This window comes from Salvia hispanica, chromosome 1, assembly GCF_029641045.1.
Source record: "Salvia hispanica isolate PSC_SH4W2 chromosome 1, Shi_PSC_v1, whole genome shotgun sequence".
Lineage (NCBI taxonomy): Eukaryota > Viridiplantae > Streptophyta > Magnoliopsida > Lamiales > Lamiaceae > Salvia > Salvia hispanica.
In genome coordinates, this window is record NC_142692.1 from 43,442,581 (window position 1) to 43,568,397 (window position 125,817).

Consider the following 125,817-nt stretch of genomic DNA (forward strand, 5'->3'; position numbering starts at 1 on the left):
ATGTAGAGTATGCATACTAAAAATGGAATAAAGTAAATGATTTTATAAATCGTGGACAGATGGAGTTCATTTTTGTTAAAACCCCTTCTTAAACTTAATTTGTCAATTCAGGTTAATTTAAGCAAACTTTTGATCTTTATAACAACTAGTATCACACTTGTGCACAGATGAAATGTTTTAAAATATTAATTTTAGATTGTAAATTAATTAATAAATTTAGAAACAATATCATTATATCGAAAATAATACATCCAAATCTAAAAATTTTCGTTATCTAATAATATAATTTAATCATTCTATACAAAAACTGAAAATAAATTAAGTCAATTATTTATTTTATTTATTTTTAAGTCATAAGTAGAACTATGCGTTTCTTATTTACTAAAGGATAAACATATATGAAAATAATACCAAAATATTTTTTATATTGAATTGATTTGCTATGAATGTAATTTTAAATGTAAAAGTATTAACACTATAAAATATTTAGGTTGTATAACTATTGATTTAATAATATCCAAAAATATATACACGAAGCATCTCCAATATTCTAAAATTCTACGAAATAATATACAAAAACTATATTAATGCAACAGGAATCTGTCCTACGGTATTTTCCATTTGCTCAAGATATGAATCTATAACACTTTCCCATAGTGGACAACAAACTATATTAAGCCTGCAACTAAAGCAACTCAAAAAATTATACTCCCTCCGTCCCATTTTAAGAGTTCTGGTTAAGTTTGACACGAGTTTTAAGAAATGTAAAGGAAAGTTGATGAATAAAGATAGTGGAATGTGGGTCCTACTTTTTTATATTAATTTTATAATAAAATGTGAGTGGAAAAAGGTTAGTGGAATATGGGGGCCTAATACCATTTATGGAATATTCCAACCTGGACTCTTAAAGTGGGACACCCAAAAATGATAAACCGGGACTCCTAAAGTGTGACGGATGGAGTATTAAATAAAATATATAAACAAAATGATGTTTCAATACTCATTGCGAATCAACAATCTTAATATCGATGAACCGAGAATTAGATTGTGTGATAAGCTTGTCGAGGTCGACAACAACACCAATTATATCTACAAAAATTAGACACCGAGACAATGTAAATAAGTACATAATATTAATAACAATAGTAATAATGTTAGTATGCCTTTAATCTATATAGAATTGTGTTTTCTAATTGGAATAGGATTATGCTTCCGAATTAGGATATGATTATATGTGTGCCTATTTATATGGGAGTAGGGCACATAATTCTGTGATCTGACAGATCCAATCTGTAGCCATAATCTGAAAACTGCAGTCATAATACAATTTGTTCTCCGTTTCCTGCCCGTGGACGTAGTCAACACAACGTTGGTGAACCACGTAAATTCTGTGCATATTTACGTTCTTTTGTTTCTCGATTCACAATTGCCCTATTTGTCATAACAAACTGGTATCAGAGCCAGGTTAGGTGGCTATGGGTCGGGCCGCAACCTATGTTTGTGTTAACTGCGTCTGTCCCGATGTGATCTGGTTTGAGGGGGAGGTTTGTTATATACAAACTCCATCCCACATCGGGAGTCTGAGGGAAGTTGGAAGGTGTATATAATTCCTGTCCAACCTCAATTAGTTTGAGGCCTTTCGGGAGTGACCCAAAAACAAATCCGTGCGGGCTTGACCCAAAGCGGACAATATCAAACGTTTGTTGTAGTCGACGATCCTAACAAATTATCAAAGCCTGGATTTCGGACTAGGGTTTTGAATTCCGCTGCTAGGGTTTTCTGGCAAATCGAAGATGTCTGCTCTGAACGTGAAGGTTGACAAATTTGGGAGAAGTTTCTTCGTCTGGCATTGTAATGATGCGTTTGCAAGGTGAATTCGGTTTTATGGCAAATCTGAGGCAAGGAAGGAGAAGTTTGTTCATCTGGCATTGTAATGATGCGTCTGCAAGGGAAAATTCAAGTCAAGGTGGAGATTTGTTAGTATGCCTTGAATCTATATAGAATTGTGTTTCCTAATTGGAATAGGATTATGCTTCCGAATTAGGATAGGACTTTATGTGTGCCTATTTATATGGGAGTAGGGCACATAATTCTGTGATCTGACAGATCCACTCTGTAGCCATAATCTGAAAACTGCAGTCATAATACAATTTGTTCTCCGTTTTTGCCCGTGGATGTAGCCAACACAACGTTGGTGAACCACGTAAATTCTGTGTCTATTTACGTTCTTTTGTTTCTCGATTCACAATTGCCCTATTTGTCATAACAAATAATAATAACAACAACAACAATAATAATAATAATAATAATAATAATAATATAAAAAATTTACCAAAAAGTGCATATCCAGCAACATTTTCAATCTGCATTTGATAACATATAAATGGTTTTAGACGAACAAACAAAAAGAACGTAATGAGATAAAAAAAAAAAAAAAACAACACCATGCATACGATTATGGAAAATACATTCCAAGTAAATGACATTTGCTTTATCACCATATTTAGTCAATTCAAAAATACGCACACACTGACTCTGGTAACTAATTTGGTAGTACTAGGCTTTAGATCACGAAGGAATGTGAATTCCATGGTTTAGAAAATTCTTCTTTCTCCAGAGGATTCATGATAAAATGAGAGAAGATAAGAAGGAAATGAACCCTAAGCTAGAAAATGATAAATATTTATAGGGAAAAAAAAACATAAAAAGTTATCCTAAACCCTAACCCACCGTACATCACAAAAATTTTAAAAAAAAGGCCTAATTTATCTAGCTAATAATGACAATTAAAATAAATAAAATTGTGGTTTAGTTAGAGACCCTAAAACTTCCATTTCAATTGAATAATCATTAATGATTATTTAGAGAAATTAGTGCTGATGGTTTAAAAAACGCCTAAAGAAGTTTATTACTCTTTCAAAATAATCAATGACATAATTAAATTGCTTTCATTGCTTTTAATTGGTTAGTCATTTCAATTGAATAGTGATCATTTTATTGCTAACTAAAAATAACGCATAGAGTAGTTTTCTGTTGTTTTCATATAATCAAGGGTAATATAACATTTAATTAGTATAACACCAAATATAATGGTTTTAAGAATTTGTAAATGTTCATTATTAAAACAATTGTAACAGAATTTATAAGTAAATATTCACATTCAAGCCCAAAATTTATAAGTATTTAAGTTTAAACCCAAAATTTATAAATATTTAAAAATAAGACCAAAACTCGCCTTTTATACATGTACAGATAGATTTTCGTATATGAGTAACTTTTTAAAAATATTGACAACTTGATATTGTAATTTCACGTACTCTACTTAAACCTCCTGCTTTGAAATACATTATCTGATATAATGGACGCAAATATTATTGTGTTTACTACGATTACGAAACACTATACAGTCTATACTCCATCTCATAGTGCAATTTCATAGTGCAAATCATATCTAATTAATAAACTCTTGAGCCAAACCACATGGCACACTCATGCCACGTACAAACATACTAGTACTATAAAAATATTATTTTTCTTTCAAATTAATATATTAAAATTTAATAGTACGTTCTTGCGTACTCCCTCCTACCGCGAATAAAAGTTCCGTTTTTCCATTTTAGTTAATCCGCAAATAGTAATGGGTTCCACCTTCCACTAAATCATTTCCTCACATCTCATTTAAAACTAAGAGTAAAGGTCAAAACTGGTACTGAACATATGCACATTTTACGATTTTGGTTCTAAACATTATCTTTTAAATTTTTGAATCTCAAACATTTCAATTCAGATCACAATCGGTCCAAAGTTAACTATTCCGTCAAATTATAACGGTCAACGTTTTTAATTCCGATTTTGACCAAATTAAGCTGCTGGATAACACAGCAAAATTTAGTGACAGGGTGAAATCCTTCAATTCATTTGAATTCATTTGAATTCAAACACTGGCGGTTACACATACACCATCTCCTCCTTCAAATCGAAATTACTCTAAATCTCCTTCAAATCATATCCAATTAAACCCAGAAAATAAATCCTCATCAATAAATATCAATATTCTCAGCTTTCATTTCTCTCAAATCTCAAAATAGCTCGCTGTAAAAACAAAAAAATCGGCCTCATCAATGGCGGCTCATTCCAACAGTTCCCTCTCTCCACTCCCTTCCAAAACCATTTCAACAATCCGCAGAAGCTTCACTGCTACCAACAAACCCTCGCCTCTCATTAATCAGAGACGCCTCGATCCGTTCACACCTGCTAATAGCCTTTCAGGTATTTCATTTATCTCACACTTTCTTGATTCTTGATTCAAATTTTGAATTTTGATTGCTTTTGGCAGAATTTGGGGGAAGAAGATGTGTGGGTAGAGATTGCGAAGAGAAAGAGAATGATGAAAAAGATTGCTTTTTGAAGGGTTCGAAACTGCAATCTCCGGCGAAGGGTTGCAAGAATTTCATGGCGCCCACCTCGAAGTTCACTCCTTCGCCGAGGAAGAAGGTGTTGGTGGATAGGAACGAGCCTGTTCGGACCTCCATCTCGTTCTCCGATGGAAAGGCCATGTTTTTCTCTAATGAGAACGTGTCAGCTTCTGTTGTTGAGACTCATCCGGTTTCGAAGCCTTGCAAGAAGGTGACTTTTTCCTCCGATTCTCAGGTTTTAGCTACTGATTCTGATGGTGTGGGAGTGGAGTTGAAGGTTGTTCAGTCTCCCATTGATGTTGATCCGTGTCTCCCGCCTTATCATCCGAAAACGAACTACTTGTCTCTGAGGCCTCAGTTTATGGTTCTTGTTTTTTTGCTTTCAGCCTGTGTGTCGGTTTCTGTGACACGTGCTCCTTTATTTGATGGTCCTTGTTGTTCATCAAGGACCTGGCCTTTTCTGATTTGAGTAGCAGCAGCTTGTACGAGCAATCAAGAGCTGTTGTTGCCTCTGCAAGGTCGAGTCTAGGCCGTGTAGCAGCTAGTTCTGCAGCTCTCGTGTTCAAGCTAGCTAACGAGCTGGTTGAAGGCGAGAAACAAGCTCCCGTGCAGTTCATGAACCTGTCTGATCTGCAAAGTGGAGAGCGTTGAAGAGGACGAGTTTGAAGAGGATATGGACAGTGAAATGGAAGATGAAGCCTATGCAGATGAGGAGATTGATCTTGAAGCTGAAACTGATGCATTTGAAGAGATGGATCAATCAGCTGACTGGGATGATTACACTGAGAAGGAAACTGATGAAACTATTGCAGAAACTGCTTCTGAAACTGTGATTCAAACAAAGATGGATCGATCAGCTCCTGTTTCTCTCAATCAAGAAACTGATGTGGAAACTGCAATAGAAACTTCTCACATGGAATCTGAATCTATGCAAAATATCCAGATTCAGACAGACATGGATCAATCATCTGCTGATCCTCAGAATCAAGAAGCTGAAATGGAAATGGAGAAATCACAAGTTGACATCAACGTTGGAGCTTCTGATAATGCTGAGAAGGAATCAAGTGTTATCGCATTGGCAATTACTTGTTTGTTGGCAGGTGTGGCTGGAGTTGCAGCCTTAGTGTACAAGAGGTTTCACGGCTCCTCACCTAACGTTGTGCAAGTGGAGCAAGTCGTGCCAGTTGAGAGCAAACAACGGGATGAAGGGGTTAACAAAAGCAGCAACACTGAGGCTATGGAGCAAGCAGAGAGTTGGCAAACGGAAATGAGCAGAAGCTGTCATGAGAGGAGTGGTGGTGGAGGCGAATTAGTGAGCTCGGAGAGGAAGGCTAGAAGGTATTCGAAGAGGGAATTGTTGGCTTCATCCTCGGGGTCGCCTTCTTATGGAAGCTTCACCACTTATGAGAGGATTCCCACCAAGGCTAATGTGAGTATCACAAAACATTATTCTTTTATCTTCATTCATTGTTGTTATGAAAAATGTAAAACTAAGAAGTGGTTTGATGTATGCAGGGCTATGGAGAGGAGAAGATAATGACTCTGGTTAGGCGATCCAGCCGAATTAGAAAGAAGGTCACCTAAGTGTTGTGCATTAGAAGTAGAAATAGAAGTAGAAGTATTTCCCTTGTCACGATGCCAGAGACGATAAACAAGAAGTCTCGGGAGGCGGAATCCCGTCGACAACTCATGCTTTAAACAAAGTACTAAAATAAAACAGAAAGAAACGTAAATTCATATATTCATTCCATTGAAGAAAATAACAATAGTCTTATTTATAATAAGGATACTAACTTACAAAAAGATATGAAAAAGATATGCAATCCCTAAATTATCTAATTAAATAATGCAAGATATGATAGAGATATGGAATAATAATGTATCAATTACCACAAAGCAACGAAGAAAGTTGCGAACAGAAGTTTTGGCAAGGTAACCCCTCCTGGATCAAATGTGTGCCTATGCGCAAGATTTGCACAAAGCTGACAAAGCGTATGGACATCCGAGGTGGAAAGAAACTCTTACATAAGTGTTGTCCATGTACTTCATTCTGATCTTGTTAAACAAATCACACAAAGCAGTTGTTATGGAAACACTTGATATGTCGCCATTAGCCTTGGAGTCATCAACGCCTACTTTTTCATGTATAACAGCAGAAATTGGTAGAGTAGATAGCAACCCGTTAGTTTCTTTAGCATCATATTTCCCAGAAAGAGGTCTTTCTGGATCCTCATTTGAACCGTCATCGGCATCATATAATATCTTCTTAGAAACACTGCAACAAGAAGTATCTTTATAGATCGTATGCTGGCCAACTGAACTGCTGGTGTTGGTATGGTGGTTCCCAGCACGACGGCGGTAGTGACTGCCCCTGCTGGAGTTGTTGTGGCGGGTTCGGTGGATACCAAGAAGAGTTAGCGTTTGATCCAGGGGGCTGCTGCTGGGTGTATGGAGGCGGCAGCTGGTCGGTGTTTGGAGGCGGCAGCTGGTAGCCGGAGAACTGGAATTGCGGCTGTATAGCTGCGTGCAGTGGTGTTCCAACGTTGCTGCTATTGAATTCAGTTGCAAGTCTTCAGATGCTTGCGATATCTCCGGCCATGAGCGAAGATTGACCATGAATTCGAGTATGAAAGCACCAATTTGATAAGGGTATTTCCCTTATCACGATGCCAGAGACGATAAACAAGAAGTCTCGGGAGGTGGAATCCCGTCGACAACTCAAACTTTAAACAAAGTACTAAAATAAAACAGAAAGAAACGTAAATTCATATATTCATTCTGATTGAAGAGAATAACAATAGTCTTATTTATAATAAGGATACTAACTTAATGAGCAAGACAAAATATATGAAAAAGAGATGCAATCCCTAAATTATCTAACTAAATAATACAACTAAATAATAATGCAAGATATGATAGAGATATGGAATAATGAACGTATCAAAGTCTACTATTTTCATGTTGGCTACATTCATACTATTCCTTTTGTTTCATAAAAATAATCTTCTTTTTCTATTTTAATCTGTCCTACAAAATTAATTCACTTTTATTTTTGACAAATTTTCTCTTTTATAAGGTGGGTTTTAGTCCCAATAATAACACTATCATCTTTTGTTTATATTTCTCGTCTATTTACCAACTTCACATTAAAATTTGTTCTGAACTCAAAATAACATAAAATAAGTTAGTGGAGTACTTTCCAATGAAAGAAAACAAGAGTTCCATATAGTAGTAGTATCATCATATTTCGAAAAATGTCATATAATTTCTAGCCTAAATTATTTTTGGAATATTACTAACTAGAAAACTCATTTAATTTTCAAAAAATGTCATTCTAAATCGGAAATAATATGTTGCAGTAAAAAAAATTATGAATCTGGATAGGTTAGGCAAACATTTACTCCCTACGTCCCATAAGAATATACATTCTTTTCTTTTTAGTTTGTACGACAAAAATATACTTTTTATTTTTGAAAAATCTTTTCTCTTCGATGAAATGGGACTCATTCTCCACTAACAATATTTCAATTACTTTTTTCTCTACCTCTCTCTTAATTTCTACCGAACCCAAAGTGCATATTCTTTGGATACGGATAGAGTATGAATTAAGTGAAAATTGACTAGTTAATAAGCATAGAATATTACTCCCTCCGTTCTATAGTAATGGAGGTGTTCCTTTTCGGCACGGAGATTAAGAAAAATTGTGTTAGGTAAATTAAATAAAGGGAGAATAAAGTGGTAAATGAAAAAGGTAGAAAGATGAAGAGAGGAAAAATTAAGAGAGAGTAAAGTAGGTGTGGAAAAATGTTTTGATTTTTACTGAAAAGGGAAATGACTCTCTATTACTACGGAACGTACCAAAATGGCAAAATGACTCTATTACTATGAAACGGAGAGAGTACTTTTTTGGGGAGAGGTCAAAGTTTTATGATGTAACTTGTAAGATTAAAATAAAGATTAAACATTTAAATCTAAATCACATAAGAGTATAAATTAGGTGTCCCACAAGATTTACTAATTGAATTTACCAATTACTAATTAATTTCAACACATCCAACACAAATATGATGGGAAGTAACCAAACCAAAAGCTAATAAAATACCAGTGTATGAAGAAGAATATGGAGTACTATTTACAAATTAGTTGAGGGATCTGTACAATATATACACAAATATATACAGAAATACAAAAGCAACCTGAAATTGGATAAGATTCTTCTACTTGTCCAAGAAAGCTAAATTATTTACAAAGAAGTTGTCTCCACTAAATAGTCACATGTTGTCGATTTCAGAGCATTTACAACTCCAAGCATTTGATACCTGTGTTTTTCTTCATCTTCACACCTTATTACCAGAAAGGACACCACCTGAAGCATGAAACATTTTGTTGGATACAAATGCCAAAAAAAATAACTTATTATACATAAATTAAAAAAGGGAATTTGATTAATCTGGAACAAACGTCAATTATATAACCGGAAACGTACCCCACATAGTTTTGGCACAAATTTTCATGCGACATCGCTTGAAGAATAAGCTTCTGGACTTGTAATTTGACAGATAATCCATGGTCAGCCTCATGAGTGTCGCCAGAAATCAAGGTACTGTGCTCGAGGGAATGCTGGATGGAGCTCGATGGCACGGAAGAGAAATCCCTTCCAGTAAGTTTGTTGCTCATCCTTGCCATGACAACTACCGCTCTCTCATTCAGAACCTCATTAGCATCGCCCAATTGGTTTACAGCCTATAAAGCAATTTGGTTTAACATCATGGCTTGTGAGCACAGCTAACAAGCAGGAAAGATGAAGACTATCAAAGCATACCTGGAGGAGCTCCCTCTCTCGAACGCCCCGCTGTGGTTGAAGCATCTCTCTATTGGCGACAGATTCCTCTCCGCTGACAGCGGGTTGGGTATGTGTGAGGGTAGCCACTTGAGGGACTTCATTGAAGTTGAAAAGACGCCAGTTTATAAGGGGATCGTGCACAAATGCCTGGACACAACAAATATTATATAATCTCAGAGGATAAATAGATTTAAGAAAACGCCAACTATAAGCAGATCATATAGATATGTCTCAAGCCCAGCTATAAGTTACGTCTAGCAATAAAGGCTGAAACAGTGGGTTTTTACCTCCATCATTGCCATAACACTATCTTTGTGAGTCCGCAAAACCTGCATGACACTTTCACAAGTGGAGCGGAAATTTCCTTCAATACCACTGACCTCCATTGCTTTAACAAGCATTCTAGTTAGCCGAAAAGGAACCTATACCAGCCAATATGTATTAATTTAGACAAATGCCCAAACTTCCTCTTTTTCAAAGAATAGAAAGAACAAAAACCAATGGAACAGATTTCCAACCTTTTCTGGGAACTTTTCTCGGTTCATTGAAGCTTCAAAACAATCCCCAAAGTCGATGTGCAGTATCTTTCCACTGCCAACAATATCTTTTCTAAATAAACTAAGAAGATTTAATTATTGAAAATCATGCATTTGTTATAAATTTTTACCTGAATCGATGCAGCATTAGGTTGCTTGGATGCCGATCACCCAAGCCAAGTAAGTAACCAACCTGGAAAAGATGGGAGTAATATTTAAAGCTTGAAAATGTGCATTACGCTTGAGAATTGAGCACAATAAAAAATCCTGTAAGCTTAAGTTAACAAAAAATTGTAGGGCAGAAAATTATACTCCCTCCGTTTCCTAAAAATAGAAACTTTTAAAACGCACGAGTTTTAATACAAAATTGGTAAGGTAAGAGAGATAGAAAGAATAAGTGTTAGAGGAAAATGGGTCCCACCTCATAGAGAGAAAGAAGTTCCCTAAAATGGAAAGAGTTTCTATTTTTATTAAACGAGTATTTCTATGGACAGCAACTTTCCGACATCTTAACACTATTACTACGCAAATTAATTCCACATATTTGACATTGAAAACGATCAAAAGTAATTGATTGACATTCCCAGAAAACATTGAGAGCACTTAAAACTTTATTTTCATTGAATGAGTTAGACAAATATTTCACACCATGTTTCAGGGTTGTCAGGAGAAGATGATTGAAAACTAGACGTGTGTATCTAACGCAAATACATACATATATGTGTATAGGGAGGAAATCAAGTGACAATAGGCCTTTTACAAGAAATGAAAATACATGCAAATACACCTTAAATCCATGTATGTATAGTTCATTGTGTGTACACAATGGACTATACATGTAGTATTTGTAATGTCATACAATGGAACTTAAATTATATTTGAAAACATTACAATGATATCTTTAGAACACAACAACTACATTTGATATTTCTTTTAGTTAAAAGAGACATTAGAGTAAAGCTGGCATGAAATAGTACCACTCTGCAAGCAAGGTAAGAGGCATACCAAATTCGGTAAAACAATATATCAGCACATATTTCGAAACAATCCAGAAACTTATGCAGCTAATTTTGCAATAGTAAAAATTATTGACAAAATAATTACTAGGCAGTAAACAATTTAGAAGGGGGGTAAAAGCAGTACCATACTCATCACAGCTAAGCTTCTTGTATAGTTGGTCCTTCTGTCCAACCAGACTTCTGAAGTGCGACTCTTTAGCCAGAGCACCTGCCATTTCAAGAAGCAAATATAGTTATGCAGGAAAGAAACCAAACTAAGTCAATCCATGGGCAATACATACCCTCGAAAGGTCATTGCCTTCTGTATTCTGCAGTGCATAGTCAAACACCTCAACCTTTGCTATGAGAGGCAAATGGTCATAATCTGGAGCAAAACTAAGCATCAACTTATGCTCCTGGTTCAGCGTGATCTGCAAAACCAGAAATAATCGCCATAACCACCAGAAAATGCCACAATATCATATAAACAAGATAATTGTCAAGCTGCATGAAAGGAGGAAAAGGCCAAACCTTTCTAGCATCTCTGTACTCACGAATGAGTTGGTGCAAGGTATCACAATTTGGCTTCCATCCTATGAGACCGCTGTTTGGGGATAGTGGAATGACTGAATATCTTTGAATAGAGAGATCCTTCTCAGCAGTTTTTCTAGAATTGCCCAGCAGAGTGTTTACTAAACCAAATAGCTGATGGAGAACGCTTAGTGTTAGTTGTTTAAAATGGAAAAGGCAATGGATTATTCTGGTAAAAGATGCAAGAACTATAGCATGACACTGTGATATCAGAAAAAGAACCACTTGTTGAGTGGAACAAAGAGTATACAAGTATTAACAAAACCTGCATGACACGCTCGTCTTGGCGTAAATCTTCATGCCCCTTCAACAAGAAAGCATGTTCTTCCCCATCACTTCCATGGATTGTCAACTTTCGAGGTCGTTGTTTGGACGTGATGACAACAAGCTGGGGTGCAAATGATGCAATTGTCACCACAGGTGAATCTGGGAACCAAATTATGACTTCATTAGAATCTATAGTAATCAGTATATATTCTACATGGGTGAGTGGATGCATGTTGTGGGGGGTGGGGATGGATCTTGACAAACAGTTCAACTGTACCAGCTATATAGGTTCCAGGCACAGCTAGTTTCAGATCACGACATTCCAATAGCTCTGGAGAGACAGACTAGTTTAGCCAAAAAAGAAAATAATATCAGTTAGCAACTACTTCCAACCAAAAACTAAACACCAGTTAAATTTTATTTCCAACCAAAAACTAAACACCGGTTAGAAATTTCTTCTTGCCTGCAAGTCCAGAGTGGTCAAAGTTTGAAGCTGCTTATCTATACGCCGAAACACATGGTAATACAGATCCCAAGCCTGATGAGATACAAAACTCAGAATCATCCCGTAGTGTAATAAAGGCACACATCACTCCGATAGAGGTGGAAACATGACTATATTCTTTCACAAATCATACCTGAGTTAAGTCTGCATCATTTCCAGTTCTTCTGTATCTCATGCAGCATTCATAGGCCTCCAGAAGTTCATGCCGGTATGCCTGAAAGGGAAGTCTTCAATTAACAAAAACAATAATGAAACTAGAGTGATAGAAAAAAAAATATGAAGGTCGGTTTTCTTTCTTTCAATTATTTTCAATGGAAGAGAGGGGATCATTTCACATAACATAGAGGAACACGTACAAAGAAAAATGAAAACCATAGATAATATAACCATCTAATTAAATGCATATGAAACTTCTAAATTATATGCTCATGATATTAGAAACCAGTTGCACTGTAAAAAGGGGCACTACCTGAATGAAGGCTTTCTCTTTAATAGTGGAATTATTCCTTGCTGCACCTTCCTCGAGCATATTATGCAATGGCTCTAAAACATTCAACATTCCTTCAATGTTATGTTCACCAAAGTATAAGCGGCTTGCCTCTTCCAAAGCCTCATGCCACATCTCATGCCAAAGTATTGCAACTCGGATCAACTCCGTGGACACAAGTTGGGCCTGTTAATTCAAGAAGTAATATCAGATAAAAGAGGAACGCAGTCACCAGATAATAATCATTACGACATTTCTATTTTACCTCATCCACTAGTATACCACTATGTTGTCGAACTATATCAACCACTTCTTGCGCTGCCTCTCTCCTTAAATTGCTAATAGATTTACATGCCACGAGAAGAGGATACATAAGAGCCTGCATAATAGAATTAAATTAAATATGTTCCCTTATTGAAAATTTGAGAAAGGGATAATCAAACTGTATTCATTACACTAGTCAAGCAGTTCAGTTGCAGTAACTTATATTTCATATTCGTTCTTACGCCCAATATCGAAGATCAAACTTTGTCTTACAACATCAACTTGGTGATTTCATTCCTAGTTCTGATTTTTTATAACAAGCCATCCTTCCTACCTTATTAGCACTCTTTCCAGGCCTAATGTTCTAGCCTCATCACAAACAAACACAAGTTTAGATAATTATAGAGATCTGGGAAGAGGGTGTTCAGGTAATTATTAGATCCTTGGTTAGCTAGCAAATGGTGGAGGTGAACCTTAAAGATATTTGAGAAATTTCCTTTATATACTCAAGTCAGGACAAGGTGTATTTTCTCGATGTCAGGTTATGAACCTCTAGGAAAGATTTAAAGATTGACCGCACTTCTCTGAATTCCAATTGTTTTTTATTACTCTTTGTTTGAAAGCGCCAAACTATGCAGGAAAAGTAGTGATGCTCATGAAATAAACAATCCGTTTTTTCCTTTCCTCTAATGGAAAACTACCATTTGAGAAATAATGAGTAAATGAATATTCAATTCATCTTCCTGTGAGGAGACTGAAAGAACTTGTGCTGCATGAACAAATTATCCTAAGAAATTAAGAGAATAAAGTAGTTATTTTGACCAAAACTAAAGATTGATGCTATTTTCTGTTTGTAAATGAATATTCAAGTCATCTTTCAAACAAACCTGTGGATGACTATGGCCAATTCGCACTAATAGCGATTGTATCAGTTCCCTTACGGCATGGTTATTGGAATGTATTCTGGCAATTATCTGAGGCAAAACAACCAGCCATGTGTTTATACTAACAAGGGAAAAGCCTCTCTGCAATGCCATCTGAACTTCAGTTGTAGATCCATGGTTGAACCATAAAGTCAGGAGACGAAGGATATCCTGAAATTTTGGAATAGCAACGATAATCAATAGAGTTATGACAACATGCAGATATATAACAAAAATGTAATATCAGAACATACAGTGAAGAAAGTCCAGGAAACAAATCAAAATTAAGACTCCAAATCAGACTAATGATAATAACTTTTTTGAAAATTAAAGTACTACTACATAAAAGCACACTAATAGACGTAAACAAATTACAACCAAGAAAAATAATATACAGAAGAAATATCAAATAAAACCAGAACAGGAATGCTCAAATCCCATTTCAATAAAATTTACTTAAAATGAGTCAGTAGACCAGGGATCTAAGTTATCTAACTACCCATAGTATCACAAATGACCAAAAAAAATTCCCAAATAATAATACCTGCAAACTATCATCCACCCCCTTAGCATGAGCCGCACAAGCTATTGAGTGAAAATATCCAGTGACAGCAGCAACGACAAACTGTGAAGCAATACTAGGGAAACTCCTCAAAGTGTAATGAGACATAACTGCTGTATTAAAAAGAGCCCATTTATGCCAAGCTTTGGCCCATTTAGTAGCACAATGAGTCGCATGTCGGAATGCACCAAGGATTTCTGGAAGCAGAAACAACCAATCATCGATAAATTAGCCAACAATATTCCCCCAAAGGAGCATATGTACGAACTTGAACAACAACAAAAATACACAGTAATCTTGCCTGGTATAGAGTCGTCATCCAGAACAGGGGAAAGTGCCCATTGCCAAGTTCCTAATTTAAGATAAACCCGTGCAATGAGAGACACATTTGAGCAACCAGGTATGCCAGACTGTGTGGTTGGTTGATGCACATTGGTTCTTGAAAGGTCTGATGCCAAATCCTATAGAATAGGAATTGCGAGAACAGCAATATATCAAACCATTTCATTACCATTGACAGTGACAGAAAACAAGTATGATGTTGTACATAAACAATATGAACCTTTAGTCTGCAAAAGGCATCCTTCCGTTTATGTTCATCCCCAATTGACCATTGATATTCCAAATAAGCTAGAATAACTTGTGGGTCCCCGTGATATTTTACAGTTTCAGGAGTTGTTTCAGGATCAAACTACATTTCCATCATACAGTGAAATCAAGTTACACATCAAGCATCAGCATATAATAGCATATACATGTCAAATATCAATATTCATCACAAACCTGTAAGAGTTTTGTTAATGTTGATCTAGCCTGACTGATTCTGCCACTTTTACGGCAAAGTGATGCAAATTTTATCCATGTCTCTGCATCTTCTGTAGGTGGCAGAACAAGTGACCTGACGGCCAAAAGTGCTTGCCAAACCTGTCAATTTAAAGTTAGTCACACCATAGCTAAATATATAACAATAGTACAGACTGCACAGTAAGGAATGCTACATGCAAGTGGAAGCCTAGAATAAAGCAACCATCCAGGAAACTTCACTAGAATCATATTTATAATAAATAGTCATCTCTCGTGGAGTCGTGGACTACTTCCCAGACCCTCAAATACAAATTTTGAAACGACACAATTGAGCAAATAGCTGCGGAAAATCGAAACAAGTCCATGGAAGCGCTCGTCTTAGATAGCTCAAGGTTTGATTGTTAGGACTATGGACTACTGAGCTGAAAACAGTTGCACAATTTTGCAAAATTTACAAGTAATCACATGACACAATCTAGAAAGAAAAAAGTTTAAAATAACAACAATTGTATTGTTCCGGAAACATCTAATTACTTTCCAAATTGACTAATTGAGATGGAAGAAAAGTAACCCATTAGCTTACCTCAACATTTCGTTTTGCGCCCTTTATGCGTTCATTCCACATATTGCGGATAAGAACCCTCCGTCCTTCAGCTACCGTGTTTCCAACAGGAAGGGTGCAGTAATCCATAACCTATTACAAGAGGTGTGTCATCAGATATCTCATTAGCATTCTATTGACTCAACAGTTCAAATGCAATCTATTCAGTGAAGGCCACAATCAAAGTAATGGCACAAAAGCATGTACCTCCTCTAATTCTGACAGTTGCTGAATGCGAACCATGTTGCTGTAAGCACGTTCATAGCTTTCAACAACCTAGTAATTGGAAATCAACATAATTTCAGTATAAGTAAAACATAAACTTGGAAGGTTAAATCTATGTGTAGTTGACATTTATAGATTTACTAAAACATCAAAGAAATTATGAAAATAACAGCAAAATAATGGACACAACTAATAGAATCAGCAGAGCATACAATGAACAGTAAGATCACAAAAAGGGTTCATCTTATACCAAAGTGGAAGAATATTTTCCCTGATACCATGACTAAGTGCAAATACATTGGGGGGTGTTTAACCAAGATTACGTTGGTACGAGATTAATTTTATCATGGGGTACCAAGACTCATAATGCAAGACATATGCTACATGGCACTGTCCACGAGAAGAACACTCCCTTAGTAGATAATCAATCTTAGACACCAAGATAAGTGAACTATAGAACTTATTAAATCCTTAAAAGAGCAGAAGATCAAACTTGGATCTGCAGTAGCTATAAAGGCATTTAAATGAGAATGGATATGTAAGAAACTCCTCCCATACAACACCTAAGAAGTACAGAATTGCTCAATATAAGGAAAGACTTGTATCAGTTTATGCATGGAATAACAAAGAAATAAAGAAAACTAACCAATGCAGCAACTTCTGTGGCCAAGCATTTCCTTGCTCTTTCAACATATTCACGTGCTTCATCATACTAATATGTAAAAGAAGAACAAGCCATGTTAGCCAAGAAATACAAAAGAACTGAAGGAAACAAAAACTAAGGGTTACCTTCCCACGACGAACTAACAATACAGCTCTAAAAAATGTTCCGTTGCTACTCCCATCCCCAGTAGCAGCAGTATTACCCAAGACCCGAAGCTTGGTTTCATCTCCATCATCCAATCGAGAAACATATTCTGCCATTTGATCCCACTCACCCATGTTCCACGCAGAAATAGCAGCCTAGACTAGTAGGTAATAGATTAGTAACAGCTGGAGTGGGGTCAAAAGTTAATTCCTTACTAGCACATCACAACAAACACAGATTTCAAGAATTTAAGAATGGCATTCTAAAATTAGAGGCAATGTACTTTAACTATCAGACAGCAGGAAGTTCTTGTTTTATTTGGATATCAAATTGATTTGAAAAGTCATGGTTGGAAAGAATGAAGCTGATTTTACGTCCAGGTTCACATCTGAGATATCAACAGGAAGAACACAGTGACATCATGGAGTAGATCCTCCAAAGACCCAAAAGAAAATAGAAAACAGACCGTTGGTGCCATTTCCAGTCGAGCAGCTGGCTCAGCAGGTGTCCAGTACTCCTTGCAGAGATTGTTGAGTTCTTCCCACCGTGCAAGTGCAGCAAGGCATCTCATTCGCCCTTATAGCCAACAAAGAATAAATCTTAGTTCAAGGAACTAAGGCTTGCTAGTTCCACAAATATGACTTCATGTTGCATTACAAGTTACAACCAACGAAAAAGACGTGTCTGAGCAACCATGGGTTTAAAAACGATGAAAGGAAAGTAGGCATTGACAGAGCAAGGCTAGGTTAGGGAAACCAAAAGAAAGGGGTTGGTGGAAGGAGCACTATTCTAGAAACAAAATGCTCATGCTTTCTCTTCCATACTAGTACAGTTGTTAAGGAAGCACCTAAGTTGAGCTCAAATGAAAATGGCCTTGAAAACAGAGACTTAATTTACCTTAAAAACAGAGGAAATTTAAACAATAAAAGGCATCTGGAGGGCCATAAGACAATATGAATCATTGAATTATCAGATAAAAGGACTTAATTATGGCCATTTTAGAGATGTCAATCGTATCATTTTTCCCAATACTATGCTTACCAAGACTTGTTTAACGAGTAAAGGTCAATATAATAAACTACATATTCTGATGCAACTTTTCTTATCCCGTGGACTTCAACAAGAAACCAGTTGTACATAATTGCCAGTTTGCCACTTAGCTTACATATCCAGCTAATACTCTATTTTATATAGATATACGCACCTAGTGTTGCATCCAAAACCAGATGTGGAGTTGATGCTTGAGTGGCTTTTAAAGTGTAAGCTTTTAGAGCATCATCCCATCGTTGAAGTTTCTCATACCTGTAAAAATCAACTTCACTTCAGTAAATCAAATACCAAATAAATTCTTATTGCTAAGATACATATGCTATATACAAGATGCGGTAGCTTCTAAAAGCTCATTTGATAGGGTGAACAACAAATCATCAATAACAATAAATGGATATTGGAAGTTGTTAGATATTAAACTTACCATGACTCCTTCAGTTGCACTCCCAGATTTTGTTGAGCATATGTCAATATTCCAACTGCCGCCTGAGCACAAGAATACAAATTCATACTTGACAAATAATCAAGAGATATGAAACTCCATATGAAAATGCAGTCACCTCATGTTGATGCAATTGATTATTTATATGGATAAGGGCCTCAACTACAGCAACAGGATTACCATCCATCCTATTTGAGCAGGCACCTTCAAACTCCATCTCCTTATAGTGCAGAGCCTTTGCAAATGCACGACACTGAAATACAGAAGTTATGATTGATTCCAACAATTGATTTCAATGACAAGCCATGCAACTGCTGTTAGAAAACCTTACCTTTTCTGCAAGGGCACCCAATAGCCGTATATCAATAGGAAGGGGTCTCTCGTCATGTTCCATAAACTCAGCCTAGAAAATTAAAGAAAAAAAATTGATCAGCGCAGTGATGGTACAAGTGTACAGTACACCAAATAGGCTACAGATATATGGCTGATAGAAACCAATTAAAGTTTCAAACAGAAGTTCTAAGATAATCCAAAGAGAGTTAGTTTTAGTTGTTGATATAGTCACTAGATTCACCAGACACGATCATTAAGAAATTTCAACTTTCCATTGATCTTGTGCAAGGCCACCATTAAATGTTAAATGTTTACAGCTACAGTTATGAAACTAGCCGCTGAATAGAACTAATTGTTCGTGCATACCAAGTTCAAAAGTGTAGCAAGAATTTCAGGAGGAATATTTGGAGATGAAAATGCCATTTCCAAGCTCCGTACTAGCTGTCTTCGACAAGCCTCATTCAGCTGAGTCCAGCAGCTGACAAAACCAGCAGCAAACAATTCCCTTCCAACAAAAGGCTGCAAAAATGGACAGAGTTGGATTACTTTCAATTGAATGAAAGCATTCGTTCTTTAGTCTGCAGTAAGAGTTTTGCTAAAGCAAGAGCTTGCCAGCTACAATACAAAGGAAATAATGAAAGTGACCTGAAGCTGGGCAAGCTTGGCACATGTTCTCAAAGCTGGTGAAGGCGATTCCTTAAGTAGTTCAATACTAAAGTGCCTCATCCACTCCGCCCAGTCTTCTTTTGTACTGCGTTGAGAGGCCTCACCAGCAGCACGTAATCGAGATTCATTAACCTATGAAAAATATAAAAGGCTACTTAGTTAGACAGCTACATGTTTAAATGTTAAATAACAGCAATAAGAAAAAAATTGCACAGAATAACTTCAGACACCAAATCATTATTCTTCTATATTCACCACAAGTATTTGAAAATGAGAGAAAACCACTCAATTCATAAACAGAAAAAGAATTTCTATGCATTTATCCAAAAAATGCAGGACTAAGGGAGCCACCAATAACTAGTGCAGCACCAACCGGGCAAGTTCATATGTTTCTATCATATATTTGAAGACAACATCACAGTTAACTTCGAAACCCAACATCCAGCATGGAGATCATTTACCAACTAAAGACAAGAGCTATTGTTGGTCTGTGGTCACTTAGTTTATTCAGTTATTTAAGTATCAGCCCAACGCCATTATACAAGCACTATACCAGTAATTCAGCTGTTTTTCAATGCTACTATAAAGGCAGCTCAACTTGCAGAATTGGCATACAGTCATACTACCGATTAACTCCCACAAAGGTACTGACTGTTAAAGAACTCACAAATAATATCAATGTCCATTTAAAATCTATCGCTTTAGAGAAAAGGTCAATGTACCTGATGAGGTTTTTGTGGATCAGTCCTTCCTTCTTCCTCCGTATCACTTAGTGGATCACTGATAACTTCACCAGGGAACCGACGATTTTGTTTCTGAGAAGCAGCGTTGCCAAGAACCAATGGTTCCCTTCTCTGCAAGCGACCTTCAATTTCTTCAAAATCCTTATGCTGGCAAAGAAAACAAAATTAATTATACAAAACAAGATAATCACCTTGACTAACAAAACATAAACCTAAACAGAAGAAATTTTGTTTGATGGTACCCGCATTCGATGCTTGACCAAAAGTTTACGGATAGAAGGAATGAAGATAGCGAAGTCTTCTCCAAGAGCCTGAGCTAGGCAGCAAAGTGCATCAACAGCATCCTTTCGAAGCTCGTCACTTTTCCTGCAAAACAATGCCTCACTTAGAGATAGGAAAGGAATGCAAAATCACCCTGATACAAAGAACTAGCAAATAGTTTTTAAGAAAAATACTATGATATCAGAGCTAGAGGAAGACTACAGGCATATAAGATAGCAGAACATGTATCTGTCACCAAACACATCCAAGTATGCAACGATACCATTTTTCCACCAATCGATTCCCTTTTTCATTTCTTCAGCTCTTAGATTTTAAAGTTACTTAGTCGCCTACATCAAGATTCCAAACTTCCTCTTCCTTTTAAGAAGCATAACATTCATTTAGGAGGTCCTTGGTATGATGGAATGAAAAAGGGAATCGATTGGTGAATCCTACTTTTGTTCCATTCATTTAGCTTGGTATTACTCTTTCCCATTCCTATCTCCTACTAGATTAGGCATAACTATTCCTTCTCAACCCATGGAAATAGCCATTTATTCCATTCCTACCTTCATTCCATTCACCCCTCATTCATTTTATCATACCAAGAACCTCCTAAATTATTGACTAAGGAACAGTCAATTCCAAAACAAAATAAAGAAGAAAAAAATTAGCTACCTCCAGTACAATTTTACAAACACATTCATCAAGTCATGTTAAGTAAAAGAGAGAAACAAACAATTTCATCTCCTCCAGAATAAATAATGACCTAACTTTTTTTCATATTCTAACCATATCCCACTACCCTTCAAGATTGTTAACCCAAAAATGTCTGCAGTGGAGCACAAAAATTTCAGGAATTAATAATATATCCACATATATAAATATAAATAAAACTAAACAGTGACCGAAGAGACATATTCATGCTAAAAAATCAGATCTCCAGCCATCTTTAAAGTCAAGTGTTTGATGAGTTTCAGTTTCAACAGTTTTAAGAAAATGAGAGGGAAATCAGACCCATCCAAGACAAGCTTCAAGTGATGCACAAGAGCTGATATGTGACCCGTGACCTGGTTAAGAGAAGGAAGAAAGAAAGATGAATTATAATTCAACCATAACCCGAATCTCACTTGAGCTAAAAACAAGATGGATCTAACTTCAACCTGCACGCGAGGAATCAACCTAATAAGACTTCTGATAGCAGCACACCGCACTTCTACTGAAGCATTGGCTTTAAAAATTCGAATTAGAGCCGGAAGTAGTAGATGCATATGCTCATCCAAGGTTCCTGAAAAGTTCCAGCCAAAGATTCAATATTTATAAGATGTAAATTAGTTTTGTGCAGAATATTCCATAGGGAAGATACTAACCACCAAAAACTTCAAGAGTGCGAAGAATATCAATGACATAAGTATAGTCTTTAAACCTCTCAGCATCACTTAGGACTTGAATACATGATGGAAGAATGAAAGGAAGATGTGTTCTAAATTCGTCATTGAGAGCCAAACAAAGTTGCTCCAGCAAATGGAGAATCTAAAACAAAAGCCAAACACATAAAAATCAAATAAAATTTCGCAAACTGTATACATTAGCAATATAACTAGGTTGTTTTTACCGGAGATCCATGAACTGGTCTGTTAGAAGCAGGAAGAGCGAATGATGATGACCATAAATCTGATACTAGACAGAACAAATCTGGCAGATATTTACGAATATGCTGCAAAAGGAGTCTTAGAATATAAGAAATCTCATGATAATAGGCAAACAATAGAAGAGACATGCACAATATTGGGTACCTGCCGAACTATAGAAACCAGAGTTCCAAGTTTCCATATAATATACTCCTTAAGAAAATCATCACAAGTACGAACAGTATGGAGGAGATCGGGTAGAACCTAATAGGAAAGTTAAAGTTACAAAAATATAAAATATGAAGAGAAATAAAAAGGGAATGAAATCAAGCAGAACCTACAAAACATTAGTTTTATGCACAAACTTCAATACATATTATAAAGGGACCAAAGATACAATAGGCCCCTATTAGAAACAGAAAAATTGTTAATGCTAATTCATGTGAAGTACAAAATGGAAGGAACGTTGTATTAAAAAAATCACAAGGCAAGAAAGGGCAGGAGGGAGCAATAAAATCTCAATCTAGATAACAGAACAAAAGTCATGTATTTGTAAGCACAAGTCAAAAGAAGGCTAAAAGAAGGTATAAGTGGAATCATACAACATATTGTTTTTCTAATAAGTATTAAGCAATCAAATTCCATTAACAGAAAGAAAACATAATCATGCATATAAGAGAATAGATGTCCACACAGCCATGTAAATATACAACAGTAATAATTTCCCAAGCTTTCGCTGAATAATGTGGTGCATATATAGGATAATCATCTACCAAAAGATCTATAGAACTGTTAACTTAACCAAAATTCATTTGGCTAATGAAAGATTCATACTGTTTCTATTTCAGGAGTTATCACTAGTTCTTCCCATTTCACTTATACAATCAGAAAGTACATTTAGAACGCTCCCTCCATCCCTCCGACCAAAAAGGAAAATAAGACATCTTCATTGGGACAGCGGGAGTATATCTTAAGATGTTTCAAGACAATATCTGTTTTGAATGACCCCATTCCAAAGCAACTGTGATATCATGAATGAGTCCTCAGAGAGGTGCACATGCAAGTAACAGATCACTGACTGTAAAACACGAGGGATGAATAAGCAAGAATTTTACTAAAAAGGACAGTCAACTTACCTTGGGTAAATAAGGAACACAGCCGAGACCCATTGACTAACCTCGCAAAACAAACAAAACAATTCACGATGCAGAAAAAACCTACGTGGTCGTAATAAAGCAGCAAACGGTAACAGAAGAAGAAGACTTCCAGGATATGTTGGTGCAAAAAAAAAAAAAACAGAGGCAGTGATAATGATAGGAGAAGTAGAACAAGGCCTCCCATATATCCATAATAATTAAACTAACCTTGAATATGAATATAAGGGATCCGACCACCTTTTGGTGGTAACTAGAAAGTGAAGGATCTCTAAAAATTCGCATGAGGGAACTGATAGCAACCTGAACCAGGTCCATATTAAAGGAAATGAAAAGATAAACTTATAATTTATAACTAATTTTAATGCTGAATAACATGACTTTCAAATTCAAGTTCTCACAGTGGAATAATAATCTTCTGATGTGGCAAAAGATGGCCACAAATCCATAGGTAGTTCATCCATAGACCTAATATGCTGGCCAGGATCACCAGCTGCACGAACAACTTCACCATGCGACCCTGGTAAGCTTAGCTGGTTTCGCTTATGTGCGTGCGGATCTAAAGCACCCATTATCCCAAGAACCTAGAAAAGATATAAATACACACGGAATAAAACCGATCGTTCACCATAATAAAGAAAATATTATTAACATGATAGAAAGACCTACCTTTAAAACTCCACGTCTCGTAGACCAAGCTAGCTCACCATTGAGTAGTTTTAGAAGCAACCCAAGTAACTGTGGGTACTCATTATATGGAGTTATAACATAACTGCAAAATCATCTAAATCATGTTAGATAGACCTCAAAGTGGTGAAAACTACACTCAGTTACAAGTAAGTGATCTCATGAATAATACTTGATTCAGTTAAAAGTCATAGAAGTGAGGTAAATTCATCACAGACCAACATACAAATAATACAAATAAAAAATAAATCATACCCTGTGCTTTGTACCACTTGACCAAGAGTGGTGACAGCAACTTCACGTTTCATGGCGGCGGCACCATCTAATAAGGCTTCAACAATCAAAGGCATAAGTTCTGGAATGTATTGTCTCATTGCAAAACCACCCTGAACACATGGATGGGATGTAATAACAGTTAGTCAGCTATACAAACGAAGTATTTAGTATAATGTTCATCAAGCATGCAACAAAGATACAAGTGACAAGCCAAACAAGACAAACTGGAACAGTAGTTCTAGCTGCAAGCAGTAACGAACCAAACAGAACGGCTGAATGTTCAGATGCAATGGCTTCATCTAAGATTTGGCTCCTACAACTTTCTTATATAAAAATGAGGTTTTGTTGTATACCTTTTACAAGTTCCAAAAAGGGTAAAATAAACCATGTCACTTTATACAAACTTAAGGAACCACATTTGATATGTAGCATAAACAAGTTGCATAGACTAAAATGAAATTATATTATCACAGGACTTGAGTAAGATCTTGCCTAATACTATTAGCAAGCACCTAGATTGTGATCAATCCAAAATCATGAAATAAGAAACTGAATTTAAAAGTGTGCATAACAAAGTTGGGAAAGCCTATAAACTACCCATCTATTCCTTCCTATATTAGTTTTTGGCCCTAACCCTGCCAAAAGTCCTTCAAGTGGGTTAAGAATCAATTATTTCAATTCACAGTTTTGTTCCTTCTGTGAACATATGAAGGTAGTATGTTCAGGTGCTCAAATTCATTAAGCTACTTTCTGACATATATGTTGAAAAATGCCATGCAATACCCTTTAGCTGTTGGCATTGAATCATTGAACCATAAGAATACTAAATTATGACTTTTCACATTCACTATTTCTTTAATTTTTTAGACTCAAGAACTAGAACAAATATGATTTATATGATAGTGTGCTCAAATTTTAGTTTTTGGAGTAAAATAATTTAACTGAATAATGGTTGTAGTTGCACTCAAATAAAAATATTAGTTTATGTTATTTCACATTCACTTTTACGAAAGAGATATGAATATATTATCCACAAATTACATACAAAGTAATTATCAGCCTAGAAAAAACATGAATCCATCAGAAATAGATGCAAGCCACTTTTGTGAGTCAATCTCAACCGGCTGATATTTAAGAAACTCAAATCCTTCAAGTAAAGAGGTTGTTAGATAAGAAGCACTCTACTGCTGCTAGGCTTAGAGAAAATAAACATTCGGGAAGAAAACTCTAAAGCAACTGATGAAACTATTTATTGTATATACAAGCAAAAAATTAAAGAGAAGACCCCACCACTCTAGCAAGATCTCCAACAGTTACCAGGACTCCGCTTATAATGCCATTATTAGCATTCACCCCAGTTCCTTCATTGAGTTTCGCAATAAGGGCCTAAAATTCCAAAGAAATTATAAAAAAAACAGAAGCAAATCAATCATCAAACTGAATGGGACATGGTAGATATCTAACCTTGTGTACTGGAGCAATATATGGGAGTATTAATCTCTCACAATTGCGAATCAAACACCCCAACAATTTTGCACTTTCTTCTCTACATTTGCTATCAGCACTGATAACAGCAGTAGCCTTATTAATGGCATGTGGTAAAAAAAAATAAGGAGCCAGGTAATCGGTACAACAGAAAGAAAGTTCAACTGGATCAGCAAGTACACATAGTAGAGGCTATACTAAACATAAGAAAGAGTTCAACAATACCTTTGTTTGAGATATGTTAATAGTTGGATAAGATGGCGACGGAGTGCTGGAAGAACATATGCAGGATTTTTCTCAGACAGCCTTCCAGCCACTGAAATTGCAAATTCCCGAACTTCATAATCCTAACATAGAGTTACAATGGAGCATGTCAAGAAGTTGACTAGAAAGACCAGAAATAGATATAGATGCTCATTTAGACATCTTTCTCAACCCAAAATACCAAACATTCCTGCTTCAGCTATGGTTAATCTTCACTTTATCAGAACTTTTAAACAGGATGACTATGCTCAGTCCTCTCACTTCGAAAAAAGGTATTCAATATGTGTGAGATCTAAATTTCAATTAAAAGTCTGGAAGATTTCTAACATGGTGACTTGTCATAAAAAAGAAAATAAGCAACTAAACAGTTGATTAATCATTCAGAAATATCAAAAGTTAATTAAATATCTAATCTACTTGAGGTTCTATAAACACCCTTTTACTGAAATGAAAAGGCCAATACTCAAGCAGCTCATTTCACATCTAAAGCATAAATTGATAAATCATCCAGAGAGAGTACTCAAAGTCTTGTAAAAATTTTAAATGGCCCATGCCTACTCTAACTTTACAAAGAGGAAGTTTAGAACTAGGAACTAGGAGTACCAGATGATACTTATTACTGATAAGCAGTAGAAAACCATTTCAAAAATCAGGAAGTTACAGAGGAAAACTCCACCAGCTTAAGAGATGCCACCTTACAAGGAGATATCTAACTCTTCAAATTATTAGATAAATACCTCGTCATTCAAAGCAGCAAACACTGCAGTCAAACAATCAGCCTGTGCAAGAAAATCATCAAATTCTCCACCCTCGTGCAGAGAGGAAAATATAGATCGCCTAACAGTGACATCAGCATCAGCAACTGCTGCAATCAAAAGCTTTCCCACAATCTGCACTACAAAATAGCATTAAAATCATATGAGAATACATGGCTGTGGTTTAACACAGCTCCCAATACAGGGAAGTAGAAGTCTAGAATACATAATTTACTCAAGATGAAAATATGAAATGGCTGTGTTTTCTGTTAATATGTTGATTCAGCATAGTTAAAAAAGCTGGCTTGCAAAGATTTGTTAATAAGAGTTCGTGATCAATAACAAAATAGAAAATGCAAGGGGCAGCATATTCCACGGACATGAATATATAGTTCTGTATGTTTAAAGAGGCAAAAAGAATACTCCCTCTGTCCCTGAAAATTTGTCACTTATTTCCATTTTTGTCGTCACCAAAAATTTGTCACCTTTCACTTTTTCATTTTTTGGTAGTGGACCCCATATTCCATTAACTCATTCTAACTCCAATTTAATTATAAAACTAGTACTCCCTCCGTTTCGCCATAGTTGAGTCATTTTACCATTTCGGGAAGTTTCTTCATAGTTGAGTCATTTCTATATATGGTAACTTTTTTCTCTTTCTTACTTTACTCTCTCTACTTTATTCACTTTATACTTTATTCTCTCTACATTTTCCTCTCTCTTACTTTTTTATCTATTTATTTAACACACCCAATATTCATTTCTAAAACTCCGTGCCGAAAAGTTTCACCTCAACTATGGCGAAACAGAGGAAGTATATAAAAGTAGGACCCACATCCCACTAACTTTTTCAGCCCACTTTCTATTAAACTTCTTAAAACCCGTGCTGGGTCAAATGATGACAAATTATTAGGGACGGAGGGAGTATATAGAGTTATGCACATGCAAATTAATATAATGAAATAATGATAAATTTGGACAGGATCAAACCTCCTCAACAAGGCGGCGCCTCTTTCCACTGGCACGGCTTGTCCTACTAGAACTAAACTGGGTAGCGGAGATACCAGACAAAGAATTTGCCATTAATTTGCAACAACACAAAGCAGCATCTTTCCGTGTACCTCCATCCTCATCTTCCAAGTATACCACAACAGATTCTCTTGCAAACTCAAGAAGATCGTGACCCTAAAATAATAGCAGATCCATGTTTGTAAAGCAAGAACCAGGCAAATAAAGACCAACCCAATAGCTTATCAATCTAATTGAGAGTGAGTTTGTAAAGCAAGTACAACAAGAAATACTCAGAGAACAAGAAAAGCACAGCAGGTGAAAGAAGAAACAACCTTAAAATTAAATCGGGCAAGAGTTTGTAAAGCCCAAGAAAAACTCAGAGACCAAGAAATGCACAGTAGGTGAAAGAAGAGACAACCTTAAAATTAAATCGGGCAAGAGTTTGTAAGGCAAGTTGAACAAGAGCAGAACCATTTGGTTCTGATACTTGTAATGTAGCTGCTGAGCTACTGGTCCGACTAAGAGCAACAGAAGGCCTTGGCTGAACTTGTTGGTGTCGAGAAAGAACTCCTGAAATGCACTCAAGTAAGCGTACTTGAAGGGCTGGAAGCAAAGATGGAATACTGCAATATAAGAAAACTCATTTCAGATCTCCTGATTTACTAAAAGAGAAAATCAAGCACAACAGAAGATGTCTTGCTAGACCTGCCAGTTATGTTCTCAAGGGCTTCCACTAGGGTGGAAGACAAACCAACCGAAAACATTGCATCCAAGAGACTACGTACATGAGGCTCCATAGAAGGCCCCATGGATTTTGCAATATTTCCAACACATGCCAAAGCCTCCATGGACGGTCTCCCTCTGCGAGGAGCAATCTATAGAGAAACGTCATGTTAAATTGTGTACGCTTGATATGCTTCACAGATACAGGGAATGCAGCTCCATAGAACTTTTAAGATACTTAAAGGCCTTAACTCATACCGCATCACGTAAGTGAGATGTTATTGTCGGCAAATAATTGATGAGTTCCCCATCCAATGCACCAGCCATTTCTCCGAGGGCAATAAACCCACTGGCAGCTTCTGCAGGGATTTTGAGGACATGAAGAATATGCTTCATGCATATCTGTTATAAAAAAAAGTATAAGCCAGACGAATAAACTAAAAATGACTTGTACACAGTTGTTTGCAGGAAAAATAACAGACCGTCAGATAGTTGGTTACAAAACGATCACGTAGGAAATGAGCAATTCTTGGAAGCAAAGAAGTTATGCTTAGACGAACAAGCCGATCCCGATGCTCTAAATATCGAAGAACAATTTCAGCAACTTCTCTGTATCTGGACATCATAAACTCGCCTGTATTTCTGCCAATTGCAAACAAAATGACTGAGGTATTTCTATTTAATTCCGACCAAGCACCCACGGTAAAAGCAGCTTCTATAGTTTTACCTTAGTCAAGTACACACTATTCACTAAGAAAAGTCTTATTCACTAAGAAAAGTCAAATAATTATCATCATAAATGTTTATGAACATATCCAAATGCACATGTAATTTGTTTTCACAGTCTATATCTTTCCATGAGAAAATACAGTGCCTACCAACTACAATGGCATCCACAACACTGTATAAAATATGAGGTCACACTCCTATGAAGAAAGACATTAGGAACCTAGATGCTATGTTACATATGTATAAAAATTTAACTGAAACACAAAGTACAAAATCAAAACTTAAAGTAGAGCAAACAGCCCTTAGAATAAATAAACGATACATTACTCCATAATTTACAAACCAACTGACATTTCCCACTGACAAGCAGTGTATTGTAAACCATGTTGTTGTGAATAAAAAGGACATACAACTAGATTGTTCAAATAGAGAATGAAGAAATTTAGATTACTGTACAATATTTAAGCATGTGGTGCATAACCAATTAAATGACCAAACATTTTCAAATCTAGCAAGATGTGTCAACATGTAAATCTAACAAAAACATATACACCAAAGTGAAACAAACCATAAAAGGCAATTTAATATGATTAGAAGTTTATCATATGCATTGATTTAAAATGTGAAAAAATGCATGTTGTTTTTACTTTTTTTGCAGGATCAAACTGAAAACTTCTTTAATTTATATATCTAGCATAGACGGACTAGGCCGAATGCATATAATTTAAGTTAATACACTATCATGTACAATACAGACTTGTTTGATGCAAATTATACAATATAGTGTATATAAATAATATGTTATACAGAGTATGTATTAACTAGAAGTCCATGATGCTAAAAATATTTGATTATTGGATAAATAATGATAAGAAGAATAATAATAGTAATATTCTGCTCAACCATGATATGAGTACTTGTGTATTTTTTTACATACAAATAATTGCACTATTTTCCTGATACCTTGAACAGTATTACAATAATTAGATTATGCAATCAATATGACCTGTCTCCCTATTTGGTAATTAAGCCCTGGCCAGTTGGGGAACTGAACAAAACTTAAGGCCAGCCCAATTGTAAGAACAGCATCAAGAAAAATAAACATGAAATGCTGTAGACGTTTAGCATATGCTGTGGATCAATAGGGCATGAGAGAGATTAGCATATGTGATTACGCGAGTTAGAAATACAACATGGAGGAGTTTGGGCAAGACCAACTTCAAAGAAACCATAACAACAACAGCAAAAAGTATATGAAGATCGCAGGCCATGATGAAGCACTAACATGGTAAGAAGCAAGGAAATTCAAGCATTCACAAGACATAATGGCACACACCTAGTTTCAGCAAACAAAAAACTCATCATCTTTACCTACCTCAGCAGTTCCCCAACTGCAAGCAGAGAGCCATGTATGCTATGTATAGGGGCATTTCTTCCCAATCCATCTTGTGTAGCCTCAAACATACGATAATACCTGCCATTAGATTATTGAGCAAATGACAGTATCAACATAAAATCAGCTGAAAGCAATCAACAAGCAAAAAAGCAGATAAAAACCGAATAAACCAATGTATCTTTTCTTAGCGGAAGCTCTCTGAACAAAGAGACATTTTTCAAAACATGCATCATAATGTGAACGTGAGAAGGCCATAATTAGATAGACTAGCAAATTTTTGGAGAGTCACCAAAAGAAGCAATTTACCAGTATAAGTCTGGAGTTTGGTCACACATTATTTCATTATTTCTTAGCTTACCACTTTGCATGCCCTCGGTCGCTTATTTCTTTATAACTTATTATCTCAGTCAACACTTTCATCAATCAAGCCACATAACGGTTCCATAATGTCCATACAATGGTTTTGAACTAACAAAATATGCTTTCACGTTGAGTCAAGAATCAAACTGAGCCTCATAATGTGCAGTTCTACTTATCCTTCTATAAGAAAGCTATATATAAAACTTACAGAGACAAAGGAAGGCCATGTTACTGTAACCAGTTATCATTAGACTGTCCGTGTTTCAATGACTTTGTTGATAAATTTTCACTAATAAATCTATTCACAATAGCAGAAAAAATCAACAAAGTGCAGCAGGCAGTTTTGTAAGATAGAAACAGACAAATATGCTCATATTTCACTTTATACACAGATTTCATGTCAACGTGATTAGAGAATTATAAAATTCCAATTTAGCATGGGATAATGTGCATAATACAAAGCCAAAATTTACAAAATAAAAATTGCATCACAATAAATAGTTGCACATAGCATTACACGAATAGCACAATACCATTGGACTCGCCATCGTGTCTCACGCTTCTCAATGACACGAAGGCAAGCACGCAATGCTTCTACGGCACGCTCTCGAACATCCAGTTTTGGATCCCTCAGAGCAACCCATATGGCATCAACAAACTCCGGAACATGCACATTGAATACTGTTGAAGCATTCTCAGCCATTTCCTATGAGAACAGTTGCAAACTTTAATAGGTCTGAAGGCATAAAGTGAAAAACAACTTTAATGAGAAAAACTTCATGAAGAATGAGCTACTAGACAATTAAAAGATCATGTTCAAAAATTGTGATTGCTAAACTACCGTGTGCATTTTCATTCTTCCCAAAAACAATAGCAATACTGATGGTCAAATGCAGGGTGGCAATTTTAACATGGCATAATAGCATGACATGACGGGCTTTTTGCGAACATGTTATTATTGTGCCTGCAAGCTGCATGACAAGGCACACTTATTCTGTCGCGTTGTGTAACTGTGTGGCTATCATATCGACACAATAATAAAATATAAATATTTTATTATAAATTTTATGTATTTTGTAACTTTTAAAGGTTTTGATAATGGTCTTATCTTATCCTATAATATACTGCTAATATTGTGTTATGTCGTGTCATTTGGTATATAGTACTCCCTCCGTCCATGAAAAATAGTCTCATTTTGCCATTTATGGATGTCCATAAAAATTAGTCCCATTTCTAAAAATGGAAAGTTTCTTCTCATACTTTTTCCACTTTTTCTCTTCTCTTATACTTTACCCACCTTTTCTCCTCTTCTCTCTTACTTTACCAATTTCTCATTAAAACCCATGCCATCCACAAATGAAACTATTTTTTGTGGACGAAGGGAGTAATATTTTATTATTATTAAAATATATTTAGTGAAGTAATTTATTTTGTATCCTTGTGTATTGTGTCAACAGAAAATTCCAGGTTCATGTCAGGCATATCCTTATCATGTCATGTCCGTGCTTGGCTATTGTCTCATTACCGCATGGACACGAAACACAACATTACACATTGCCACCTAGTCAAAGGATTTAACACGCGTAAATCTTTATATAAATCACAGTAACTGTTAGTAGTTCTCCAACATTGGTTCCGGCTACAACTAAACGTCAACTTCAGCTAAAAATATCAGCACCAAACACATAATTATGGAACATGTAATTCCAACATTGGTTCCGGCTACAACTAAACGTCGACTTCAGCTAAAAATATCAGCACCAAACACATAATTATGGAACATGTAAAAGTTCTTCGGTCATCCAAGTGCCCACATTCAACCATCCCGTTAGTTGGGCCACACACCACATTTTACCACAAACCCTACACATCACTTAATAACAACTTAATCGATTATTCATTCTTTCTCTTCCATTATTCATGACTCATGAGAATCATCTCTTTTTTATTCATTTCTTACCTCTTATATTTATTATACATTATAATTAAATTGAAGAAACACCTTGGGGAGCCGACGGGTAGGGAGATGACGATTAGGCAGAAACCTTGGATGGGTGGGTCCGAACGCTGTAGTGTTTACATCAAATGAAAGAGTACTAAGATCAAAGCCTTGATGAAAGAACGTATCAAGCCATTGGTTTTGGTTGTCGTTGCTAGACATTGTGGAATTTTGTGTGAACGAAGATGATGAAGAAATTGACAGAGAAAATAGAGATAAAGATAATGAAAATGGTGTGGGTTTAGGGGGGTATTTATAGGAGGGCATAGAAGGGGTTGGGGTATTAAAAAGAGGGAAAATAACATTACCTATCAGCTAGTGAAGGGGAAATTAACTAAAATTCAAATGTTTCAAATTTTAAAAGTAAATGAATAATCAGCAAAAACTGAAGCCCGCTCACATGCCCAGCAAGCAACTGAGCGTGCCTCTCCATTAGGCCGCGGAAGGGGACGGCGCATGGAGGGTTGTTTGTCCCTCTTTCCTTCCACGGAGCACACCACCCGCAACGCGTTCCACCGCGTCACATCCCACCGAGGCCCCACCTACGCGCCGCCGATTCCCTTAGAGTTCAACCCTCCTAGGAATAAGTTTTTTTACCTGACATCTCCGACCAAGGTTTTTTACCTAACATCTCTGACCAAACCTCACCGCATTTAACATCTCCAACAATCACACGAATAAGGACAAAAATGACATCTAGATTTTTTATAAAAAACTATTTTTAGGTTTTAGCTAACAAAGTTATGTTGTCTGTTAGTGAAATGAGCAATCTTGACGATAAGGAATTAAGGAGTGATTTTGGTTTCATTGTAAACATTATGGGTGTATATTCTACTTGGACCTTTTTGTCTAGTTTACGACACAAAGCCATATATGTTATACACGCATATATCTCCAAGTCCTTACAATGTTCTTTCTTCCCAAGCTCACAAAAGCAAATAAAATTTATTCCTTTAGGGAGATAGGTGGAATTTCCACAAAATATTTACACAATCATAGTAAAAGTTGTAAGCATCAACACATTGGTAACTTGGTTCATCAACAATCGATAGGATCAGGAGGTGGGACGTACTTTTAATATTAAAACAGCAGCAAAACGGCGATATTCGACTCTATCACCACGAAGCCAATCCAATGCAATTCTAACCTGAGAAATACAGCAGCGATAAAAGGTTACAAAGAAGCTGAGGTATTATACCACTAATAGCAGAAAAAACTGAACATACCAGCCTTTCCACTTCATCAGCAGTCATTGCTCCACCAGCTCTTGCCAAGTGGCCCAAAACTTTACTAGCAATAACTAAAGTTTCAGGTTCACGCTTTGCCTCAAACGCAGTTCGCATGTAATTTGCGATTTTCCCCACTTTGACTGCATTCTCCCCAATTTCCACATCTATCAGCTCATCAATGGCCCTCAAAGCACCCAAATTTTCAGCAACATCATTGCTGTCTAGAAGTCCAGTAAGACGATCATACAGCTGATCCATAAAACGTGAAAATGCTTCACCACTGAGATCACGAGCCTGCTCTTCGACATATCTTCTCAACGCTGGAGCAGCTCCATCCTATTAGACACTCCATTCATCAATATGTACAATCGAATTCACAAATTTGCAAGTAGTAAAAACTAAAAAGACAAATTAAACAATTTAATGTGCATTAAAGTAAAATCAGCAACCAGCTTCTGGTATCTGTAGAATTCACACCTTATCTCTAGCTACTTTCAAACATCACAGTGAGTAGATTTTTCATACCTTAGGATTGCCGCGGACGGACAGGTCAGCAAGCACTCGGTTAAGAGCGTCAAGGTTGTTAGCTCCGGTGGCAGCCGCTGGACCAATGTAGCGAATTGACTGTGCTGTCGTTGCGAGAGCCATCCTAATATGCCTGTGCAAGCAAGCTAGCTCCAATGGCAAAAATTTCAAAACCCTAACCCCAATCTCGAGTGCATTAGAGTACGCTGCTGCAGATATGTGTACAATTTGCGATTATTTACAGCGAGTGAGGTCTGCAACCAAAATCGCTCTCAGCAGCTCGGCAGCGAACGGAATCCTGAGAGAAAACTAACGAAAATCCTGTATCTGTGTCACAATCAGGCTTTCGAGATTGAAGATCAAGTGGATACAGGAAGAGATAGAAATTCTAGAGCGAGAAAGCAGGCAGCGGCCTTCTTCAATGGATTCTCTCTCTAAGCACAGCCAAAACCCTCCTCTTCTGGTAGGATTCCGATTCCCCTATGCTAATATTTCTCGTTTATTTTGCTTATTATTTGCGTAAATTCCTACTTTCTCACAAAGAGCTTCTTTCTTTATTTAAACAATCTAGCATATCATTAATTTTAATAACCCTATTATTTTGTTTTGGCTAGTTTTACTAATCATTTAGAAGAAAGAAATATATTCACACTCTATTTTTCATCTTTTAAGTTATTTTGTCTTCTGTTTTGTGACTTCGTATATTCATGTTTCACATAATATATCAATTTCTATTTTTACAGAGCGTTGTTTCGTCACTCTTCGAGTAATCTGGAGGTGTAGCTGTCATGGCACATGTATTGAGTCTGACATCGGGACAAGGCCCCCGAGGCAGCAACTTGACCTACATCGAATCTGTCACTTGTCACTAATCATCTTAGTATCTATATGTATATTTAGGGTTGCATTACCCTTATATACATAATAAAGATCAATCATTAATCGATCCATTTATTTATTGTCTATATATGTTTATGCCAAACAATTTATTAAATTAATTAGAAAATAATGTCACTTAGCATGCTTTAATAATGTCGATGTGTATAATGGATCAACAGTTGATGGAAACTTCAAAAAAATTCCAGATTATCGAAACTCCAATAAAACTATAGCTTTCCACCTCTAATTCTGGAGAACCCATGGACTTTTGACAACTGTAAGGCCATTTGCAGTGGAGCCGCCATGGATATGTAACTTCTCTTTCTTAAAACCCTATATAGCAGTTTGGATTTACATTTTTTTTTATTTGTTGATTTTGTTTTTTATTTTCCACTTCATTTGTTGATTTATTCTAGGAGTGATAACAACGTTCGATTGAAGACATATTGAAAATCAACAATGATAGAAACTAACTTGTGGAAGTGGAAATGGAAATGGGCAAGATCAAGGAGGTCAATGACAAGGTTGTCATTTTCATTATTTAGTGATTTCCATATCGATTAATTTTCAATAGAAATCTTGTAATAAACGCTATCTGCCCCATAATATGAGTTTTCATTTGATAGAATATGAGTTCTCTTTTATATATTAATCTATCTATATAAAATGGATTTTGGAAAAAACAACATAAATGTCACTATAAATATTAAGATGATATAAAATAAAAAAGAATATTAATATTTACAATGCATCGTCAGTCACTATTTATGGTAACTAGTATCACCCACGTGCGATGCACAACTCATTTTCTTTTATTTAAACTTATTTTATACTGTAAAATGATTTTATAAATTCATAAATATATTATTGTATGAAATCTGAAATCATAAATATATAAAATAAAAAACAATTATTAAAAAATATAAAATCAAACAAAGAAAAAAAAAATAGCACACATACCAAATTAGAAACAACATTATTATTTCAAGTTCTAAACTCATATAACCAAATAAGTTTATAAACTAAAAATTGCACACAAATCACATATCATTTAAATCACTTTTAGATCTATTCTATAAAATATCAATCACGAACACATGTCAATAAAAATAATGTATAAATATATATTTATAGACAGCCAAATCGATCAAAATCATCAACTAAAATACAGCAAAATAGCATGGAATATACAACCTATATGCATGCATTTAGCCGGAAAAAAAAACTGATTGCATACCCTGATAGTATTCCCGCATCGCCAACTTTCCGTGTAGCTGCTACCACTCATACCACGTCCAGGAAAGACAAATGAATAAGAGTTGTCACCAACCTAATATTCATATAGAGCACTACATGAAAAATAGTACATGAAGAAAAGGAAAAAAAATCACATAATTAAGCTCGATACTTCAAAACATAAATCACTTCCACCATAAAGACCTGCAAAGAGAACAACATAAACAACACGAAGAAGAATTTGAAAAGGCCGTGTTCATGCACGGCCGCAGCAAAGAGGGTCACCCCGTCTGCTACAAAGTACGAAATTATTTGCTCTTTCTCTAGCATCTCTAGTACTCAAAACTGTATTTGGGAGTACGGCCGAAGAGTATAAATTGTTATCCTCCAATCTTGAACTCCTGCATCATTATAAAGCATGAAACATATTTAAGAGTTAGAAAACCAATAGGTTTTGTTTTCAAGTCATGCTTTTCTTCGGCTATATGTTGTTGTGCAACATCACCACTAACTATATCACTAATCCACTAACTATGGAAATTAAATAACGAACTACTTAATCACACGTTTTATATATTTTTAATTCATTTAATATCTATTTTAAATGGCCATTACCCTAAATACCCCTAAATTTCCTCTTATTTCCCTAAACATTCCCAAAACTCCCCTTTTATATATTATATAGATATAGATATAGATGTAAACAAAAAAATAATTTTAACATATACATCAGGTTACATAACACATGTCGTTATGTGTGATAATGAAAATAAAAGAAATGAACGGTAGGGGTGCTTAAACGGTTCTCCTGTTCTCAGTTAACCAGAACCGGTCGGTTAATTGAGGAACCAGAATCGAAAAATTTGGTTCCGGTTCCGATACCAGTTCTAACTTTTTAAATAAAATCGGTTCTGATTCTGAACCGGAACCGACCGGTTCCTAACCGAGAATCGATTATAATTCAATTTTATATTTTTATAATTTAGTATACTAATAAACCTAATTTAATTGAATTAATTCTGAAATTAAAGTAAAATAATTTGAAACATTGAGTGATTTTTAGATTTAAACAGTGTTAGATTTGTGAGCTATGTTTCTGAAGTATTTAAAATGTTTAAACCGTGATAGAAATGAGTAGGACATCATAAGTTTGTTTTTGATTTCCAAAAGATCAATATCATTTCATATGATAGAAATTTAACTTTATAACAAATGTATGTAACAATTCATTTAACATACGAATTAAACCTATTTGTGAATAATTTATTAACTGTTCCGTTATAAACCAAAAAGTCACAACAAGATCAATTAGTATTGGAAATCCAATGAATATTTGTTTAGCCAAAAAAGGGAAAATGAATTCAATTTTAAAACTCATTTTTTTTAAAAAAAATTGCTAAAGTCTAGAACTCCTGTTTTTTTTATTAAAAAATTGCTAACATAAACTAGTCCGACCTACTACACTTGACATCACTTTTATCCATATATGAATATTATTATATTGTTAGTTTGTATTTTCTGTGTATTTATTTGAATTTTTAGGTATTATTTGTTATATTTCTAGATGTTGGATTATTAATTTTTTGGTATTGAACTATTTAAAAATAAATTAGGATTAAAATTACACATCGGTTCCGAACCGGAACCGGAATTGAACGGTTCTTAACCGGCGGGTTCCAAACGGAACCGATCGGTTCCGGGTCCGGTTCTAGGATTTATGAAATTTTAAAACCGGTTAACCGGTCAACCGGTCCGGCCGAATAAGCAGGCCTAATGAACAATTATGGACGATGCATAAACTTTTGTTTCATTTTTCTTTCCTATTCAATCATTTCTTCAATTAGACGTTTTTTCATCAACCGAAAAGACTTTTAATATAATACATTCATAGCACCACTAATAATATATTAAACAGACATATATGTACACATTCTCACCCTGAAAGTGGAGATCTTCATACATGAAGGAAATTCAAATCTAGTACTCCCAAAATTAAAATTGAACCTCCAATTTCAATGGCAACCTCCTCATTCTCAAAGTCGCCTTTTTGTCTTTGTCTCCACGATCGCCGCCATGGACCGCTGCATGAAGATTTGACGATGAATATTCTATAAAGGTGTCGCTGTAGGACAATGAAAATGGACGTTGCGGGAAAGATGGAAGAGTTACCAAAAATTACAGAAGATGAAGCGTGAAGAAGATTATGGTGGCGACTGTGGGATATGTTTTGGTTGACAGCAGGCTAGCGGCGGCGGTAGCGTCCAAAACAACCAACTTCTACACGAAAATCGTTATTGAAAATGGAAAGGAATGAAGCGTAGAGTGAGAGGCAAAAGTCATCACGTGAACAACAGAAGACGATGAATATGTTGGAAAGATCACTTTAGGTGTCCCAAGCATATTGGGAAGAGAAAGTGTGGAGTCTCAAGAATATTGGAAAGAGTCACTTTAGAGGTTCAAGGAATAAAATATCAATAGTGTTATAGTTCCAATTGTTTAGTTCCTAGGTTCATTACTTCTCTAGTCCTATAAATAGGGATGTACTGTTTATCAACAAAATAATTCAAGTCTAATACAATGTAGTCTTCAAGAGTTCTTGAGTCTTTTATTTTCCGCATTTTACTTTTTAACATGGTATCAAAGCAGGTTCGATCCATCGCATGGATTAATCGTCTCTATAGCAAAAGAAAAAAAAGAAAAAAAAAAGAAGGAAGCCCTGCAGTTAGCAAGAGGTTGAAACTCTACCCTGCAGTAAGCAGCTACAACAGAAGATGTTGTTCTTCACTAACAAAGTGATGGCATAGCAAGATCCGATGGAAACAGCGTCACGACGGCAATGATAGTGTGTGTCTGGGATTGGCGCTGGCAGTAAGGAGGCTGGGCGAAGCCAGCACGGCACCGGTTGTAGGCAAAGGCGATGGCAACGACAGCTGGACAGAACCATGAAGCCATGAAGTGTGGTGTTTCCAAAGAAATCTCATCGCTAAGAAAGGAGCTGATGGAGAGAAGAAGAGAGGCCTTCGAGACGAAGGCCAAGAAAACAGAGGAGACAGGCTGCGACCCCAACCGCCCTCAAAATAGAGGAGAGGAAAACAGACGAGGACTCCTCGGTTTGTCCGGCCGAGGATAAGAGAAAGTATCCGACCGAACAACCCTCTCCAAATTTATGTTGGAGAAGAAGGCAAAGATGACCGGAGTAGGAGGAACGAGCAGAAACCCGTCAAGAGAGGAGGGGCTACTGCCAAAGAGGGGGCAGCCGTGAGAGGCTAATGTATGAAGTGTTTGGCCGAGGGGGAGATATAAGCTATCGCTAAACCATTCATCTCCTAATCAAGGAGACAATCGCCGAGGACGAAGGCGGGGCAGCCAATGTCTGCGCAGCGAGGGGAAGAGAGATAGTGTCGCCGCACAACCTCAGTATGGGTGGTGGCGGTGATCGGAGCAGTTACAGCACAAGCGGGAAGGAAGATGGAGATGCTAAGTGGATGGTCGCCATAAACTTGGTGATCTCCTCGGAAGTGCACGCCTCCAATGGCACATCTCATCAACAGAAAGATGAAAACCCCAAACTCAAAGGTCTCGAGCATTATAAAATCAAGACGGGAAGGTTACAGAAAAAGCTCCTATTGTGGAGAAAGATCCTACACCAGAAGATGTTGGAGTTCGGCTTTCCAGAACTGCTCTTCGTGGCATAGTGTGTGTTTGAAAAAAGAGAATGAGCTGCCCAGAAAGCCCTTTCCGGATGCACCGAAGAATAAGAAGAGAAGCAAGAGTTGTGTGTTGAAGGAAGGGGAATTGGCAAATCTAAGGCGAATCTCATTTCTAAAACTGCTCAAAGGTACATGCTTTATTGCATAAGGGGGAATCAATTGAAGAAGGGTTCTGAAAAATTGGAGGGGACAAAGCCATTCCTGAGTATGCTGCAAATTGAATTGGATTCCAGAACAGCTGAATTGGCAACGACAGCGAATCGAATGGAAAGCCGCCGTAATGGCTGAGAAAGGAGAACCCAAAGTGAAAGGGTTACCGCAGAAGTCTCACCGCCGGCTATTGATGCAATTCGTAAAGGGATGATGAGCAGCCGATCTAGTAGCCGAGAAGAGGCTGCCCGGAATAGTGAGAATTTTGGACAGACGAGAAACACAATGCCGGATAAGCCACAACTGATTTACTGGAGAAGAAAGTAGCGGCTAGGAAAGGGCGCACCAAAAATGTTGAGAGGAGTGGCCGCAAGCCGCCTTGAGAGGAGAAGGGAGAAGGGTGTTGACGTCTTCTCAGTCGAGTATTTCCAAGAAAAGAAAAGAAAAGAAAATTTGGACCTAATATTATTGGGCTCAAGAAATGAGCTCATTGTGTTGAGCTAGAATGGGCCAAGAATGACCTTCCAAAATGAAGCTTTGGGCTGCAATTTAAATTCAGTTTAAAGACGAGTTAGCTCCTCGACACGAGTTAAAACTGTCAGTCACAAAAAAAATAATGAAGAGACTCCTAGATACGAGCAAAAAAAACTGTCTAAGAAAGCTCCTCGACACGAGTAAAAAACTGTCAGTCAGAAAAAAAAAAATTAAGATGCTCCTAGATACGAGCCTAAACTGTCTAGATTGACTCCTTAACACGAGTTAAAACTGCCAACCAAAAATTGAAGAGCTCTATGACATGAGTTAAAACTGTCAACAGAAAATTGAAGCAGCTCTTTGATTAAGAGCCTAAACTTTCAATGATGAAGAGCTCCTTGATAAGAGCCTAAACTTTCAATGAAGAAAAATGAAGAAGCTCCTTGAAACGAGTCTAAACTTTTAATGAAAAAAAAACCAACTCTTTGATATGAGTATAAACTATCAATGATGAATTGAAGAAGCTCTATGATACGAGCATAAACTGTCAATGAAAAGTGAAGGACTCCTAAATACGAGTATAAACTATTTATCAAAGTAAAGATCGTGCAAGTTAAGTGCCGAAAAAACTCGATACTTAACTTGAGGGGGAGTGTTGGAAAGATCACTTTAGGTGTCCCAAGTATATTGGGAAGAGAAAGTGGAGTCTCAAGTATATTGGAAAGAGTCACTTTAGAGGTTCAAGGAATATAACATTAATAGTGTTATAGTCCAATTGTTTAGTTCCTAGGTACATTACTTCTCTAGTCCTATAAATAGGGATGTACTATGTATCAACAAAATAATTCAAGTCTAATACAATGTAGTCTTCAAGAATTCTTGAGTCTTTTATTATCGACATTTTACTTTTCAACATAATAGGGGAGAAAAAATGATAAGAATATAAGGATTAAAATCCATGTAATGACATATTTATAGCAAAAGAATAAAATAAAGGTCTCTTCTAGAACTTTGCACTTCCTCAAGCTAAAATTAAAAATTGATTAGCTGCCAAAGTTTTATAGGATATAATTCTTTTTCTTAAAATGCGGGAAATATTAATGGTGAGAATGTATATGTTGAATCCCTTTACCTCTTTGCGGGCTACTGCGTATCTTAATTGAATACCCCTCATAATACTGTTGGCCGAGTGTGGCGATCCTTGGGGTTAAGGTTTTCTTTTTGCAAAAATTTAAATGTAGAATTATACGCATTTAATCAAGTTAATTTTGAAAAGTATGATAAATTAGTCAAATATACTGTATATTTACCATTCATAATAAAAATAAAATAACACACTTAATATTCGATGAATTGAAATGGTAAATAGAGATTTATTGTGACACAGACAAATGGGTTATGTACTGTAGCAGTAATAAAGAGTTGTTAACCACGTTTGGAACTTAATTAGAGATGATATGAGTGTACTCTTATATTTATTTGTACAAATAAAAAAAATTGCAAGACACATAGTATGAAATTTCAATTAAATGGGTTGGCAATTGAAACTAAAAAAATAATATTAGAGCTATCCTACATCGATGTAGGAAGAGAATTGAAATCAATATATACGTCTCATGGGCCCTACTCCTATCACCAATTGATTTTAGGATGGAACTCATGGATTTCTATCATAGTATTAAAACGGGTCGCCGACTGTGGGTCAAATTTAACTGACCTAGCAGTATATTTGGGACGAAACCGAAAAAAAAATGACTGACCCAGCAATATATCTAGACTTAAAATTTAGACCAGTGGTCCAATCGATCGGAAAAAAAAATTTGGACCAATCGTCCAACCGATTAAAAAAAAAAGAAAAAAAAGTCCAACCCCTCCAAGGTTCACCTCGAAGGGTTTAAGGGAGGGTGTTGGCAATTGGAACTAAAAAAATAATATTAGAACTATCCCACATCGGTGTACAAAGACAACTGAAATCAGTATATAAGTTTCATGGACCCTCTTCCTATCACCAATTAGTTTTAGAATGGAACCCATAGATTTCTATAACATGCATCTTCTTTGTTTCAATCACAACATCACTATACCCTTCACAAAAATGTGTCCTCACACAACTGTAAAAAATATTAGTTCCCAAATAGACATTGGAAGTTCCCAAATAGACATTGGAAAGTTATAGAATATGAATTTGATTCTACAAAAAAATTGTAACAGCAAATTAACAATATAATTATAATAAACTTGGAAGGAACTAATAGAACCCCCATATGATATCAAAATTCGCACTATAGAGAAATATTCGTGAAAAAAGTGTAAGAAAAGAGCACCCAAATTGTGGATGGGATGGCAAAATATATTGGTAACTAGCAATTCTGCTACTAACAGAAACACATTTACAAGCAGATACACAATTTACAATATCTACTCATTCCAATAGCCAATGCACCATGCATGTGTATGTATACTCTCTAGCTAGCTTTGCACAAGGCTAACAAGAAAATCTGTGAATATTTGCTCGTAGTCCGGCATTTTTCCGTACCCTGCAACAACCAAACCTCAGCACCAAGACGTGAGCACTAACGCGATTCAGAAAAAGAATACAAGGTTAAAAGTAATGAAGGAGCAGTTTGCTGTTTCAACTTGTTTACTCTAGTTTCACATCAAGACTCATAATTCAGAAATTAACGAGCACTAACCAGGGAAGTAATTGATATCGATGATGTAATACCGATCTTTGGTCCCTTTCTGGCGAATGATATCCAAATTGAACAGCCGAAGTCCCTAATATTACCGAGCTCAGAAAATCACTTATCTAATGTGCCAAGTCGACAGAACTACAGAATAGATGAAGCAAAATTTCAATGAAAATGGATTTTACCAGTCGATGGTGGAGCTCTTTTGCAAGCATCTCAAGCATAGGCTGCGGAGGAAGCTCTGCAGTAAATTAATTAACTATGTGAAATGAGATTGTGAGCTGTTACTCATTTCAACAAAAGAAATAGATGCAACCAGTACTTGTTCTCACAAGACATAGGGACAAGGTTTCAAGCACCAAAGATTAAAACAAAAATGACTGTTTCATCGACCCTAGTTGATTTCAGAATGACTAGTAAAATTTTGCGTGGCAAGAATTGAAGAGAAATGAAAGAAAGAGCTCCACTCACGCAGGTTGTGGAATTGTAATATCTGCAAGTACAATCAAACTTACCAGCAACAGCAGGATCCAGATCCACATCATCTGCAGAAGAATCAGCACCAGAAACCCTCGGGAAGCCAAACACTCCAGAATTTGTTGATATGTCCGTTTCACTTAAATCAGGCAGAGAGAAACGCCTGACAACTTTAATAGACTCACCAACAATAAAAACTTTAAAGAGGACACCACCTACCATTGAGAGTAACATATCAGTAATTCAAATTTAATAAGCAATAGCTGAAAGAAGGACAGAAGATGACAACAAACTTCCCATACTGTGATTAATGAATTCCTGCAAAACCATCGGAGCCTCCAGTTCGGATAGGGAAATATTATCGTATGCAAGGAAAAGCGCATGAGACTTTACACTTCCATCCACTACAAGTGGTTTCACAACTGGAACAGCAGAACACGACACAGGTTATACATCTCAGAGAGAACGAAACAACTAGCTTAACATATCAAAGAACCTGAATAATGAGTAAAATACGTCGTTTCATGGAAAGAAAAACACTGCCAAATTATTGTCACGTGCAATTTTTTAACTAGCTTATCACATTTCCATGATCATCTCTATTAGAATGGGGGCACGTTGGTACACATATGTCAGGGGAGCGAGAGCGTGTGCATGGGCTTTTAGGGTTAGGGTTTCCTACAGTATATAATAGAAGGATCGTAGCAGAGTGATCTATCTCTATAATATTTCTGTTCAGTTTGCATTCATCCGCCTTTACTCTATCAATATCTAGGTTATTTATTCAGAATGATAACACCAAAGAGTTACGAACTCTATACTTGGAGGTACAAAAGCATCATGAATTTTGTTCATTGTGGATTACTGGATTGTGCATACCAAATTACAACAGAACCAAAAACCACCCACATTCTGCCACTAATAGTAAGAGAAAAATAGGAGTCAAATGAATAATTTCATGCTTTATTAGAACAAGTTTAAATTGGTTTCTCCATCGAAAATGAAAATAAGGCTACCTAGAGGTACTGTTAATCCTGCTTTAACAACTTCATCTGGTACCGAAGTAGGGTTTTTTGAAATCACCAACTGCCGTGGAGTGCAAACCTTGCCTGCGACAATTATACCCAAAAGGCACCATGTATTTAATCTGAAGAAGATCAAATAGTCTGGAACTCATCTACCAGAACCATAACTGACAAAGATAAGATTTGGTCGAGAAGACAAAAGACCCATTTTCGAAAATAGCAAGGACGGTGCAAGAAAAGGGCAGACTGAAGTATAAGAAACCATTTCATATAGTGACAAGAGTACTGTTGTGCTTGTGCATAAATTTACCATAAGATTCGGGCAATTTCAGGTCAGCAACCACCTCAAGCATTGATTGACGGTTGCGTAAATGCTGAATGGCCTCAGGAGGATCAACAACTGTCACCTCTGGATGTAATCTCTGATAATCCTTCAATGGAAAATATGAAATAGAATGAGACTGAAAGAAAGATGCTGCAGCATATAAAATAACTAGCTTTTCCAGCTAGGCTAAGAATTCATCCATGCTTGCATTCTCCTACTTTGCTTGTTTTCAATAGTTAATTCAGAATTAAGGCCTTTTATGTTCAAGACTGACACGCAAGGATGGAACATAAAGATTACTCTCTTTTAAAGCAACAAGCAAGGGAAGTGACATATTACTAAACATTAAACTACAATAGGTCTGTTCCATGAGAAACAGTTATAAGTTTCGTCTGTGTACCTTGAGTTTTACAGAGACTTGATTTGTTCCTATTGACTAGACTTTATACACACATATCTTTCTTCTAATGTTTGGCTACAAATGAGAAACAGATTTCATTAAAACATGGCATGATATTCTAATTTTCCTTGGATCTCTCTCCAAAGCAAGATAGATCACATGCAACATTTTTCTTTTCCTTTGCTTGTTACTGTAGACCTTAGTCAGCTACTGAGAGAAATGAATCTGTAATTAGTTCCACAAGAAAATACACAGGTCGTAGCTACTTCATGAGCCAAAATTTCAATTAGTCAACCACAGTAGCTCGTCCTCCCAGTCACCATTTTAAGTTTCAAGTTCTCCAGTCCATTAATTCATTTCGTTCTTGTAAAGGGGGGTTCATGAAATGCTGATCTTCTATGCATTCTACAGAAATAAGGAAATATGTAATAATCTACTCCATCTTGAGTTTTATCTTTTGACAACATTACACACTAAAAAAGTGTTTATCCTAATAGTCTTAGAGAGATCTTAGATTCCCTGAAGTCTGACAAAAACCTAGAACTTTGTAATAAGATTATAAGGCTTCACAGAATGGCCAATCTAGCAACTCTACCAGTCAAATTAAAATATCCTGTAGCATAAAGGCTAACATTATTTAAAGTGAATGTGTAATTCTATCATTATTTCATCACCAAAACATTAGTAGAATTGGGAACACATGAAAACAAATGCGGAGTAGTATGAAGCCTTTGTTCACCATTTGCTTTTTTTTGTTTATGCTCACAGGGTGTTTTTTATATAGCTAATAACATTAAGTTCCAACTTGATTAAATTCTGAGTACTGTCACAATTAGTAAAGGCTTCAAAAGTTACTGCCAACTAGGACAAGCTACTCAGGACATCAAAATCCCCTTGTTCAGCAAAAGTTCATCAGACCTACACCTGCACAAGTATACTAGATCTAGAAAGTACAATCCTCACTTGTTTGATCCTCATGAATCACAACGAAGACTAAGTAGTTTATGGATTCATGGCATAGTTCTCACAGTAGAAATTCCACAGCAGCACTAGACCATTGGATTCATAAACCAATATAAAGTTGAGAGCACAAACCTCAATAACCTGGGACCAGTCCCTCCCTTCTAACTGAAATCAAAAAGTGCAATCAATCAATAAAGATGAGGGCAACGGAGTATGATAATATGCATTTTACATATTTTTTTGGTTTGACACAAGCGTCATATTATAAGAAGGCAATTCATGATTACAGTGGGCCATTGGCTTGACAAAATAAATGCAAAACTTTTAAGGCAATTTATAATTGCTAGTCTTAGTAAATGAGATGTATATTAAAGTTAACTTCATTTGTCCTCCTATGGTTCTTTTAATTCATTATTACATTCTTTTCTCTCACATTGCAAAACCAAAAATAAATAAATACATAAAATTACAAACTTTAATTTCTAATATTGAAGAGGTTGGTTCAAGTTGGTCAATACTCGAAATACTCGGTGTCAAAAAACTCGATATCAAGAAACTCGCCATCGTGAAGGATAATTAGTTTAATGCCAAGTAAAAAAAAAATATCCGAGCTAGCTTTTGGTCCATCCAACAAGGCAAGACGAAGTTAGCAATGATGAGAGAGAATATAGCAATAGACATTTATTTGGACTTTGCGGTTACATACTAAGATATTCAGAGAATTTTGGCTAGTGCAGTGCCACTTGTAAATGAACAAGAAGAGGGCAGACAATCAGAAGTAGTGAGATTATTGAATCCAAAAACTATGGTTGAGTGTGAAAAGCTATAATGCATCCTTTCTGATCAGGCTATACTTTAAAATTTATTAGTTAATTGCTTAACAAAATATGTCAAGAAACAATCATTCATTCTTTTTAACCTTCATTTCCATTTATGCAAGCTAACCTCTGGATCCTGTTGGGCTCAGTTTCCACTATATATTTCAGTTGAAATGGTTTGGTGCAGAATTTCTTCCTAAAACGATGGTCAAAGGACCATTAATACCTATGTGTTAACATCTAAAATAGCAATACTGACATTGCATCTATTGTAGTTCAAACAGTTAGCAAGCAAATATGACAGTAATAACTCAAACCTTGTGTAAAACAATATTGAATGGACCCTGCTCTGATAAAGCTCTTTTCAGATCAATTGGAACAAATTGAATGCCCTTATTTCTGCATTAGAAAATGTTACCCCTTAAGTGACCAGAAAAGTAGATTATACCTCATCAAAACATCTAAGGGGGTTTTCAGTAAATTAATGGAAAATTTATGGTTATCAAGATTCAAGTGATGTGGTGAACAAGTTGAAGTTAAGTGATAACAGATTGATAAACAAAAAAAAGAATAGAATGAATAAGCAGACATTTGGAGAATCACCAATCAAAACTTGCAGCCTCAAATTTCCAAGTTATTTGGTTGAGGATAAGTTAATAGCATAACATAGAAATTATCAAATTATACTTGCATTTTAATGAAAATCAGGCAACTAAACTATGATTATGCCATGAAGGGGAAATAACTAAATTAGGAAGGACTGGTCTTCAAAAGTTTTAGAACATGTTTGGAGCCGAAACTGGAAAAGAAGATATTGCGCTCAAGTTTTAGCAGATCCCAGAAGAATTCTCAATCAACTAGATTACAGCCAATTACAATTCAAATGGTTTTGTTTGGATCTAGCCTGTATCAGCAATCACAGTGGCCAGTGGGGCAGATGGAAATTTTGGCAATAAAAATCAATAATGGATTTATGTCCATTTTTAGTTGTGAAAAATTAGACAAGTGGGGTTCACTAAACTAATTCTTTGCAGTGGAGTACTAAATTCTTACAAGCAGCAGTAGGGACAAGCATTAAATACCAAATCTTCCACTGCAGTGGGAAAGCAACAGATGATTTTAAATACCTAGGTCATAAAATAAGTTGACTGTAATCTTAAGAGCACATATAATGGAATATTCCTTCCAAAGAAGAATTTCACATGTATGATTCCTTCTGAAACCATATAGATTTAGATAAGTTAAACAAACAGTTCCAGAAAACCAGCCACTCAATAATGTGAATCCTTCATAGTTATAATTATCAATCTTTCTTACAGAGTAAGAAAGGAAATGTACCAACCGATCAAAATTATCCATTCCAAGAGGACAGAAATCGACCAAATCACTAATCTAGTCCATTCCCTCATTCGGAATCAAAATACATATTGCCAAGAACACCTCTGCATGCATCATGTTCTAAGATTAAATTGAAACGATTAAACATGTGTGAATTTGCAACGTAATCACAAAGAAGATAGAACTACGGATATCAGCGAAAGATGTGAAAAACCTAAACAGAGCGCAATGTAAAAAGATCGATGAATCATCGCATTTCTACAGAGAAATCACGAGAAAATAAGAAAATAAATCCGGGCGAACGAGTACCGAGCGAAGCGAATAAACTTGGGCTTCAGAAAGCTCTTCTTCTTCTTCGAAGTGAACGCATAGCCCACTACAATACTCGCCGGCGCCGGCGGCGAGCTCTCCGATGGCGGCGTCGACGCCTCTTCTTTCTCGTCATCCACGCATGAATACAGAATCGTCGCATTCAATTTCATACTCAAATTGCGCTTCGCCAATCGAAGAAAAACACGAAACAAAACCGCTCCACTCAAAATTCCCCAAAGTCTGGAAGAAATTGAACCCTCTCGCCTTGTTAGTGGCCCTCTCTACACCCAAATCGTCGGTAAAATTTGAAAAATCGCCAAATTCTTAATTAATCCGCAACTTTTTTTGTTGTTTGAGTGTGACAAGGCTTTGAATAACCGAAAATACAGGATCAATGCGCGTAGGTGAAGAGCAGAGCGCTACATATATGATTATATTGTGCGTGAATATATACAGATTCATGGGAAGAATGCATGTATACATATATTGTGAAGAACGGCAGCTGATTGAGCTGACATTTTTGTCCCTTAATTTATGGTGATTTGCAACATTGACCCTAGAAAATGCCAAATTTCATTTCACATCCATTACTTTATCAAATAAAGTACTCCACCAAATAACGCCATTTTTGGACTTTGTGAATTTTTTAATGATGTCTTTTTAAATGTAATCTAAATATTACTCATTTCATCCCAATTTAGATATATGATTAAATGTATTATGAGCGAACAAAGGTTTCACGACTAAATTGAATAATAATGAGTGGAATAAAAATACGAGTTTGATACTCCCTCCGTCCGCAAATATGAGGTCCATTTTTCCATTTTAGTTCGTCCGCTCGGTTTACTTTTACAATAAATGGTAATAAGATATCACATTGCACTAACTCATTTTACTCGCATTTCATTTAAAACTAATATATACAAACGAGACTCATATTCCACTAACTCTTTTCCATCTAGTTTTCTAATAATTTCTTAACCCCGTGCCGCCAAGGAATGAGATTCCTAATGGCAGACGGATGGAGTATTACAATAGTATGTAAGGAAGAGATCAAAATAAAGAACTCATCTCAAAACATTTTCTACTATATTAAGTGAAATACTGTAATACATTTAATATATAAATCCCGCATTAATTGCTCATGCAACTAATATAACACCAATGTTCACTAATTGAGGTTTCAAAAGATCAAAATGGTAAATTAGGACAATGAGAAGTGCTGTTTTTAGAAAAGACAACACAAAATTTGGAACTCAATGTAGTTATTTGAACTCAATGTATGATGAAGTACTGCTTAGTGAAAAGGTCCAAATTTGGTGGTTGTAAATTAGAAATAGAGCCTCAAAAAAGGCTAAAATTAAATATTAGTGCTACGTTTTAATGGAAATGGTAGAGTTGGTAGAATCGAATGTCTCCTAATATCAAGAAACCCATTAATTTTTATTAATATAATTTCAAATAGAAAATTTAAATATTGCAGGTACAAATTTGTGATGTTTTTTTTTTTTTAATTTTTGCTCCAAGTTGTAAGACACATACGTGAATTATTTTTTTAAAAAAACTTAAAATTCATTGTTAATTATTATGGGATAAGGATAATATGTATCTTAGCTGCATTTTTTTATACTTCGTATCACAATTTCTAAGCTTAGTGATACGTATACACTAGCTTGTAAATTTTGTCAACTAAATGTGATACGACACTTCGTATATCACAAAGCTTGATTTCTAATATATAATTCAAATGAAAATAGTGAATAAGTTAGATTCTTTTAAAATGACATTTATCAAGGAGTATTAAATATATACCCCTATCATCAGTGACGTATTCATATATACGTATTGCTTTAAAATAATTAGAGCCTAATAGTGCTTTTATCCAATCATAACCTTTCGTTAATCACATCAACATCACTAGGACATTTTTATTATTAAAAGTGTTCCATTTTTACATCAAAGTCACACTATACTTCAAAAATCTAAATTAAGAAATTATCAAAAAAATTTAGCTGTCAAATTTGGTGGAATGATAAAAAAAGAGTTGGATTTTGGTGTTGATTTGAAGAACGTTATATTTGGTGTCCCAATTGAGAGGAATGAAGCTTGTCACGAGTTGAGCTTTTGAAATAAATTACAACTGAACAAAAGATAAGATTAGTCATGACATTTAATCATGGCAACCGAACGAGCTGAAAAGCATCACGTTTCATCTTATTACACAACATTACTATCCGCGACTACCATCCTCCCACGAAGAATGGAAGCCAACGCGAAGGAAACGACGTTCTTTTCTATCTTTTATCTGGTTAAAAAAAGCTTCAGCTAAAGGGTTGCTGTCAAATACTTCAACATCCTTGAAATAATAATCATAATCCCAATGGAACTCCTCCAAGTTGTAGCAATGTTTTATGCTGATATGCCTAAGCCTTGAGAAGCATCCACTTCCCACCTTCCATTCGACCAAATCCGTATCCTCGATCACGAGGGACCGAAGCCTTTGGAATTTAAAGTCATCGACTTCCCACTTCGGGCCTCGAAAGGCATAGCATTTCAATTTCAGCACATGGAGCTTCGGCAACAAACCAACAGTATTAATATATTCCCAAGGATAGCACAGCCCGCTCAAGTGCAACTTTACTAGGCTCGATGGGAACATTGAGACAGGAGCAGCAAACCCAGGCTCGGGCATTAGCTCAGGATTCAGAACAATACATTTAAGTGATTTTAGTTTATCAAGACAAGAAATTTGATTCAAACATTGAAAAGGTTCACCATCATCATCAGGCACCAACTCAATTTGGATACCAAGCTTTTCTAGATTGGAGATTTTCTGAAGAACCCCAATGGTGCAGCTAGCAACACTCACATCTAAAAGTGTTCGTAGGTTTTCCAAGAACGCGCCAGAACTAGTTTCTTGTAGGTCGCTTCCCATTATCTGTAGATGCTTTAGTTCTTGCATATCCCATATCTCTAGAGGCACATAAGATTGAGATGGATTCGATATAATGCTCAGATGGCGATGGATAATCAAGAACTGAAGGTTAAAGAGTTTGGACACGGAACCAGGGAGATCTCCATTGTACGTAAGGGCAAGGTATCTCAACTGGACTAGTTCCAACACTTCCGTTGGAAATTCATATAATCGGATCGAAAGAGCTTTGAGTACTCTGAGAAACCTCAAACCGAAGCCTAAGGGTACCGGATAGCAATGATACGGACCAACACATAGGAGGGAACGTGCAGTAATTGCACATTCATCTTCTAATGTATCACACACATCTTTTATACCCAACAAAACGTTGTTGTGGATGGAAAATCTCCGTCCACCTTCAAAACCTTCTCCAAGACCATAGGCGCGGCTATTTAGGACACTGAAGAACTTGTTCTTGCGAACTTCCATCTTAGAAAAGTGCCACAGGGAAGAATGAAGGCGACAAGTTTTCACCTTACGACGAAGTATGGTGCTCTCCTCACACACTACGACGAGACTATGGGAAACAAGCTCAACCAAACACTTTGTAGCACAATCTTCTAATGTTTCTTCAATATTTGGCACAAGAAACCCCTCAGCCATCCACATATCCACAAGTTTGGACCGCGAAATCTCATAATCTTGAGGAAAAACACCCATATAAAGAAAGCATGGCTTCAAACGTTGAGGCAAGTATTCATAACTCGGAAATAGTATCTCTGATATTTCACAGTACACCTCCAGGAAAACAGAGTTCTCTTTGTCCGATGCCACCTCATTCCAGTACTCAACCGTGATATCCACTTTAGATAAGAGCTCCGCAACTTTGACTATAGTGAGAGGAAGGCCATCACAATGCTTCACAATCTTCCTCCCCGCTTCCTCGAGTTTAGGAGGGCACCATTCCTCACCAAACACCTTCTCCCAGAAAAGATCCCAACTCTCCTCTTTATTCAGAAAAGGCACAGTTCTTGCTCTACTATTGCAGTGATCACATACTTCCATCAGCCTAGTTGTAATCAAGATCCGGCTTCTTCCATTATCGCTATTCGGAAAACAACACTCCAAATAATCCCAAACCTTCGTTTCCCACACATCGTCCAACACAATCAAGTATCTTTTATCCTTCAAAAATTCATATAAACGCTGATTTATCATTTCACAATCTCCATCTCCATCTCCATCTCCAAAAGATTTATCTACTTGAGCAAGAATGTGCCAAGGGATTTCACTCAATTCACATTTTCTACCTACTTTAACCCAAGCACAGCAATCAAAATGGCTCAAAATCAGAGGATCATAATATATCTCCTTAGCAAGAGTAGTCTTACCGATTCCCGCCATTCCGACGAGAGCGAAAATCGGCAGCCCAAAATAGTTGGGGACGGTGAACATACGTTTGAAATTACCGAACAGATCGGATAATCCAACCATCTTCGATTTGCTTCCGTCAAAATCAGCAGCTTTGTCTTCTCCCTCGGGCAGCAGATTCTCCAGCAGATTCGCGTACTGCTCCTCCATCTTCTCCGCCGTTTCGATGAACGAATCGACATCACGAGCAAGGTCCTGCAGATCTATGGAGAATTTCGATGGATGGTTTGGCTGAGATTGTGAAGAAATCTGACGCGAGAGGCGGAAATGGAGTGCATCTTCGAATTTGGATACAATGTCTCTGATTTCTGCATCCAGAGCATTTACTCTGTTCCTGGTGGAGCTCTTGCTGCTGCTGTCCAATTTTTCGAGAATTTCTTGCAAAGATTGAAGCTTTTTGTGGGTAAATTCTATGATTTGTTGAGAGGGTGGAAGGAGCACGATTTTGGATGAATTTGTGAGCCGCTCAATTGTGTTCTTGAGACAAATCACTGAGGCAAAAGCCATATCTCTCTCTCTAGCTCTCTCACTATCTCTGGAAAGACATTTCAGCAAACACCATTGTTGACGGCTGACAGTGATAGTCAATCGAGCTGACGGTTTAAGTCTTCCATTCACACTCTATGCATGGAGTAACATTTTGCAATAAAATAAAGATTATAATTAAATTCATTTACAATTTGAATTAAAATAAGAGTAAAACCAAAATTGGTTGTGAACTCATTTTATTATTTTTGTCATATACTTTATTTTTTGAATTTTTACCCCCTGAAAATTTCAACTCGAATCACAATAGATCCTACACTAACTATTCCGTCTATATTTAACGGTCAACAGTTTAAAACCCGATTTCGGATAAGCGAAATTTCAAACTTCCTTGGACATTTTTCCATCTATATATAGACGGTTTCACCATTTTCAGATACTTAGTCATGACTTGCTTGGACATTTTTCGCTCATCCAAAGCCGGATTTAATAACGATGACCGTTAAATATAGACAAATAGTTAGTGTATGACCGATTTTTGTACCGTTGCTCGTTAAATATAGACGGAACAGTTAATGTAGGACCGATTATGATTCGAGTTGAAATGTTCAGAGCCAAAAATTCAAAAGATAAAATGTACGACTAAAATCATAAAATGGACATATGTTCAGGACCAGTTTTGGCTAATTTTAGCCTTTAGTCTTAAAATAATGATGTAATTTGCAATTAAAATCTTGCTTTATGGGGGATTGATGTGACACGTCATTCTCCAGATATCCGACGGCTCCACACCACCTACCTTCTGGCCACAAAACAAACGCATGGCGCAGAATAGCCACCCAGATCCCGCATTTTCTACAATGCGCCAGGGGTGCGGCCCTCTTGGTTACACATTCACGCTTTGTTTCGCTTCCGTATCAAACTTCGTATTTCCCACTGATCATTGCGTGACCTCAGATAAATCCATTTATTGTTTGCAAATTCGAATTTCCGTTTCCCGTAATTGTAATGGCTTGCCTTCAGCTGTTAAAATCAGCTCCATCAAATTCACAGTCCAAAATCGGCTGTTTCCGCGCGGATTTCAGCTCGCAGAAAAGGCGAATTAGGCTACGGAATTCAGGAATTGCTAATAATTACAGAAGATTTAGGGTTAATTGCAAAGTAGAAGACGGTGGAAAACAGAGTAATGGTAAGTAGGTGCGGATTTCTGCTGTATGAGTATGGGCAACCTTTTTTTTTCTTTTTTCTTTTTTTAAAAAAAATTCACCATTTGGAACAGATAATTTATTACTATGATCATAAAGATGGGAACTTTGATGTTAGCTATTTTTAGATTTTACTGTTAATTTGTAAAGAACTTAAATTGAATTAAATATTCTGCATATGCCTGTGATTAGTTTCCTCTTGTTTTGTCAGACGTGTGAACATTTTTGGGGCTTTATGTCTCAGGTGAAGAACCTCCCGAGTCTTTATTTATGAAGGAGCTAAGAAGAAGAGGGATGACTCCCACTTCTTTACTTGAGGAAAAGAACACAGGTGTTGTGAGGGATGAGGAGATGAAGTTTAGGGAAGAAGATGGGGGTTGGGGTTACTCAAGAAGAAATGGCACCACAACTGGTGCAGAAACAAACCTCACCGGTCAGAGGGAAACGTCCATGGCGCTTAATAGTGAAGGTCTTGAGGTAGGAAGATTACTGTTTTGATTTATTCAATGAATTGCTACTTTATGGAGTCAAATTTTAGATGTATTTGTTTCCCGATCTAGGTCATTGAATGTTTATTTAGGTTTCTTCTTGCCATTCAGAAATGGATTTGTCTTATATTTCTTTGGAGTGAAATAGCCTCCTGGTTTATGATTTCTACTTGGCATTTGTTTGAACTTTTTGCTCGTAATGTAGGGTTTGATCCCGCGTGGGAAACTTCTGCTTACCCTCGGAGGAACATTTTTTCTGACATTTTGGCCGTTGATTCTTGTAAATATTGCACTTTTCCTTGCACTATATCTGGTAATCTCCTGTTCTTGTTCATTGTGTGTTCATGCAACTTGCTTTTAGTACTTCATTATCGATTGATTCTCAAAGCATGGATTTTTCTTTTTCATATTCTCTAGATTATTGTTATTCGATTATGTGCAATTTCATGTATGCCGTGATGACAAAATCATCTTGATAAAAGGAGCAAAAACGTTTAATGTGGAAATCCATGGAAGCGTTTACGTGAGATGTACATATCTAACTTACATCAGCCATAAATGTTGAGATGTCCCTAAAAGTCCTTCAGTTCAGCTTCTATCTCACACCTGTTATGCTATCAAATTAGAGTTCTAGTTATATTTAGAGCTGGATCCTCGGTCTTTTGAGGCCTAGGCACCGGACTCACTTTTTGTTCTTTTTTGATTGCTTATGTTTTTGAAAAGACAAAGGAGAAGTTGGCTTCCTTGTTTAGGACTTTGACTATGATTAGGATATTAGTTTTCCCCCTTATGTTTACCAGGTTTACTTCTTCTTGTAGAGTTTTAGAGGCTCTCTGCAATCTCTGTTTTACGGGTCTATTTCCACACTAATGGATATTCTTGTCAATGGCCTGATTCCATCTAGGAGTATAATCTTGGTCATGTTCACAGAACTTTGTCTAATGACTTTATAATTATTTCAGCTATGGGCAGTGTAACCGGTTTTATTAGACAATGGCTTATGTCCATGAAATGAACTACTGCAGTTGTTTTTTCCTTTTTTGCTATGACAATGGTAGATGAATGTGTTAATGTATATTCAGTACTTTCAGTACTAATGTAACTGACCTCCATGATCTGGTGCAGTACTTTGGAACAGAATTTGTTCACGATGGACGTGATCATCCGATAGCTCCGCCCCCATATGTCGACCCTTATGAATTACTCGAAGAAGAGAGGATGTATAAGACTGCACCCCCTCTAAATTGAAGGACTGCGAACTTGTGTATAGCAGCATTTCCACTTCATCAAAGATCCTATAATTTTGCTTTAACTTACAACTTAGAATGTGTAAAAGCATCACTCTCTCAAGTTGAACTTAATATAGAATGTATTTCTCAAGTTGAACTTAATATAGAATGTATTCTGGTAATGTTGTTTCATGAATGAGTGACTCAGAGGTATTTAAGTTGTAATCTAGACCTGTAATGAACGAAAATTCCTACAGAATTGAATAATACACCAACTGAGGAAAGATTATTTTCTTATAACAGATGAATAAAAGGCTAATACACCAAATTTTAACATTTTAAGAAGAAAATGCATGAACGAAAATTCCTACACAATTGGATGGTACAAAGTTTTCAGTTGGTGTATTTTTTCACCAAGGATCTTTTCCTCAGTCAAAGCTCCAGAATCAATATGATTCTTTCGTGTTTAAGATTAAGAAACTTGCTCTCAGAGCAAAACACAATACCTATGCTGCAGGTTGAGACCGATTCCACGACTGGGGCTCATCTTCATATGCTCTGTAACTACGGTTCTCCTGCAAGTATGAGATCCCACTCCATATTCCACGAATAATCAAAATACTCACGAACACTACACTCCCAAGCGTGCAAATAACCTGAAATTATATGCAGTAGAGAATAAAGGATCAACGAAATTACAACTCTTCTTCAAGTTTTTCTAGAAATACAAGACTTGGCCTCTCTCGAGGACAAAGCACTCACAGGAAAAATATGAAGATTTTGAGCCCCAGAAACTATATTCGGCTAATGGGAAAAACTTTGTGATTTATCACATAAGAATATGGCTAAATATTATTTATGCAGTAGATATACTACCAAGAAAAGTCTGCCCATCCATCAATGGAAGCTATACGGGACTAGAAAATCAACAATCTCACCCTCCTATTGTTGTTTAGAGTTCAGGCACTGTTACAAGTCTATGACCAATGTATCAGTGTCAAATACAACATGTTTAAAACGCGTAATATTAATTTAAATCCTAATAGGTCAAAACAATGGCAAGGAGTCAAGGACCAAACTAAAGGAGCTTTTTAACGTAGTGGAGAAAATTATCATCTGACTACAGCGAACACTAAAACAGTACACCCTATCTTAGTAATAACCCTCTACCTCTGCTATGCATGTAATCCAAATCTAGTTGATTGTACTTGACAAACAATAAAGTGCCTTTCCGAAGGCCAGTTAGCCAAACTTAGAATCAGTCTAGCACTGTAAAAAAATCTCAAACAATCAAGAAAAGATGAAACGATTCATTTCTATTTATCACTTTAGGAAAAACTATCAATAAACTAAAATGAAAGCAAAATTTACGAAGGTATTACCTGAAGAAAAGCTTTCAAAACCCACATAAAAGTCAAAATTATAGTTCCATTCACAGCAAATCCAACCTGTATATGAAAGAGAGAATACAACAGCTCAAGGTAAGAGCATAAAATAATTTGTCTAAAAATACTTGAGGTAAAAGAGCACCCACTGTCATCTGTAACTAAGGTATAGTGTACCCAAAATATTACTCCTAATAACTTTTTCTAGAGGCTTGTGGATAGCAATTAACAATATAAATTGTCAAGCCGTGTAATGCTTCATGAAAATGACAATTTATTGTTAGAAAGCTCATCATTTGAAAAGTTACACCACCTACCCCTAATAAACTATGCATAATAACTTTCTTGTATAATTGAAAAACTAACAGATGAATAGCAATGAGATCATAAATACTAGTAGTATAATTTCACATATTCAACTATATCAACTTCTTGTAGAGTAAAACTGAAATCTGAACAATTACACTTCAACTCCGACCTGACCTACGCGAGACTGCTATCTTTCATCCTCCTCTACCACCCCCGCTTATTTTACAAGATGCAACCTAACCCAATATAAGAAAAACATACAGTATTCACAGAATCACATTACAAAACTTCGATTCTGGTAGCCAGAATTCTGATAACTATATTAAAAAGATGCAAGACAAAATCAACCAGCTCCACCTAAATATGCAGAAACTATTAATAGAGCAGTTGCAAACTATATTTGCACCTCAGTATTCCAAACCAAATCTCATGTTTATATACCTAAAATTTTCATATTCACTCTCATTGGCAGCATCAAACACCATGAAAAATGTCAAAAATGCATATTCTTCAAAGCACACTTGATGCACTTCAAAACCAGAGCACCAGAATAATATACATCTCTATTGAAGAATGATAAGTATATTTTCCATAGTAGAACTAGAAATTATTACAAATCAAGGCATAATGAATTTAAACCTAAATGCTAGTATTTGCAGGCAATTAACATTAGCCCTTACCAATTTAGTGGAGATAGGGACTGGTAAAACAGACTTAACGGCTCTGCGCGCTTTTCTGGACACCTTTCTGAAAACATTCTCCACAAACCTAATCAGAAGATCCAAGCTTCTATCTTCCTCCTCTTCTTCTTCATCGTCGTCATCATCATCATCCTCATCGATATCATCGATGTAGTCGCCCATCACCATACTATTTCGCTGCCTCGCGCTCCAAGCCCGAGCTTCGTGGATCGGATTCCGGCATCTCTGCACGAATCAAAAGCCAATCAATTGTTGAAATGCCATAAATCATCTCCGATTTAACTTTATTCAAAATTTGACCTCTACAGGGAGAAGAGAATCGCTTGTGCGATAGCGGCGGAACTGGACGATAGTGGAGGTCTTGAGGTTATGCGAATCGACGAAGGAAGAGTGAGATAACGGTAATGTTCGAGGAAGTGAATAGAGATGCTGAGAACGGAGAGTAACGGCGGTCGCCGCCATAACGGTGGCGGCGGGAGCTCTGCCGGTAGACGGCAGGGGGAATTTGGCAACTTTTTAGGGACTATTTTGAGATTTGGGAAAATTTTTGGTACATAGCGGTCAACTACTTGATTAATAAATTGAATAATCCAATTAGCCCTTTTTTTCTCCACAATAAATATTCAATTTTATTTTATCAAAAAAAAACAAAATTTATATTTAAGCAGAGCAATTTAACTGTTACTACTTCAGGGAAAAAAACTTGTGACTGTGGTTTTTCTTTACGAAATTGCATTTTAGTGAAAAAAATACTACTTGTTCATACGTTCAGTTGTCCTATTTCAAAAGCTCGAACTTCTGATCTATTGGTTTAATCGTGAAGCAATTTAATTGATAGTCAAGATTACATTATAATTTATAATTAATTATCTGATTTCTACCGATACTAATTTTATTCTAGACATAATCTAATTACCTTATCCCATATGGTATCTTAGAGTGTCCACAATAGGACCACCGCGGCTGCGGTTGTTCGACAGCCGAGGATCGTGACGGCCTATTGCGAGCCACGAGATCGCCGCAACAATCAAAATTGAAATATTTTTTAAAAATTCTTTAATTTTTTTTTATAAAATACTATTCCCAATTATTTTGTCCAATTAATTTTATTCTAGTCCAATTAAAATATACCAATAATTAAAAAAATGTGAGGCGTGGTTATGGCGTGACTGGACACAAGTTTTATGTGGCGAGCAGTGGCGTATGCAAATGGGAGCAAGGGAACTGTACCCCCAAAAGTTTGTAGTTTAATACTCCCTCCGTCCCAAGATAAGCGACTTGCTTCTTTTTTGCCCTCGTTTTAAATTTTTTTTATAAAATAGTTAGAGTGGAGAGAGAGTAAAGTAATAGAGAGAATTATGTAGAGGAGAGTCTTCTTTACATAATTCTTACTCGTACTTTACTTTTTCTCCACTTCAACTATTTTATATTATTTTTTCAAAACGAATGCGAAAGAAAAGTGAGTCGCATATCTTGTGACGGAGGGAGTACTGTATATAGTCATATATTTACCAAGTTGATATCTGTCCCAGTGGCACATATATTTACCAAGTTGATATCTGTCCCAGTGGCAAATGCGCTCTTCTCTACTTGGTTGTTCCAAGTTTGAATCTTCTCAACCACATTTCTTGTTTTATTTGTTTTATCTTCTCCAAATTAACATTATTTTACTCCATATCACCTCCTTATCAATTTAATTTATTTGTTTTATCTTCTTCAAATTAACATTATTTTACTCCATATCACCTCCTTATCAATTTAATGTTGTTTTTAATTCATATCTCCTTCTGAATTCATGTGTACGTTTCATTAATTGTTTCGTTTTTAACAAACATTTATTACTTCAACCACTACTAACTTGCTCTTTTTTAATACTATAATTTTATATTCTTTCATAAATAATCTTCATTAATTATTTTTTATAGATAATTGTATCTAATATAGTGTATAATATTTTACAAACTACTAATTTGAAGTAAGTATCATAAAGTAATATTTATAAAATTAACCTCCTCATCATATATAATACAAAAATGCAGAACAAAATTATACGTGGGACATTTTTAGATTATACGCAGGACATTTTTAGATCTATGCTAAGTAACAAAACATGGATATTTCTATTTCATATGCATAATTTACTCTCTACGTGACACTAAAAAATAATTTTTTATTTATCTAAAATGAAGATTTTTGGTTAAAAAAATAAACACAGATTTTATTTTAAATATTGGTACATTAAGAAAACATAACAAAGAGAACAAAAATTTTAAGTCGGAGTAATTTTTTCGCACCCCCATATCAAAAATCCAGGATACGCCACTGGTGGCGAGGCATGACTTTGATGACCAGACGAACAAGTTTATATGGCTGAGGCATGACTTTGATGACCATACAAACAAGTTTTTTTTTGGCTAGAATATGACTACTATTCCACTGTTATGGACACTCTTACTACTAAGTATATTATCTCAACTATCGTTGCATTCAACAAATTTGAAAATTTGATTCAATGCCTACAAATATGAATCGAAATCAAATTCAAAGCCAATGATATATCCTTTCAGCCACTCCACTAACAAAATCATCAAATCTGACATTAATTTGTATGTTCAAAATATGGGGCAAAATCATCAGAAACAGAGAAACCAAAATTCATTTCTCCATGGCTGCTAAATCATATTCAGTGTGCATCAATATTTGCTGAGTTTTGTGAATATACAGAACAATATATTCACACACACAGCTGTAAATATGTATATACAGATTCAGCAAAACCAGTTGCCAAACTAGGTGACTTCTTCTCCAATAAAACAACACAACTTCATCAAAACAAAACAAACAATGCCATAGAAATGGAGAAAATAAAGGATCAGCCTTTATCAAAATTACCAATAGGTTAACATGTACAGCAACAGCAGTGCTGGAATAAAATGTCAATACCAAACTATTTTATACTATAATTGAACATACTACCAAGTACCAACAACGCAAAGATCAATAGAAATAACATAGAACTTCCTATAAACATGTATGCATATACTCAATCAAGAAACCTACCACCACGATTGCCTAGATTACACTGTGGTGAAAAGCTCCTCATAGGATGAGGGTTCACAGGAATATGCCGCCTGATCAGTGGGTCATCACCATGTGGCGGCTTGTCCCCTAGAAACCGCGCTACCCTTTGAAACATGAGTGGATTGGGATACCTTCTCCTCCTAGGCTGAGGCCAGTTCGGCACCGGCCAATAGGGTGAAGCTCTAACTCTGTTCGCAAGGCGCCTGCAGCCTTCCCGCCTGCTCCAAGCCGTCGCAAATGCCTTCTTCCAACTCACGTTGGCTTCTTTCATCTCAATGACGAACTCCTCACAAAACTTGGTCTTCCACAAGTCATCACTCGACCCCATATACCTCAGCTCCGAGCACACACAGCTCGCTCTTGCTACATCAACACCAGGCAAGGATTCCAAGATTTTCAACTTGAGCTCACTTGGCAGCCGCACGAAGCAGGGAGGAAGCTCCAAACCGGTCTCCTCGCATAAATCAATCAACAATGGCAGCGCCAGATTATCCTTCACAGTCCTCCAAAACCTAAACACCTCCTTCTCCGGAGATATGCCTGAAGATTCTCCATTTTCTCCACCTACATTCTCCATCGCGCCACAATTCGCCCACACAACGTTCAGAAAAGGAACCAATTCATCCTCGTTCAATCGAACCCCAAAATGCCGGCCTCCCTTGGCTGATGATCCATTGTCTAATGTACCATAAACATTCAAGTAATTCCCCAAATTCTGAAATTTCAAAACCACACGCTTAATAGCTTCATCGGAACCAACAATACTCTCACGCAGAGTGTAGGACAAGGAAACCCTAAACAGACCCGACGGCCACTCGTTGCGCAATTGAAAACCATCAACCACTGCATTTACCCTCTCATCAAAACCTACAAATCCAGACTCCAGCATAACCGCATGGACCGCGATCACAATCAGCTTGTGATCGCGCCCCGCATCGTCGCCCAACTCCGCCGCGAACACCTTCCTAAGAAATCCAGGCACGGAAAACGACCTATCTACAACATCATCCAATTCATGACCCATACCATCAATTTCAATACCGTCGTCATCGACTTCCATGTTACTCGCATCCGTACCTAGGGTTTCCCGTTTATCAGAATCAAGCATAACGGAATCGGAATCATCCGCTTCGGGGAGCGTAATTTGGGGATTCGAACATTCGGCATGATTAGAGCGAGGCGTAGGGGTAGAGTCGGTCACCTGCGGTAGGGTAATTGGGGAAACGGAAGCGGTGGCCGGCGCCGGGTCTTCAACGGAGAAATATATAAGGTCGCTGGAGGCGATTCCGAGAGATAGGAGGGTGTCTGCGCCGTCGGATTGGATGTCGTCATTCCGATTAAGAGAGAGGCGGATTGAAGCAGGCGATGGTGAATTGGGGAGGGTTTGGGAGAGAATTTGCCGGAGTTGGGGGAGAGTGGAGGAATTAGGGATTTCGATTTTTAGGGTTTCTTTAGATTCGAATGATCTGAGTCTGAGTCTCATGTTTGCAGAGACAGATGGGATGAGTTTGGGAGAAGAACTGTTCGTCGTTGTGTATATATATATATTGTTAATTTTATTTAAAAATTTAAAATGTTATTAATGTAAATTTTAATTTTAAAGCATTGTTTTTCGTCGTACTTATCTCTAAAATAAATTATTAATCGAATCAATAATAATCGAGCTACAACTATTTTCTTAGAAAAAAATTCAAAACATCTAATTTTAGTATTTTACCATGTGATAACTTTAACATTTTCATCTTAAAATCAACTTCTCCATATATAATTGGAAAAATTTGATTAACCAGAAACAAAATTGTAAATTTCTTGACGTACACAAAATAAAATAAAATAAAAAATACTGGACTTGAAGAGAAAAAAAGAAAATAAAAAAAAAGGTTCTAGTACGTTATAGTTCAATAAAGGGTTTTTGGCTTTTTAAATCAAAATCTTTTCCCAAATTCTGGTTTTTCCCATGCACTACGAGATTTGTTTTTAAAACCACGAACTTTCATTTCGTTAGAATTTTCCCAACCCGACCCGAATAGCACATTTCCGACCCGAATAGCATAATTCAAAATGTTAAATTTGTGTTTTGTTTATTCAAAAGTTGTCATTTGTTATGTAATAATTGTGATTGTATGTATTATTGTGCCAAATAGTATCCAAGTAATGAATTTAGTGACAAATAGGATTAAAATTGACATGTAGACAATCCGGGTTTCGTCGTTGACCCGCCAGGGGAAAATCCTAACGAAATGAAAGTTCGTGGTTTTAAAAACAAATATCATAGTTCATGGGAAAAACCGAAATTCGGGGAAAGATTTTGGTTTAAAAAGCCAAAAACCCTTCAATAAACTACTGTATAATTTAGCATTTCATAAGAGAAAATTTAAAACAATTATAACTTGCTTAATATAAATCCATATTTACATATCACAGTATCAATTTAAATTTTTTTTGTGATAAATTCATTTTAATCATCCAAAATAAATTGCATAAAAATGAAAACAAACATAACCTCAGCGGTTTTTTTATTAATTACGATTCTCAATTAGACATTTATTTCGTAACTTAATCATAATTAAAATTTCAACCTCAGCAATTTACTTACACATACAAATTCTCCAACTCCAAATACCTTTCAAATTGGACAAATTTTACTTTACATTTATATACAACATAGCCAAATAAAACCAATTTCCAAAAAAAGAAAGGCGTAGCATTCTTGTAGCCACGCTCTTATCTCCTTCTCCGAATACAATTTCCTACATTAATTAATCATAAAATATTGACCGTCCGATCACTTTGTATCTACTTATATACCAAAACAAGTCTCACAACTTTTGACCTTACTCAAAAAATCCAACACCATGGCCAAAACCACCACCATTTGCACACTCACAACCCTCCTCTTCCTCCTCCTTCTATTCTCCTCCCACGCCACTGCCCGGCCGGGCCCCGCATTTCACGACGTCACTCCCATAGAGAATCATCACTCTGTGAGCCTCGCACATAATAGTAACACATGCATGCACGTTTTTATTAACGTTCTGTTTTGTATGTAAATTTGAATTTTATTAACGATGACGACTTGTGATTTTTTTAGGATCAGGACGGGGAGAAGGAGGCGGATCGAGATAACTGCGTCGGATTGAAAGATGATGAGTGCATGATGAAGAGAATGGTTGAAGCTCAACTTGATTACATCTACAACCAAAACAAGAAGAAGCCGTGATCCTTATATATGCAAGTATGCAACCATTTTCAATAATTTATGTTATTGCTTCAGAGATTAATACAATTTTGTTTTCATATGGATGTAATAAATCTCCTTATTAATAACGTTTAGTTCTTTTTAAAATTTGAATCATTTTTAATATATGAACTAAACCAATTGACTCTATGATTCGAGTTCCTTGTTCTTATTAATTCAACCCATCCTTCAAAAATGGTTCAAAATTGATCCAAAAAAATGAACATAAGTGCACGCTAATCTAATTTAAATCAATTAATAAAAACAATGCTCGAAGTCTATAATAAGTGATCCCTACAATTTTTAACTAGATATAGACTTTGTCGAGTGAATCAAGCCACCAAAGTAAGTCTATAATAAGTGATCCCTACAATTTAAGTAGATATAGACTTCTCTGGCGATCGAGCTAGTATAGGCTGATTGAGTTTGTCCATTCGACAAATCTATTTACGTGTGCCTTTTTATTATATAGCGACACAATATACACAAACATGTAATTAATGGGTTAATATCATGACTTATCGTGTTCGCGTCTTTATCAGATTGACCCAATAATAATACAATAATTTTCGAATGGTTCAGGTCGCGTTCGAGTAGCCCATTGATAATAATACTCCTATTACTTTTATTTTTATTCCTTGTATTTTTATTGCTTTATTAACTTTAGGATTATGTTTTATTTTCTTAGTTTTCAAATGCCGCCTTCATCACCAATTCCACAAGTGAGTGAGTGACTACATCCCTCTTTTCCTTGTCCTCACTGCCATAACCACCACAATAACACTACCAAGTCCTATATCCCCACAATACGTCTAGATCATTTCATTTTATTGATCGTGCAAACACCGTTATCTCAACTTATGAGAGACGAGTTTAAGTTTTGCGTCTCTAATAAAGGCGTGTTACAAAGATAATCAAATTGGTTGAATGGTGAAGGTGACAAACATAAGTTATTGTAGTTGTATTGGCTTGAGTTAGAATGTCTCATATGCATTTTTTTCAAATTACTAGTACTAATTTTAATGGATTTCAAAAGCAAAATAATACCAAAATGTGATATATGAGAGTCTAATTGGTCAACTAGTGCAAGATCGAAAATAAGCTGATTTTATCACTTCAGCAATCCAACTGTCTACGATTGAATTGATGTGTATTCCTTATGCGTCTTCATCAGAGACGCGAAATTAAAATTGCCACGCATTTAAAGGCGCGAAATGCAAACAAATATGTTTGGATATGATCTTAATGAATTGAGTTGTTATCAAGTCGACAAAATAACAATCCAACTCTAACTATTTATAAGCCTAATTACTAATAATCTAATATGTCCCACCATTTTTAACTCGGTATAAATCACTTTAATTGTTTCACTAACAAAATAATGAGTGTTGATAAAATCCATGTTTATGGCGCCAAATTTTATTACTGTTGACAGATATTTCCCGCCTCAATCAGCATTCCCTCCTTTTAAATGCCTTCAATCAAATGCGCAATTAAATAAAACAAAAAAAAAATAAAAAATGGAAATCAGCGATGAAAACCTAAAATCGGAGGAGGAGAAATGCAACTACTGGCTGCTGAAAACGGAGCCGGCGGAGTGGTCTTGGGACGACCAAGCCGCCAACGGCGGCTTATCCAATTGGGACGGAGTGAAGAACAAGCAGGCGCAGAAGTATATGAAGAGCATGAAAATGGGGGATCTCTGCTTCTTCTACCACTCCGGCGCCAAATCCCGGCGCGTGGTCGGCGTGGTGGAGGTGGTGCGCGAGTGGTACGACGAGGCGGAGGCGGTGGACGTCAGGGCCGTGGGGGAGATGAGGGCGGCGGTGGGGCTGGCGGAGATGAAGAAGGAGTTGAAAGGGGTGGAGTTCGCGCTGTTCAGGCAGCCCAGGCTGTCCGTTTTGCCGGTGGAGAAGGGGGTTTGGGAGAGAGTTTGCCGGATGGGAGGTGGATATGGGGATGATGAGGATGATGGTGATAAGGATAAGGTGTTTGATAATATGCCTCACTGAAGATTTTGGTTTTTGATTGATTGCCTTGTTAAGGTATTTTTGTGCAAAATTGCATTCGGACTTTTACTAGTTTAGTGTACCTACTTGACGAAAGGTTTGATCAAATGCCAATGTGCGATGCTGCGGAAATAAGAATCGAAGTGGTGATTATGATTAGCTTAGGTGTTTGATGATATGCAAGATTTTGCCTTTTTTTTGGCTTTTTAAGTATTTTGTGTATATTTTGGGCAGCATTCAAGCATTTTTTTTGCGCGAAATTGCAATGGTTTGTGCACCAACTTGATGAAAGGTGTTATCAAATGCAAATACCATACTCATTTGTCAACGAGACAAATAGACTAGTTTTACTATTTTGGGCCCTACAAAATTAGACAAAGTCTAAAATTAAAATTTTTTCAACAAATAATAATCTACGCATCATTTATAATGTGGACTTATAATCTACTAAAATTCATTCCACTACTTTTTTTCATCTCTTTTTTACTTTACCAAATTTCACATTAAAACACGTGTTATTTATAAGTTTGTCAATTTTCACCAGCAAGAAATAGATGAAAAAGAAGAGTGTTAAAAAAAGAAATATTGCACATCTTTTTATTATGAATGTTCAATAGATTTTTATTCGAAAATTGTGTTGTAATAAATCATTTATTTTTTAATAATTAATCATTTCCAATTATATAGATTTTATTTTTGTAGATACTACTATTATTAGATTTTCCTAACAAGGAATATTTCCTATTCCAAAAGAGTATGCTTAATTTAAATTTTGTGTGTCCTACAAAAATATGCTTATTATTTTTTTTGAAAATCACTTGTTATATTTCTATATTATCTTTCTAACTTATTTTTAACTAACAATAAAAGCTTAGATCATTTCTCTGCTCTCTACTTTAACTTATTTACTAAAGTGTCCCTATTTATTATTTAATTAGTAACTTTTTAGTATTTATGGATCATCAAACTAAATACTATGACTATATGAAGAAGTTTGTTTCTTATGTTTTTTTCTTAATTCTTGTAAAATTTTCTGTCTAGCTATATAATTGAGACAAAATGGAATTTAACATCATTAATTCATTTTTTTACAGATTTATTGAAGCTCTTAAAAAGATAGTTTATGGTTGAAAATTGAAATGTACATCCATTTCTCAATTAAAAAAAATTAAGAAAGACACATAAATGGAGTGAAAACGCGATTTCAAATTATATTCCATCGACTTCAAAAGTCGCTGAGCGTTGTTTCAAAACCCTGTGCGAAGAATTAGGAGAGCCAGAGGCCGCGCCGGCGATAAACCCTGCCGCCGGAGCTCTTCCAATGCAAGTCATAAGCTGTAATCCGCGGCTCTTCAGCCTAATCAACCGCTCAACGCAGCATTTCAATCTGCGCCCATTCTCCTCCTCTTCATCATCCTCAGCCTATTCCAGCCAGTCACGCGGCGGACTTCCTCGATTCTTCTCCGAAACCTTACCTACCATTAAGGTACTTCCACTCCCCCAATTTTCACCAGCAATTGTGCACGTTTTCGTGTGCACACACTGATACACACGGCTTATTGTTTAAGAAACTGCATTTGTAAGCGTTATCGTGTTTCAATTTTGTAGGGTGGTGTTGTGAGAGTGAAAGGCGACGAGTTCTGGCACATGACCAAAGTGCTAAGACTAGGAATCGATGATAGGTAATATGACTTCCGTTAATTTTGGTTTAATCTCGTAGTCAAGCTCAATATATTGATGAATTGGTGATTTTTTATTGATTTTGTGGAATGAATCTGATTTTGATAGCTTACTTGTCTTCATTCTCACCTCTGTGTTTTATTTGCATTATGCACACACTTTAAAGAGTAAGAGAAATGAATAATTGCTTAAGAGATGTCCTTTTTTTGAGCTGTTCCGATTTCTGAGTCTGTCGACATTTTTTCTCGCAAATTTGGATTACACGAGGTGATTATCAAATCACTAAAAGTTATGGAAAAGGAGAACATGATTTTGAAGAGAAGAGATGTTACACATTCGATTTATTTCTAGGGATGTGGAAGCTTTGAAGTTACTTGTCTCTAATTCGGTATCAATATGGTATGATTTATATAGATCTTTACATTGCAAGGGTAGAGCTATTTAATGGAAAGGGCGGTCTCGTTGAGGGGCGCATAGAGAGTATTGATCGTTCTGGGGTGGATTTTGAAGCAGTGGAGAACCCAAAATTAGTTTCTCAACCAACCACTCAGTGGCACGTTTTCGCTGCGTTCAGTGAGTTTCTGGAGAACTTGTTTACCTTATTTCCCCTGTGTCTTGGGATTCTATATCTGATTTACGTTGTTTATTTAAGGCACTCTCAAGGGAGGGAGAGCTGATTGGCTAGTGGAGAAATGCACTGTATGAACTTCAGCTGATGGTAATTTTCGTTTAATTTGTGGTTTTCAGAGATATTTATTATATCTATTTTTTCTTCATTTTGTGCACCACAGGAACTTGGAGCATCCAGTGTGACACCGTTGCTAACTGGACGCTCTCAGTCAATTTCAGAAAACAGGGCTGACAGACTGCAGCGAGTTGTATTGGCAGCAGCTAAGCAATGTAATATACTATGATGCTGCTTTCTTTCTGCATTGTTTTCTTTCATATTAGGTCATTATGAAATCATTTTCATGTTTTGAATTTTATTTTGTTCATCCAAACTACCTTGTATATGTAGGTCAACGATTACATGAAATGATTTTGAAGCCTCCCATTGCAGTTGGTGAACTTCTACCTGTTGTAAGTGTATTCTGTAAAATCATAGTAATTTAGTAGTGTTTGACTGATGAGTTTTGTCTAACCTTTAACTCTGTTCTCATGTTTCATGTTGTGCTCTTTTCTCTATCCTCTATTTAGGTAGCTAATTCAAGATTAGCATTTTTGGCTGCGGCAGAGGCTACTCCCGTTTTTAATGCATTAAGCTCTATAAACAAAGAACCTAATGGAATCATTATAATTGGCCCTGAAGGAGGTTAGTGACTAATACATTCTATGTATAATCCCACCCCTTTTTGGATGAGGCTATGTTTAGTCCTTTGCTCTTTTTCCTCGATCCATTATGCACAAATAATTAATAAAGTCCTTTCATACGTAGACTTCACCAAAGAGGAATTGAACTCGTTAAGGGAGGCTGGAGCAATTGCTGTTGGTCTGGGCCCACACCGTTTGCGTGTTGAAACTGCTACAATGGCTCTCCTTTCTACTGTGATGTTATGGTCCGACTGCCAGGAATTAGCAAGCAATTAATTGCACTTCAGGCAAGTTCCTTTTCTCGATATGTATGTCATACATTTTTGACATGTCTTATGTCAAATCAATATGTAACTCTAGAACTTCCATATCAATTCACCTTTCTTGACATGACATAAGCTCTTAACCTTGTACATATGCTTGCAACTTGTCTAAAGTATACCAGAAAATTTCTTGCTTGCAATCAAACCATTCCCTTGTGTAGTTATGTATCCCTCTTGTTCTAAAAAAAGTGAAAAAAATAATCCTAGTGTCATTATATGCCCGCTTGAGTCGAACAAGTTCTATCTCAATTGTGACCGGACACACATACTCAAGGTGATGATGAAACTGAAACTGAAACTGAATAGGGCTCTTTTTGTTGATAAATGAACAAAAATTTAAAGCCGCATCACAGTGGTCTCGAATTCGAGACCCTTTGGCATCGTGCATTAACTGCAATACCACTAGGCTAACACGCACGTGGATAGGGCTTTTTGGATACTTGTGATGTCGTTGTACTTGGAACTGATATTTGTAACAACCAAAGGTTATGTTATTGAAATCCTAATATGAACATCTTTGGCTTTTGAGAATGACAGAAGGAAACGTCACATAATTGACTTATTTGTAGGGAATTTAGTGGTTTGCCTTAGTTAACGGTCTTCTACGGAGTCTACAAAGCTCTATTTTCTCTCTCTTATTAATTTCTCACTCCTTCCACTCATTTTCACATTAAGAACATATGTTTATTATTTTGCAAAAATTATAATTTATGAACAATTATTTATTTTTACCCTTATTTTCTTGGTTTACATACTTTCACAAACATTAGATAAGGTTATTATATAGAAAAAGAAATATTAAAACAGTTTAAAAACTTTCTTGTTGAAAATGATAGCGCAAAACAGCAGAATTTCAGCGGCAGACTTTTGCATATAAGTTGAAAAAAACTAGCTATGTTTGATTAAATTATTTTTACGACGAATGGTTTTATTTCTTTCCAATATTATAATGTATACCCATTTGAGTGTTTTGACCTATTTGATTAGTATAATGCATTATTGAAATGTGGAATTGGCTTAACCAGAGAAGGTTTACCTTGGGTTTCTTCTCTTTGAAAATTTCACCGTCTGAACTTTGAACAGAATCATTCATTGAATGCTTACTCTATCTTTTTGATGACTTAGACGAATACTCCCTCCGTCCGCCATTAAGAGTCTCATTTCTTGACGGTACGGATTTTAAAAAATGTTAAGAAAAGTGGGTGGAAAAAAGTTAGTGGAATAGGGGTCTCACTTGTACATATAGTTTTAAATGAAATGTGAGTGGAATGAGTTAGTGGAAGGTGGGACCCTATTACCATTTATGGTAAAAGTGAATCGGGACTGCTATTTGCGGATGGACTAAAATGGAAAAACGGGACTCCTATTTTCGGACGGAGGGAGTATCATTTTTGAGTCACTCGCCCCTTAAAAGGCCTTATAAGAGGGAGGGTTATCCACACTTATATAGAGGAGCTAGGATCATCACCAAGTCGATGCGTGACAAGATTTTAATAGTTTTAATAGTCAAAACAAAAAATATTCTCACTGTGTTTTCAATTACCGATACTTAAGTTATGTTTTTTTTTTCGCAAAATTGTCTCTTAATTACTGTATTATTGGTGTTATCATCAATGAATAGGAAGAAAGGGAGTAAAAAAAGAAGAAGAAAGAAATGGTTAAATTTAAAAAGTAGGGTTGTTTGGATTTCAAACCTAAAAATTGACTACGAAGTGTGGCTGACTATTTACTCTAGTTAGTAAAAGTGGCCATTACAATATTGATATATATTAATGGAGTATAATTTTTTATTGCATTTGTTTAATGTGTGTACATCATATATATGATATGCATTGACTTTGTTGAGCAGAAGTTAAGAGGCCAAAGGCATGTGGTGTGTATTGAGAGATATCATCAAAGTCACGACTTTGAAAAACCGATACTGTTATTTACACTTTCTTGTGAAGTTGACATTCAATAGATGTGTTTGCTAAGTTTCTACTTTCATTTCATAACAAATAATTCTCCCACTATTTTTCAATCCCCATTTATGTTTTGGTTGACATCTGAACAAGTGTGGAATATGCTTTTCCTCATTTGAAAAATGAAACTGTATCAACTTGATTACTTGTATATCTTGTAAAAATAGTCTCTTGTATATTTATAAAAAATTGTTTTGTAGACATCATGCTACAATATATTATCCTCAGGACCCGTTTGGTTTTACGGATAAGATATAACAAGATAGTTATGATGAGATACTCTAAGATAGTGTAAAGAATCTTGTTTTAAAACTTATTCACCTACTATGCCGTATGACTTATTTTTTGTACTCATAATATATTTTTACTCATTACTAGTTACTACTATCATTATATTTGAAGTGTGATTTTTTTCTCCACCATAATACAGTAATTGTTTTTATTAAAATCACATTCCATTTGGCATATTTTTAAAGGAGAAAGGAATACCGAATATGTAGTGCTTTAAATAATGTTTGTATGGGTGAAGACATGAATGATAGGAGTTGTACTTGTCAAATTTAAATGACGTGTGGGTAGAGCGTAGAGATATGACTGCTTAATAATGGTTCAAATCTTTTTGCATATAATTATTTTGTACTATCATATAGTAGTAGTAATATTCTCTCTCTCTCCATTGATGTTTATTTTATTTCACCTATATGTGAGTGGATATATGCATATTTTGACACGAGAGGATAAGATTACAAATGATGACTTGATCGCACACTGAATTCGTTTTCTTCATTTTGCACTATATCTATAAGAAAGACAATCTCAATTTTTAACGGCAAAATGGCAAAATCACAATTTTAATGACCATTCAAAATTTGGATTGCAAATCACAAATTTCAAAAATTTAAACGGATTTGCAAACTTTTATTACTTCATGAGTTATCATTCAAATAGTAAAAAATGCAAGAGAAACCAGAATTGGTCTCTTCCAATTTTGCAAATCACAAATTTCAAAAATTTAAACGGATTTGCAAACTTTTATTACTTCATGAGTTATCATTCAAATAGTAAAAAATGCAAGAGAAACCAGAATTGGTCTCTTCCAATTTTACAAACAATTAGCCGTTATTAGAGCATCTACAATGGCTTTAGGCCAGCTACAGGCTAGCCACTCTCTCTCTGCCACGTCATCAGCACTAAAAATTCATCTGCTACATCATCATTTTAATCAAATAGGCTAGCCACAATAAAAATAATTCAAAAACAACTACATTTACGGAATTAAATTTACGATAAATTACGGAATTAAATTTACGAGACATATACGGGAAAATTCATTAATTTCATTTAAAAAAAAAGTACATTCATTAAAAAAAAAATTACATAATAAAGAAAAAAACTATCGCCGTGCAGTCTTCCGTGCCCACAACTCTTCAATTAAATCCTTTTAGAGTTGAATATGAGCATCAACTTGGCGCATGTCGGCATGTGCCTGGAGACGGCCGGTTTCATCGTGAGGTACCCCCCTTCGTACGTTGGGGGTGGCCACGCCGTGGCTTGGACCAGCTGCATCAGTATCGTCATTGGCCCAATTAGTCAGTTGTACGCCTTCGTCTTCGACGATCATGTTGTGCATGATAATGCAGACGTACATTATATCATTAATGCATTTGACATCCCACAAACACGATGGACTCTTAATTGCCGCCCATCGAGACTGGAGCACACCAAATGCGCGCTCCACGTCCTTGCGCGCCGACTCCTGCCTTTCCGCAAATTAGGCCTTCCTGTCATCATTTGCGTGCCTGATCGTCTTCACAAAGATAGACCACCTAGGGTATATCCCATCCGCCAAGTAGTAGCCCATATCATGCCGTTGCCGTTGGTCACAAATGAGACGACCAGACCGATGCCCTGACACTTCTCGTTGAAGAGGGGCGACGAGTTGAGGACGTTGAGGTCGTTGTTCGACCCGGCTACCCTAAAATACGCATGCCAGATCCACAGTCGGTAATCAGCTACGGCCTCGAGGATCATCGTGGGATTCTTTCCCTTGTAGCCGGTCGTGTAGGCCCCCTCCTTCCAGGCAGTTGGACAGTTCTTCCACTCCCAATGCATACAATCTATGCTGCCTAACATCCCGGGGAACCCATGCTGCTCCCCGTGCATCTGCATCAGATCCTGACAATCTTGGGGGGTAGGGCTTCGAAGGTACTGATCATGGAAAATTGTAATCACGCCTTGACAGAAAAACTTCAGACATTCCAGAGCAGTCGTCTCACCGATGTGGAGGTACTCATCCCACATGTCTTCCGCGCCTCCGTAGGCCAACTGCCTGATTGCCGCCGTGCACTTTTGAATAGCGGTGTGGCCGGGTCTACCAGCCCGCATTGTGCCTGAAGCGGAAGCTCATATATCGACACTCCAAAGCGTCAACGATACACATAAACAACTCCCTGTGCATTCTAAAACGCCGCCCGAACATGTTTGCGTTAAACCGCGGCTCCGGAGCGAAGTAGTCAACATATAGCCGCTGATGTGCAGCTACGTGATCCCGATCAATCACTGTTCGGCGGTGGACAACGGGTCGAGGGCGAGGTACTGCCTGCTGTTCGACCCTTTGCATGTACCGCTCTATCTCGCGGTCCATGTAGGCCTCCATAGCCTCGTTCATCCGCTGTTCGTACTCCTCAGCATCCCCACCACTACCACCACTACCACCACTGCTACCACCCGCGTTACTCATCGCTCGATGTTGCTCTTGTACAAAAATTTAGAGAGAGAGAAAACTCGTTAAAATAAGTGGTGCAAATGAAAATGAAACTAAAATCGCGTATATATAGTGTTTCAAAAATTTTCAAAAAATAAAAAATAAAAAATTGCACAGGCCGATCGCTCGCCGATCGGCACACCACAATGGCGGCGAGCGCCTGGAAATCAGCGTGCGCTCGCCTGTTTTTCGCCGAAATGCCGCTAACCGGTTCCAATGGTTCGGCTAGCCGACCGGCTAGCGACGCGAATCGACTAACCGGTGCGCTAGCCGCCATTGTAGATGCTCTTAGTTCTTACTATGAGTTAGTTCCACCTCTAGGAATTTGGTCAATCCTTTGGTTATAGTGATATGAAAGCTATAATATTAAATTAATAATAACACAAGATGTTGCCGCTATTTTTGGAGCTTATAAAATAAAATGTCACATGAGTATGACTCACATACAATTTATTTTTCCAAGTAAATACCGAAAATTAAAAAATAAACGTGTCATGGTCAAGGTGAGCATGCCATTCACCAAACTAGGATAAGAAGATCCAAAACCTATAATAATCTATATTTTATTATTAATCATGTTCCAATAATACTATAATCATCATATTTTCAAATTCATAAATTAATAAGATTAGAAAAGATAAAATAAACTACATTAGTCAATGTGCGCACGCCACGACCACGTTATAAATACCTCTACCAAACTGAAACTCATTTCACATTCCACACTCTTCAAACGCAGCACCGACTGCCGTTTCCCTCACTCTCACCTAAAATTCCGATCCAATCATCGGCGTTGCGCTAATCGGAGACGAAATTACGCGGCGGATTTTCAATCCGATCGATTCGCAGAAGGAGGAGCTTCGTTTCGGTGTGAGAAATGGCGAATCAGTTGGGGAATTTGGTGGAGGTGATAAGATCGAAGGTCCGATTGCTGAAGAAGTCGTCGAACTCGAAGAAGAAGCCGTACATAAAAATGGACAAGAGCGCGAGTGTGAAGGTGGAGATCCGCAGCCGGCAGGCGAGGAAAATCATCGACCGGACTCTCAAAACCGCCGATCGCCCTGGCAAGAAGCATCTCCCCTGATTCCTCGCACTTTTAATTAATTATTTGTATTATGTATAGGAGTTTGGATTTTCACAGCAGATGCCTCTCTTTGGTAAACTGAATCAGTAGTCAAAATTGCATAAAAAACTGTTTTATTCTCTTGATTTGAATAATCTGATACATATTTGCTAATTTTGCTTCGGCGGAGTATTTTGAGTGTTTCTGGTTTCCTAATTTGAATTTTACTTTCATCGGGATAGTGAAAATTTTGGAAACAGCAATTGTTTTGATTTGTGTTATTAATTTACTGTTTGGATAGAGATGATTAATTTTGATTAATTGCGCATTTGAGTGTGATGTAACGTCAAATTCTAATTTATTCAAATTGGAATTCACAGTGCAGTGTCCAACAGTCCATTCAATTCAATTAATTAAGTGTTAGGTGACTACTTTTGTTTGAACCTTTTTTATTTGAAAAATATTACTTATATTATTTTTTGGTTGCACAGAACATATTTATAAATATTTTAATAAATTGATTGAATGTAATGCATCAATAATTAAATAAATACATAAATGCTGTATTAATTACATTTATATAATTAGTTATTAGTAATCCCCTCAATCAACAAAATTACAATTGCTTTTTTCAAATATTCCATTTTACAATCCACTTTTGTTTTGGACGACTAGATTCACATTTTTAGACAATTCAAAGACGTTAGAATTTTCTACAAATTCAATCCAGTTTCAGTTAGAAAAAAATCAAATAAAATCTGTATGCAAACCCCAAATTATACACCTCTTTAAGCAATATGAGTACTATGTTTTACAACGAGAATCTGTATGCGTTTTTGAACATAGCGTGTGGACAATTAGTGGAATGCAAAGAAATCGAACGAGGCGGTTTATGCTATCAACTGATTACGCTGCATAATCATGCATCATACATTCTCAATTTGAACTTTCGCATATATAGAAATTGTGACAAAGACATTGGCATCTTTGTTGACACTGATCCTTGTAAGTTTTTTTCTAAAAAAATTTATCTATTAAGTATTTGATATACGTTTAGTATTCGCTTAGATTTAATTTTTTTTCTTGCATAATTTGGAAAATGCAAATATACATGAGATGGCTCTATGAAGTAATGCACAAGGGAGGAAGGGCTTGTTTTTAGTTTTAGCAAAAATAAGAAAACATGAATTGGATTTTTTAGTATGGGAAATGAGATTGACTTTTCATATTATTCACATATAGTTTTGATTCGTTCCTTGGAAAGTACTTATATGGTGGGAAGATCCATTGTTAGATCACTCATGTTTAAGCATTTGAGATACACAACTATAAAATGATTGGATAAGTTGTCATTTTATATTTGTATAGAAAGAAATGTATGAGTATCACCCAATAACTAACTGAGTGAAAAATTACATAGAAATAGACTGTGCTACATATCACTTTGAAAATATAAAGTAGTAAAAAAGCTGAACTTCATCATTCTCTCCCACACCAATATATCTGAATCCCACAAAACAACATCAATTCTTTCCAATTAAACCGAGAAAAACAGAGAAAACAGAGTGAATTGAGAAATGGAGAGACCCTGTTTCGAGTTTGAAAGGCAGAGTTCCGTCGTAGCCGGGAAGGTTTTCCACGATTGTTTGTGAAGCAGCAGCACACTTGATTCCAACAAAAAGTAAAACAAGCAAATGCAAGAATGGCTTCATGGCTTGTGACATTGCATTCCTAATTTATTCTTAATAGTGTTGGCATGATTCAAAACACCATTCATATATGTTATGCTTCTCCTTAAATTTAGCATTCAATGAGCACCGACGCGGGTTTGGTTTCTGTCGCTATCAGTTTTATTACACAATTTGTCACGTTGCAGAATTAAATTATTTCCATGTAATGTTTATTTTTTTCTTTATTGGTTAGAAAATAAACATTCGATTTCGATGTTATTTGGATTTGGATTCTTATACTCTCCGTTGCAGCTGCTTCTTGCTCGCTCAAATCATTATTCAAGACATGGAAGATCAAGCCTATGACGAAATGCAAACAACTTTGAGCAGAAACTTCAGTAATGTAACCATGCTTCTAGTAATTTCTAAACAACAATTGAGATATAATTTCTATAGAACTAGTTTAAATTCGCAAATAACGCAGAGCAAGAAATGGTGTGTGGTGACACCAGGATCAACCAGCGAGAATCTGTATGCGTTTTTGAACATAGCGTGTGAACGATTAGTGGACTGCAAAGAAATCAAATGAGGCGGTTCGTGCTACCAACCGTTTACGTTGCACAACCACCTATCATACATTCTCAATTTGAACTTTAACAAAGACATTGGCATCTTTGTTGAAACCTTCTAAGTTTTTTTTTTTCTTTTAATATTTTATATACGTTTAGTACTTGTTTTGATTTTGATATTTTTTCTTGCAGCATTTGGCAAATGCAAATATACATGAGCTAGCAATTAAAATGAATATGACTCAATTACGACAAGGAGAATGCCCCATGAATCAGAAGGATGCTTCTTTCTTTATTATTTTAGTAGTGATTTAGAGACATAATGTCTCCATGCCATAATGCCCTTATGTTTTTGTGCCATAAGAATAATTTATACATGGACAAATATACCCTTATTTCAAATAAAAGGAAATTAGCTAAATAGTTATGTAGTATAAACGTATAATTATTAAAGGAAAGTCAAATCAATGCAAATTAACTATCTTAATAGTAACTTTCAATAACTTTGGAGAATTATAATTAAGTCAATTAATAACTTTCTTCAAATTTGCATAATATAAAAAGATTTGAATTAATTTACCTTAAGATGGAGAATGTTATTTTATTGGAACACTAATATAAAAATTAACTTTTGAATTAAGTTTACTCATCTAATAATCAATGACAACTAACTAATATAAAAATTACAATGACAACTAACTAATATAAAAATTAACTTTTGAATTAGGTATACTTATCTAATAATCAATAACAACTAATTATTTGCATCAAATTAATTTATTATAAAAGAAATATTAAAATTAGTAAAGATATGAAAACGACTAATTGTATTTATACTTAATTTGTTGGTGATACCATTCAATGAACTAATGATGATTAAGTATTGTATCTCCTCGTGCAATCTATATCGCTACTCAAAATCATGAAATACAATTAAATTTGATATCTAAAAGTAAATTAAAATGATAAATGTTATTCGCATCAAATAACTATTGAAATTTTAATATAATAAATTCCGATATTTAATATTTTTCTTTATTCCAAATTACACAAATTGTTTCCATTTTCCATATTTTTCTTCGTTGCTTTGTTTATATTTCTATTCGTACTTTATCTTAAAATTATATATTTGTTTGTTCAAAGTGACACTTAAAATCAAAACTAAATTATTTCTCATATTCTCTCTAGAATGAATACAAGAATGAATTGTAAATAGCAATTTAATTAATCCACCGAAATCTGTACTATATCTTATACTCCGCATAACTTTCCATAATCAAGTCATTAAATACACTAATAAACTTTTTATAAGTATAAGGTTAGTATGGTATATGTACAAAATATAAATTTAAATAAAAATTTAAAACAATCTAAAATGACTATTTTAACCTCATTATAGCATTATGGCTTCAAGACATTATGTCTCTAAAACATTTTTCTATTTTAAATCGCTAATTATGTATTGTAACTATTACTCCCTCCATCCCATAGATGATACACTTTCCTTTTTAGTTTGTCCCACAATTGTTAGTACATTTCCTTTTTTTGAAAATAGCTCTTTCTCATATTAATATAAATATACTATCTTCGTTCCACCTAACACTCAAAATAACATTTTATATAATTTCGTGCCATTACCCAAATCATGTGTCATTTATTATAGGACTAGAGGAATACTACATTATACTTCCTCTGTCCCATTAGAAATGCAACGTTTTCCTTTTTGGGTTGTCCCACTAAAAATGAAACGTTTCCTAAAATGGAAACTATCACTCTCTCTACTTTTCCCTCTCTTTTACTTTACTCTCTCTTCATTAACTCACAAAACACCACTACATAAAATCCCGTGCCGAAAACCAAATGTTTCATATTTATTGGGATAGAGAGAGTATTAGTCAAATAAATATATGAGCTTAGTAACATATAGAAAATTCCAAGTGATTTAATCAAAGCAAGAACGGAAAAATTAGGCTGTGTTACATTTATACTGAGTCTCCGATTATTAATAGCTTGAAAATTAAGTGCACGCACTAACAGCAGTTTATATCATTAGTCAATTTTTATTTGATCCTCTTCTGCGTGAGATATAATATACAGTATGATAAATTAAGATGGATTTTGTAGGCTAAATTAGTATCGGATTCTATTATTATTATTTGGTTATCTAGAATCAGATGATGTTTTAAACAATTTCATTGTTTGGCTAATGCCTAATAAGATTGGAAAGCACTCCCTTCGTTCCAATAGAATAAGAATTTTTTTGGAGACGGAAATGTCCCAATTCTAATGGAACATCCCAGAAAAGAATATGTACCAATACTAACGGAACAAAGGAAGTAGTAATTTAAGTTCATTACTCCTTTCGTTCGTGGATACATGCAGTGGCGGAGCCACGGTGGGACCAGGGGGGGCCTTGGCCCCCCAACCGTTTTAACGTTTAGTATATATAATATATATATGCATCATTTACATTATCATTTGCTAGCCTAGATGGTGTGAATGTGAGTCATTCATTCAACAGATTCAAAGATTGATTCCTGCAGGGTGCATTTAATGTTAAATTCATTTTTCAACTTTATTTTTAATTTTTAATTTTCTTGTTGATCTTCATATTCTTTAATATTGATTTTCTCACAATAGTATTTTTATTGATTTTCTCTCTAGAGAATTTTCATAAATAATTTAAATATATATTCATAAAGAATGATATTAACAACTTAAGAATAGAAAATAATTCTATACATATGCAAATATATAATCTAATCCAAGTAAAATTAATATCAAATGCTACGCTCTTCAAACATATTTTTTTCAATTATCTATTTCTCAAGCGACTTTTATATAGCTTATGTTCGAGTTGCTTCCAAACACTGAACATACTTAATAAATTTAAAACTCTCTCCGTTCATAAAAGAATCTCATTTTGTCATTTTGGGATGTTCATAAAAAATAGCCCCATTCATTTTCATCCCATACTTTACCTCTTTTTTCCTCATCTGTCTTACTTTGCCTATATTTTTATACATTTTCTCTCTTATTTTATCAATTTGTCATTAAAACTCGTGTCGTCTACAAATGAGCCTATTTTTTGCGGAGGCGGGGAGTAGCTGTTTGGGCCCCCCATCGTTAAAAGTCTGGCTCCGCCACTGGATACATGTCTCACTTAAATGAGTGAAAAAAATGGATTTTTCCTTGCTTGATTTGTTTCTTGCATACATCGCTAGACCAGCCCTATAAATCCTTTCTATTGCGGGTTTTTGATGTAACCTTAATCCTACTTTTATAATTAATTTTATAATAAAATTTGATCGAAAGAAGTTAATGGAACATAAGTGAAACGAGACATTTAATAATAATAGATATCTTAGAGCATCCGCAGCGGTGCCCTGTCTGTCCGTGCCAGCGGCGGGGACACCGCTTGTCCGCCAATGAAGCTTGTCCGTCCTTGCCAGCGGCAGGGCGGTGCTCTTAGCTAAAAGCACGTCCGTGCCACTGAGCAGGTCGACGTGGCGGGCTGTAATTGGCCAACGACTTAGCCATAGGAAATTCTTTTTTTTTTTAATTCAAATTTAATTAAAAAAAATCATTTTTAAATTAAAAATTTCCCACTTTCCAATAAATTATATCCGTTTTCTACACACTTTTAATTTATTTTTCAATTTTTTTTCCCAAAATTCACATTTTCATCTATAATACTCCCACTTCAACATTAAATATTATGTAATTTTTAATTTGTAGGATTTTAATTATGTATTTTTTTATTTGTTAGGATTTTAATTATGTAATTTTTATTTTTTAGGATTTTAATTATGTAATTTTTATTTTTTAAGGTATTTTTATATTGTAGAAATATTTTTAGTAATTGAAGTATTTAAATTGAATAATAGAATGGTGGAACCCTTGATCTTGTCCTTGCGGAAGAGCACGGATGTGGGTGTTGTGCTCTTGCCTAAGGACAAGGAGTAAAAGTGGGTCCGGACCCACCTCCGTGCTCTTATTTAAGAGCACGGATGGGGATGCTCTTATAAGCGACAATACTATAAAACATTTAATGATGGACGAATGCATTATTATTTATCAAATTCTAGAGAGAGAAATTTCAAACACAAATACACAACTTATACAGAGGGAGTATCCAAAATGTGTTTATATAAGTTAATCGCCATATTTGAGAGTCGCGTAACGTAGAAATTAACATTAACACAAATTAACGTAGAGATTAACTTATACAGAGGGAGTATCCAACAAGCGTTTTCTGATTGAATGCAGAGAATCGTAGAGGGCGCATAACGTAGACAACGGAAGTAACATGGTGGCCTTTCCATAAATGTTAATCGTCAAATCCATAAACATTTGTTAATTATTGTTTCGATGATGATCGTTGGATTGATGCCATGCCCTTGCAACGTTCAACTAAATAATTGTACAATATGTTGTTTTTTGAAATGAAAGGGGAATGATTCGACTAATGAAATAATAGTAGTTTTAGTAAAATACACATACAGAAACATACAGAAACAAGAATACGAAATTCCAAGTGCTTAAATCCAAGCAAGAACGGAAAATTATGAGATTTTAGAGTGGGAAGAGAGATAACCATCATCTTATCATTTCCAAACACTCCCTAGGCTTGTATTCTGGTGGCGTATGCCCTGCCCCCTGCATATATGCACTGCAACCATAAAATTATGTTACTAATATTTTACTTCATTTCAAATTAAACATATAAAAATATTGCATCTTTAACTTGCCTTGATTGTAGCAAACATGAGGCTGAGGCTTACTCTTGTATAGCTCTGTGTATATGCAAATCATATAACACACAAGGTTGAGCAATGAGATTTTTACTTCAATCATCAGTTGCTAGAGTAGCAAAATTCACCCTGCAACTTGAGCATCGACGGTCCACGCCCTCCACTCATCATTCACGGACACATTCAGTTTGCGTATCCATTTCAACGTGGCAATGTAAGGTACAGTCATGTCAAAAACAAAGATCAGCTGAATAGCTTCACTAAAGTTGTCAAAAACATATAAATGAGTTTACAGACCGTGGGATCAAATTTTGAGGTCACCTATCCATCACTCAGCTTTTGATGATACTCGACAACACTCAGTTAGGTCGTTAGCCCACACGTTGGAGGTCACATAACTGTCTACCTGTAGATGACTACAACTTTGAATTAGGTCGATGATTACATGAAGAATACACGGCATGTTTACATTAATTCTTTCCAATTAAACAGAGAGCAGTGAATTGATGAGAAATGGAGAGACCCTGATTCGAGTTTGAAAGGCATAGCTCCGTCGTAGCCGGGAAGGGTCTCCACGATTGTTTGTGAAGCACCACACTTGAATCCGAAAAAAGGCAAAACAAACAAAAATGGAATCATGGCAACCAACTTTGCTTTCCTAATTTAGTTCAAACGGGTCTAATTAGAATGGCCTATCTAAAATAGTGTCATCATACCTTATTCAATACATGGTTCAAAACACTTTTTGGAGTATTATTCAGAATCAATACATTGATAAAATATCTCCCTATAAACACTTTTCGTAAATTTACTATCTAGAAGCACTATAAACACTTTAGGATAATAATTCAATTTTTATTTTATGGATTATTATATACTCCTCTGTCTGCGAATAAGAGTCCCATTTTTCCATTTTAATTTGTCCGCGAATAGGAGTTCCGGTTCACTTTTACCATAAATGGTAATTGCGTCCCACCTTCCCCTAACTCATTTCACTCTCATTTAATTTAAAACTAATACTTCCTCCGTTCCTTAGTAGATGTCACACTTGGGAGATAGCACGAGATTTTAGAAGATATTATTTTGTGTGTTAAGTGGTGAGAAAAAATACTATAATTTTATAATTGATGTGAGAAGGAACTTTTTCCAAAAGGGGAAATGTGACCTCTTTTGTGGGACAAACAAAAAAAGGAAAGTGTGACATCTATTGTGGGACGGAGGGAGTATATATAAATGAGACCCCTATTCCACTAACTTTTTTCTACCCACTTTTCTTAATTTCTTAAAACCCGTGTCGCCCATAAATAAGACTCTTAGTGGTAGACAAAGGGAGTACTTATATACCATTGTAATTAAATTGACATATTTTAATTTAAAATATACAGTAGTTTTTATTGTAATTAGCGATGTGATTGCCCATGCTTTACATATTGAATTTTTTTAAGCAACATATATTCTTTCTCCATTGGTTGAAGAATACATGTCTCACTTAAATGTGTGAAAAAAGTTTGCATTTTTTCCCGCTCGATTTGTTACTTGCAGTCATCGCCGCATCGGTCCTATAAATCATTTCTATTGCGGGTTTTGATGTTAAGGTAAATCCTATTTTTATAATTAGTTTTATAATAAATTTGAGGAAAATCAGTTAGTAGAAAAAATGTTTATAATCCATATAGTAAAACTGAAAAGAGATATATTATAACGACAATTCTATAAAATATTTAATGATAGATGTATGCAGTATTAGTTGAAAGTTTTCAAATACAGATACACAACTTATACAGGGAGCATCCCACATGCTTTTATACAAGTTAATCGCCACATTTGATAGTCCGAACACAATAACGAAACACGGTACCTGTGTTATAGGGGGCTGGGGTCGAGCCACCTCTGGATCATGGGAAAACATTGCAGGGGCTTGTATTCAACCGGTGTGTGCCCGGCCCCCTAAAACACAGTGTCCACCAATCTTAAACATCAACTCTGAAGAACTCTATAATATGTGCAAACAATTTCTTACCTTCACAATCACAGTTGCGTATGTTAGCTCGTGCTCGCTGTGTGAATATGTAGTGGTATGTATACCTTAAGAAAAAGCAAGAAAACCATTAGTTAGTTGGACAAATAGTACTTAACCAGAATGCGACGGCCCTAGTAGTATGTTGTTTTTTGCAATAAAGGGGAATGATACGACTAACTAAATGGAGTACAAGTTTAGTAATTACATACAGGAATACGAAATTCCAAGTGCTTAAATCCAAGCAAGAATGGAAAATTATTACACAAATGAACATGAGAGAGATTTTAGAGTGGGAAGAGAGAGAACTATCTTCTTAACATTTGTTTTAGAATGGAAGTACATTAGTATAAATTTCAGACACAAAGTATTATTGAGGGCAGAGAGGGTTTGAACATGGTTTGCCCTGTTGGAACTGGCAGCGGAAGCGGGCGCATAAATAACAATCACATAATAATCAGATCTATTTAGCAGATTATTTAGACAAAACCTATTCGCGTAATTATCACATGTATCATGTTCATAACTTGAATTAATCATGCTTTAAGAATATTGAAACCTAAAACATGCTTTTCTACGGAGCAGAAAAAATACCTAATTAATTCTCCAAAGAATTGAAGATGACTAGCTTCTTCTCCACGTGATGCTTTGAGTACTAGACCACAAATCTTCTCTCTGGTTCCCGAACTGTATCCCAATATCAATGTGGGCTGATCTTATTAGAATACTAGGACTTAAATAAAGAAGACAGAAGAAATCCCTTTTGGAATAGGGGAGGAATTCAAAAATCTCCTCAGCTTGTGAGAGCTGATATTTTCGAAAATTTTAGCAAATAAATTGTGTTATTTCTGTCTCCTTTATTCTCCTATTTATATTAAGTTCCTTTTGGGCCCAGACAGTGATCTATGGAAGGTTTTGGATATGGGCTTATCCAATTTACTTTTTACTAATTAAATTGAACCAACAATTTAATATAAGTTATAATTGGAATATTACGAGCAGCCACTACAGAAGTAATATTGAACTCTCCCCATCCAAATCCGAAATTACAAGTAATCCGGGTTTCCGTTTAACTTTCATTTCCTGTGCTTAAGATTAAAATGTCCATTAATTAACTAATGTCTGCTATTGACTTAATTAATTAACTTCTTATTAATTCCAAGAGTGGACTTAGCATGAAACGCTTATTTATTATTCATAGAGTAATCACACTCCAACTAGCTAGGTTCCGAATAATAAAACCTTGTTTCGCGCTCCTCTTGAGGACATTATCAAACGAGACTCAGCTCGCGCACGATTCAATATAATAGCAATCCTAGCACCGCTTGATATTGATCACCACTACCCAATATATCAGGATAATTGGGTTACGAAAAACCCGCACCATTTGATAAGTCAAAGTAGTGCATAATCAATACCGTATGCTCAATGCTAACCTACATTGATTAAGAAATAAATATTTATCAAGACCTCGCATTTCAGTAGATAGCCTAAGGCAAGTCTTGCTGTTAGATCCGTTCAGTGCTATACCACACCAATGCCATCTTATTTCAGTAAGGCTTAGAAATATGCGGACTGACATTGCAACCTTTCTCGATGGATAGTCAAATTCCATCTAGGTTGTGAAATTCATCTTTTTCTTTGTTTAGAACTGACCGTATTACCTTAAAGTGGACGACGCCCACAACCGGTCTACTAAAACAAAGACTTAGACTTTGTTAAGTTAACTTATACATTTAAACATGCATTAACATCCATTAAATGTAACATAACAACATTATGACAAAAAAATAATCTGTTTTATTTATTGGAAAATAAAATAAGAGTTTTACAGTATTCAATAACTCGAAACGTGATTTCTAGTATACAAACTCTAACAATCTCCCACTTATACTCAAAACACTTTCGAGTATAAAAAAAATGTGCTAACGTCTAATTCTCCCACTTATACTGAAAGCGGATTGAGGTCTTGAATTAGTCGAACTCCTATTCCTTCAACATGGCTTTCATATGGCTTTACCGCTAGTGCCTTCGTGAAAGGATCTGCCAGGTTGTTCTCTGACTCAATCTTGACCACTTGTATGTCTCCTCTCTGCACTATATCTCGAATGATATGATACTTCATCTCTATGTGCTTGCTCGCCTTATGAGCCCGTGGTTCCCTCGAATTTGCCACAGCACCAGAAATAAATGGTGATGCTCTTGGGCATATACGCAACCACACCTAAGTCCAGAAGGAAGTTCTTAAGCCATACAGCCTCTTTTGCAGCCTCCGAAGCGGCAACATATTCGGCTTCCATGGTAGAGTCTGCAATGCATTTCTGCTTTACACTCTTCCAAATTACAGCTCCACCTCCTAAGGTAAACACATATCCGGAAGTTGATTTCCTCGAATCTACATCAGATTGAAAATCTGAATCTGTATATCCTAAAGGACAGAGCTCGGCTGCATTGTAAACTAGAACATAGTCCTTAGTCCGATTAAGGTACTTGAGTATGTTCTTTACGGCAGTCCAATGTCCTTGGCCGGGATTTGATTGATATCTTGCTATCATGCCAACAGCAAAGCAGATATCGGGTCTAGTACAAAGCATAACATACATGAGACTACCAACTGCGGAGGCATATGGTATTCTTCTCATCTCTGCTATCTCAGATGCAGTCTTAGGACACATCTCTTGAGATAAATGGATGCCATGTCTAAAGGGTAGAAAACCTTTCTTGGCATCTTGCATGCTAAAGCGTCTAAGTACTGTATCGATGTAAGATTCTTGGGATAAGCACAACATTCTCTTAGCTCGGTTCCTAAGAACCTTGATACCGAGAATGTGTCCCGCATCACCCATATCTTTCATCTCGAACTGGCTGGACAACCAAGTTCGCACTGATGACAACATATTTTTATTGTTTCCAATTAGAAGAATGTCATCTACATATAAAACTAAGAACACAACATTTCCTTTTTCAACCTTCTTATACACACAGCTTTCATTGGGGCATTTTTCGAATCCAAACTTTTGAACTGTTTGATCGAAACACTGGTTCCATGATCTAGATGCTTGCTTGAGGCCATAAATGGCCTTCTTAAGCTTCCAAACCATGTGTTCCTTGCCCTTTACCACATAGCCTTCGTGTTGTTCCATGTAAATGGTCTCCTCAAGACTCCCATTTAAAAACGCAGTCTTGACGTCCATCTGCCATACCTCCCAATCCATGTAAGCTGCTATAGACAAAAGTATAGGGATCGATTTGAGCATGGCCACTGGGGAGAAGGTCTCATCGTAATCGATGCCTTCCTTTTGGGTATACCCCTTAGTCACTAGTCTTGCCTTAAAGACTTTAACTCGTCCATCGGGTCCATGTTTACGTTTGTATATCCACTTGCTTCCAATGGCAGTACAGCCTTCGGGTCGGACAGACAAATCGTAGACGTCCTTGTCTACCATTGATTGTAGTTCCGAATCCATTGCTTTCACCCATTCGCAATGATCGACATCTGCCTGCGCCTCTGCAAAATTCCAGGGATCAAGTACATTGCTGTCCGAGGAGTGATCCATGCACTCTCCCAAACCAATGTATCTATCGGGCTCATGAGAGACCCTCCCACTGCGGCGCGACACTACAATATCTGGAGTATTAGTTGAAATTTCTGGAATTGTTGGTACACTAGGTAATTGTTCTTGGTTAATGGAAGTTGTAACTTGAGTGAGCTCTTCAAGAGCTATCTCACTGCTGGGCTTATGATTCATTACATAGTCTTCCTCTAAGAATGTGGCATGAGTGCTCACAATCACTTTCTGATCTCTGAGACTATAGAATTCATAAGCTTTCGTTCCTCTAGGGTATCCTATAAACACACAAACCTCCGTCCTAGATTCCAGCTTAGTTGGATCCTTTTCCAATACATGAGCCGGACACCCCCATACTCTGAGATGTTCCAGATTTGGGCTTTCGCCCATTCCACAACTCATATGGGATAGTAGGAACTGATTTAGAAGGTAAGTTGTCTAAGAGATAGTTTGCTGAAAGCAAAGCATGACCCAAAAACGAAACAGGTAACCGTGCATAACTCATCATCGATCGGACCATATTCAATAAGGTCCTATTCCTTCTTTCAGCCACGCCATTCTGCTGGGGTGTGCCTGGCGCAGTCGTTTGGGATTCAATTTCCGCCACTGATAAATAGTCCAAAAACTCGGCACTTAGGTATTCGCCTCCACGATCAGATCGCAGGCATTTGATACTCTTACCATGATGCGTCTCTACTTTAGACTTAAACTCCTTGAACTTGTCAAAAGTTTTAGACTTGTAGCGCATCAAATAGATGTATCCGATTTTCGAGTAGTCATCTGTAAAGGTGACGAAATATTGAAAACCGCCCCTTGCCTCGGTTGACATTGGTCCACACACATCAGTATGAATGAGCTCAAGTACTTCCTTGGCCCTATTCCCCTTTGACCTAAAAGGCCTCTTAGTCATCTTGCCTTTGAGACAGGACTCACACTTCGAAAACGGTTCATTCTCAAGACCTTTGATAAGATCTTGATCAACCATCGCATGAATCCTTCTTTCATTGGCATGACCAAGTCTAAGGTGCCATAAGTACGTTTCATTCATTGAAGTTGAAGGTTCATTTCTTTTCTTAGAAATTTTCGATGTAGCATTGAGTTCTGATTTACGTTGATTAAATTGTGTAGAAGTGATTGTGTACAGATTGTTTTCCATGATACCACGACAGATATAAGAACCATCTTTCTTAATAACGCAATTGTCATTAAAAGAAATCGAATATCCATCAAAAGACAATTTAGAAACTGAAATTAAATTTCTTCTAAAAGAAGGTATCAACAAAACATTCTTCAAAATAAAAAATCTATCACTAGAAAAACGCAAATAAACATCTCCCACTGCAACGGCCGCCACTTTCGTAGCGTCGCCCAGCTGGACTTCGATCTCACGATCATGTAGCCGTCTTGTCACCTGCATTAAATCAGGATCAAAACATATATGATCAGTTGCTCCAGTATCAATAACCCAAGTATGAGTAGATGTCGAAGCCAAACATGACTCGACTACTAGAGCATGGTGCATACCTGTAGCCTTGCCCTTTTTAGGACAATCTGGCTTCCAATGACCCTTCTCTCCACATTTGAAGCACTTTCCAGTAGGCTTCTTGTCACCCCGCTGTTTCTTCTTTCCCTTAGCATTCTTAGCTGCCACTGGGTTGGGTGCCTTTTTCTTTCCTTTTCTAGGCTTAAAGCCCGAGGAATTAGGCGCCAAACTCAGCATAGCTACCTTAGCTTGAACCATAAGGTCCTCCGCCGACTGAAGTTCAGTCAGCAGCTCTGCCAAAGTGTAATTCCGCTTGTTCATCTCGAAATTGAGCTTGAACTGTTGGAAGCTAGGGGGAAGACTCTGAAGGATTATAGTAACCTGGGACTCGGGATCGATCGTCCCTCCCAAAACCTCAATCTGGTTGAGGTGACTCATCATCTCGAGGACGTGTTGCCTCACAGACGAGCCTTCCTTCATAGACTTCGTCATGATACTCCGAAAAGCTTGAGACTTAGCCGTTCGATTCTGAGTACCAAAAAGATTTGCGAGATTCGTCATGATCTTGGCGGCAGTTTCCATGGCAGAATGCTGATGCTTGAGTACTGATGACATAGAAGCCAAAATATAGCACACTTAGCCATCTCATTCGCCTTATGTCACCGTCTATGTGCATCTCGCAGTGCTTGCGCGGCATTAGCTGCCGGCACAACTGGGCGTGGAGTAGTGAGCACAAACTTGTACTCTTCGACTGTGAGAACGATATCCAAGTTTTGTTTCCATTCTATGTAATTTTGGCCCTCGAGTTTGTTTTCTTTGAGAATGGCAGAAAGAGGATTAAAAGACATCTTGACGGATTTTATTGCACTACAAACAGAAGATTTTACTATTTGTCATAAACTTATGTAAGGAAATTGAGTAGATTAACCATAAAACTTTTCAAAATCTTACAACAGCAAAATTAATAAATTGTATCCTCCTCTGGAGGTTAATACGCATTAAAATTTTGACAATTTACTGGTCACAACACCGACATATCAATAGCTTCCTCCTTTGGAGGTCGACATATCTAATGCTGCCTAAGCACGACCATCAGGTTTAGCATTACAGAATTTTATTTCTACAACACACTCCCATAACAATGTTCATGTGTTGATAACAAAACCAAGCTATCTCATAAATTCTGATTGAACCCTGAAACTCGTAGTTCCTTAGAATTATTGTCCCTACTCTATAGGTGGCGATAATATTAGGAACCACTTTCTAGTTCATTCTATTTATTATTTGAGAAGTCCGCCCTTATGAACTTACTGTTTTCGTAGGATTATTGTCCCTACTCTGTAGATGGCAATAATATTAGAAAATCAGCTTCACAAAATTTGGCAGTCCAACCGATGGAGACCATATATAGACATTTAGTTCATAATTATCGCTTAGATATTTGAGTTATGGTTTTTCATTAATTATCCTTTAGCCTTAAGGCAGATTAAGACTAATTAAATTCTGTTGGTATTTAATTGACTGGATAATTAGATCTTTCATAATCATTAATATCTTAGTTTAGGAATTATTAATCTAGAATTTAATTCTTATTCATGTCATACTATAAGATATATCTAAAATAAGGTACATTATTTATAATCTTAATTAGACATGAAAAATTAAATTCATATAATTTCCAAGTTCAAGATTAGGAAGAGATATTAAATTATATTATTTAATGTAATCTTATATATATCTATCTTATTATAGATTCTAGATATAACTAGATATAATATATTTAGGAAACTATTAAATTATTCTTATCAATATCATCTAGAATATAAAATATTCATAGATATAGTAAATAATCCAAATATTCCTAAAATCTAGGGAAATCTTCCCAAAATATTTTATTTCATTAAATAATATTAATTTTAATGATTTCTATTAATTAATTAATTAAATAATCATTAAAATAATCTTCCGTCAATATCTTGCGATTCGAGGTTGGCACGAATCTACACGACAAAGATTTGAAGATATCCTCCGGAGGCGCTCGCCGGGGCGGCGAATTCGCCGCCCGACCGCCGCCGGTAGGTGCGCGCGCTAGACGCGCCGCTTCCTCCCTAATTCGCGGCGATTGCACGCCGCGAACCGCGTCGCCGTCGAGCATTCCCCGCGGCTGGAGCCGCGCAGCTCCGGCGTCTCCTCTGCTTCACGTCGATCTGGCGTCAACCAGCAGCCGCCGCCGAGGGTGGCGCTGCTCCGGATGCGCCTCGCGCAAATTAAGGTTCAGGCGGTGTCTAGGGTAAGGGTTTCGCGATTCCGGTGGCTTCGCCACCCAATCGCATCGTCGGCGTTTCAGTGCCGGAGGTTCAAGGCAGGCGCGATCATGGCGGCGGCGTGGACGAGCTCCTCTGCTCGCGATCACGTCGCCACACGTCCGTCGTCTCGTGCCCAGACCCCGTCGCGTTTAGCCGGGAGTTGCATGGCTGGGCGGTCTCGCCGGCGATGCACACGAAACCGAAATCGTCCGTGCATCGCCGGTGGATCGCTCCTTATGCTCCCATTCGCTCGACGCATTCGTCGAATTTGTGCGGGTGCCGCCTAGGGTTTTCCTCGGATTTGGCCGGCGGCGCGCTCGAGCCCTTGCTCGCCGGCGCGTCGCCCCAAGTCCGTCGACCCTCGGCTCCCACTCGCTCGACAACCCTACTTCGATCGCATGTAGTGCGATTCGTCCCGGTGCAAACGCCGATGAATCGCACATCTCGTGCGTTCGAATAATTCAAGTTCTATGATTCGAATGTTCTTGAGTTCAACATGCATATACAAAAAATAACAAAAACACAAGAACATGCTTCGTAATCAAATAATACATGCATACATGAATTTCGCGAAATTTAAATCCAAATAATCAGAGCCAAAGACTGGCTCTGATACCAATTGTTGGAACTGGCAGCGGAAGCGGGCGCATAAATAACAATCACATAATAATCAGATCTATTTAGCAGATTATTTAGACAAAACCTATTCGCGTAATTATCACATGTATCATGTTCATAACTTGAATTAATCATGCTTTAAGAATATTGAAACCTAAAACATGTTTTTCTACGGAGTAGAAAAAATACCTAATTAATTCTCCAAAGAATTGAAGATGGCTAGCTTCTTCTCCACGTGATGCTTTGAGTACTAGACCACAAATCTTCTCTCTGGTTCACGAACTGTATCCCAATATCAGTGTGGGCTGATCTTACTAGAATACTAGGTCTTAAATAAAGAAGACAGAGGAAATCCCTTTTGGAATAAGGGAGGAATTCGAAAATCTCCTCAGCTTGTGAGAGCTGATATTTTCAAAAATTTTAGCAAATAAATTGTGTTATTTCTGTCTCCTTTATTCTACTATTTATATTAAGTTCCTTTTGGGCCCAGACAGTGATCTATGGAAGGTTTTGGATATGGGCTTATCCAATTTACTTTTTACTAATTAAATTGAACCAACAATTTAATATAAGTTATAATTGGAATATTACGAGCAGCCACTACAGAAGTAATATTGAACTCTCCCCATCCAAATCCGAAATTACAAGTAATCCGAGTTTCCGTTTAACTTTAATTTCCTATGCTTAAGATTAAAATGTCCATTAATTAATTAATGTCTGCTATTGACTTAATTAATTAACTTCTTATTAATTCCAAGAGTGGACTTAGCATGAAACGCTTATTTATTATTCATAGAGTAATCACACTCCAACTAGCTAGGTTCCGAATAATAAAACCTTGTTTCGCGCTCCTCTTGAGGATATTATCAAACGAGACTCAGCTCGCGCACGATTCAATATAATAGCAATCCTAGCACCGCTAGATATTGATCACCACTACCCAATATATCAGGATAATTGGGTTACGAAAAACCCGCACCATTTGATAAGTCAAAGTAGTGCATAATCAATACCGTATGCTCAATGCTAACCTACATTGATTAAGAAATAAATATTTATCAAGACCTCGCCTTTCAGTAGATAGCCTAAGGCAAGTCTTGCTGTTAGATCCGTTCAGTGCTATACCACACCAATGTCATCTTATTTCAGTAAGGCTTAGAAATATGCGGACTGACATTGCAACCTTTCTCGATGGATAGTCAAATTCTATTTAGGTTGTGAAATTCATCTTTTTCTTTGTTTAGAACTGACCGTATTACCTTAAAGTGAACGACGCCCACAACCGGTCTACTAAAACAAAGACTTAGACTTTGTTAAGTTAACTTATACATTTAAACATGCATTAACATCCATTAAATGTAAAACATAACAACATTATGACAAAAAATAATCTGTTTTATTTATTGGAAAATAAAATAAGAGTTTTACAGTATTCAATCACTCGAAACGTGATTTCTAGTATACAAACTCTAACAATCTCCCACTTATACTCAAAACACTTTCAAGTATACAAAAAAATATGCTAACGTCTAATTTCGTGGATACATGTCTCATTTAAATGAGTGAAAAAGTGGATTTTTCCTTGCTTGATTTGTTTATTGCATACATTGCCTGACCAGCCCTATAAATACTTTCTATTGATGTATCCTAAATCCTACTTTTATAGTTAATTTTATAATAAAATTTGAGGGAAAGAGGTTAATGGAATGTAAGTGAAACGAGACATTTAATAATAATAGATATCTTATAAACGACAATACTATAAAGTATAAATCATTAAATGATGGATGGATGCATTATTATTTATCAAATTCTAGATGGAAAAATTTCAAACACAAATACACAACTTATACAGAGGGAGTATCCAACCGGCGTTTATATAAGTTAATCGCCACATTTGAGAGTCGTGTAACATAGAAATTAACATCAACACAAATTAACGTAGAGATTAAATTATACAGAGGGAGTATCCAACAGGCGTTTTCCGATTGAATGAAGTAGTAGTAAAAATGGTGAATTGTAGAGGGCGCCTGACGTAGACAACAGAAGTTACATGGTGGCCTTTCCATAAATGTTAACCGTGAGATCCATAAACATTTGTTAATTATTTTTTGTTTCGATGATGATCGTTGGATCGATGTCATGCCCTTGCAACATTGAACTAAATAATTGTACAATGTGTTGTTTTTTGAAATGAAAGGGGAATGATTCGACTAACGAAATACTAGTAAACATACAGAAACAGGAATAAGGAATTCCAAGTGCTTCAATCCAAGCAAGAATGGAAAATTATTATAGAAATGAAGATGAGAGAGATTTTAGAGTGGGAAGAGAGATAACCATCTTCTCATCATTTCCAAACACTCCCTAGGCTTGTATTCTGGTGCTGTATGCCCTCCTCCCTGCTTATATACATTGCAACCATAAAAATATGTTACTAATATTTTACCTCATTTCAAATTAAACATATAAAAATATTATTGCATCTTTAACTTGCCTTGACTGTAGCAAACATGAGGTACGCTTCCTTGATCTTACTCTTGTATAGCTCAGTGTATCTGCAAATCACATAACACAATGTTGAGCAATGAGATATTTACTTCTATTATTAGTTGCTACAGAAAAATTCACCCTGCAACTTGACCATCGACGGTCCACGCCCTCCATTCATCATACATGGACACATTCAGTTTTCGTATCCATTTCAACGTGGCAATATAAGGTACACTTATGTCATGATCACCGCTGAAACAAAGAGGCGTATAGCTTCACTAACAATGTCGAAAAATATACGCAAGTATTAAGACAATGGGAATCAGATTTGATTTCACCTATACACCAAGGCTTGGAAGCCTCTATCACTCAGATTTTGATGATACTCGACAACACTTTTTATGTCATATTCGTAGCTCAAGCTCTTGTTACATCTCGTCCAGTCAGGTACCGTCCCCTGATTGATTGATTAATTTTTAAGCACAACATCTTAATAATGTGTTATACTCAAATTAAAAAAGTTGGGTCATGTTTTGTACCTCTCTGATGTGCAGAGCTTCTCTCACAGTTTCGTCGTTAGCCCACACGTTGGAGGCCAGATATGTGTGTTCCTGCAAAAGACAACAACTTTGAGTTAGGCCGACGATAACATGAAGGCAATGTGAGAAGCAGAGTGGAGGAATACATGGCATGGTGGTTCATTTTGGCTGGAGAGGGAGAGGAAGCCGATTGGATCATCTACTAGAGACGGTAGGAATATTCTAGAACCACCTTCTGGCAGTGTTTGGATTTCTTTGCAAATTAAGTTCAGAATTTGATAATGATTGACAAACTTGGTGCACTGCACTTGATTAAAAGGCAAAGCAATCAGTGTCGTCTAAAACATCAAAATCAATTGACATTTGCAAGGAAAATATCTTTAATGATGTATACCTGATTAATAATATAAAGAGCAAATAAACATTCGACATTATTTGGGTCTGGATTTACATACTCTCCTTTGCAGCTGATTCTTGCTCGCTGAAGTCATTATTCAAGAAACAAAATGAAAGCATCTTTGAGCAGAAACTTCAGTAATATAAATAATCATGCTCCTAACAACTCTTGAGATATACTCCGTATCTATAGCACTAGTTTAAATTCGCAAATATAACAATGAAAACACCTCAAATTGTTTGTCTGAAATGAGTGCCAGTCTGTGAGCATAAGGTATCCTTTCATTAATATCCTCATCTTCATTAGTCACCGGATTTCCGACAGTGTAGCCCTGTTCCCATTCAACAAAAATAGTTTAATCTTCTTAGGCCTAGAAACCAATGATAAGAAAACAAATCAACAACTTCCATTACTTTGAGAGAAATTATTGGCTCAAGTCCAGCTTCATTGCCTGCAAATTTTTGACTTCAATGATGAGGAAATGACAAAAAGGTTATAACCTATGCATAAGCATAAGCATATTTAAGTCTTCAGATGCAACTAACTACCTTTTGCTATTTCTAGAGCGAGCATGGGAACAATCTTGCCACCATAGGAGTCACCACTAACATAGAGACGATTCATGATAAACTCGGGATGAGCTAACAACCACTGCATTTAAACCAGCAAAAAAAGAGGTAAACTTCAGTAATGCCAAAAAAAAAAATAAACATGTCAAACAAGAGCAACCTTGCGTAGAAATGTGTAATTATGTTGGGTTGAACTAGTGTCAGATGAAGAGTAGCCTCTTGTAGACTTGGAATATGAGAATCCAGCTCCAACAGGGTAATCTAGGAATATAATGTTGGCAACCTAACACCATCAACACCACCACCACCATCATCATCATGATGCAATGTGGATGAATTCAAAATGGAAATTTATGTGTCAAACCTTAGTCCATGAATATGGGTTCAATACAAGAGAAGGTAAGCTTCCATCAAACTTCTCAAAATCAAAGCCCAGTGGACCTACAATTTAACATTAAATATTCTAATTGCCACCAAATCCAACAAATAGGCCACCAAGCTCAAAAAATATAGGATAAATTAGATCCAACACAAAACAACATTTCTTTGTGTGTGACTGACAGAGAGAAAGAAGAGACCAGTTTCGTAAAAGAAGCCGGTAAGGGCAGAGCAACCGGGGCCACCGCTGAGCCAGATGAGCAAAGGGTCTCTAGCTGGATCGTTTTCGGACTCGACGAAGTAGTAAAAGAGCTGGACTTCATCATTCTCTCCAACCCCAATATATCTGAATCCCACAAAACAACATCAATTCTTTCCAAATCAATTAAACAGAGTAAAACAGAGAAAACAGAGTATAGCAAGTGAATTGAGAAATGGAAAAACCCTGTTTCGAGTTTGAAAGGCAGAGTTCCGTCGTAGCCGGGGAGGTTTTCGACGATCGATTGTGGATCAGCAGACTTGAATCCGACAAAAAGAAAAACAAGGAAATGCAAGAATGGCTTCATGGCAAGCCACATTGCATTCCTAATTTAGTTCAAACGTGCCTAATTAGAATGGCTCAAGTAAAATAGTGTCGGCTGCTGCTCGTGATATTACCATTATCCAATAGTGGTCCAAAACACCATTCATATCTTTATACTCCTCGTTTTTTTTGAGCATCAATACATCAATACGTTGAGCAACAACAATCAATAAATTAAAAGATTCGTATCTATTAATGAGGTTAGGTGTAATTGTGTGAATGAGTCTCACAATTATTTTTACATATAATAACACTATTCACAACATTTCAGTAGGATAAACCGTAAAATAGGTACTACTATAAAAGTATTTTTGGTCTTAAAATGGAAAAAAATGAGATTACTTTGCGTAGAAAAAAGGGAGCAAGATAATTGACAAAAAACTGACTTTTACCAAAATAATCCTTGCTTTCAACACATCTATGTAATTAGGGGTGGGATACGGATACCTGAACCCGAAAATCATGTAAAATACCTACCCTATACCCGACCCGATATATTTTCGGATACCAAATACTCACTCCGGGCATCCAAACCCAACGAATCGAGTACCCAACTATGAAATGTCCAACTCTTTACATATGTTAATAACTACTAACAAATTCAAATTAGTATTATTATATTATTAATATAGAGAATATTTAAATAGACTAATATCTTTAATATTCCATATATTTTATTGTATACCCTCCGTCCATATAATGACACTTTCCTTTTTATTCTGTTCCACAAAATTATCTCATTTTCATTGAAGGAAAGTTTCCCCAAACTTATTATTCTTATACATCAATTTATTTTCACTTTATACCACTAGGATCCACTAAACACTAACAATGATATGAGTCCAACTATCCACTAACATTATTTTAACTACCTTTCTCCCCATATCTCTTACTTACCAATATGCATTAATCCTTGTGCCGTCCCAAATGTCGTTATTTTTTTGGGATGGGGGGAGTATAAAACTACAAAAATGGGTCACGTTTCTTTTAAAATAAACGATTATCTTTGTCTTTATGGGAATTGGTTATGCTATATGTAAATGTTATTACATATCTAATCATATACAGAAACAATCAATTATATAATTCAAATGTCAAAAACCAATCAGGTATTAAAAATTAGTCTAAATATAGAATTGGGTATTTGGGTAATACGCGATACCCGATGGGTTACCCAATACCCTAATTATTTCCAGTTTCATTACCCGATCTCATATCCAATCCCATAAAATTGGATATTGGATATCCAATTCCCTGTGGGTGATGGTCAGGTTCGATTATTTTATTTTATTTTGTCTCAGTGATCTTATTTGATTTTACTTCTATCTGTAGATAGTTTTTAATGTTTATCACTCTAATTTGAAGTATATTCTTAATGTGCTATAAAACTGAAAATTCAATTAGCCTTGAATATATATAAATGATCTATTGCAATTTATTTAATCTCTATATAGTTTTTTTTATTGCATTTTTACTAAGTATAATCTGAAATATATTCTTGATGTGATATAAAATTTGAAGATTCAGTTAGTCTATTTTCTTTTTCAAGGATTAGGTATGTATTGTATTTTATTTATTTTTATTTAAATTATAATTTTAATAGTATGTACTATGAATTTGAGTTTCTTTCAAAGATTATGTTATCTTTTTTATTTCAGTTATATTTTAAATGCTTATTTAGAGTTCAAAATTAAATAGTTTGCTATTTTCTTATATTGTTTGTGTTTTTTTACAAATACAAACTATTAGTTTTGTTATGTTACTTTTTTTTATACTCCATTATTTTTAATATTCCGTAATAATTTGTCGTAGAATTCGTACCCCGAGCTTAAAGGTTCTGGATCCGCACTGACGGAGGGAGTAGTAGTTTTAGTAACATACAGAAACAAGAATACGAAATTCCAAGTGCTTAAATCCAAGCAAGAATGGAAAATTATGAAAGATTTTAGAGTGGGAAGAAAGAGAACCATCTTTTTATCATTTTCAAACACTCTCAAGGCTTGTATTCTGGTGTTGTATGCCCTAGGGGTGGCAAATCGTGCGTGTCGGGTCGTTATCGTGTCGACATGATAACGACACGAACACGATAACAACAAACACGAACACGACCCGTTAAGAAAACCTCAAACACGAACACGAACACGACCCGCTACCCTCAGACACGAACACGACACGAACACGACACGAACCCATTAACGGCACGAACCGTTTCGGGTCAACACGACACGAACACGACACGAACCCATTGATGACACGAAAATAAGTATTGAAAAATGAAAATAATAAGAATAATAATATTAAAATATTATGTGTTAATAAGAATAATAATATTAAAATATTATGTGTTAACGGATAACACGAACACGACACGAACACGACACGAACACGACACGAACACGCATTGTTAACGGATAACACGAACCCGACACGAACACGACACGAAATTTTCGTGTCCTTAATGGGTCGACCCGATAAGGACACGAACACGATAAGCTCTGACCCAAACCCATTAATTTCGTGCCGGTTCATGTCGTGTTATCGTGTCGTGTCAAAAATTGTCAGCCCTAGTATGCCCTGACTCCGCATATATGCATTGCAACCATAAAAAGAATGGCTTCATGGCAAGCCACGTTGCATTCCTAATGTAGTTCAAACGTGTCTAATTAGAATGGCACAAGCAAAATAGTGTTGGCTGCTGCTCAAATGAACATATGATATTACCTTATCCAATAGTGGTCCAAAACACCATTCATATCTTTTATACTCGTGTTTTTTGAGTACTATTATTGAGCATCCATACATCAATACGTTGATAAAATATCTCCCAACAACTACAATCAATAAATTAAAAGATTCGTATCTATTAATGAGGTTAGGTGTGAATGAGTCTCACAATTATTTTTACACATAATAACACTCTTCGCAACATTTCAGTACGATATACCATAAAATCGGTACAATAAAAATATTTTTGGTCTTAAAATGGAAAATTGAGATTATTTTTCGTGGAAAAAAGGAAGCAAGATAACTGACAAAAAACTGTTTTTTAACAAAATGACACCTGCTTTATCAACACATCTACGTTATTAGGGGTTGGATACGGATTACCCAAACCCAAAAATCATGTAAAATACCTACCCTATACACGACCGGATATATTTTCGGGTACCCAAATACTCATTCCGGGTACCCAATATGAAATGCCCGACTCTTTACATAGGTTAATAACTAATAAAAATTCAAATTAATATTATATTATAAATATAGAGAATATTTAAATAGACTAATATCTTTAATATTCCATACTCCTATATTTTATTGTACACCCTCCGTCCATAATAAAAATAAGGACACTTTTTTTTTTCGTCCGTCCTATAAAATTATCTCATTTTCATTTATGGAAAGTTCCCCATACCGCCCAATACACCACATAATCACTATACGATGGCGAATCCAGAATCCGAATATGGAGAGGGCGAAATTAATTATTAAAAATAATAATATAATTTTTTAATTATTAAATTAAATAATATATTAATTAAAATATAAAAATACAAAAGCAATGTAGGTAAAATTGTAAACATTTAGTTCCCATAAATATTTTAAATATTTATTTTGATATACAAGTAATAAGATGCAATAAACATCACATAAAATAAGTACTGTATAGTACTCCCTCCGTTTCGCCATAGTTGAGTCATTTTTCCATTTCGGAAAGTTTCTTCATAGTTGAGTCATTTCTATATATGGTAAATTTTTTCTCTTTTTTACTTTACTCTCTCTACTTTATTCACTTTATACTTTATTCTCTCTACATTTTCCTCTCTCTTACTTTTTTATCTATTTATTTAACACACTCAATATTCATTTCTAAAACTCTGCGCCGAAAAGTTTCGCCTCAACTATGGCGAAACGGAGGGAGTACTAAATAACAAATATTGAAAAAAAATTTAACTAAAAAATAGTAGTAAGTATAACAATATAATATATGTAAACTAATAAAACTAAAGATTCATAACTATTTTATGGTTTGATTTGATACTTAAAAAGCAATATGAATTGATAAAGTAAAATAAAAAGGTTAAGTGAAGAAAAATGCTCAGTGAGACAGGATACATAGACTTCTCGATTATTATAAGACAAACAACTCAACCACTTGCTTGCTAACTTTAATACAACATTTATTGAAAATCTATATTTTTCTATCAATGGAGGGGACGATTTTCCTATTTTCGGCTCGACCCTAACGGATATTTAGGATTTCCGGACGGCCATGGAGGGGGCAGCCCCTAATCCACCAGTGTTGACACCTATACTCTAAGTACACCAATAACATCATATGTTTAATACTCCTTCCGTTCCATAAAAATAAAGACTATTTTTATTTTAGTCTTTCCCATTAAATATGTCATTTTTATTTTTAGTAACTTCCTTCTCACGAATGATGTGACTTATTTTCCATTAACAATGCTTCAATTATGTTTTATTTTTGTATCTCTCTTTATTTTTATAGATATGTGTGAGTATCAAAAATCTAGCTCAACTTAATTAATATTCCCTCCGTCCGACAAGAATATGCACTCTTTCCTTTTTAGCCCTGCAACTTGACCATCAACGGTCCATCCCCTCCGCTCATCTTCCAAGGACACATTCATTTTGTGTATCCACTTCCAACGTGCCAAGGTAAGGTATATTTTTGAAAAGATTTAGATTGAGTAGAGAAGAAATATGCTTATATCGTTATACGGAGTTTTGTTTGATGTACTTTAAAGACAAAGAAATACTATAAGAAAAGAAATAAATTTAAACACTACAACAAAAAAAAATGTTAAGAATATTTTTTAATACAATTAAGGACGCTAATTTGTATTTATAAATATACCACCAACGCTTCAAAATGCATTCTTGTTGTTGGTGTCCCAACTAAAATTAGAGGACGCAAATGAAAGCGTCCTAAAAAATAAGAAATTAAATTAATTTGTCCTTAATTTAGGAACTCTTTCATTTGCTTCCTAAATTGTTAATTTTTTAAAACTTTCCAAATGCAAATACATTTCAATTTTTGTGTCTTTAAAATAGTACTATGTGTTTTGGAATTAAATATGTAAAAAAACTTAAATATCATATAGGTATCTAAAGTCTAAATACCCTCAAGGTGTATATTTTGGTCCTAAGAAACGTCAAAAGTGGAAAAGGTTCTCATATAGTAATAACATGTGTTCAAGGATCATTGTAATTTTTTTTCAGGTACTACTAGCATACAAAAAAACATAATTCATAGTATTATTACATGGTTTTGTCGGGACCTTATTAGGTATTGTAGTATTTTTTATTCCCTTGACATGTAGTATATTTTTTATGGAATCATATCATAAATTAGGATAATTAGGTTTCAGCAATTCTATTTTTGAGAGTATTTATAGTTAGCTTTACATATTGAATTTTTTAAAAGTGGATAAGCCTACCAATCCGCCGTTAATAGCACATTTTTACGGTTTGATGGAAGTAATCAATATTATTACTTCTCCATTCGTTGAAGAATACATGTCTCACTTAAATGAGTGAAAAAAGTTTGTTTTTTTTCCGCTTGATTTGTTTCTTGCGGGTTTGATGTTAATGTAAATCCTATTTATATATTTAATTTTATTATAAAATTTGAGGGAAGTAAGTTAATGGAATGGATGTTTATAATCCATATATAGTAAAATTAAAATGGCATACATCTTATATCGACAATACTACTACTACAAAACATTTAACGATAGATGGATGCAGTATTATTTATCAAATTCTAGAGAGAAAATTAAAATACAAATACATAACTTATGCAGAGGGAGTATCCAACAGGCGTTTATATATAAGTTAATCGAGTCCAACATAACAACAAAACGAGGTACCTTCTTGCCGTGGGCAGAATTGGAGCTTAACTGCTTCCACCATGCAGCATTGGGTACATCGCCTTTCAAGGCACTTTATGGCCGCGACCCACCCTTGTTGGTGGCGGCACCGCCGTCTGCATAGACTCCACCTAAGGTGGCTGAGTTGATACGCCAACGTGGTGAGCTATTAACGGTGTTGAGGCCATGTTTCATCATTCTCTCCAACACCAATATATCTGAATCCCACTGTTGAAGATAAAGAATGATTATGATCGAACAAGAAAACAGAGTTGAATGTGGAAGATGATCTAATGTGAATCTTGAAGAGAGAAATTTTATTGAAGGATTCTTGAAGAGTTTTCCAACTGAATCTACCGCTACAAACAACAAATCTCTACACTACTTATACAAGAGATCGAGTGAAAGAGAATTCACAAAATCTGTTACAACCATGAAGATAACCGCCTACAACGGCTAGTCTTCTTAACTAACTTTTGAACTCTTCTTGATATGCTACAGCGCATCCTTTGAGTTCTTCCCATGCACCCTCGATTGCTATTCTCAGTCACCATGCATACACAACAATCTCCACCTTGTCTGATACATAGCAACAATCAAAAATCTATGGTAAGCAAGACTATTAGCCTACGGCAGTAATCAAACCTCTCTTTGCTCAAGGGTTTTGTGAGCATATCCGCAGGGTTGTGTGCAGTGTCAATCTTCACCAACTTGACCTTGCCACTCTCCACCTCATCTCTGAATCACATAACCCAACCAGAGCTGCCTCATTTGCTCCACCTTGATCAGTGAATAGAATAACTAACTTGTCATCTCCTTTAAGATACCTCAAGGTCCACTTCAAAGCATTCCAATGTTGTCTGCCAAACTCTGCCATGTACCTGCTGGTAGTGCTGCTAGCATGGGCTATATCAGGCCTTGTGCAGATCATCATGTACATAAGACTCCCTACAATATTAGAATATGGGATCAGCTGCATCTGCTCTTTCTGCAGTTTGAAGTGAACTGCTAATTGAGTTGAGGTGCTTTTCGTGTTCTGGACTTTAAACTTCTTCAATGTCCTCTGAATATAGTCGGTCTGGAATAGCCATAGCTTCCTTTTATTTCTATCTCTGACAATATCCATACCAAGTATCCTTTTGGCAACTCCAAGATCTTTCATCTCAAAGTCTGACTTGAACTGAGCTTTAATCTTTCTGATCTCTTCAACATCTGGCCCTGAGATGAGCATATCATCTACATATAGCAACAAGTATGTAGCTGCTCTACCTTTCTCTCTTTCCACAAATACACAACTATCATAAAGTGATCTGCAGAACCCTAATCTTGCTAGACTTTCACCAAACTTTAGATACCATTGCCTGCTACTTTGCTTTAAACCATAAATGCTCTTTTTGAGCATGCAGACCTTCTCCTATCCACCAGGTTTGACAAAACCCTGAGGTTGAGCCATGTAAAAACACTCTTCCAGATCTCCATTTAAAAAAGGCCGTCTTCACATCCATCTACTTTAGCTCCCAGTTTTTCTTAGCTGCTATAGCCAGTAGCACTCTGATAGAATTATGCTTGACCACAGGAGAATATACTTCATTAAAATCTACTCTCTCCTCCTGGTTAAAGCCTTTAGCAACAAGCCTAGCTTTGAATCTACCATTTTGAGATTCTGTGGTCTCAATCTTTTTCTTGAACACCCATTTGCAGCCTATGATTTTCCTGAACTCAGCTTTATCAACCAGAATCCAAGTCTTGTTGTTCAATAAAGATTGAATCTCTTCCTTCATGGCCTGTAGCCATTCCAGCTTTTCAGACCCATTAATAGCCTCTGTGTAAGAACCTAGCTCAGATAGCTCTATCTGCTTAGCAATATGAAGAGCATAAAACATCATCTCATAATCACTGAACCTTGCTAGTGGCCTTAGGTTTGTTCTTCTTGGCCTATCTCTCCCAATCTGATATTCTTGTGAAGAGGGTTGCTGATCCTGTGGAGGCACTAATGCTTCCTCATAATCCTCCAATACACCATCTGTAACATCAGTTTGAATATGTTGCTGATCAGAAGAACTCCCAGACTCCACCTCAAAACCAGCTTCAGCCTGAGGTTCAGCACCAGAACTCTCTGCAGGATTTTTGATCAGGAAAGGCATTTGATCCTCAATGAAGACCACATCTCTGCTCACCACCACCTTCTGATTCCCAGGCTCTACACACCATAGCCTGTAACCCTTTACTCCTCTCTGATATCCCAACATTATACACTGGACTACCCTTGCACTAAGCTTGCCTTGCTTTTGATGTGCAAAAGCCTTACACCCAAAAGGCCTCAGCCTTGAATAGTCAGGACTTGAGCCATACCACATCTCATCCGGTATAGAGCCACCTATACTAGAAGATGGGCATTTGTTGATCAAGAAAGCTGCAGTAGAAACAGCCTCTGCCCAGAACTGCTTCCCTGCACCAGAGGATGATAATAAGCACCTGACTCTTTCCAATAATGTTCTATTCATCCGTTCTGCCACCCCGTTTTGTTGGGGGTTGGCAGAAACGATTTTGTGCCTTCTAATGTCCTTTTCCTGGCAAAAACCATCAAACACTTTAGACAGATATTTCAGACCATTGTCTGTTCTGAGCACCTTTGGGCATCTGCCCTTTACATTCTCCATCTCCTTGCACCAATTCTTGAAGTTGTTATAGGCCTCTGACTTCTCTTTTAAGATATAAACCCACACTTTCCTAGAAAAATCATCAATTATAGACATATAGTACCTTCCTCCACCTAAACTCTTCATTGGTGCAGGTCCCCACAAATCTGAGTCTATATAGTCCAGTGGAGAGGTTGAAGAGTGCTTACCTTTTTTGGGAATGATAGTTTCTTGGCCTTTCCCAGCAAGCAATCCTCACATGGCCCCATCATTTCACCATCTGGTACATGGATGAGTTTCTTATGGACCAGTGCTCTCAAGGTACCTTCAGCTGGATGTCCCAGCTTATAATGCCAGCTTCTAAGATCACTTTTGGCTGCCATATGAGATTCTCCTGAGATAGCTGTTGCATGTAGATAGTATAGACAACCCATTCTCTTGGCTACCATCTTTACTTGATCCCCTTTACAGACCTTCATTTCTCCTTTTTCTGAAATAAACAGAAATCCTTTTCTCTCCACAGTTCCTAGAGAAATAAGGTTTCTCTCGACCTCAGGAATAAATCTCACATTAGATAGAATTCTAACCAAGCCATCATACATTCTCAGCTTAATGCTCCCAATTCCTCTGATAGCACAAGTATTGTTGTTGCCCAATAACACAGATCCATTGCACTCCTCAAGATCAAGGAACCAACCTTTATTTGGGAACATATGGAAAGAGCAGCCTGAGTCCATGATCCATAAGCTTTTCTTCCCACTCTCCATCACATTCATCACCTCAGCTGGCTCATCACCTTCACTGCTGATAACATTGGTGTGGGGCTGACTTTCAGAAGCTTGTTTCTTATTTCAACCATAGCAATCCTTCTTTAAGTGTCCCGGTTTCTTGCACCAATGACAAGAACGGGTCTCCTTCATACCAGATCCTTCACCCTTTGAATCCTCCACTTTCTTTTTAAACTTTTTCTTGTGAAACTTCTTGATATTAAGGGATTCAGGCTAAGGATCTTGATGCTTCTTAGATCCTTTTTGTAACTCCTTTGCCATGAGAGTCGAGTGGACTTCAGTCAATGTAATAGGCTTATCACGCTCATAGAGGATGGCATCCCTCATCTGATCATATGAATTAGGCAAGGAATTCAAGACTAGAATTGCTTTATCTTCATCGCTGATCTTGACATCGACGGCTTCAAGATCATCAATCAATTTGCTGAAATCTTCTAACTGCTCAACAATGGATTTGTCTTCTGCAAAGCTGTATGAATATAATCTCCTCTTTATGTAGAGGTGATTCACAAGAGACTTGGCCATGTAGACCTCATCAAGCTTCTTCAAGATACCAGCGGCTGTTTCTCGGCCTGCACCTCACGAAGCACTTTGTCGCCTAAACACAAGATGACAGCGCTATGTGCCTTCATCAGCATTTCATCGAACTTCTGTTGTGCCTTCTCATCGAGTGCAGGCCCTTTCTCTTTCCCATCAGCTTCTGCAGAGGTAAGCGCGCAGCCAATCCTTGTTGTATGAGGACTGCCTTCATCTTCATCTTCCATAAACCGTAATCATTCTTTCCTGTGAATTTTTCTGACTCTAGACGTGCAGACGACGCCAATTGTTGAAGATAAAGAATGATTATGATCGAACAAGAAAACAGAGTTGAATGTGGAAGATGATTTAATGTGAATCTTGAAGAGAGAAACTTTTATTGAAGGATTCTTGAAGAGTTTTACAACTGAATCTACCGCTACAAAGAGCGAATCTCTACACTACTTATACAAGAGATCGAGTGAAAGAGACTTCACAAAATCTGTTACAACCATGAAGATAACCGCCTACAACGGCTAGTCTTCCTAACTAACTTTTGAACTCTTCTTGATATGCTACAACGCATCCTTCGACTTCTTCCCATGCACCCTAGATTGCTATTCTCAGTCACCATGCATGCACAACACCCACAAAACAACATCATTTCTTTCCAATTAAACAGAGAAAACAGAGTGTAGCTAGTGAACTGAGAAATGTAGAGACCCTGTTTCGAGTTTGAAAGGCAGAGATCCGTCGTAGCCGGGAAGGGTCTCTACAATTGTGTGCGAAGCAGCAGACTTGATTCCAACAACGAAAGCAACAAGCAAAAGCAGGAATGTCTTCATGCACAGTGACATTGCATTCCTGTTCTACTTTTTCTTATTTTGCTACAATAGAAACCCTAAGTAAATTTCTGATTCAATGAACATCGACGCCCAATCGGCTTGATCACTCGACATGATGGCCACACAATTTGTCAAGTTCTGTTCATGTAAAGTTTTTTTAGTCCCATGCCCATAGCCCATTGTCTTGTAGAAAATAGAATTATGGTATGAATGGAGCGTGAGGAAAATATGTTGTACTAATAATATATGAATGTGATATTTAAAATGTTTGGAATCGTGCTTCGTCAAAGGGTATTGATCAAGAGTAAAAGCGACGAAACATTTAATTTTGTGAAATTAAATGATTTAGTGTCGCTCTACTCTGAAAATAGATGTATATTTATTTTCACTAAGTCGATTCCCAATATGTGAAAAATAATGCCTTGTATGAGAAGTCCAATGTATTAATTAATAGTGTATTAACTATCTCATATTCGAGAAGAGAACCATATATAAGATGTACTCCCTCTGTCCGTCATTAGGACTCCCGGTTTATTATTTTAGTATGTTCATCATTAAGAATCTCGGTTCACTTTTACTGTAAATGGTAGGTACAACTCACTTTCCACTAACTCATTTCACTCACATTCTATTACTAATACTCCCTCCGTCCCACAATAAGAGTGACACTTTGCTATTTTGGTCCGTCTCACAATAAGAGTCACACTTCATTATTGTCATAAATGTTAAGTATGTCTCACATTCCACTAACTCACTTCACTCACATTTTATTATAAAACCAATATAAAAAAGTGGGTCTCATATTCCACTAACTTTTTTAATCCACTATACTTTACATTTTTTAAAACTCGTGCCCATAATAAGAGTGACTCCTATTTTGGGATGGTGGGAGTATATAAAAATGGGTTGCACATTTCATCATCTTTTCCCACCTATCATTTTTTAAAATCCATGCCGAAAAAAATAAATATACTGAAAGAATTAAGAATATAGTGTATAAAACTAGTACATAAGTGAGATGTTGTCGGGCCTGTGCTTTGAGTGGGCTTGGGCCCATGCCGATCCTAGGTTTGTAAAAATGCCCAACTGGAGCCCAATTAACCTTCTTAGCTAAGCCCAAACCCGCTCCATTTCATTGGTCAGCCGAGCCTGGGCAGGATGGCCGACCCAATAAATAGGAAGACATTTTATGCATTCCATACAACAATACAAAATAGAACATCTGCATTCACAAAGCATTAGCTCTCTCTCTAATTTGTCTTATCCGTTAAGCTCTGTCCTTTCCATCATCTAGTTCGCCAGAGTTTGTATAAACCGCGGTTTGCAATGAACAAGACGAAGTCGTTTTATCCTTGGAGACGACACGCCAAACTGGGAGCACTATCAGAGCGTATCTCGTCTTGCACAAGAGGACTCCTTGACTCGGGTTGATCAGTTTACTCGTTTCCAGTTTTGTTTCTAATTTAGCTTAACTGGTCTTGTTCAGCTTGATCAATTTGTTTCCTTAGTGCATGTTCGGTTGGTGACACTAAATAATCATAGATATAGTATGAGATAGGTTAGGATGGGCCTTATCCAAGATTAAACTAATATTGGATTAAGGATTGATGTTTGGTAAACAAGATATTAGATTTTTTTTTTTTTTTTTGGGGTTACAAGATTATATTCAAGATAGTTTTTTTATCCAATATAAAAGGTTGGATTGATAAGGTTATTATATTTATATCTCGCAAAAATTTTTAAAAAAATTAAAATTAATGAATCTTAATTATGTACGTGTGACCAAAATATTACGTCTACTCTATCAATTAATTTTATATTTTTGATTTCACCATTTCGATTAAACTTCATCAAGATTACATATAAAATTAATAAAAATAGTCTCCACTTAATTGTTCTTTTCAAATATTGTAGATATTATCAAATAATAAAAATTATGGAGGTTGGGTGATAGAACGTGAGGTTCTATCGATGCAAAAAGAGCACGCGTACGACAGAGATTGATCGGAAAATATGATAAACACACCTAGTTGAAGTTCTAGGGTTTTGGAACAAGAATGAGAAAAGAAGTATTTTATTTCTTAATTCTCAATGAATCAAAATGATAGGAAATTCTATAATTTATAGAATTCTAAATCCTAAAGCCTATCTTGCTAAGCAAGCAAAATATATTAAAAAGATTACAAAAGATATGCAAAATCAAATCAAATACTATTAAAAGATACTTTGGATATTGAGAGAGATTTGGACGCGATCTTGAGCGTGATTTGGATTCTGCCCTATCAACTCTCCCCCGGTTGAAATACACCTTGTCCTCAAGGTGGAAAATCTGAATTGCAATAGTATGTCCACGGAAATCACCAAGCCGCTGCCGAAGCCTCTGTAAGCTCCAATCAGCATCTGCCCTAAATGAGAACAGTAAATTATGGCATGAAGGCTTCTCGGGCTCATAATAACATCAATATCATCCGACTCAAATATTCCTGGATCAAATATGCGAACTCCTTCTTCTCCACTAAATTGAAGAGTATCACGGCTATCGACGCCATCAAGTAAAACCTCAACCAAGTGCCCATATTTGTTGCTTGAATAGTACCAAGGTGCACGAACAATAATTGAACAGAATTGATACTAATTAGAAGCAAAAGCAACAGTGTAGTATGGATCAAGAAGACCCGCTGCATCACCGGAAAACCCTCGTTTAGTTCGTGGCACACACTTCAATCCACCGTTGTTGCTGGAATCGACGTCATTATTTTTCTCCATAGCAATGATCTCAGTTGGTTGTACAGAATCAAACGGGCCATTGAAAATAACATCTCAACCTTCACAACAATATTTTCTGACTCCAATACAATATTAGGAACAAAAACTCCCGCTTCATGAGGTGAGTCCCTGCTATTTGCATCAAAACTTTCTCGATCCATGAGCGGCGGTGGCGGCTCCGTGCTGATAATATCCTGCACTTGCACCGGCGACATCGTGTTGTGGACGTGCTGGCGGTCATCACGGGATGTATATGTTGGTGGAGGGGAGGCTCCTTGCACGCCAGCCAAGGTTTAGCAGGGCTGCTGTAGGGCTGGAAGACGTTCTATGTACTCATTATGTGAATCGGGCTACTAAAAATTCGTCCCAACCTTTGCCTTTATTGTTTTCCTCCCAGTACGCCATCCACTCTGATGCCGGATGATCAAACAAGTATTGCGTCAGGTACAAACGATCATGGAGCGGCATGTACTGATGATTGTAGTAGGTTTGGATTTTGTGAATCCAATCTCGGGCATTGTCGCCCTCAAAGCGAGGGGGATCGAAGCGAAGGCGTGGTAAGACCTCAGGTGCAACGCCAAGAGGTGCCTGCGTGAGCGATGGCGGAATTTGCCATCCCCGTGTCGTGGTTGCAGCTGCTGGTGGGTCAGGCGGCTCCTTTTGCGTCGGAGAGATGGCAGCCAATTTGGCCAGGTTTTCCTCAATTCTTTTGTTGAACACATTTTGTTGTCGTGCGAAGGCCTCCAACTCAAGCTCTTGTGTCAACAATTCCTCGTCCTGCTTGGCGAATCGGATGTTCATATCGAACAACATCTGACCGATGTCGTTGAGGGAATATGTTTGTGGTTGCGGTGGCATTTTGCGCTTGGCGGTGGTCGCGGCCATGGAAGGAGTACGGATTTGAGAGAGTTGTTGTGGCGGGGCTGCCAGATCTGGACGACGACTCAGCAACGGAGGAGATGCTCGAGCAGCGAGTGCAATGCGGAGAAACGTGGGTGGTGACTGCTGTACGGCGGCGAGACCGGCTGACGCTGACTCCACAGCGATGGCGGTGGGACCTGGCTGGTATGGACTGTGGTGTAAGGCTCGGCTATTGGATTGTGGAGCGTGAGTTTTTTGGTCTTGGAGATTTGAGGTTTTAGAGAGGTTGAGGAAGATGGAAAACAACCGTGAGTGAGGCTGAGGGATGGAGGAAGAGTAAATCAATGGAAGCACCAATTGATAGAACGTGAGGTTCTATCGATGCAAAAAGAGCACGCGTACGACAAGATTGATCGGAAAATATGATAAACACACCTATATTTCTCCTTTTATTTTTCATTATTTATACATTAAAAATTGTCGCAAACCAAAAATGCCTCGTGGAACAAAGTGAATAATATTTATTTTCATAGATTATTAAATAACTTGTAGAACTAGAACTAACCCGCACCCGTTTAACATATCACCCACGCACCACAACCATTGTTCGAGGAAGGTGTGTTCTCACTTCTCAGCAATGACTTCACTACAAAAATCTCGCGATTTAGCAACGGAAAATTCCGCTGCTAAATGACTAAATTCCGTTGCTAAATCAGATTAGCAGCGGATTAGTAGCGGATATTGTCCGCCGCTAAAGACCTCGCTGCCAAATCACTTGTAGCGTACAAAGTCCGCTATAAGACCTAGCAACGGATTTCCAACAGACGAAATCCGCTACTAACTGTTGAAATCAAAACAGAAACGAAAATGAATCAAGTTTAGCAACAGATATATTCGTTGCTAGTACTAGCGGATCAGTAGCAGAATTTCATTAGTAAGAGATTAGCAACGGATATATTCCGCTACTGTAGTTTTTTTTTTTATTTATTTATATTTTACTTCAGTTGCTATTCCGTTGCAAACTTTAAATTTATATTACGGATCAATTATTTTATTGTTTGCCCAGTTTCGACAACCTGTTTACTACAAACCAACATCTCAACAAATAAATAACAACAATTCTTTGTAGCAAAAAATAATAATAGATAAACTAATAAGTATTTTTCAAATTACATAAAGTTCGATATTGTCATAACTTTAAAATATAGATAATAATGAATCTCAAAAAGGTCAAACTCATAATTCTTCATAATCATGACTAGAGACTGAACAACTGAATAACTCGAGTTATGGGACTGTTGGGACATGAACTGCGCCTTGGCTTCTCCCTCAAACGACATCCTAAAACTATCAACATTCTGTGGTTGGTGATTTGATCTCCCGGGCTTGTCCATACTACGCCTTGGCTTCTCCCTCCTGTCGCTGCTCTTCCTCGGAGCATCAAAAATATCTATGCTCTTCCTCGTGCTCGTTCCGTGCTATGGAGATCGCTCCACTGTTGCCACAAACTTCTTGAGATGTTTGATGTATTCAGTGGTCCCTCCTTTGATCCACAATCTCTTTGCAGAGTTCTCACAACTGATCACTGTGTGAAAGGTTAACCACTTTATCTGCAGTTCCTTGACAACAAACCATCACAAGATCATTTATGTTGCAAAGAAACACTTAAATGGGGGGTATAAACTAGACTCTAGCATGCAATTCATGAAAACTAGTACACAGCATAGCACATTCATAACAAATAGGCAAGGAAGACTTGAGAAATATTGAGTTACGTCAAAATAAGCAAGAAGCATCCAACACAGATATAGTATTAATACCTCATCTTCAACATAAGAGTTTCTAAAGTTACGAATAGAAAAATACTGATACTTACATGAATAATGAGGACAGTTGATTTAGCAGGATGGACTTTTCGATGTTCTACAGCAAGAGACAACGCAACAACAATACATTAATTCAACACAATTGAAAGCAAGAAATTTGCATCTTAATTTCACATTATGGGGAAGATATAACCTTGTAGATGTCGAACCAATAAGTTTTTTTGACAAAATACATGACTCTCACACCAGAGAGTATAGGACTATGCAAAACAACAACTCGTACACTAGGCAAACAAGTTGCTGGATCTAAAGTGGGGCCACTTACCACAGATTGACTGTATAAGATAACATCTTCCTGCTTGGTGCCATAGTTCTCCTCCAAACACTTGAAAGCAGCTTCAATAACCGCATTTGTATTATGCTCACTGGGCTACAAACAAAAACCAACATAACCATCTTTTTCACAGTTACAGTATATGCTCCAAGAGAAAGATCCAACAAAAAGCATCAGATCTAGCACTCACTGTCCCAGTCGACTGCCCATATCCAGAGTAGTCATACCTGATCATATTCAAAGAAGCTTCACAAAGTTATTCTTTTCTACAATATGTGACACACACCCAAACACACACTCACATGTGAATATATGAGTTCACAGATTGTACAAACTATTCTATAATTTATCACTAGATGTAGCAGTAGCAAAGCACACAATTCCTATGGTAAAAATTCAATCTCGAGAAATTTTCTTACTTTCAAAGGTTTCCAAATTATAATGATGAGCATGAACCTAGAGCACGAAACTCAGAATCCAAATAAAGTAAAAGAGTTTTAGCATAATGTGAACGGAAAATCGCATCTGCTTAATCAATTTTATATGCTTTTCTGCGAACCAAATTCATTCAAAAACTGCTAGAATTGACCGATTGAAGACGAAAAAAGCATATGTACCCAAGGAGATTGACGCACATATGAATGTTGAGCTCGATGAAGAGCTCGTACTTCTGTCTGAGTCGGCAGCATTGCCATGGGAGTAGAGAAGCGTGGAGGTAGCCATGGGTGTCGCACGTAGACCACCACAATCTCCGAGCCCTGCCGCGTGGGGAGGCGCATGACCACCACTTTCTGTTGTATAAATCCTAATGTACTCTTAGGATGGCTTTCTAAATATCATCAAAAACATCACTCTGGTTAATCAAAATCTGATATCAGTAACAAATAATAATCCTAATAAAGCAAAATTGCCAACTAAACAAAAATTCCCCATTAGAATTGATCCAACATAAACTAGAACCATTTAGCCATACACGCTAGAATTGGTGCTCCTCTTTCATCCTATTCAATATATGAGGGAACACCACACCCACAAGCAAGTAACTGAACAGGCAAAATTTAGATTAGGCAAAATTAAGATGTGCACTGTGGGATAGAGAGAGAGAGAGAGAGAACCGTGGGAGGAGAAGCAGGGACGGTCGTCAAGTGTCGAGGTAGGCGGCCGTCGATGGAGGCGGCGACGGCGTCGAGAGAGGCTGTGGCGTCGAAGCGGCGTGGGAGTTAAGGGTTGAATCGTGCGTTGTGGTGTGTGAGTTGAGTGAAAGTAATTAATAATTAATAATCCAATTATATGGAGTACCACTTAAAAAATTTATTTGCACCCATCTTCTATCACGTAATTGACTATCAATAATTAACATAAAAAAATAATTTTAGTTGCAGCTCCAAAAAAAATCAGATAATTAAATGACATAAAAATTATAAAAACAATATTTTAATTAAAAATTGTATATTTATTTTAATAAGTTTGAAATAATGTGAAAAATTATTATGAATTTACTATGTCACTTCTTTTGTATTGCTATTAACTAATAACAAAACTAGGGGAGTGTTATATTGCTAACTCAATGCTTAATTGCTAACTACAACTCAATAATAGTCATTAGATATTCAAATTAAAGGCCTATATCATCAACCACAAAATGTCAATACGATCAACAAAAAACGTCAATAAGGCTATAAGATTAATTCCAATAAAAATCAATAGGGGTATTAATGTCAAGTTAGTTATAACTAACTTTTAAAAGAAATCCCAACACTTTAAATTCATATAACATATATCAAATTAAAGAAAATTTTATAAGGATTCCAACGATATACTACATGCATATGTTCCGACGTTAAAATTTGAAAAAAAAATCTAGAATTTTCGTATTTTTCGTACACAGGTTAATGTCAATGCAGCTAAGATAATATGTCAATATAAAGCATATACAATGTCAATCCTAAATTTGTGTTGACATTCTCAAAGCATTGTGTTGATATTTTCGAAACACAATATTGACATTTTCATCCAAAACCCTAATTTGGCGTTTTTTTTATCTTTTTCGATTTAATTAATAAAAACGAAAATTACACGTGGCAAATTATAGACCACACGTTTTTTAAAATCATGTGGCCTTAAATTAGTTGTAGTTAGCAATTGATCACTCCCCAACAAAACTAATACATAAATAATTCAATTAAATTTAAAATTTAGGGATATTATGTACGAATACAGTTTATGTACATTTATATTTATTTGGATAACGATAAACATGCATAAATTGTACATACATTGTCGAACATTTTCAACATTATACATTGAAATAAAATTTAAAAATATGAAGTAAATTAAAATAAATTACATACTAATCATTCTATAATAATTTAAGAAAATATTAAATTTGAAATTAAATATCTTCAAATTTAAAAAAAAAATATTGTTTTAATTAAAAATTGTACTCCTTCTGTTCCATGATAGTTGAGTCATTTTTATACTTTAGTATGCTCCAAGGGCTATCAGATCGTGCGTGTTGGGTCGTTATCGTGTCAACCCATTATCGACACAACCCAATCGTGTCCAAGCTCAACCCAACCCAAAATCATCGGGTTCTTATGTGTCCCAACCCAGCGGGTTCGTGCGTATTATCATGTAAAAATAAAAAAGTCAACTCTCTGTTAATGATAGTAAGTTAGCTTGACACAATACGATAACGACTAAAACATGATGTTATTATACGATATAAACTTGATATTACATGATAAAATAAAAAAATACCAAATTAAAATAATTATTTTCTTAATCAAAATAATGAAATTAAATTATAGTAATATTAAATCTATATAATAAAATTAAATAATTAAAAATATTATTTTTTAATAAAATCTAAGCATAATATTTTCTTAAAATTTATAGAAAAATTAATTAATATTTTTAATTAATAAAATGAAAGTATAATATTTTTTAATTAATTAAAATTAAAGTATAATATTTTTAATCAACAAAAATAACTAGAAATTAAAGTTTAATAATTTTTTAATTAATAAAAATAATTTTTTTTCTTAACGTGTAACCCAAACCCGACCCAAACACGACCCGACCCAACCCGTTATCTTCGTGTTCTTATTGGGTCGACCCTATAAGGACCCAAATCCTGAACGTGCGTGTTCGTGTCGTGTTAATTTCGTGCGGGTCCGTGTCGTCGTATCGTGTCGTATCAAAAATTGCCTGCCATCCATAGTAGAGTAATTTTTCTTTTTAGCAAAAAGCAACATATTTTCCGTCTTCTATTTTATTCCCTCTCTTACTTTATTCTCTCTGCATTTTCTCTTTCCAATTTTATCATCTTTTCATTTAATATATTTAATATTTATTTTTTATTAATCTTTGTGCAAAAAAAAAATGACTCAACTACTGCGAAATGGAGGGATTATATTTATTTTGGATCAAACTCAAAATAACGTGAGAATTTGTTTAAAATTTCCTATATCATATTTTTGTATTGCTATTAACTAATAACAAAATTAAATAAAAAATACTGCGAAATGGAGGGATTATATTTATTTTGGATCAAACTCAAAATCACGTGAGAATTTGTTTAAAATTTCCTATATCATATTTTTTGTATTGCTATTAACTAATAACAAAATTAAATAAAAAATAATAAGTAAAATTCTAGCCGCAGAATAGTAACGGACATTTTTATTCCGCTATTAACTACTAACGGATACGAATCCGTTGCTAAATTTATTTATTTTTATAATTTCTTTTGTTTAATTTTGTAATAATTAATAGTAGCGGATATATCTGCTACTATTTGCTAGCGAATATGAATCCGTCGCTATATTTATTTAATTTTGTAATTTAGATTTTTATTAATAAAGAAATAATTATTAGTAGCGGATATGCCTCCTACTAATTACTAGCGGACTGGATCCGTTACTAAATTCGTCCCTAAATATGGCGCACTATTATGCCGCCAAATTTTATTGAAAATCTGCTACAAATTCCCTTACTAACTTTTGCAACGGATATTTCGTTACAAATCCGCTACTAATAGTGACGGATGTTTATCCGCTGCTAAATCGCGAGATTTTTGTAGTGATATACGTTGTCAATGCCGCTATGCTTTTTAGAAACATGATACACATAAAAGTGGTGGTAATGGGTACAAAGATTAAAAAAAAAAAAAACCAATACTACACAAATGAATACAAAATTCCAAGTGCTTTAATCCAAGCAAAAATGGTAAATTATTACATAAATGAAGATGAGAGAGATTTTAGAGTGGGAAGAGAGACAACCATCTTTTTAACATTTCCAAACACTCTCTAGGCTTGTATTCTGGTGCTGTATGCCCTGCCCCCTGCATATATGCATTGCAACCATCCACATATTTTCTTTCATTTCAAATTAAATACTAAAAATAAATTACATCTTTAACTTGCCTTGATTGTAGCAAACATGAGGTAAGCTTCCTTGATCTTACTCTTGTATAGCTCAGTGTATCTGCAAATCACATAACACAATGTTGAGCAATGAGATATTTGCTTCAATCATTAGTTGCTACAGCAGAAAAATTCACCCTGCAACTTGACCATCGACGGTCCACGCCCTCCACTCATCATTCACAGACAAATTCAGTTGGCGGATCCATTTCAACGTGGCCATGTAAGGTATATTAATGTCATGATCACCGCTGAAACAAAGAGGCGTATAGCTTCACTAACAATGTCAAAAAATATACGTGAGTATTAAGACTGTGGAATCAGATTTAATTTCACCTATACACCAAGGCTTGGAAGCCTCTGTCACTCAGATTTTGATGATACTCGACAACACTTTCTATGTCATTTTCGTAGCTCAAGCTCAGGTTACATCTAATCCAATCAGGTACTGTTCCCTGATTGATTGATTGATTAACTTTTGAGCACAACAACACCTTAATAATGTGAGCACAACACCACCTTAATAATGTGTTGTTATAGTCAAATTCAAAAAGTTGGTTCATGTACCTCTCTGATGTGCAGAGCTTCTCTCACAGTCGTCATTAGCCCACACATAGGAGGTCGCATATCTCATATACTGCAAAACATGGCAGCTTTGGGTTAAGCTCGATGATGACATGGAGACAATGTGATAGGCAGAGTGGAGTTATACGCGGCATGTTAGTTTACTTCCGCTGGAGAGGGAGAGGATGTCGATTGGATCGTCTAATTGAGACGGTTGGAACTTTCTAGAACCACTTGGTTTTGGTGATAGGAATTTGCATTTTGGCTCTAGAATATGACCATCGTTGATAAGCTTGATGCACTGCACTTGATTAAAAGGCCATCACCATTGTCTAAAACATCAAAATCAATTGACATATGCCAAGAATATATCATTAGTAATTTATACCTGATTGATACTATAAAGAGCAAATGAACATTCAATGTTATGTGGATCTGGATTCTCATACTCTCCGTTACAGCTGACTCTTGCTCGCTGAAATCATTATTCAAGATATGGAAGACCAAGCAAAGGGCAAAAAGACTATAACACTAGTTTAAATTCGCAAATAGACAACGAAAGCACCTCAAATTGTTTGTCTGAAATGAGTGCCACTCTGTGAGCATAAGGTATCTTTTCATTCGTATCCTGAGCTTCATATGTTAGTGAATTCCCAATAATATAGCCCTGTTCCCATTCCACAAAATAGCTATCTTCTTAGGCATAGAGAACCAATGTCAAGAAAACAAATAAGAAGAAAATAAGATTTTAAGAACTGCCATTACTTTGAGAGACATTATAGGCTCTAGTCCAACTTCATTTTTATCCCCTACATTTAATCTAAAATTTTTTTTGGTTCTCTACATTAAGTTTGTGATCTTTTGGTCTCAAATAATATGTTTTAGTCCAAACTTAACTTTTTCCGCTTAAAATTACGCTCAAATGTGTTTGACCAAATTAATAACTTAATTATAAAAAAATTAACATAATTAACTTAATTAATTTAATATTAAAATTGATAAATATTTTTTTACTTAAAATAATAATTGATTATTATTAAACAAAAATTTACTTAGTTAAAGAATTGACTTCATTATAATCTAATTAACTTAATCAATTATTATTCTAAATTAAAATATAAAAACTACCTCTTACTTAATGAAAAAAACATTTACGGGACTTCACCCAAAAATAACATGGAACATTGATTGATATTTGGGGATGGATCGAAAAAAGTATGGTCGCGTAAATGTTAATTTTATATTGAAAATATCATAAAATATTGTTTGCTTTTTGAGGATGGTCGAAGAGAAGCATGGTCCCGTAAATGATAATTTTATTTTATATAAAGTCCCGTAAATGTTACTCCCTCCATCCCAAGGTATTAGACCAACTTTCCTTTTTGAGATGTCCCAACATATTAGACTCATTTCCTTTTTTTACAAAAAGCATCTATCTTATTTTATTCTCCACCTACTTTTTTCTCTCTTATCTCTCCTATTTTTTCCATCTCTCATACTTTACTCTCTCCACTTTAACTATTTAAATATCAATTCCTTAAATCATGTGCCCAAAAGAAGTGAGTCTAATACTCCGGGACGGCGGGAGTAGTATTTTCATAAAATAAGAGACAGCTATCTCTTACTTAGAAACAAATAAGTCAATTTTTATTTTAAATAGTTTTTTAATTTTAATTCATTTTTATTTTTTAAGTAAAAAATATTTTATAAATTTTTATATTAAATTAATTAGGTTGATTAGATTATAATTAAGTCATTAATTTGGTCAAACATGTTTGACCATTAGTTTTAACGAAAAAGGGTTAAGTTTGGACCAAAACATATTGTTTGGGACCAAAAGGTCACAAACTTAATGTAGGGGACCAAAAATGGACTTTAATCTAAAATTAACTACTTATAATTTTTAATTATTAAATTAAATAATATATTAAATCATATAAAAGTACAAAAGTAATTTAGGTAAAATTGTAAACATTTAGATCCCATAAATATTTTAAATTTATATTTTGATATACAAGTAACAAGATGCAATAAAGATCACATAAAATAAGTACTGTATAGTATTCCCTCCGTCCCATAATAGATGTTATACTTTTATTTTTAGTTTGTCCCACAAAAGATATTATATTTTCTTTTTATAAAAAAAACTCTCTCATATTAATATAAATATACTATTTTCTCTCTCCACCTAATACACAAAACAACATCTCCAAAAATCTCATACCATTCAAGTATGTCATCTATTATGGGACGGATGAAGTAATAAATAACTAATATTAAAAATATTATTTAACTAAAAAATAAGTATTAAGTATAACAATATAATATACTCCCTCCGTCCCCCATTAATAGTTACACTTTCGTTTCTGCACTCGTTCTATAAAAATAATAATAAATATTTAAAGTGGAGAAATGGTAAAATAAGAGAGAGAATAATGTAGAGAAAAGTTGACATACTTGGATTTTACATGGTTTTAGAGGGTGGTTTTGTATGAATTTGAGCATATTTCGTCTATTATTAGGCGTGTTTATATCTAGTTCTCTATTATGTTGGTATGTTGACCATTTTGTTAAGAATGTGTAGAAAAAGGTACAAAATATGTGGATGTGCAGCAACCTTGGTTTGAGACAATATTTACTGGAGATTTTGAAGTCCAATCAGCCCCTAATGCATATCAATCTCTTCGTCTTCGAAATAGCTTCGCGTGGGTATCTCGCACGCCTCAATCGGAGTTCGCTAAAAGAAATTATGGACGTTATAAAAACACTACGCTGTCTAGAAAATCTCACGCGGCCGGGTGAATTATTACCCTATAATTCCACCCGGCTGGGTGGCATTCTTAAGCCTGCGAGAGTCCAGAAACTTTCAACCGGCCGGGTGAATTTCCAGTGGATTAATTCCACCCGGCCGGGTCCGTCATTTTGGCGTTTTTTAGAGCTAAAACACAATTTTTTGAAGAGAAAAGAAGGAAAAATTAGGTCAATTCTAGACATTCTCGACAAGCGAAAAAACACACGCTCTCTCTTTGTGAAGAACTCTTTGAAGAAGATTGAAGATTCAAGCTTCAATTCATCCGCCAATTGCGATTCGCATCATGATTTCCACTGTTTTTCATAGTTTCTTTTTGTTATCTTCCACAAATATGAGTAGCTAAACTTTTCATGTCGAATTCTTGGTGAAGATGCATTGATTCATAGTTTTAATCCAATTGACTTCGTTTTTATCTTGCTCTTGCAATTGTTTGAATTATTCTTGTGCTTGTTCCTAACAATTACTTGATCACCAATTGGGGGTGTAGGGTTTCTTAGAGTAATCGAGAGATGAAATATTTAACCTTGAAAGAAGAATAATTCACACCTTAATTCAATAAAACTCGGGAGAGTTGAGGTTTTGAGTGGGATCTTTAATCTAATCGAACTATTAGGAGTTAGGTCTAAGAATTAGAAGGAGACTTCAATTATTACACCCAATCTACGGATTTCTCACCTCGGGAGGGGGTTTATCTATATTTGTGATTGATTCAACAATTCTGGAGACTTTAAATGGTAAATAGGTTTTTAGGCTATGAGTTGTGAATCGGATCCTTGAATTCTGCATATTTCTCTATCATTTTCTACAACTTGCTTAATTGTTTTCTTGTTTAAGTGCTTTATTTTAATCTCTGATTTTATGTGTTTTTAGTAGTTGTTAGTTTAAAACCAAAATTCTCGATTGTCTGGATAGTAGTTGAAATTTGTTCGTGGTACTTGGGTTTACACTAAATTGTCTCTGTGGGATACGATATACTCTTGCTTGCTATTTGCTACGATAACCCCGTACACTTGCGGGTATTATTTGGATAAAATAAAGTTGAGTCAAAAGTCTTCTCTACATCATTCTCTCTCTTACTTTACCATTTCTCCACTTTAAATATTTATTATCATTTTTATAAAAGAATGCAGAAACGGAAGTGTGACTCCTAATGAGGGACGAGAGAATAAAAAACTATAGATTCATAAGTATTTTATGGTTTGATTTGATAATAAGAAGCGATATGAATTGATAAAATAAAAAAAGAAAGGTTAGGAGAAGAAAAAATGCTCTTAATGAGGCTTGATCCACAGACTTCTCAATTAAAAGACAAACGACTCAACCACGTGCTTACTAACTTTAATACAATATTTATCGAAAATCCTTATTTTTCTATCAATGGAGGGGTCGATTTCCTATTTATGGCTTGAACCTAAGCGATATTTAGGCTTTTCGGACGGCCAGGGAGAGGGCAGAAACCCCTCCCCCCCTAGAATCCACCAGTGTTATACGTGTACTCCAAGTATACCAATAAAATATGTTTAATACTCATTCTGTTCCATAAAAATAAAGACTATATTTATTTAAGTCTGTCCCAAAAAAATTGGTAGTTTTTATTTTTAGTAACTTCTTTCTCACTAATGATTGCCCCATTTTCCACTAATAATACTTCAATTACATTTATTTTTGTATATCTCTTTATTTTTATAGATATGTGTGAGTACAAAAAATTCCAGCTCAAGTTAATTAATATTTTTTTAATAATTAATTAGTTTTTACATCTATTATATTATCAATATTTATTCAATCCAATTATATACTCCCTCCGTCCAAAATAAGTGACTTGTATTCCTTTTTGGGGTGTCCCACTATAAGTGACCTATTTCCATTTTTAGCAAAAAGTCATCTCTCTTACTTTATTCTCTCTTCTCTCTTCTCTCCTCTATTTTTCTCTCTCTCATACTTTACTCTCTCCACTTTAACTTATTTAAATACCATTCTTTAAATCCCGTGCCCAAAAGAAGTAGATCACTTATCTTGGGATGGAGGGAGTATTTTTTAATAATTTTATAATGACCATTCGACCATTTCATTTTATATATATTTTTTATATTATTATTCGTATTAATAGAAAATATTATTAATGCAAAATTTATATAAAAACATAAAAAATGACAAACTAAAAATATAAACAAATAAACAAAAACACTAAATTACCAAAATTGGAATATTAAATTAAAGAAACATAATTAATACTAAAAATTAAAGAAATAACAAATGGTAGAATGTAAGAAGGATTATGTGCTGAAAAAAAAAAAGATTTTTTCGTCCATTTTGGCCCATCTATTAAACTTAGACTTTTTTATTAGAAAAAATTTCTCTTTCTAAACAGATGAGATTTATACATTATCTATAAATAATACTCCTTCCGTCTCATAATATATGTCACACTTTATCCTTTTTAATTTGTTCCAAAAAAAATGTCATATTTTTATTTTTGGAAAATATTATCTCTCACGTTAATATAAAAATTATTTTTTTCTCTCCATTTAACACACAAAACAAAATATTCTAAAATCCCGTGTCGTCCCACAAGTGTGATAATTTTTTTTATAGGACGACGGAAGTAGTACTTTAATAAAAAAAAAATTATCTCTTTTCTTACTTTACCAATCTGTGTAATAAAATCTAT

At 35.9% G+C, this 125,817-nt stretch overlaps 11 protein-coding genes and 3 pseudogenes across 17 annotated transcripts; 6 read left to right on the forward strand and 8 right to left on the reverse strand.

Annotated features, from left to right (window-relative positions):
- The first annotated feature begins 4,008 nt into the window (after positions 1 to 4,008).
- LOC125200298 (uncharacterized) lies at positions 4,009 to 6,345 on the forward strand (annotated as a pseudogene). The gene is made up of 3 exons (XR_016134358.1): positions 4,009 to 4,269; positions 4,337 to 5,844; positions 5,931 to 6,345. The product of XR_016134358.1 is annotated as an uncharacterized LOC125200298 (transcript).
- Positions 6,346 to 8,524: 2,179 nt separating this feature from the next.
- LOC125218264 (serine/threonine-protein kinase TOR-like) lies at positions 8,525 to 35,075 on the reverse strand. Of its 2 annotated transcripts, XM_048119901.2 has the most exons (57): positions 34,549 to 35,075; positions 34,021 to 34,359; positions 33,867 to 33,941; positions 31,329 to 31,501; positions 30,415 to 30,513; positions 28,793 to 28,952; positions 28,569 to 28,712; positions 28,293 to 28,462; positions 28,006 to 28,210; positions 27,567 to 27,761; positions 26,559 to 26,711; positions 25,783 to 25,904; positions 25,537 to 25,636; positions 25,363 to 25,458; positions 24,052 to 24,182; positions 23,779 to 23,881; positions 23,511 to 23,693; positions 23,320 to 23,412; positions 23,092 to 23,127; positions 22,121 to 22,219; positions 21,940 to 22,041; positions 21,695 to 21,857; positions 21,488 to 21,612; positions 21,342 to 21,394; positions 20,306 to 20,429; positions 20,043 to 20,210; positions 19,300 to 19,452; positions 19,021 to 19,173; positions 18,653 to 18,724; positions 18,440 to 18,574; positions 18,304 to 18,365; positions 18,034 to 18,131; positions 17,296 to 17,405; positions 16,811 to 16,984; positions 16,668 to 16,733; positions 16,004 to 16,072; positions 15,779 to 15,889; positions 15,175 to 15,315; positions 14,954 to 15,082; positions 14,693 to 14,852; positions 14,374 to 14,588; positions 13,794 to 14,000; positions 12,908 to 13,021; positions 12,625 to 12,828; positions 12,289 to 12,369; positions 12,114 to 12,188; positions 11,928 to 11,994; positions 11,649 to 11,809; positions 11,324 to 11,497; positions 11,095 to 11,223; positions 10,938 to 11,021; positions 9,926 to 9,987; positions 9,777 to 9,849; positions 9,546 to 9,680; positions 9,238 to 9,405; positions 8,902 to 9,158; positions 8,525 to 8,781 (listed from the first exon to the last, which is right to left on the reverse strand). In XM_048119901.2, the coding sequence occupies exons 1-57, from the start codon at positions 34,669 to 34,671 to the stop codon at positions 8,763 to 8,765; spliced, it is 7,392 nt and encodes a 2,463-aa protein (XP_047975858.1). In that variant the 5' UTR covers positions 34,672 to 35,075; the 3' UTR covers positions 8,525 to 8,762. The 2 variants fall into 2 exon arrangements, with proteins under 2 accessions (XP_047975858.1, XP_047975860.1); XM_048119903.2 differs by lacking the exons at positions 28,006 to 28,210; positions 28,293 to 28,462; positions 28,569 to 28,712; ... (4 more) ...; positions 34,021 to 34,359; positions 34,549 to 35,075 and adding an exon at positions 27,920 to 27,998.
- An 8,124-nt stretch (positions 35,076 to 43,199) lies between these two features.
- Positions 43,200 to 49,808, reverse strand: LOC125219319 (inositol-tetrakisphosphate 1-kinase 3-like). 2 transcript variants are annotated; one of them, XM_048121266.2, is made up of 10 exons: positions 49,343 to 49,808; positions 48,013 to 48,094; positions 47,010 to 47,042; positions 45,500 to 45,611; positions 45,181 to 45,273; positions 44,467 to 44,586; positions 44,203 to 44,379; positions 43,873 to 43,928; positions 43,691 to 43,775; positions 43,200 to 43,534 (listed from the first exon to the last, which is right to left on the reverse strand). In XM_048121266.2, the coding sequence occupies exons 1-10, from the start codon at positions 49,513 to 49,515 to the stop codon at positions 43,467 to 43,469; spliced, it is 999 nt and encodes a 332-aa protein (XP_047977223.1). In that variant the 5' UTR covers positions 49,516 to 49,808; the 3' UTR covers positions 43,200 to 43,466. The 2 variants fall into 2 exon arrangements, with proteins under 2 accessions (XP_047977223.1, XP_047977222.1); XM_048121265.2 differs by having other exon boundaries at positions 45,500 to 45,620; positions 49,343 to 49,807.
- Positions 49,809 to 51,486: 1,678 nt separating this feature from the next.
- LOC125220610 (putative late blight resistance protein homolog R1A-10) lies at positions 51,487 to 54,902 on the reverse strand. The gene has a single exon (XM_048122761.2). The coding sequence runs from the start codon at positions 54,195 to 54,197 to the stop codon at positions 51,576 to 51,578; it is 2,622 nt and encodes an 873-aa protein (XP_047978718.1). The 5' UTR covers positions 54,198 to 54,902; the 3' UTR covers positions 51,487 to 51,575.
- A 138-nt stretch (positions 54,903 to 55,040) lies between these two features.
- Positions 55,041 to 57,280, forward strand: LOC125222049 (uncharacterized). Its single transcript, XM_048124452.2, has 4 exons — positions 55,041 to 55,365; positions 55,626 to 55,858; positions 56,075 to 56,182; positions 56,995 to 57,280. Exons 1-4 carry the CDS (start codon positions 55,185 to 55,187, stop codon positions 57,115 to 57,117), a joined length of 645 nt encoding a protein of 214 aa, XP_047980409.1. The 5' UTR covers positions 55,041 to 55,184; the 3' UTR covers positions 57,118 to 57,280.
- Positions 57,281 to 57,374: 94 nt separating this feature from the next.
- On the reverse strand, positions 57,375 to 60,046 carry LOC125222050 (uncharacterized). Its single transcript, XM_048124453.2, has 4 exons — positions 59,794 to 60,046; positions 59,473 to 59,718; positions 58,481 to 58,546; positions 57,375 to 57,754 (listed from the first exon to the last, which is right to left on the reverse strand). The coding sequence occupies exons 1-4, from the start codon at positions 59,953 to 59,955 to the stop codon at positions 57,605 to 57,607; spliced, it is 624 nt and encodes a 207-aa protein (XP_047980410.1). The 5' UTR covers positions 59,956 to 60,046; the 3' UTR covers positions 57,375 to 57,604.
- Positions 60,047 to 62,349: 2,303 nt separating this feature from the next.
- LOC125217551 (F-box protein SKIP22-like) lies at positions 62,350 to 64,077 on the reverse strand. The gene has a single exon (XM_048119069.2). It carries the CDS (start codon positions 64,055 to 64,057, stop codon positions 62,537 to 62,539), a length of 1,521 nt encoding a protein of 506 aa, XP_047975026.1. The 5' UTR covers positions 64,058 to 64,077; the 3' UTR covers positions 62,350 to 62,536.
- A 1,349-nt stretch (positions 64,078 to 65,426) lies between these two features.
- LOC125199985 (uncharacterized) lies at positions 65,427 to 65,914 on the forward strand. Its single transcript, XM_048097806.2, has 2 exons — positions 65,427 to 65,558; positions 65,666 to 65,914. Exons 1-2 carry the CDS (start codon positions 65,430 to 65,432, stop codon positions 65,792 to 65,794), a joined length of 258 nt encoding a protein of 85 aa, XP_047953763.1. The 5' UTR covers positions 65,427 to 65,429; the 3' UTR covers positions 65,795 to 65,914.
- A 1,362-nt stretch (positions 65,915 to 67,276) lies between these two features.
- Positions 67,277 to 68,081, forward strand: LOC125199992 (thymocyte nuclear-like protein). The gene has a single exon (XM_048097812.2). It carries the CDS (start codon positions 67,333 to 67,335, stop codon positions 67,822 to 67,824), a length of 492 nt encoding a protein of 163 aa, XP_047953769.1. The 5' UTR covers positions 67,277 to 67,332; the 3' UTR covers positions 67,825 to 68,081.
- Positions 68,082 to 69,050: 969 nt separating this feature from the next.
- Positions 69,051 to 73,241, forward strand: LOC125223524 (methyltransferase). 2 transcript variants are annotated; one of them, XM_048126709.2, is made up of 9 exons: positions 69,051 to 69,307; positions 69,430 to 69,503; positions 69,932 to 70,074; positions 70,154 to 70,200; positions 70,293 to 70,401; positions 70,520 to 70,581; positions 70,699 to 70,813; positions 70,937 to 71,099; positions 72,985 to 73,241. In XM_048126709.2, exons 1-8 carry the CDS (start codon positions 69,143 to 69,145, stop codon positions 71,086 to 71,088), a joined length of 867 nt encoding a protein of 288 aa, XP_047982666.1. In that variant the 5' UTR covers positions 69,051 to 69,142; the 3' UTR covers positions 71,089 to 71,099; positions 72,985 to 73,241. The 2 variants fall into 2 exon arrangements, with proteins under 2 accessions (XP_047982666.1, XP_047982664.1); XM_048126707.2 differs by lacking the exon at positions 72,985 to 73,241 and having other exon boundaries at positions 70,937 to 71,280.
- Positions 73,242 to 76,566: 3,325 nt separating this feature from the next.
- Positions 76,567 to 77,097, forward strand: LOC125223580 (uncharacterized). Its single transcript, XM_048126785.2, has one exon. It carries the CDS (start codon positions 76,738 to 76,740, stop codon positions 76,942 to 76,944), a length of 207 nt encoding a protein of 68 aa, XP_047982742.1. The 5' UTR covers positions 76,567 to 76,737; the 3' UTR covers positions 76,945 to 77,097.
- An 18,935-nt stretch (positions 77,098 to 96,032) lies between these two features.
- Positions 96,033 to 98,973, reverse strand: LOC125223661 (serine carboxypeptidase-like 7). Its single transcript, XM_048126908.2, has 14 exons — positions 98,730 to 98,973; positions 98,486 to 98,631; positions 98,272 to 98,348; positions 98,068 to 98,190; positions 97,887 to 97,989; positions 97,752 to 97,789; positions 97,568 to 97,669; positions 97,336 to 97,422; positions 97,088 to 97,243; positions 96,942 to 97,013; positions 96,741 to 96,859; positions 96,541 to 96,654; positions 96,407 to 96,467; positions 96,033 to 96,311 (listed from the first exon to the last, which is right to left on the reverse strand). Exons 1-14 carry the CDS (start codon positions 98,861 to 98,863, stop codon positions 96,228 to 96,230), a joined length of 1,416 nt encoding a protein of 471 aa, XP_047982865.1. The 5' UTR covers positions 98,864 to 98,973; the 3' UTR covers positions 96,033 to 96,227.
- Positions 98,974 to 114,446: 15,473 nt separating this feature from the next.
- Positions 114,447 to 116,573, reverse strand: LOC148933878 (uncharacterized; annotated as a pseudogene). The gene is made up of 6 exons (XR_016135709.1): positions 116,456 to 116,573; positions 115,958 to 116,169; positions 115,531 to 115,567; positions 115,332 to 115,436; positions 115,057 to 115,103; positions 114,447 to 114,799 (listed from the first exon to the last, which is right to left on the reverse strand). The product of XR_016135709.1 is annotated as an uncharacterized LOC148933878 (transcript).
- A 2,933-nt stretch (positions 116,574 to 119,506) lies between these two features.
- On the reverse strand, positions 119,507 to 121,130 carry LOC125198377 (putative serine carboxypeptidase-like 52; annotated as a pseudogene). The gene is made up of 9 exons (XR_016134726.1): positions 121,100 to 121,130; positions 120,900 to 121,001; positions 120,723 to 120,809; positions 120,483 to 120,635; positions 120,338 to 120,407; positions 120,107 to 120,225; positions 119,908 to 120,021; positions 119,771 to 119,831; positions 119,507 to 119,688 (listed from the first exon to the last, which is right to left on the reverse strand). The product of XR_016134726.1 is annotated as a putative serine carboxypeptidase-like 52 (transcript).
- Between the last annotated feature and the right edge of the window lie 4,687 nt (positions 121,131 to 125,817).

Excerpts from the sequence above, each read along its gene's own strand:
- LOC125219319 (XM_048121265.2), bottom strand. The coding sequence starts at position 49,515 with ATGAAATTGAATGCGACGATTCTGTATTCATGCGTGGATGACGAGAAA. Across the intron at positions 47,043-48,012 it reads TCAATATTGTTTTACACAAG|TTAGAAGGGAGGGACTGGTC; the intron begins GTTTGAGTTATT and ends TTTTGATTTCAG. Across the intron at positions 43,535-43,690 it reads CGATATCAATTACTTCCCTG|GGTACGGAAAAATGCCGGAC; the intron begins GTTAGTGCTCGT and ends TGGTTGTTGCAG.
- LOC125218264 (XM_048119901.2), bottom strand. The coding sequence starts at position 34,671 with ATGGCTCTCGCAACGACAGCACAGTCAATTCGCTACATTGGTCCAGCG. Across the intron at positions 28,463-28,568 it reads CATCTCACTTACGTGATGCG|ATTGCTCCTCGCAGAGGGAG; the intron begins GTATGAGTTAAG and ends GTTTCTCTATAG. Across the intron at positions 28,211-28,292 it reads CTTGAGAACATAACTGGCAG|TATTCCATCTTTGCTTCCAG; the intron begins GTCTAGCAAGAC and ends CTTATATTGCAG.
- LOC125222049 (XM_048124452.2), top strand. The coding sequence starts at position 55,185 with ATGGCTTGCCTTCAGCTGTTAAAATCAGCTCCATCAAATTCACAGTCC. Across the intron at positions 55,366-55,625 it reads CGGTGGAAAACAGAGTAATG|GTGAAGAACCTCCCGAGTCT; the intron begins GTAAGTAGGTGC and ends TTTATGTCTCAG. Across the intron at positions 56,183-56,994 it reads TTTTCCTTGCACTATATCTG|TACTTTGGAACAGAATTTGT; the intron begins GTAATCTCCTGT and ends GATCTGGTGCAG.
- LOC125199992 (XM_048097812.2), top strand. The coding sequence starts at position 67,333 with ATGGAAATCAGCGATGAAAACCTAAAATCGGAGGAGGAGAAATGCAAC.
- LOC125199985 (XM_048097806.2), top strand. The coding sequence starts at position 65,430 with ATGGCCAAAACCACCACCATTTGCACACTCACAACCCTCCTCTTCCTC. Across the intron at positions 65,559-65,665 it reads CCATAGAGAATCATCACTCT|GATCAGGACGGGGAGAAGGA; the intron begins GTGAGCCTCGCA and ends TGATTTTTTTAG.
- LOC125223580 (XM_048126785.2), top strand. The coding sequence starts at position 76,738 with ATGGCGAATCAGTTGGGGAATTTGGTGGAGGTGATAAGATCGAAGGTC.
- LOC125223524 (XM_048126709.2), top strand. The coding sequence starts at position 69,143 with ATGCAAGTCATAAGCTGTAATCCGCGGCTCTTCAGCCTAATCAACCGC. Across the intron at positions 70,201-70,292 it reads GGCTAGTGGAGAAATGCACT|GAACTTGGAGCATCCAGTGT; the intron begins GTATGAACTTCA and ends TGTGCACCACAG. Across the intron at positions 70,814-70,936 it reads TATAATTGGCCCTGAAGGAG|ACTTCACCAAAGAGGAATTG; the intron begins GTTAGTGACTAA and ends TTTCATACGTAG.
- LOC125223661 (XM_048126908.2), bottom strand. The coding sequence starts at position 98,863 with ATGTGGCTTGCCATGAAGCCATTCTTGCATTTCCTTGTTTTTCTTTTT. Across the intron at positions 97,790-97,886 it reads CGCTCTAGAAATAGCAAAAG|GCAATGAAGCTGGACTTGAG; the intron begins GTAGTTAGTTGC and ends AAAAATTTGCAG. Across the intron at positions 97,014-97,087 it reads AAAATGAACCACCATGCCAT|GAACACACATATCTGGCCTC; the intron begins GTATTCCTCCAC and ends TGTCTTTTGCAG.
- LOC125217551 (XM_048119069.2), bottom strand. The coding sequence starts at position 64,057 with ATGAGACTCAGACTCAGATCATTCGAATCTAAAGAAACCCTAAAAATC.
- LOC125220610 (XM_048122761.2), bottom strand. The coding sequence starts at position 54,197 with ATGGCTTTTGCCTCAGTGATTTGTCTCAAGAACACAATTGAGCGGCTC.
- LOC125222050 (XM_048124453.2), bottom strand. The coding sequence starts at position 59,955 with ATGGCGGCGACCGCCGTTACTCTCCGTTCTCAGCATCTCTATTCACTT. Across the intron at positions 59,719-59,793 it reads ATTCTCTTCTCCCTGTAGAG|AGATGCCGGAATCCGATCCA; the intron begins GTCAAATTTTGA and ends TGATTCGTGCAG. Across the intron at positions 57,755-58,480 it reads TTTTGAAAGCTTTTCTTCAG|GTTATTTGCACGCTTGGGAG; the intron begins GTAATACCTTCG and ends ATATAATTTCAG.